The sequence below is a fragment of the Aricia agestis genome, chromosome 7, assembly GCF_905147365.1.
Source record: "Aricia agestis chromosome 7, ilAriAges1.1, whole genome shotgun sequence".
Classification (NCBI taxonomy): domain Eukaryota; kingdom Metazoa; phylum Arthropoda; class Insecta; order Lepidoptera; family Lycaenidae; genus Aricia; species Aricia agestis.
The window spans coordinates 7,169,661-7,291,556 of record NC_056412.1 but is presented as its reverse complement, the minus strand read 5'-3'; the positions used below and the strand labels follow the sequence as shown (position 1 = coordinate 7,291,556).

At 36.9% G+C, this 121,896-nt stretch overlaps 9 protein-coding genes across 12 annotated transcripts; 4 read left to right on the top strand and 5 right to left on the bottom strand.

The window, feature by feature from the left end:
* Window positions 1-1,302: 1,302 nt before the first annotated feature.
* LOC121728926 lies at window positions 1,303-15,808 on the bottom strand. The gene is made up of 14 exons (XM_042117259.1): window positions 15,661-15,808; window positions 15,324-15,408; window positions 15,218-15,250; window positions 15,078-15,143; window positions 14,560-14,951; window positions 13,170-13,307; window positions 9,356-9,479; window positions 9,172-9,258; window positions 8,795-8,852; window positions 5,462-5,569; window positions 4,375-4,527; window positions 3,083-3,225; window positions 2,413-2,553; window positions 1,303-1,506 (listed from the first exon to the last, which is right to left on the bottom strand). The coding sequence occupies exons 2-13, from the start codon at window positions 15,399-15,401 to the stop codon at window positions 2,428-2,430; spliced, it is 1,506 nt and encodes a 501-aa protein (XP_041973193.1). The 5' UTR covers window positions 15,402-15,408; window positions 15,661-15,808; the 3' UTR covers window positions 1,303-1,506; window positions 2,413-2,427.
* A 1,889-nt stretch (window positions 15,809-17,697) lies between these two features.
* On the bottom strand, window positions 17,698-19,374 carry LOC121729052. The gene is made up of 2 exons (XM_042117440.1): window positions 19,249-19,374; window positions 17,698-18,927 (listed from the first exon to the last, which is right to left on the bottom strand). The coding sequence occupies exons 1-2, from the start codon at window positions 19,372-19,374 to the stop codon at window positions 17,698-17,700; spliced, it is 1,356 nt and encodes a 451-aa protein (XP_041973374.1).
* A 4,283-nt stretch (window positions 19,375-23,657) lies between these two features.
* On the bottom strand, window positions 23,658-60,213 carry LOC121729050. Its single transcript, XM_042117438.1, has 7 exons — window positions 60,175-60,213; window positions 59,507-59,696; window positions 55,513-55,626; window positions 55,061-55,213; window positions 46,170-46,374; window positions 28,144-28,150; window positions 23,658-23,668 (listed from the first exon to the last, which is right to left on the bottom strand). The coding sequence occupies exons 1-5, from the start codon at window positions 60,211-60,213 to the stop codon at window positions 46,178-46,180; spliced, it is 693 nt and encodes a 230-aa protein (XP_041973372.1). The 3' UTR covers window positions 23,658-23,668; window positions 28,144-28,150; window positions 46,170-46,177.
* On the top strand, window positions 24,986-26,117 carry LOC121729051. Its single transcript, XM_042117439.1, has one exon. It carries the CDS (start codon window positions 25,065-25,067, stop codon window positions 26,115-26,117), a length of 1,053 nt encoding a protein of 350 aa, XP_041973373.1. The 5' UTR covers window positions 24,986-25,064.
* On the top strand, window positions 31,549-34,235 carry LOC121728561 (nuclear pore complex protein Nup50). The gene is made up of 2 exons (XM_042116731.1): window positions 31,549-31,942; window positions 32,581-34,235. The coding sequence occupies exons 1-2, from the start codon at window positions 31,772-31,774 to the stop codon at window positions 34,027-34,029; spliced, it is 1,620 nt and encodes a 539-aa protein (XP_041972665.1). The 5' UTR covers window positions 31,549-31,771; the 3' UTR covers window positions 34,030-34,235.
* On the bottom strand, window positions 36,187-38,340 carry LOC121728560 (protein lin-9 homolog). Its single transcript, XM_042116730.1, has 2 exons — window positions 38,270-38,340; window positions 36,187-37,919 (listed from the first exon to the last, which is right to left on the bottom strand). Exons 1-2 carry the CDS (start codon window positions 38,286-38,288, stop codon window positions 36,214-36,216), a joined length of 1,725 nt encoding a protein of 574 aa, XP_041972664.1. The 5' UTR covers window positions 38,289-38,340; the 3' UTR covers window positions 36,187-36,213.
* LOC121728562 lies at window positions 41,566-43,304 on the top strand. Its single transcript, XM_042116732.1, has 3 exons — window positions 41,566-41,728; window positions 42,138-42,314; window positions 43,008-43,304. Exons 1-3 carry the CDS (start codon window positions 41,668-41,670, stop codon window positions 43,223-43,225), a joined length of 456 nt encoding a protein of 151 aa, XP_041972666.1. The 5' UTR covers window positions 41,566-41,667; the 3' UTR covers window positions 43,226-43,304.
* Window positions 60,214-69,524: 9,311 nt separating the features above from the next.
* LOC121729049 (3-oxoacyl-[acyl-carrier-protein] reductase FabG-like) lies at window positions 69,525-70,286 on the top strand. Its single transcript, XM_042117437.1, has one exon. The coding sequence runs from the start codon at window positions 69,531-69,533 to the stop codon at window positions 70,284-70,286; it is 756 nt and encodes a 251-aa protein (XP_041973371.1). The 5' UTR covers window positions 69,525-69,530.
* A 12,705-nt stretch (window positions 70,287-82,991) lies between these two features.
* On the bottom strand, window positions 82,992-84,521 carry LOC121728749. Of its 4 annotated transcripts, none has more exons than XM_042116994.1 (5): window positions 84,075-84,521; window positions 83,651-83,836; window positions 83,519-83,571; window positions 83,260-83,408; window positions 82,992-83,181 (listed from the first exon to the last, which is right to left on the bottom strand). In XM_042116994.1, the coding sequence occupies exons 1-5, from the start codon at window positions 84,279-84,281 to the stop codon at window positions 83,015-83,017; spliced, it is 762 nt and encodes a 253-aa protein (XP_041972928.1). In that variant the 5' UTR covers window positions 84,282-84,521; the 3' UTR covers window positions 82,992-83,014. The 4 variants fall into 4 exon arrangements, with proteins under 4 accessions (XP_041972928.1, XP_041972929.1, XP_041972930.1 ...); XM_042116995.1 differs by having other exon boundaries at window positions 83,519-83,568; XM_042116996.1 differs by having other exon boundaries at window positions 83,675-83,836.
* Between the last annotated feature and the right edge of the window lie 37,375 nt (window positions 84,522-121,896).

Genomic DNA, 121,896 nt, shown 5'->3' with positions numbered 1-121,896 from the left:
TTGCAAATAATGTTATATAACACTTATTACGAAGAATACAAAATGTATCTTACGGACGGAGAGCATCGTATTTTTACCCGACTTTCAACACGAGGAGGTTCTATTATTTCGTCTGTATGTAATTTTTTTTGTACTGTAGTTATTAAAAAAACTGTAACTATAATTTAAAGGAAGACAGTAATTTTTGTTGACACAATAATATTTTGACGGCGTATCTAAGGTATCATGTTCATTAAATTCACAAGTACAGTCTGTCAAAAAAGTCATGTAATTAAAAAGTGGCAACATCGTAGTGTCATCCCTTTTTTCTTAGATTGATTTGAAAGGGATGACACTACGATGTTGCCACTTTTTAATTTCGTGACTTTTTTGACAGACTGTACAGATTGTTTGCAATACTATTAAGGCACCGAGGCAGTGAGTGTTTAAATGGCCTTTACTTCAAATTTTTAACCAAGCGGTGCGACGTCTTTTTAATATGCACCCTGCAAATAACCCAAGCACAAATCAAACTTTATTCAACGAAGATCAATATGTGAAATGTGGCTATATTCAACTTTGGCTTTGTTATAAATTGTTAGTGCTTGAGTCAATGCGCCGCTTGTTGCGAAATTAGAAGCAAAGACCTAGGTCGTGTTCGTCTAATTTTTTATCGCGCAAATCTTTTATTGCGCATGTCAAAATCTTGTCATGTCATGGTAACAATCACTGACCTCCATTATACAAGTACGCTGGACTTATGATACCCACCTGCTTTTTGTGCCTATTTGAAGCTGAATCAGCGCCCCCAATGCGGGGGAAGAGAACTAAATCTGACGTAAAAATGACGTACTTACACATATTTTTGCACACAGATGTAAATCAATTTCGGTTTCGTTTGACAGATCGAGATTGTTGCTCTATTCCGCTAGGTATATTAACTTTATGGTTCCACTTGCCAGTTTTCCACGACATGACCTGATTCTGACATGCGCAATGAAAGATTAGCGGGATAAAATAATAAGACGAACACGACTATCTTTGTCGTCGATGTCGGTGATATGTTTAGCTAAATCATTACGAATCTATCTGATAGTATAAAAATAAGAGTATACAGGTTAACGCAAAAATATTAGGAACAGATTTACTGTTAAGATTAAAAAATAATAATATAATTGTCGTTATAATTTCACAATGTTCAACCATAAACATTAAAATTATTTACATAATGTCATCTTTCTAGCTAAACCTAAATACATACTTATTTGATATAACTTTACAAAGTAGATTTCGTAACTTATTATTAAGTATAATATTTGGTAGGTAACCAAAATTATGGGGACTAAAGATATAATATTGTAGTAAATTTTGATCTCTAATGCTGTGTAAACAATCTGATAGATGATAATATGAAATATGAAAAACAATACCGATTTATAATAACTAAGTATGCACAAACAATATTTAATATCTATAGGCCTTACAAATTAAGAATCATCTTTTTCTGAACACCAAGTATAGTGGCATCTGTAAGAGAAAGAAAAGATATGATTATTTGGGAAAAAGATAACAGAAAAAAATTTATCTTATTTTATAAGGCACTCCTTGGGCAGCTGGAGAAAAAAGAATATTATAACGCTATATTATAAATGGCTTTAGTGCATAGCAGTTGCATAACAAAAAATAAAAAGACATTATTCAGTTTCTTTTTTTTGTGTTAACATTAAAATTTAAAATGTCTTACTTTACCTGTCGCACTATCAAATTATAACAAAAAACCCTACTTCGATTAATAATTATATCCTCATCATGGGACTCAGACGTGGTCATGATGAGGATATATTTATTGTAAAGTATCCTCTTTCCAACAAAAAAAGAATCATCAAAATCAGTTCACAAACGGCGAAGTTCGCATCCGCATTGCAAACAGACAAAAAATATTATCTTGATAGGAATGGAAGGAATAGGAAAGGAAGAGAGCCCTGGGCAGTAAGAACTAAGAACCATAAAGTTAATATACCTAGCAGAATAGACTATAGAGCAACAATCTCGAGCTGTCAAACGAAACCGAAATTGATTTACGTCTGTGTGTAAAAGTTTGTTTACGTATACACTTACACGAGCATCTTTCTAATAGATTAAATTGTCAATGTTCCGATAAGTGCCAACTGGATGTCAAACAGATGAAAAAATTGGTTCTGCTTTCATGTATCACACGTCTCTTTTTACCACGCAGTGATACTGATAGTGACATCTCGCTTGCTCGAAAATACGAATTTTTAAATCGCAAAATGCAAGCAGACTTGCATTTTGCGATTAAAAAAAATCATATTATGATTCATAATATGATTCTCCAAAGAGACCATTTTAGCTCCGCACGCCTTTATTTCTCTATTCCGCAAGGTATATTAACTTTATGGTAAGAACGCTTACCATAATAGTCCTGTGCTATTCGTCGTTTCTGCTGAGCTCGCTGCCCGACTCGCTGACGGACGTCGAGCGGATACTGATCGACGTGTCCTTGAACTGGCTGATGAAGTCCAGGAGCTTCTGCAGGTTCCGCTGAGTCTTGATCTGGGGGGTGAGCCAAGACTTTTTAGTTATTGCTTCGTTATAGAATCGCCGATCAAAATGTTAGGAATTGACACAAGACGAGTCGAACGTTAACGTCGCGTCATATTAACGAACCCTTATGTCAATTCCATACATTTTGATCGGCGATTCTATGAGGAAGCGATAATACGTGGGAGAGCCATGCTTCGGCACGAATGGGCCGGCTCGACCGGAGAAATACCACGTTCTCACAGAAAACCGGCGTGAAACAGCGCTTACGCTGTGTTTCGCCGAGTGAGTGAGTTTACCGGAGGCCCAATCCGCTACTCTATTCCCTTCCCTACCCTTCCCTACCCTCCCCTATTCCCTTCCCTTCCCTACCCTCCCCTATTACCCTATTCCCTCTTAAAAGGCCGGCAACGCACCTGCAGCTCTTCTGATGCTGCGAGTGTCCATGGGCGATGGAAGTTGCTTTCCATCAGGTGACCCGTTTGCTCGTTTGCCCCCTTATTTCATTTTAAAAAAAACGAGGAAGTCTTGGCTAAATGACCTGGTCTGCCAGCAGCTGGCGTTTCTCGTCGCTGTGCTCGTCTAGATTCTCCTTCAGAGTCGCAGCTCGCGCCTCCAACTTGCGCAGCTCGACACACAGCGCCATGTTCTTTTCGTGAAGCCTCTTGCGCTCGGCCAGCTTCTCTGTAAAGTAGGGTTGTTAATGTTATTAAGGTAACGGGTGAGCCATTTTTTTGGCTAACACATGTATATTTAGTCATTTCCTCGAGATTTCCTTCTCTCGACTCAATCTAAATCTAAATATATTATATATAACTCAAAGGACTGAGTGAGACTGAGAAGAAGAATCGACTGACTAACAGACTGACATAGTGATCTATTAACGCACAGCCCAAACCACTGGACGTATCGGGCTGAAATTTAGCACGCAGAGGCAGGTATGAGGTAGGCATCCGCTAAGAAAGGATTTTGATCAAATCTACCCCCAAGGGGATAAAATAGGGGATGAAAGTTTGTATGAAACTTACTGGTACATACTACCAGAGAAGACAGAAATAAGGAGTACCTCGACTTGAAACAAACGGGCGTATCTACGCGAGTTGGGTTTCACAATGCTGAGTTAAAGAGACTGGCTCTTTGGCCACCCGGCGCGTTGCGTCGCCGCAGCACTGCCGTTGCGTTGTTTTACATACAAATAACCAAGGTGTTTACATGGCGCGCTGCGTTATCGCAACGCACACATGACGGACAGCAGCCCCCTGAGACGAAGCGTGAGGGGGTGTTGACGTTAAGGCTGCGTTTCCACTGAAGCGGAGCGGAGCTTAGCGGTGCCGAATTGACCAATCACCATGTGCTCGAAATCTTCGCTCCGCTTCGCTGTCATTCCGCTGGAATAGCACGATTGGTCAATTCGGGCACTGCTAAGCTCCGCTCCGCTTCAGTGGAAACGCAGCTTAAAACTGCTTCGTAATAACGCTGCGATGACGCAACGCCCGTGTGGCCGGCTATGTGCCAAACGGCAGCGCTGCGTCGACGCAACGCGCCGTGTGGACTGTACGATATGACATACTACGTCAAACGTATCGAGATCGCATCTGAGTCACTCTTTTTTTAACAGAGGGAAATGCTTTACGCATCCCCGGCGGATTCGGGACGTCGACCAGGGTATGTGGGACTCTCCGAGGACCTACCCACTAAAACCCCATGGTGCTTCACTCCCCAGTTAGGCAAAGTTTCGGGCACGATGAACCCACCGCAACATCTGAGTCACCCTACTCGTTAGTTCTGTTTACTCTGATACTACCATCGATGTTATTATTATAGTATACGTACCGGCGTACAGCCTGTGGTCGGCGGGGGAGGCGGGCGCGGGGGCGGGGTCAGGCAGCGGGGCGCGGCACGACACACACCGCCCGCCCGCCGCGCCGCACCCCGTGTGCTGACGGACAGAACACGCCCCACACGACACCAGCAGTGAGGGCACGTCTGAAAACATTATATAATAAGATTATTTCATTCCATTTATTAACTAATCCACAACAATAGAACCAAATTACAGTCAAGATTCATGCATAAAAAAACACAAGTCTTATTTTAATAACGTGCTAGAATAGAATAGAATAAAGAAGTTAAATAATAAATAAATAAAAAATGTTTTATTTCTGAGTAGATTTTAAGAAAATACTTTTAGAATGTTAATATTAGCTACGGTGCCTACCACCGGTTCGGGAACTATCCCGGCTAGAAGAACCGGCGTAAGAAACTCGCACAGGGCCCACTTTTTTTACCAAAAAAAAGTGAGGTAAAAAAATTAATCTTAAAATAAAATTTACAATGCTGTAACTTAGTTGATTCCTACGGGCTACGCAGATGGGGGACCTACGTAGTTTGGTCGAGTTACTTCAAACCCAGCCGACAGATCACAATTAGGGCCGCGCCACACCGAAATGGCAGCAGCGCGGCGAGCACTTTCAGTGTCATATGATTTTAAACTTTACCTTCATTATCGTAATACATAGCCGCTGCCATTCCGGTGTGGCGCGGTCTTTAACATTAAATTGACATGATCTGACCAAATGACGTTCGTCCATCAACTAGCTAGGTAGGAATCAATTTTGTCAATGGTACAATTTATCTGTAACTAGGCAGAGCCTGTATTTTAGTGGCCCTAATTTAAAAATATTAATTTCAGAGTTAAGGTACAAGTTGGAAGCTGGCTACATGAAGTTGCAGCAGACAACGAGTCGTCGCGACACTTTCATGGTATTTTTCTATCACTTTTTTCAAATGCTTATAATTATCAAAATCAACATCATGAACAATGTGTCTTTTTTAAGAAATCGTATAAACGTATCGGGGCGGACAAGGTCCGCGCGCGGGTGACAATATGCATGAAGGGAAAAGTGTCCTTATTACTGACCGTTTCTCCCGCAGCCGTGGCAGACTTTCTTGGTCTCGGCGTACACGGGCTCGACGGACAGGCCCGGCGGCAGCGCCGATACCCACGACGGCTTGCCGGACCAGCTCGCTGTAGTACAAGAGAAATAACAATTCGTAATTACATACTCTATACTAATACAATGTATCTCTGGATCTACTGGGCGGATAAAATCCGGGTTATCTGCAAATGTCGGTTTTAAACATTTGGATTACAGTTATAGACCAGGGTAGAAGCCTTTAAAAATAATGAAATGTGAAAAAAAATTATAATAGAATGAAACCCATTAGAAAAGGAGGGAAATATGATAAAAATTAAAGGAAAAATAATTTACGGGCGATCTGAGGTTGGGAAGGGGATGGGGGTGAGTTTTTAAGGGTAAAAAACGGATTTTCTCGATTTCCGGCAAAACTAAAAGTCCTATCGAAAAAAGTCAAATGGAAAAGTTGTAGATAATAAAAAGATCTAAAACTTTTGTATTTACACTTTTTTCACATAACCTCAAAATTTATGTGAAAAATTCAAAAAACCAAGTTTTTGGTTTTTTATTGTTATCTTTTACAAAAATTATTTTTTTATAACGAAATTTTGTGAAAACTTACCTTTTTATGTCCCAAATACACTGTAATTTATTTAATTAAAAATATTTATTTTTTCACCTTATTTTGAATTAATATCGAAAAAACACCCTAATTTTCAATCGAAAATTCACCCGTCAAAATATCAGCTTTTTTCAAAAAGTTGGTGTGGTTTCTGTTCGTTGAAATCTCTACTTTCCGATGGTGAAAAAAAAAATATATGTTATTATGGTAAATCTTCTCAGAAAACGCAAAAATTAAAAAAAAACTTGAATTTGAAAAACTTTTTTTAATTATTATAAATAATTTTGAGCTATTTATTAAAATTTAGACTTTAATTACTCGAAAAACGTTAGATTACATGTGACGTTGATAACAAAAAAATTGCAAATAAAAATATACTACTATAATTAACAAACAAATAAGTTAATTAAATTAATATTTAATAAGACATCTACAATATTTGGAGAAAGTTGTCTAATTTTCTTTAAATTATATGCGTAGATGCTTATTTATAACTATTTTGAGATAAATTATATATATACCTGAGTGACCTACGAAAAATTGTAGCCCATCAAAAGGTATTTCGTGGAGAAGTGGGGAAGGGGCTAGGCGGGTCTGGGTCTTACTACATACATACCTACTATTATATACTATATATTTCGTAGCAGCTGTTACATTAAATGATATTTTAGTACAAGATAAAAAAATAATTATCTCCTTAATTTTGCACAAACAAATTTAGTTAATCCCATGAAAAAAAATATATTTCAAAATCTATAAAAAATATATTTAAAATCTATAAAAATATATAAAATATATATCGTAAATATATTTCTAATAAAACAAACTTTTGGCCGATTTTCATATATATTTTATACTTTTTTATAGATTTATAATATATTATTTATACATTTTGACATTGATTTCTTTAATTTTTTTTTCATGGGAGTTTATTCACGATTAAATAGTGAAGACATTATTAATTCGATTTTGTCTTTTCAGATTATCAGTATGGATGAATCTGTTTGTATCATTTGCAATAAGGCAGATGATAAGCAAGTGTATGCAATAAAAAAAGCAGCTTTGAATCGTTTAGTGGTATCCAGCAAAAAAAGAATCGACAATAAATACAAAAAATTTGAGACTTTGACATCAGCTTTTATTCATCGAAGTTGTCAAAGTCAATATAATGACGAGACCGCAATAGCTACATTTTGTAGTTCAAGACAAAAAAAAGCAAAGGAAGGAAAAGAAGTAATTAAAGATGCTCTTGGATTTAATTTTGAATCTCATTGCTTTATCTGCGGTGGATTTTTCGGTAATAAATCAAAAGAAAAAATTTCATGTGTTCAAAGCAGCGATACTAGAAATAATGTATTACAGTATATTAAAAAACAGAACACATTAAATGATTTTGATAAATGTAATTAGAATTAAATAAATCAACTTTTTTATTGAAACAAATTGCAGCAATCACATTCTTTAGATGAAATTATTTATAATAATAAAAAAAAATTTTTCGAATTCAAGTTTTTTTTGAATTTTTGCATTTTCTGAGAAGATTTACCATAGTAACATATATATTTTTTTTTACCATCGGAAAGTAGAGATTCCAACGAACAGAAACCACACCAACTTTTTGAAAAAAGCTGATATTTTGACGGGTGAATTTTCGATTGAAAATTAGGGTGTTTTTTCGATATTAATTCAAAATAAGGTGAAAAAATAAATATTTTTAATTAAATAAATTACAGTGTATTTGGGACATAAAAAGGTAAGTTTTCACAAAATTTCGTTATAAAAAAATAATTTTTGTAAAAGATAACAATAAAAAACCAAAAACTTGGTTTTTTGAATTTTTCACATAAATTTTGAGGTTATGTGAAAAAAGTGTAAATACAAAAGTTTTAGATCTTTTTATTATCTACAACTTTTCCATTTGACTTTTTTCGATAGGACTTTTAGTTTTGCCGGAAATCGAGAAAAACCGTTTTTTACCCTTAAAAACTCACCCCCATCCCCTTCCCAACCTCAGATCGCCCGTAAATTATTTTTCCTTTAATTTTTATCATATTTCCCTCCTTTTCTAATGGGTTTCATCCTATTATGATTTTTTTTGGTTTTAAAAATTATCGACCCTGGACTATTATACTTCCGCGCAGTTCAAACCTAGTAAATTATCTATACTAATATTATAAAGTGGAAGAGTTTGTTTGTTTGAACGCGCTAATCTCAAGAACTACTGGTCCGATATGAAAAATTCTTTCAGTGTTAGATAGCCCATTTATAGAGGTAAGCTATAGGCTATATTTTATCACGCTAAGACTAATAGGAGCGAGGAAATAGAGGAAAATGTGGAAAAAAAGGGGGAAATTATTTGAAAGGGCTTATCTCACGAACTACTGGAGCAATTTTTCTGTTATTTGGCACAGATAAGAAGTAGACTACGTGAAGGATCATAGGCTATTTTTTGTGGACTAATTTGTCTGTGAAATATCTAATTTACGCGGGCGAAGCCGCGCGGAACGTGTAGTATTTTATAATATAAATACTTACAGTAAAACCATGTTGCTGATTCAAAAATCGTCGTTTTGGTATGTACCATCATAGACTAAGGAAAATGTACCGTATAACATTACGCATCTTGGGTATACGCTATGTAAAAACCAAGTAATCAGTTGTCGCTTATAATCAAGTTATAACCTTCAGCCAAGGCCGAATGTTTTAAGCCTACCTTTATTTTCCGTAGAAGAGCCAGACGGCGATCCTTCGCGTGATGATTTGTTTTGAATCTGAAAAACAAGATCAAAATTAAAAATAGTCACAAATTGTCTTTTTCGTTAACTACAAAGTAAGCCGCATAATGACTTCTGAAAAATACAAAATATCCACAACCGAACAACCGAAAAACTCGGTGGAACAAGAACACCATAGCATATGTCGAAAGTAAAACTTTAGTATCATACCACCCGCAACTGGATCTAAATTTTGTTATTTAGAGGTGGTCAATGATGCCCTTTTACGAGATAGATTCCCTTAAAATTTACTACTAGAGAAGTTTCCCGTTGCTCGTTTGCCCCCTTATTTTATATACAAAAACAATATCAATACCTGTTGCTTACGGAGTTTAGCTGATCTTGTCTGCGGTGGATCATTGTGAGACTGTAGATATGAAAACTGATTATATTTCTTGCGTTTCTGAAATATAATTAAATAACTTATCATAATTGTAATACTAAACAGTGCATGATAAGTTTTTTCTACTTTTTTATCAGTAGATATGCAAAATACTTACTGGAAGGGTATCAAAGTTTTCATAAAGGAAGTCTTTTCTATTGCTAGCCGTAGACCGTTTCCGACGTTCACTCCTCTTCTTCTCTATATATTCCCTCTGTAATGTTGTCACTAGGCCAATAAGTCTGAAAAAGCAAATTTTGTAGTAAAAAAATACCCCAGTGACAGTCACATGAATAGCCATTTCTAAGGAACCTTAGTAGGAAATGAAACCCTACAGTAGCTCTACCATGAGTTTAATGCTGTAGTATTTTTCGATACTCGATAGCGACTTCGTAAATTTTTAGTATGGCAAATTTTACAGTGCCTCTAGCGTTTTTTTTTTAAATTAAATAAGGGGGCAAACGAGCAAACGGGTCACCTGATGGTAAGCAACTACCGTCGCCCATGGACACTCGCAACATCAGAAGAGCTGCAGGTGCGTTGCCGGCCTTTTAAGAGGGAATACGCTCTTTTCTTGAAGGTTTGCAGGTCGTATCGGTCCGGAAATACTGCTGGTGACAGTTCATTTTAGAGTTTTACAGTGCGCGGCAGAAAGTTACGCGAAAAACGCACTGTGGAAGACTGCCACTCATCAAGGTGATGAGGATGGTATGTTTTTCGCGTGGGACGATAGCGAAAAGTTGCAGGTGGTATGATTCCGAACAATTCCTCAGAGCACTCCCCGTGATACAACCGATAGAGGATGCAGAGTGAAGCTACATCTCGGCGTAATTTCAGGGGTCCAAGCTGTTTGAAACACAATGGCAGTAGACAATTCGAGCAGCCCTTCGTTGGATACGATCCAGAGGGAGCAGTTGGTATTTTGGCGCCCCTGCCCAGAGATGAAAACAATATTCCATATGAGGCCGAACCTGCGCCTTGTAGAGTTGTAGGCGTTAGTCCGGACCAACGCCTACAACTCTCAGGTCAGTCCGGACTGAAGTACTGTCTCGCTCTGTTAAGAACGCCAAGCTTCTTCGAGGCTAATTTGGCCTTACCCTCAAGATGATATCGGAACTGGACTTCGCTCGATATGTTGACGCCAACTATCTCAATGCTAGGGGAGAAGGTTAAAGATGTGCCCTCGAAACGAGGATAAACGACCATTGGTGACTTTTTAGTGGTGAACGCGCAGACTTGTGTCTTGGTGGGGTTGAATTGGACTAAGTTACGTCTACCCCATTCAGAGACCTTCTCCAATGAATTCTCCACCTTAGACACAAGTTCGTTTCGACTCTCAGTGACATTTTGCCGAGAAATATTAGGGGAGCCGGTATATACAGCATCACCTGTACTATCATCCGCATAGCAATGAATGCCGTTGGTTTGTAACATGTCATTGATATGCAGTATGAATAGAGTAGGCGATAGCACACAGCCCTGAGGGACACCAGCATTAACAGACTGAGTTTCCGAGCATTCGCCGGCAACCACGACCTTTATGCTTCTGTCTGCTAAGAAACTAGTGACCCACTTACATAATTTCTCGGGCAGCCCGTATGATGGAAGCTTTGATAGCAGCGCTTTATGCCGAACCCGATCAAAGGCCTTCGCAATGTCCAAACCAACAGCCAATGCCTCTCCCTTCGACTCAATTGCCTGAGCCCAACGATGAGTCAGGTATGCCAAGAGATCACCAGCCGAGCGACCCTTACGGAACCCGTGTCGTTTGTCGCTTAGCAATCCCTGGCCGTCCAAGTATCGAAGAAGCTGGCTATTGATAATGGATTCCATTATCTTCGAGAAGAGAGAGGTTATAGCGATTGGTCTGTAGTTAGAAGGATTTGCGCGATCACCTTTTTTGGGGATCGGGTGCACCAAGGCTGTCTTCCAGGAAGCCGAGACGATGCCAGTGGAATAGGAGAGCCGAAAAAGACGCGTCAAGATCGGAGCCAACTCTGGAGCACACTTTTTCAACACAATAAGCGTGATTCCGTCAGGCCCACTCGACTTTTGGATATCAAGGGAACAGAGGGCTTTTCGCACTGAGCGCTGATGAAACCGTATATCCGACATGATGCTCGTGCATCGCGGTATGGTCGGCGGTTTCTGCCCCCCCGTCATCCAGGGTCGAGTTTGACGTGTAGGGATGGTAGGGTTGGCTTGCAGAAATTTCCTTCAATAGCTTTGGCCAGAGACCAGAATGCACGGGTTCCCGAGGGGAGGCGCTCAAGTCTCTTGCCAATTCTATTGACGTGATGGTGCTTTGCCCGAGTAATCTCTTTCTTGAGGGACCTAGAGGCAAGGTTGTACTCCTTTTTATATGTGCTGGTATTTAAATCCCGAGCAGACACTGCGTTGACCCAGGATTGGTAAGCCTCCTGCTTCCGGCGAGAAGCTTTTTTGGGGGATGAACCAAACCAGGGACGAAATCTGCCGCCAGTTGGCACTACAGTGGTCGGAATGAAAAGTTCCATCCCCTGCATCACCACATCGGCAACAGAGTTGGCAGTGTTGTCGGGATCATCCGGCGAGAAGCACACGTGCCCCCAAGGATAGGATGCAAAAAACGACCGCATCCCATCCCAATCTGCTGACTTGTAGTGCCACACACGACGGTATTTGACAGCGCGCCGTCTCAACACCGTCGTAAGTGGCACAGAACTCCTAACAAGGCAATGATCCGATGAACCGAGTGGTGCGGTTACAGATATTTGGTAGCCGTCAGGATTTGAAGTCAGCAGGAGGTCCAACAAGGAAGGATTCTGACCATCCACATATGGGATTCGCGTAGGTGTAGTAACCAGTTGTGTCAAGTCGTTCGCAAGGGCAAAGTTGCAGACAGATCTCCCCGCATGATCAGTTTTACTGGAATAGAGCCAGTCGGCGTGATAGGCATTAAAGTCGCCAAGTATTATGATCTCTGCGGATGGAATCTGCTGCTGCACAAAATCTGAAGCAGTTTGCAGATGCTCCAAGAGTCGGTCCGTCTCGGGGTCACCACTATGGGACCTATATAGGCACGCGAGGGTTGTCGTCGCAATCTATGCGGAGCCATAAGTTTGATAGGTCCATAACCTCAAGATTGCTGAGGCGGCGAGAGCTGATATCATCTCTGATATACACGCACACTCCAGCTTTGGGTAGAAAGGAGTGCTCGAGATAATACCCTGGGTGGGAAAGGTATGATGTGTCACTCGGAGATGATATCTGCGTCTCGGTTAAAAAGAGCAAAGCCGGCTTTGCCGTCTCAAGGTGGTAATGGATGGTAATGAATTAAGGTTGGAGTGTAATCATCTGATATTACAAAAATCCCTGTTTAATATAGAGGGGGGTGCCTTTGTGTTTGCTCTTGCCCCGAGCAGATTGGAGCGCAGTTTTGCCCTCCCCAGAATACGAGGGGCAGCCTGGACGTCCACGTTCAGTTCCAGGGGTTCCTGAGCATGGACGTCCAGAGAGGGATTCTCCAACGCAGTTGGTACCCTCCTGGGGTAACAAATTGTTTTTCAACTGCGGCATTTCTAGGGAGGGGTAGGGGATTGGGCCTCCGGTAAACTCACTCACTCGGCGAAACACAGCGTGAGGCCGTGGTATTTCTCCGGTCGAGCCGGCCCATTCGTGCCGAAGCATGGCTCTCCCACGGACAAAACGGACACGGCGGTTACTTGCGGAACTAAAATCGCCATACTAAATATTTACGTAGTCGGTATCGAGTATCGATAAATACTATAGCTTTAAACTCATGGTAGAGCTACTGGTCCTATTTTAATCCTTTCCATACGAAAGTAAGGCTTTGTAAGATGTAATATTTAAAATACTGTTTTCGAAAAAAAAAGTTTCGTTATATGTAATATCCTATACTATGTATAGTATAATAAATATGGTATGTTTACCTCATAAAAACTTCCTTTGTGATTTGTTCACCCGACTTGGGCAATGGTGGAGGGGACGGAGTAGGTGACAGGTCTGTGCCACGTGACGATTCAGAATCCGATCTGTGCTCTGACCAATCTTCTTGTATCTTATCCTCACTAAACATGTACAATTAATTTGTTGATAGTGCAATTCACACATATGTATAATTCTCAGTTAAGAATTCAGTGAGTCTTATGGATAAATATCAGAATCTACAACAACATGTACCAAGTACAATTTTTTCCCAAAAATGCAAACTCCACAAAAATCATTAATTAAGTAATCCATTTTGAAACATGTTATGTGTTGATTCACTGTATTCTCATCAAAAGACTACTTCGCAATGTAACAGAAAGACAAACCTTTTTTACCTTGTAAAAATGTTATATACATAGAAGATTAATATTTATAATAAAATTAAAAAACAATTTATATTAAAATCTATACAATAGTAATATATTATGATTAGGGCCCGCAAAAATATGTATTAAAAAATCCAAAATATGTACATAAAATATGGACTAAGTAATCGAAAATATGGAAAAAATATGGAGTATAAAATAAAAAATATATAGAAAAAATATGGAGTAGTTATTAAATTACAATAATTATTAAACATTGTTAGGTAGATAAGAAAAGAGTCACTCATGACATTTAAACAAACATTTAACAACTGGAAATATGCTATGCTAGTAATCATAGCATATTTATATGGCATAGCTATGCCGGAAAGCATAGGTATTTAGTTTGGAAAAGTCTTTATTATAGAAAATAATAGGTATTGACTAAATGATCTCTGCCTGGTCTCTGGTATTACTTAAATCCTTTATTTTATCCGAAGAATGAAACATAGGTACTTCAATTTTTGTTTAGCCATGTCAACAACAGGATCTTCAGCATCTGAAACTTTATTTTCTATTTCTTCAATAATCTTATTTGGAAACAAAATACGACGATAAAACGCGAGAGGAACGAAATACGAAGCCGCATGGTGGCGGGAACGTACTTTTTTTTTTTTTGTGAAAATATGGATGATTGTGACATTTTTTTGCAAAATATGGACTTATCTTTGTAAAACCCTAAAATATGGAAAAATATGGAAAATAAAACTTGGTTTTTCACAGTCTTGACATGATAATTCATGTAAAAAACACATTCTATACCGAAAATCGCGTAAAATAAAAATATGTATTTACATATAAATCCGAGCCCTAATTATGATGCATATTATGTTTGTCAATTCAGATTTTACCTGTTACTTTAACAAAAAGTATCTATATTAAATCTGAAAGGACCCATAACTATGCAGGCACCAAAATCATAAAAGAAACTAACTGAGTGTCGGTATTAAATATAAAGGTCACCTACATAAATGATTCCTTCACTTTGTTAAGAGCATTAGCAAAATGGCTTCTGCTATCTTGGACAATATTTGCCTGGTGGGAATATTTCCTGACATATTTGTCCTTCTCATCCGTCTCACTGTTGTTAGAATTTTCTTTTTCATTGCTCTTGTTTTCAATATCTGAATCTGATCTATTATCCTCGTGAACATTCTCGGCTTTGACTTGAATTTCGTTCAGAACGGATGGCTTCAGCAAGGAAACAGTACGCCCCCTGCCTCGATGTTGCATCTGATGATCTCTCAACTGCTGTGCAACATAGCGATTGTCATTGTCAACGCTCACCTGCTTGTTGCGAGCCCTTAACCTCTGTTGATACAACTCTAATTCTCTTCTTAGTCTATCCACAACCCTTTTCTAAAAACATTATCATAAAAAATGTCAGAGACCATGGTAGAAAATTATTAAAATATTTTCTTATCTCAATATTCTGTTTTAAATATTATATAAAAGGTGTAGGACATGGTAAAGATAATTACTTACTTGGGCTTGACCAATCGCAATAATATCTTTTTCAGCTTCATTTACTTTACACTTAATGTGTATATTCTGAAAAGTAAATGCCAGAATTTAGCAATTTAAATACAAAATAACAGTATGTTATTGCTATTTTAAAATCTTACATTTTCGTCCTCTTGCAAACGCGCAACCCAAATCTAAAACAAAGTAATTTTTGAAGTCATTTGCTTGAGTAATGTATTATAATATCTAAGATAAAAAATAAATTACCTGATGAATTCGAATAGCATTTCTTAACTCTGATTGCGTTTTCCGAATATCTTCCTTTATTTCATTCGAAACTTCCATTGCGTATCTATTACAGAAAACAGTTTAAAATATTTACATAGAATACTCATGCCACAATTACTGAAATAACATACAAAAGAGTAGGTAGGAACCTACATATTTAATACATATCAACATTAAGATGTACTAAATAAAACAAGAAAATGGATACTCAGCTGACAGCAATTTATATATTTTTGAAGACATTACTAAATTTATTCGCAAGTCTCAACTCGCAACTATTTAAAACCACAGTTTAGAACAATTAAAACAAACTCACATTTACTTCCGATGTTAATTTATGTACGGTTTCTAGATCAAAACACTTAAAACTTGGGAGATTATTATTTTGGAGAAAGAAACTACTACAAAGTTACAAGTTAATAAAACTAAATTTCAGCTAAAGTTAAAAGCTACCGTATTGAAAACATCAGAATTTCAGAAAACATCAATGATTGAAAAGCATTCATGATGTGAAATCTGACATTTGTATTTTTTTTCTTATAATGGCACTTCGGCTATAGACGCGTTTTTCCTGAAATAAAAACGCATATTAAATACTTACCTTATTTGAAGCTTACATGCTTTGAGAGAGGCCTCCTCTGTTTTCCGGTTATTCTTCCATCTCTTTCTAACGCTATATCTTCTATCCCTTTCCAATTCTACTCCCAACACCAGCAGGGCGCGAGATTGCAGGCTCGGCGCCATCCGCCATTGAGGTCGAAAGCACCAGGCAGAAATTACTGTGTAAGCTTCAAATAAGGTAAGTATTTAATATGCGTTTTTATTTCAGGAAAAACGCGTCTATTAAATCCTTGGTTTATTTGAAGCTTACATGCTTTGAGACGTGTTTGTTATCGCCTGGTGTTGGGGAACGCCAATGTGAATTTTGGAACCATATGTGATAGGTTACCAATGGGGAAAAATAAAATTATAATTTATAATATTATGCTAACATAGGCTGAGAATGAGCCTAGGAACCTTTAATTAAGGTGGAATTGGAATCACTGTTAAATAAGAATAATAAATGAAAATATAAAGGTATCAAAAAGTAATAACTATATTAATGATGAAATATAAAATAAATTCAACACTAAAGTAGTTTGAATACCTCAGGTACAACAATAGTTAAAGAACAACATATTATACAAATAATGCTAAATGCAATTTAATAGTAGTAGTGTCCATAATATACTTACAGACATTACAAAATTAGGGGTTAAATCAAAGATAGTTAGGATAGGTACAACAATAATAAAAATATTAATCAATGCAGTGTCGAAAACTGATCCTAATACTATTGCAATAATAGGACTAGGTAAGTATTATCATTAAATAGATAACAATATTAATTGATTTTAATTTACAGAATTGAAATTGTTAGTGACATTAGTATCATTGCTAGCAGATGCTAACATTATCTCTCTCTTGTAAAAGCGTGCAAATGTGTTGCTAGAACGCCAATTACCCCTAGCCAGAATTTCATCTAAGGGCAAGTTGTTAGCCCAGTTTTTGGATGCAACAGCTGACCGTATGCTGCCAGGGGGAGCACTAATGCCCGCATCAGCTAGCACAGACTTAATCCAGCCCGCAATAACAGTTCTGCTGGCTGCTTTAACTTGGCCCCTAATCGTAAGAAATAGATTTGAGCAATTACTTAATGCTCGTTTCTCATGATGCAAATTTACCAACGTCTTTACCCAAAAAACTGGATTTAAATTATGGTTATTAGCGTTTGATAATAGCCTCCAGCCAGATTGTCTGTAATTAGCACTGTCGGTCTTTGAACCAAATAGAGGCCATAATATTAAGCTGTCACTATCCTCAACCAAATGGTCTGAATCTACAGCCAATAAGGTCAAATCGTGCACACGTCTACCCGAACATAAAAGAAGCAAGGTTGCAGTATGTCTCGAAACAGAGAAAGCACTTCTTTTGTCTATACTAACATTGGAAAGAAAGGATGCCAATTTGTCAATATCCCAAACAAAGCGATTGCGAAGAATAGGCTTAGATAAGGCAATCGATTTTAGTATGTGTTTGACCAGGACGTGCGAACTAAGTTTACTATTGTCTTCAATGCTGCATAAGGTCGATACCACAGATTTGTGCACTAAGATTGTGCTGTATGACAATTTGTTAACAATGTGCAGGTCTGCGAGATATCTTGCTAATACTGGTCCGCTAGGGTGTTGAGGATCAATATTATGACTGCTTGCCCAGTCAATCCACCTCCTCCAAGCTACCTCATAGGTTTTAAGAGTCGAAGACCTCCAAGAAGACCTGAGTAAATGTACCTGGTTCTCAGACCAATCATTTAAGCTCGTAGACCACCCCCACATATCCAGACCTCTAGAGTCATTTCCTGACATCTGGTTGGTGGCAGACCCGTCGCAGTATCTATCAGGTTCTGAGCAAGATTTTTGATTGTGTATGGAGCCGCTACCGCACGGCTCTTCAAATCTGCTCTCCAAAATACACGATTCCATCGTGGGGCTACGATCAGATATAATCCCCGCGCTGAGTTGAGATGGGATAGCACCTTCGGCATCAGATATGGGGGTGGAAATAGCCACGCAAGGTGATAATTCCACCGCCGGGAAAATGCATCGTGGAATACTGCCTGATTGTCGTTCAGGTCCAGAGATACGTAATTGGAGACCACGTGGGCTCGACTCGATGCTAGTAGGTCTATTATCGGTGTCCCGAATTTGGTGAAAATTTTCTCTGTGCATGTCTGTACCAGATGCCACTCGGATGGCATCTTGTGTCGCGATAGGTGATCGGCCGTGCTGTTGAACATGCCGGGAAGGTACTGAGCTGTCAGATTTATTTGAAAGCGATCCAGAAGTTCGAACACTCTGTAAGTCGTCGTCATCAGTGGAAATGATTTCATCCCCCCCTCGTTTCGCAGATAAGCTACAACTGTTTTGTTGTCGCACTGGAAGAGTGTTGTTGTTTGAGCTAATGAGTGACCGTGGCTCTCGAGGACCTTTAAAATCGCTAGCATTTCTTTTATGTTGCAGTGAAGATGTTGTTCTGCAACACTCCAGCTTCCTGACAACGACTGGTTGTCTACTTGCGCACCCCACGCTACGTCGGAAGCATCTGTTGTCACGAAGTGGGTTGGTGGTGGGAGATGAATTGGAGTCGTGCGATGACATTCCTGAAACCACCATCTTAGTTCTGATGACACTTCGCTTGGAATGTGCACCATTCGTCTGGCTGGTGCGCGTAGTAACGGTTTGAGGAACCTGAGTAACGCTCGAAGGTGTAACTTGCCTCTGGGTACGACGAACGTCGCAAAGTTTAATATTCCTATTAGGCTTTGTAGGTCTTCCAAACATGTTTCGCCCAGGGATAATACACATGAAATTTTCTGTTTGATGGTTCGAATTTTGTCTACAGGAAGACATTTTGTATTGTTCCAAGGATTCCACGTGATGCCCAGGAAATCTAGAGCTTTCAGGGGTTGAGTCATAGATTTTTCCTGATTTATCTGCCAGCCTAGGTACTGGAGACGGTTGATTAACACTTGGCAGTGGCTCTGAAGAATGAGTTTGTCTTGGTGTGCAATGAGAAAATCGTCGCAATAAACGATTACTCTCAGGTTTTGGTCCCGAAGAGTCTCCGCGATCCAATTCGTCAGAGATGTGAAAACTCTGGGCGCAGTGCTGAGGCCGAAAGGAAGACAAGTAATTTCCAAAAGCTGTCCTCGATAGATTAGACGTAAAAATCTTCTGTGACCCGTGGCAATTGGAAGGTGAAAGTACGCCTGCGAGATGTCTACTTTGCACAGCCAATCGTTTGGCTGTAGAAATCCCGGCACACGAAACATGTTTATAAGCTTGAACGGCTTTGTAATTACGTAGTCGTTGAGAGCTTTTAGGTTGAATATCGGACGATCGGATCCGTCGCTCTTGGGCACAAGAAACATCGTGGACAGGAAGCTCGGCGATGGCTTTGCCACTTCTAGTACACCCTGGTTCTTCATTGTGCTTATTATAGCAGTCATTGATTCGGACTCTCTGGTCACAAAAGTGTTGCCTAACAACTGGGGTGTCATTAGCGGTGGTTTTTGATGGAAAGGTATACGGTAACCTTTTATTATACGAAGCAGGGACTGAGGGGCACCTAGTTTCGCCCAACGATGACGATACTGCCGCAACCTCCCTGCTTTGAAGATTCGAGAGTCAGAATTTTCGTTTTTTTGACGAGGAGTTATAATCAGGCTGGCCTCCAGCTCGTTTACGGTTGGTTTTACCTTGACTGGGCTTGTTCTGATTGTTTCCAGTCGAACGAAAGGGATTTTTATAGCCTCCCATGCGGCGGTCGGCATTATGAAAATTTTTTCCTTTAGAAGAACAACCGTGAGTATAGCCTTGCGAAGACTGGTGGTAATATGCGCCCTGCGAGGGCTGGTATTGTTGATGTGAAGATCCACTACAACAGGTTTTATTGGTACCCTGCGAGGGCCCTGTAAAATAAGCCGGCCCCTGCAAGGGGAGGCGCAAAGCCTTACTAGGTCCTGCTTGCGAAGCAGAACCCGAACTAGGCCTGGTGAGAGGCCGAAATGCCTTTTTTATACCCCCAAACTTCTCAAGTGCCGATGTAAAGTTTTCAGCGCCAAACAGATGACGATCCGATGGCGGAATCTTACGGAGGGCAACTTTTACTAGAGGGTCACGGACATAATTAGTGATGCCATCTCGTCGCATCTGAATCACTTCAGCTCTATGTCCACACACCAGTTGCAGCAGGTCTGACGAGACCTTATGGAATTCACCTTGAGAAAAGAGCTGTGTCACCTTTTCCTGAAGTCCCAACGGGCTAACATTTTGTTCCTCGCGGGCCCATGCAAGTAGGTCCGTTAAGGATGCAGCAAGTGCTTCTCTTTGTTTGAGAGCACAAAAGGTAATGGCTGCGTATGCTTTGTCCGCATACGTTAGGTGTTTCAACTGGTCATATTCCTTAACTTCGTCATTACAGTCAAGGTCTATGAAACCAGGGGTGTGATTGTATAATTTTTGCACTTCAGCATACCTAACCTCACTCCATTCGCTCCTATTAAAATACTGTATTTCATTTAAATTATTTATGTAACTATCAGGCGCTTTCGGAACGGCGGGTTCCTTTAATTTTATTTCAAGGTCAAATTTAAATTGTTGCTGTTCATTATCTGGTAACAAACTAACTCCGTCAACATCTTTATAAATAATTCCGCTTACACTATCGTCTAAAACATCGCTATCATAAGCCTCGCCACGCGGTGGTGCAGGCGGCTGCGGCAATATTTCACACAAATTGTTAGACAAGCCGCCATGATATGAAATTTGATTACGTAACTCAATTATTTCATTTGTCAAGTTAGTGATTCTTTTATCCTCGAAATCTCGTTTACTCTTTTTACTTTTACGACGATGACGATTACTACGTCGCTTGGATCGTTTTTTCCTACGATCGGACCCCGACGACGCGGACGAGCTTGAGGAGCTTGAACTATTGCTAGAACTGCTACTAGTACTAATCCGACGCCTGTGATCGGCTTTATTCGAACTAGGAATCATTCTTGATTCAGAAATATCGTTCGCTATATTGTCCGCCGTGTTGTCCATTGTCTGAAAAAATTTTTCTTTTCTGGACCAAAAATTGAAGGTAGTTGTGAAAAACGAAAAAAATATTAAATCACTAATAATGCTTAGAAATTATGATTGAATATTCACAACCGTTAAAATTAAACTTATCTACAGTATGAAAACTAAATTTCAAAACTAGAAAGCGTTAGAATAATTTAGAAATAATGTGTGCTTAGATTCGAACGGTAGCACCGTTAAAATAATTTAAAATCAACATGGAAATAATTGTGTGAACTTACGTGAATGGATTTCACAAGTTGCAGCACAAACGAACAAATGAACTTGAATCTATTTTTAGAAACAAATTTCACTAAGCACTTATTAAATACGTTCTTGTCGCTTCGGAAAACAGAACGCCAATGGCGGATGGCGCCGAGCCTGCAATCTCGCGCCCTGCTGGTGTTGGGAGTAGAATTGGAAAGGGATAGAAGATATAGCGTTAGAAAGAGATGGAAGAATAACCGGAAAACAGAGGAGGCCTCTCTCAAAGCATGTAAGCTTCAAATAAACCAAGGATTTAATAACCATATTTTATTTTTTTATTTTTTTGCGCAGGGGAAACCCATCATGGGTGCCCCGGGTTGGGGATGTGCCTCAGTTAGCTGAAGCACCCCGGGGGTATGTGAGACTCTTACTAACTAAAACCACCTGTGATTTGCCTTCAGCCGTATAAAGGAGGGATGTCCCGGATCTAACAAACACAGGACTTCCTCCACGACCGGCCGGTCTACCTCAGAAAGGACCGGACTTCCACCAAAGTTAGGGAACGCTTCGGCAAACTGAAGCGTTCCCCTCGGCGCCGGGACTGGCTAAGCCGGGGAGGTTCCCAACCTCTCCCGGAGCCCCGTTACTTCGGCTATAACCATGGCCATGAGTGTCGAGTATTTAAATATTATGGCGGGAAAACAATATTCTTTAATACATTTTTTCCTATATAATCGTCAGGTCAGTTAAAGTCTAGTGAAAGTCTAAGTATAAAGTCAATACAGTCAAGAAGTCAAGTCGGTCGATTCAGTAAAGTAATAGACGCTTTACTGAAACTTTCGATGGAGTTTTGGAGGGAACTCAAAAGAGCACGTTTCTGGTTATTACATCACTTTCTCACACTTGTGCACGATAACGAATATCTAAAGCGCTTATTTCACTTAAGCGCTTATTCCACTTATCCTAGCTAGGAACTCCTAGCTAGGATAGCTAAAGCGCTTATTCCACTTGTCCTATTTAGAAGTCCTAGCTAGGATCCTACATAGGAGACTAATTAGAAGCTTCTTATTCCACTGGTCCTAATTTAGTGACTAAATCAGTTGTCATTTTGGTCAGACGTCTTCTGGCTCGCCGCGTTCTTAAGGGGTTTTCGACCAAGTTAGGGGCAAACAGGGGGAAAAAATATCTAGGGGATTTTTAGGGGAAATTAAAATACACGTCAAATACAGTTTCTTACCAAATATCACGTTCCTAATATTTTTTTACCATCTTTAAATTACTTAAGCGCCACAACAACTAATCGAGGTCGAGATTCGAGATGTTGAAACGATGAATACAGTTCGACAAGGCTTTAAATGAATATGTCAATGATGTCAATGGGCGCTGCTGGTAAAGTAGAACTGTCAAAAATGACGTTTTTGTATGATAGAAGCGTTAATTCCATAGATTAAGGATATAAGGTTAATTCGTTTTCACGTCACGTTCATATAAAGCCTTGTCGAGCTGCAATAAAGTTTAGTAATATATTTTTATTGAATATTAAAAGAAAAAGTAATCTAGAGGATTTCTAGGGGGAAATCAAATTAGTTCAGCGGGGCTAAAATGGTCGCTTTGAAGAATCATGATATGAATCATAATATGATTCTTTTTCTAAAATCGCAAAATGCAACTCTGCTTGCAATTCATTTCTTCTTCTTCTTTTTTTTAATGGCGGCCTCAGTGAGTTGCCAATGTCAGAGTGATTTTGGGTAGACTTTGCTCTAAGGACCGTGCAGAAACTATAGAGGGCGTCGTAATTCGACAGCAGCAACACGATGCGAGTAAAAGAAGTAACTTGTGAGTGACTTTGGCTTCGCATTCTCTTTGACCCCGGCTAGTTTATAAGTGTTTTTTTTATTTTTTAGACTATAAAATGATTTGATACTTACACTCCTAAGTGGCCACATGCGGCCGCGAGAACAACAACAGATTTCCAAGAATCCGCGATCGAAGGATTAAATAACACCCAAAGACTGCGCTATTAATCTTTTTCCTACTTGAAAAATCATCCTTTTGAGAACCAACACTTTGACAAGATGGTTCAAGTTCAATACTATCCTCAGTAGTAAATTCCTGGCAGGACTTCTCCAAATTATCCTTACTTTCGATGCAAATTTATGCCAATTAAATGAGCTGTGCATAAGTATGTATATCAATCTAGATGGAAGCCTGTTTGGATGTTTACTGAAAGAATCAACGGTTATAGGTTAGGTTCATATTGTGTTCATCAAAAATCGATTTAGGTATGTTTATAATCTACAAAATTCAGTGTTTTTACGATTCTACACATAAAATTCATGGAACTTTTTAAATGCTTACGTATGTTTTTACCGGCTTTTATCTATTTCTTTCGTTTTTCAATATGCCAAGGGATGTGAATACTTTTGGCAGAAAAATAGTAAAATTTTACTCCATTCGATTTGCCTTTATTTTTCTTGTATGTATTAGAACATCCGGGAATATTTACATAACATAAAATTGATTTAATTAAAATGCAATTCATTTCTGTATTTTTGTACTGATTTGACATTTTGTCAGTTTCACAGTTTTGACTATTCATTTGCTGAATTGATTGAGAGGAATTGCTAAATGTGACCATTTTAGCCCCGTAGGGGTACGGCGCCGAGACCATCTGGCAACACTGCTGTTTGCTGCTGTTGACAGAGTTGCCAACTTAGTGGAATTTCCACTAGATCTGCGGGGCTAAAATGGTCACATTTAGCAATTCAGCAAATGAATTGTCAAAACTGTCAAACTGACAAATGTCAAATCAGTACAAAAATACAGAAATGAATTGCAAACAGACTTGCATTTTGCGATTTTAGAAAAATGAATCACATTATGATTCATAATTATCATGATTCTTCAAAGCGACCATTTTAGCCCCGCTGGTGGTTTAGACGTACCTTTCGGCGGGAAAATTTTGGTTTTAGTGGCTAGTGGATTTCTTAGTGGATTAGATTATTTATGTTAGTGGTAGCTTCGACGTTAAACCACTAGTTTTTTTTACTATGTTTCTAACCCTTGAAGACGCACACTGGAAACTTAATTATATTATTACTATCTTTATTCGTTTTGCCTCATTCTAACGCTGATATAGAGCGATTATTTAGCATGATGAATGTTGTCAAGACTTAACAGAGAAACCGGATGAAGGGTCGCCTTTCTTTCGTGCAAGATTAGCACGCGAAGTCAAATGTTGTAATAACAACATAATACCAAATGCCGTATTACAAAAATTAGAACTAAAGAAATTTTTTCAAATTATAGTCAGATCAGTGATGCCAGATTGGGGGAATCCCCCCAAATTTGGGGGTTTTTTTAGGTGATGGGGGGAAAATTGGGGGGAACAATTTTTTGGGGGGATTGTTGGAGGAAAAAGTCTGGGAACAGACGGCGAAATCTAAGTACTATGGTCCCGTTTTCACCCTTTGGTTACGACTTACGGAACCATAAAAATGATCAAGGAGCTCGCGAAGATGCTGATTCTGTAAAGATTGGACGCTATTGCAGAAATAGTGTACATTCATCGTATCCACTTGTGAAATTCCCATTTATAATGAACAAAAATTTTCTTTTATAATTTGTAAGGGGGATTTTTCTTGAAATCACGAATTTTGGGGGGATTTCGGGGAACACTTGGGGAGAAACCAAGTTGGCCGTCTGGCAACACTGAGTCAGATAGGTTATTGTTTGAGACTTGCTCTTTTTGGCGGGAAGAGGAAGGCGCCTTTTTTGAATAACAATTTGCAAAAAATTATATTTATAGTTTTTATACATTAAAAGTAAGTTAAAAGTAGATAATATGCAGGACGAGAGCGACGGAGATGATCCTAACTATAAATCTTCGTCATCGAAGAAAAGGAAAATAATTGAAAACTCAGGCGATAAGTACAAACCCTTTCTTAAACCTTCATATTCAAGAAAATATCCTGACAATAATTACAACGGAGATTTTATTGTATTTGTCGAACATTGTAATAAGGATACAAAAATAGGAAACATGAACCCCCTTAGCCTTTCGAAAATTTTCAAAAACGCAAAAGGAGTTTATGAAAGAGCTAGAATAAGCGCCCGCAAAATAAAAATAACTTTCAAACAAGCGGCATTAGCTAATGATTTCCTCAATGCATCATTTATTCAAGAAAACAATCTAAGAGCATATATCCCAGCAGCCTCTGTGGAAAGGGTTGGGGTAGTTAGGTACATTCCTAAGGAAATTAGTAATAGGGATTTGTTTGAAAAAATAAGTAGCGATATTGACATAATTGGTATACGTAGATTTATGAAAAAAGAAAATAATACATTTGTTCCGTTAAATACTATTACTGTTACTTTTTCTGGCACTGTATTACCACAATGCATTTTCTTAGATGGATGGAGATATAAGGTTCATAATTATATACCTCCAGTTTTACAATGTTTTAAATGCTTACTTTTCAATCACTCTGCAAAATATTGTTTTAATGAACAAGCATGTTCTAAATGTGCAGAGAATCATTCTTATAAAGAATGCACATCAGAAGTTTTAAAATGTAAAAACTGTGGAGGTAATCACCTAGCTATTTCTAAGGAGTGCCCAATTAAGGCTTCTAAAATTAAGAAAAACATATCTTTGAGAGTTAATAATTCTACTTATGCAGACATAACAAATAATTTAACATCTTTCCCACCTCTTACAAAAGCTAATCCTCAAAATGTTAAAATTGTTCCAGAAAAGATATCAGCCCAGGACATTATTAATAATCAAAAAATTTTAGAAGCCATAATAAGCACTATTGTAAGTATAGGAAATTCTAATGAGATTAAGACTACAACACATATTAAAGAAACATTCATTAAAAACTTTAATAAGTAATGGATAGTATTAAATATTGTACAGCATAACATCCAGAGTTTAAATAATAAAAAACCTTTACTTCAATCACTCTTAATAGATAAAGAAATAGATATAGCTTTATTAAATGAAACATGGCTTAAAACTTCAAGTCCTCGGGTTCATTTCCCTGGGTATAATTTCATTTATAAAAATGCTACAAATGAACACGGAGGAGTGGCAATAATTATTAGGAATTCTATAAAGTATGTGCAGCATCCGACTCCAAATTATCAAGATATACAGACTATTGCCATAACCATAGAAACAGGTATAGGTTCCATTACAATCCTTTGCATTTACAGTCCACCTAGAAACAAAATTAATAAAACAAAATTAAAAAGAATAATTAATAATCTTCCTAAACCTATTATCATATCGGGTGATTGTAACGCCCATCACATAGCTTTTGGTTGTACAATAAATAATACAAGAGGACGAGACTTGTATGAAGTTATAGATGAATATAATTTATGTATTTTAAATACAGGTTGTGCTACTACAGTAGGCAGACCAAACAATAACACTTCTGCAATTGATGTTACACTAGTGAGTCCAGAGTTGGCTCCCTATTGTGAATGGCATGTCGGTGACGATCCGTTGGGAAGTTATCACTTTTCAACTTTTACAAAACTTAATACTTCTCCTATGCAATATGACATAAATAAAAATGTAAATAAGTATTTATTCAAAAAAGCTAACTGGGATAAGTTCTTTAATATGTCAAAAGATCTATTTCAAGATTTTGAATATAATTCACAAAATCCTTTAGAAAGTTATAATCATTTCTGTGATCTACTAAACACTTTAAGAGATGAATGTGTTCCAAAAATTATAATAACTAATTCATCTAAAAAATTAAAAAAAAAGGTACCTGCTCCGTGGTGGAATGATATTTGTGATAGGGCTGTAAAGGATTGTAGAGAAGCTTTGGAAAAATATAGAAGTAATTTAAGTATGGAAAATTATATAAATTATAAGAGATTAGATGCACTCAAAAAAAGGATTATAAAAGAGGAAAAGAGAAAAAGTTGGCAAAATTTATGCTCTACATTTAATAGATACACCCCAGTCACGAATATTTGGAATTTTATCAAAAAATATAAGCGTGTAGGTTCTAGCATACATAGTAAATGTGATAGTTTTGTACCAGAATTTTTAGACAAATTTACAAATGATGAAGAATGTGAAAGTTCATTAGAAGATATATTTAAAAGTAATAATGATAGTGAATATTTCAACTTCTTTATGAAAGATTTTAGCTGGGATGAATTTTATAGTTCCTTAATGTCAAGAAGAGATTCTACTCCTGGACTGGATAATTTTCCATATTTAATGATTAAAAACTTACACAAAAATGCACAAGCAGTTCTTCTTAATATCTACAATCACCTATGGTCCAAACAAGTTATTCCCGACGAGTGGAAAACTCAGTGTGTTTTGCCCATTCTGAAAAAAGATAAGCCAATCCATGATCATAATTCTTACCGTCCAATATCACTCACTTCATGCATTGGAAAAGTTTTTGAAAATATGATAAAAGTTAGGTTAGACTATTTTACAGAAACTAATTCAATATTACCAGATTTTCAGTTAGGTTTCCGTAAAGGAAAAAGTACAGTTGATGGCTTTGTTTCATTTATAAATGATATTAAGAATTCTATAATGGCTCATTCAAATGCAATTTGTGTATTTTTAGATGTGCAAGGTGCATATGATAATGTTAATTTGTCTGTACTTATTAAGGTTTTAAGTGAATTGGGGATTCCTGGTAGGTTTTTAAATTGGATATATAGATTCTTAAATCACCGTCTTGTCTATGTGAAATTTAATGATATACTACATGGTCCAAAATTTGCACATAAAGGCTTAATGCAAGGAGCGATATTGTCTCCAATCCTGTATAATTTATATACATCACAAATTTGTAAATATGTAAAAGTATTAGGTGTTAATGTTCTACAATATGCTGATGATATAGTTATCTATTGTATTAATCGTCTACTACGCTCGGCCAATTGTAATATTAATTTAGCTCTTAAGCAACTGTTAAATTATTATAATAACAAACTAAAACTAAATATTAATTCTTCAAAAAGCTCAGTTATGACTTTTGGTAAAAGTCAATGTAATGTTCAAGTTAAATGTAATAATGAAATCACAATGAAATCATCTCACTAGTAAATGAACATAAATTTCTAGGTATAGTTTTAGATAACAAACTTAAATTTAATGTACATATAGATTATATATGTAATAAAGCTTACAAGCGACTCAATATATTGAGATGTTTAGCAGGAGTTTTTTGGGGTGCTGATCCAAAAATTCTCTCAATGTTGTATAAAAGTTTAGTTAGGAGCCACTTTGACTATACAACTCGGGCGAGTTAACTTGACACCTGGCTTAAATTTTACCCCTCCCTCGCTTCCCCGCGCAGCACCCCGCTCTCGTCGTACGCGTCCAGTAGCGTTAGCATATTATATCTGTTACCGTTACACGTGTGTTATTGAGTTTGCGTTTCGGAGTTATTTGTTAGTGGTTAATGGTTATTGTTTTTGGATTTTTGTTGAGTTTTGTTATGTTATTTGTTAGTTGTTACGTTTGAACGTTAAATTTGTTAAGTTTTTGTTATTCGTATTAACGTTTGAACATTGCCGTGCGTCTGTGGTATGAATTAGCTACTCACGGAATATATTAATATGAAGCTAGATACAAATTATCGGACGCATCCATAAACCTCGTATTCCTGCTGGGGAACCCTTGGGCGAGTCCAACTCGTACTTGGTTAATACTGTGGTTAGTGTAGCCCTATAAAAATAACTAGTTCCGGTAACGTATTTTTTTTTTTGAAATAACTGAAAATAAAAAAACTTTTTTTGCACTCAGTACTTAAGAGAAACGTCAATTGAACCAGGTGTCATGTTAATTCGCCCGAGTTGTAGTTGCTTAGCATATATTAATGCTAGCGCTAGTCTTCTAAAAAAGTTAGATATCATTCAAAATCAAGCACTGCGCATTATAACTGGTGCGATGAAATCCACCCCTATAAACTCAATGGAAGTTGAAACTTATATTCCTCCTTTATTCTTGAGACGACTCATGTTAGTTAAGAAATACTTTGTTAAGATGATTGCAATTAAGTCCTCACTTCCTGTAAGAAAACTTAAAGTATCTGAGGAAATAACTAGTTTATTAGATTCTTCTGTAATAACATCACAAATTATTTCTACAAGGATTTTGCCACAGATGCCGACTTTGTTACAGTTGGTTTTAAATATGACAAATGACATTTATTCTAGTGATCTATGGCCAATTTATGACAACTTTGAAGGTTCTCTAGAGAAAAAATATTTGGTAACAACTGGAGACATCTATGGTAAGACCGACTTTCTCAGTTTTATAGAAAAGAAAACAGACTTTTACAAAATCTATACAGATGGGTCGAAAACTATAGATGAGGTTAAATCGGCTTATTATGATGAATTTCTGGATGTTACCAAATGTTTTATAATCAGTAATATGTGTTCTATCTACACAGCCGAATGTTATGCTGTTTATATGGCATTACAATATATAAAAACTTTGTCATATGTAAATAATTTTCTTGTAATATCAGATAGTAAAAGTGTGTTAGTAGCTCTAGATAATAGTAATTTAAGTTTCAAAAGTAATTATTTAATTTTTAAGATCAAAAACATTCTACATGAATTAGTCAGTAATAACATTAATATTGAATTTCTATGGGTTCCCTCCCACAGAGGAATTGCTGGAAATGAGAGGGCGGATACAGCCTCTAGAGGACCACCAGATGAGAATCATAAGGACATCATAAAAGTGCCATTTACAGACCTCTTTTTGACTGTCAAAGATGAAATGTTTGAGCTATGGAAAAGAATCTGGAATATAGTAAAGGTTAAATGGTACAGTGACATAAAGAAAGATTTTTCAGTCCCATGGTATTACACTGTACAGTTTGAATCAAGAAAATTCACATCAGTAATAACAAGGATGAGATTTGGACATTGCTTGGTCCCCTCCCACCTCCATAAATTAAGAATTTTAGATGATGCAAAATGCCCCAAATGCTTAGAAATGATGCTGACCTCAAACATATAATCTTTGATTGCAAAGCACTAGGTCTGGACAGAATTTTACTCTGCTCTGAAATAGATAAAATTTGTAAAGATGAAGATATAAGTGTACCCCGCCGCCCAGAAGATTTACTGTCTAATTACAATTTCTTCAAATGTTTATACCGTTATATATGCTCAACGATGGAAAAAGTTTAAAAATAATTGTAAATACAACTCGGGCGAGTTAACTTGACACCTGGCTTAAATTTTACCCCTCCCTCGCTTCCCCGCGCAGCACCCCGCTCTCGTCGTACGCGTCCAGTAGCGTTAGCATATTATATCTGTTACCGTTACACGTGTGTTATTGAGTTTGCGTTTCGGAGTTATTTGTTAGTAGTTAATGGTTATTGTTTTTGGATTTTTGTTGAGTTTTGTTGTGTTATTTGTTAGTTGTTACATTTGAACGTTAAATTTGTTAAGTTTTTGTTATTCGTATTAACGTTTGAACATTGCCGTGCGTCTGTGGTATGAATTAGCTACTCACGGAATATATTAATATGAAGCTAGATACAAATTATCGGACGCATCTATAAACCTCGTATTCCTGCTGGGGAACCCTTGGGCGAGTCCAACTCGTACTTGGTTAATACTGTGGTTAGTGTAGCCCTATAAAAATAACTTGTTCCGGTAACGTAATTTTTTTTTTGAAATAACTTAAAATAAAAAAACTTTTTTTGCACTCAGTACTTAAGAGAAACGTCAATTGAACCAGGTGTCATGTTAATTCGCCCGAGTTGTAGGTAGGTACCGTAGTGTTTTGTTTTTTTTTTTTTTGTAAATAGTGCTTAGTGTGAACATTGGTGAGAGCCTGTGGTGAGAACCAACATAGAAGAAAGACATTCCTTTTTTTTAATTTTAATCTGTTGTATTTTGTATTATTATTGTATTTTTTTTGGAGCAAAGGACTCGTTTCCAGCTCCCAATAAATTAAAAAAAAAAAAAAAAAAAGGTTATTGTTAAATATATACTAGTAATCTGTGGTATTGTTGTCTTCACGTTATTTAGTGGAATTCTGGTGGTTTGAGAGGCCATTTAAGCGGGGAATTGACTATCGGGCCGCCCGCTACGGGCCGCCCGTCACGGGCAGGTCTGTCGCATGTCTGCTCGTCAATTCCTAGGTACCTAGGAATTGACGAGCAGACATGCGACAGATATGTAAAAAAAAAGTTGGCAACACTGGCTGCACAGAGTACTTTATTATACATATACTGACTGGCTGTTGACATTAGCAGACATTTAAAAATTAAAATAAAATCTACAAATATATACTAGTAATCTGTGAAATAAAAATTGCGGTGTCAGCGGTGTGCACGCTTGGAAACTTTTATTACCAAATATTTCTAAAATTTATAAAATACCTACCTAACCTGCAATTTGTTTCCTCAAAAAAATAACAAGTTTTGCTTATTTTACAAAGGCATATGTTTAAATAATGTATAAAATCATTTTTTAACACTATTCGTTCCCCTTACATTGTAACTTGTGAAGAACTCAAATTTTAATATGTCTATAAAGCGGCAAGCCACCACTGAGCTAAACCATGATAATTGGGATCAGGAGGACCCCAAGGAGGAAGATGAGGACGCGGGAGGTTTTAAAATAGCAGCTAAAGATGTTTTGGAAAAACGCGTCATAAGAACTGCTAAAAGACGGTCTCAAATTCCTGGAGAGGAGGTTAGTGAGTCAAATAGCTACTTATCGTAAAATATTTCATATTTTTACTTTGAAATGTTTATTCCCTCAATTACTATTTTCACTTACCTATGAATGCATGCAATCATAGGTAAGAATGTGGCTGAAGACACAGTGTCTCATTCAGAGTATAAATTTAATATACTTAGCGGAATAGGGAAATAATTCCAGGCTGTCAAACGAAACCAAAATTGAATTTATTCAATTTTGGTTTTGTTTGACAGCCTAGGATTGTTTCCCTATACATCTGTGTGTACAAATCTGTTTTTGTGTACGTGAAAATGATGTTCCCACATACATTTTTCTTAGAGCTCCAATAATTGTCAACATGCCGATAAGTGCAGACTGACTGTCAAAACATTAAACAGATGAAAAAAAGGGTTCTGCTGTCATTTATCACACTTCTCTTTTTACCACATAGTGTTACTGATAGTGACATCTTGCTCAGCTCTTTGTTTCTCTTATACCCAGTGGAATGTATATTAACTTTATGATCCAGAGACAGTGTGTCCACTCAAAGACATCTCACTCTAATCTGGATACGCACTTGTGACTTTTAATAATTAAAAATAATAAACACATTATGTTGATTTAATAACAAACATTATTATGCATTACAGAGTAAAAAGAGTGTCTTCAGCGGATTTTCTGGCTTCAATAAAACTCAACCATCATCATTTGACTTTTTATCAAATTTGACAAATGGTAAAAATGACAACTCTTCAACACCAAAATCGGAAAAACCAATGATTTTTGGCACAAATAACACTAACACAAGTGTATCTAATACTGGATTGTTTGGCACCCCTGGAGAGAAGACCACCAAAGATTCAACAGCTTTATTTGGTGGTAATGCAAACAAAATAGGGTCCGGTTCACCCCTGTTCGGTAACTCTCAAGATTCCAAACACATCAATCCTTTTAGTAACCAGCCCACATCTTCAGCCTTTGCAAGTTTTTTGCCAAAAACATCAGAAACTTCTACAACTCAAAGTTCAACAAATGTATTTGGTGCAAATACAACATCTAAAAATTCTAATTCACCAATGTCAAACCCCTCTACTACATTTGGCAGCTCAACTAGTAATTTGACACCAGTAAAAACAAATTCTACACCAACTCCTCCCAAATCTAAACAAGAAAACGATGAAATTGAAGATCCTAAGGCAAAGTATTACAGCAAGTTAAAGGGTCTAAATGTCAGTGTGTCAGATTGGATTAAACAGCATGTTGATAAGACACCTCTGTGTATTCTATCACCAATATTTAAAGATTACGAAAGTTATTTAAAAGAGATTCAAGAAGAATATGAAAATAGTAAATCAGAGTCAAAAGATAAAGTGGAAAGTATAATATCATCAACAAACACTGCAACATCAACAAATAATACATCTTCTCCCTTTGCTAATAGTAGCAAGTCACTGTTTACATCAAGTGCTTCCAGTACATTTCCTACAAGTGGCAAGCCTAACTTTTCTTTCGGAACAAATACAAATTCTAGTACATCTAATGTACCAACAGGCAATTCTGGTATTTTTGGTATAAAATCTCCTTCAGGAGTTGTTTCTACTTCAACGACAGTACCCAGTAACGGTAATGCTCCATTCTCATTTGGAATTGGAAAACCTTTTAGTTTCAATTCTAACATAAAATCTCCTGAAGAACCTTCAGCTAAAACGGAAAACGAAGAAGATGAAGATGAGCCACCTAAAGTAGAATATACACCAGTAGCAGAAGAAAACAGTGTTTATGATAAGAAATGTAAAATCTTTGTAAAGAAAGATGAGAATTTTGTTGATAAAGGAGTTGGCACATTATATATTAAAAAAATAGAAGAGTCTGGCAAACATCAATTGCTTGTTAGAGCCAATACTAATTTGGGAAATGTCCTTCTTAATCTGATTTTAAGTTCATCATTGCCAACAAAACGCATGGGTAAAAATAATGTGATGATGGTGTGTATTCCTACTCCTGATTTTAAACCACCACCAGTACCTATTCTGATAAGAGTTAAAACTACTGAGGAAGCAGATGATTTATTGAGTACATTAGAAAAGTATAAGTCGTAAACCTACATAAATAATACTTTTTATGTAAATTTATTATTATTTCCATGTATTGTGGAATAAAAAATATTTAATTATAGGTACCATTATTTTGTATTGCCTATTGTGCGTCATTCTTAATAAAATTTAATTACTTTTTTGTAAAATACATTCCCAGTTTCATTAATATAATCAGTAACTTATTCAATAAAGACAGATTTGTTTGATTCATAATAAGTGCCAATTTATTTTAGATAGTTTCCCAAAATTGGTGGAAATAAAAGATGTGTTGTTTTTCAACACCAGTTTCAATTTAGTAAGTACTTTTGTTAAATTATGTATGAGGGATTATTCGTGTGAAACTTATATTATTTTACAGCAGACCAGACCATACAGTAAACAACTAGATAGGTACCCAACTTAGATGGCGTCCACAAATTACGTGAGGTGTTTCAGGGGGGAAGGGTCGAGTCAAATCTCTCGTATTTTTTTTCTCATCGTTACAAAAAAATATACTATTTTGGTCTATTTTATCCAGATTGTATGTAGGTATACTCTGGTATGCTTAAGATTTAATCGTAAGCGTAATCCTTTGTACTATCGTAATACGCTTAGCATCATTCACTTAGGTTGAGTTGCACCAGAGGCGTGGTTAAAGTTATGGTTATAGTTAAATATGGCGTCCTTAAACTTTAACCGGAGAAAGTCTTAAAAGCGCCATCTAGTGCTCAAAAGACGAGACTTTACAGAAAGTGATTATTTAACTTGAAAAAATTGTTTTCGAGAAACTTAATTATTTTAATCCTTCATCCTATAAAGAAACAAATAATATTTATATAACTGCAATACGTAAACTACAGTACTTTTACCGAATTTAAGAAAACAATACAGCTTTAGTTTCCAATTTTAAAAAGTTTCATATACTGAGCACTAGATGGCGCTTCTAGAAGCTGCATCAGTTAGTGTTGGTTTACATTTTAAGGGTGAGTGTATTTAACTTTAACCAGAGATTTTGACGTTTTTCACTAGTTATAGTTAAAGTTAGTTGGTGCAACCCAACCTTAGTCTTAAGGGTGGGTTGCACCAGAGGCGTGGTTATAGTTAAAGTTAACTTAACTTTAACCTTAACCTGACCACAGAATTTGACAGATGTATACTGGTCCGACAAGGCTTAAAATGAACGTGGGCGGGGGCGCTGCGGACTGCGGTAAAGGAGAACTGTCAAAAATGGCGTTTTTGTATGATGACAGCGTTAGTTCCTTTTTTTGCCACATTCATTTAAAGCCTTGTCGAGCTCTATCGTTATGGTTAAGGGAGATCGCAGACGGCACACTTTTTGTGTGATCGAGTCTGCGATCTCCCTAAATATGGCGTCAATTTTTGACTTTAACTAAAGATTTGACATTTTGCATTGTAGTTAAAGTAAGTTGGTGCAACCCACCATAATTCTTTCGAAAGAAAATAATTTCATTGATACTTGGACGTTATACAAATCATTTTTTACATGATTTATATAACGTCATCATTACAATTATACAGTCAGTAGAACGGTCAAACCATCCAATTTACAAGAAACCTAAATTTGAAAAATCTCACGTGAGATTGGGGGGTGGGGGAGGCGGTTGAATAAAATCTCACCAGTCGGGAAGGGAGGGTCAGAAAATTAAAAAAAACACCTCACGTAATTTGTGGACGCGCCCCTAATTCATCAAGCCCCATACGGTCACCAGTGACCGAGACACAATAGAAATTTTATTGTCTCGGTTTTTCCACGATCAACGTGGTAAAACTACATAGTACTTAAACAATAATTGAAATAAAAAATCTGTAACTAGGTATAATACAAATATTTAATAGTTTAAAATATATTTTATTACACATCTTAGGGATTAAAAGTAAGATTTTACAAATCCATGGCATCATCCCAGCTTAGACTTCTAAAGAATTTTTAAAAAATTATTCGTTAGCCCTCAGTGCGGCGCGGGCGCCGCTCTCGCAGCGCTGCCCGCACATTTCGAAACTGAAGCCTAATTATCATCTTAAAAATATTCAATATTATGCAAATCCATTAAGTTTCCTTGTACAATGTATTATGAACTATGTATATAATATATTTTGTTAAATATTATACAAAATCAAATAACAGTTTTTAATTATAACAAACAATATAAATGTATCAGTTTATAATTTTATACTTAGTATAATATTTTATGTACTTGCTACATAATTACTCATATTAGTATGGCCTAGACCACTTTGAATTCTCTGCATATGGATTTCAATGCTGTTCTGAAAGATTTTTCTATATTGTGGTTCCAGTTTTAATTTTATTTTATCCATAGTACCCTGTAAAATACTCAACTCATATGCATTTTTATTTGTATCTGATAAACTTTTTACTTGCAACATTAATGCCGTTAGATCAGTGATAAGTTCAATTACTCTTGGATTTTGCAAAGATCCATTATTATTTTTTTCTACAATCAATGTTGCTTCATCGTAACATTTTTCTCTAAGCTGAGATGGCGCAAGTCTAGCAGCTAAACTCGGCCCAGGAGCAATCTGTTGACAAAATGCTTGGATTTCATTGATATATTCCTGCATATCTAAATTAATTCTTTCAAGATCTGTCACCACAGCTGCATATTTCCTTTTAAAGTCATCAGGCATTTTCTGATCAAATGACTTTCTTTTTTCTGCCTCACAATTATATTCCTTTAATCTATTAAGTTTATTCTTTTTAGACTGCAATACCTTTGTCAATTTTATAATTAATTCTAGAAAATTCTGTGGATATGGGCCATATCCATTGAAACTCGAAGATATTTCAATATCTCTTGATATTATTGAACACCCTATCATAGGATCACCATTTTTATCCTTGCTGGGTGATGATGGTTGGTAAAGATTGAATATTTCCTGCATAACTTGACGAGGTCTGAATTTGTGGGTTATACTTGATAAATCTATTGTGTCTGGAGGATCATTAGACAATACTTCATAATCAGGCACAGAATGAGTGCCTAGTTTAGGTCTTTCAAAAGTAATTCTGTAAGTGTTATTAGATGTATCAACGGCATCAATACATCCAGTGAATAGTCCATCTTGAGGTTTACGAAGCCTTGCGGTTACTTTAGTCCCCACAACTAATTGCATTGGAATTTCATTTGGTAAGTCTTTTACACAAATATCAGCAGTTTTTCTTTGTTGAATATAGCGAATAAGTTTTCTCTTCCTTTCCAGTTCTTTACGTTCTTCAGCAAAAAATGCTTGTGAACATCTCCGGGGCTTACCCATCATTCTTCTGATTTTAGTCCACTGTATTTGAGTAAGCTTTTTGTTCTTCAAGTGGGGAAAGGACTCCTTAAGACAAATCATAAAATCATTTTCGCCATCAAAGAGGGCCTTATCTATATTACTATAGAAGTATTCAAAACATACCCATTTATGAGCTTTTGGTAATTTAAGTAAGTTTCGTAATCTCATGCCAATTCGTTGACCACTTTTTCTATCTGGAGACTGACTGCTCGGTTTCTCATCATATTTATCATCAGTAGACTGACCTGTCATAGGAGACCTTAGCTTCTTGGTACTAGACTTTTTATTGGGAGTCTTTGCCAAAATTTTAGGTGTCCTCTTTGGTGACTGTCGGGGTGGTGAAGTGTTCACAAAGTCATCCACAAATATAAATTTGTTTTTTGTTCTGATACGAGCAGGCATACCTCTTGCATTTAATTTCTGTACAGGTTCACTAGGCGTAGGTTTTGGCGGCAATTTAGTGCCTACCCTATGGAGTCCGAGTGCGGCTGGTCCAAACGCTGGTGGAGCGTCATCATCATCCATCTCGTCCTCCAATGGCTCATCTTTGATAGAAATTGGTAGTCTTGGTTCATATTTTCCATCAGGATGTACACCTAGTAAATCATATAAACAAGATTAGAACTGAACTCAAATGACTTAAACATTTAAACGTTTACTACTGGTTTGCAAAAAAAATAACAAAGTTACAAGGTTTTGCTAATTGCTGCGAACGAGTTTTAAATCAAAACAAATTTAAATTTTTAAGTGACAATTCCGCAACAAATTTCAAATTTTTTGAATTTTGAACCAGCATCAAACCATTTCAACATTCGAAACATGACGGCAACTACAGTAGTAAAAAAGACCGTGATTCAAATGTTTAGGGATAGAAGTTTATAAAAAGGCATAAAAACATAATTTTAATAACTTAAATTTTGGTTATATTTATTAAAATAAAACTTACTTTCCCATTTATCCGCCATGTTGATATATTATGATTTTTATTCATTTGAAGACGAAAGCGCCAAGCCTGCAAAAAATGTTGCCACGTCTAAAATCTTTGAGTCTTTTTGAATGAACGCTTTTTTACCATGTTTTTACCGCAGCATAATATTATTAAGGCGCCAACCCACCGTGGCGCACGCTGGGCACGGCAATGACATAAGAAACACAGGACATGAAATAACCACGAAAGGAACGCGCCTGCCTTCAAAATTTGAGGGCTAGTAATAGCGGATTTTACTAGAGACGATGCAAAAATATCGATATCGATACTTTTCCAAATAATAGTAAAGGCAAACACCTAATTTGGTCTTTTAATTCAAATTTCGTGGACTAAAAAGTAAAACGGTGGATTTTACAAGAGACGTCACTGAATGAAATAATTGGCCAAGTGCGAGTTGGACTCGCACACGAAGGGTTCCGTTCCGGTATAGAGTGAAAGTTTTTTTGTATGGGAGCCCCCATTAAATATATACTTTATTTTAAGCCCCCATTAAATATTTACTTTATTTTAAGTTTATTATTAATTATTAAAGTAAAAATATAATTAAGGATTTTGTGAAAATTTCAAGTTCCTAATTGTTACCATTATTGATTACGAGCAAAATAGGCCAAAAATATCACGTTTCTTATATGGGAATTGGGAGCCCCCCTTAAATATTTATTTTATTTTATTTTTAGTATTTGTTGTTATAGCGGCACCAGATATACACAATCTGTGAAAATTTCAGAAGTCTAGCTATAGCGGTTCTTGAGATACAGCCTGGTGACATACAGACGGACAGACAACGAAGTGTTAGTAATAGGGTCCCGATTTTTACCAAATGGGTACGTAACCCTAAAACCACATTAACGATACTTTTCTAAATAATAGTAAAGGTGACTATAATAAACATAAATTAAAAAAAACTGGCGACCTCTGCTCACTTACAATTTTTATAAAAGTAAAGAAGATTAATTTTGTATAAGGTGGTTTATTCAACTGGATGCTACTACAGTGTTACTTGAGTCCAAAAATATAGGTTTAGTAGTTAGCTGCAGTAAACTGATATTTCTTTAAATTTTATTTATTTAAATAAAATTTTGTTAAAAGGAACTATGCCTTTTATTTATGCTCTTTTCTTAAAGGTTTGCATATCGTACTGGTCCAGTAATACTACTGGTGACAGTTCGTTCTAGAGTTTTACAGTGCGCGGCAGAAAGTTACGCGAAAAACGCACGGTCGAAGTCTATCACTCATGAAGGTGATGTGGATGGTATATTGCAAACAATTCCTCAGACTTCAGTACTCTGAATCTCAGTGATACAACTGATAGAGGATGCAGAGTGAAGCGACTGGACTGAAACTCCGGACTAAAATACTGCCTAGATCTGTTAAGAACACCAAACTTTTTAGAGGCTAACTTGGCCTTACCCATAGAGCCTATAATATTATGAGCACAAACCAGGTACTGTTTGTCGCTTACCTAGTAAAAATCAAAAATTAAAATCAAAATATTTATTTATAAATTCTGACGAATTCTCAAAAATTTTAACACTTCCGGCAAACATTACGTATGATAAATGGAAATCTTAAAATGAATTATTTCACGTAACTTGTCGGTAAGGTATTGATTTTTTGGTATCAATTGATGCAGGATGTTATATTCTACTATATATTTCGAATTTAGGTCAGAATCTTTGAATTTATAAATGTTATATACATCCTTAAAACACCACTCTTCAAAATGTATTGAGCAGACATAATATTATATCCTTTTTTCTTCTTGCTAATATTTTCTGCACCTATAATATTTATCCACTCTTTTCTAACAATTTCTGTCAGACTTTAGAACATGACACTCACACTGACACTAATTTTTAACTTTGCGCATGCGCAATGTGTATTGAAAAACGAAACGAACACGACTAACTTCATAATTGAGTGTCATGTTCAATAAAATCCTAACAATTTCTGTCAGAACTGAGGATGTTATTGAACACATATATTATGTCTATGATTGAACATGACACTCAATTATGAAGTAGACAGTCAGCTGCCAAACTGCGAAAAAATGAAACGAACACGGCTATTAATAAGTACCTAGTATTGCCATATCATAAAATATATTATCACTCGACAGTCGACACCATTGATAATACACAAAGAAAATGTGCGACACTTGACAGATCTTCGATATTCGACATTTGAGTCCCCCTTGATTTAGGGGGTTTTCGACCAAGATAGGGGCAAAATAGGGTATTTCTGGGGGGAAATCAAATAAGTTCAGGGGGAAGTCGCCGAGACCATCTGGCTGCTGGCAACACTGCGTTTGACGTTTGTACTTTGTGACTTGTGAGATTGAAATTTGAATGGTTCACTCTATAATACTTTATCTATGGGTTCACTAGTCACTTCAAACCAGGGCTGCCAGATTGGGGGTTTTTTTCGCAATTCTGGGGAAAATTTTGACTCTAGGCGAAAATTTGGGGAAACAGTATCTTTGGGGAAATGTTTGGGGAAAATAAATACACTATGGAGATTTTTTGGGGTTAAAAACATAACAAAAAGCAAATGAAACCAACGTCCTTTTCATTCGATTAACATCCTGGCAAATTTGTTGTTTGTTTGTTTTGGTTTGTTTGGTGGAGTGCGTAAAAGGCCTGACAGACGTACGAACTTAAATTACGCGGGTTTTAAGTTCGCGAACTTACTCGGCTCGCGTCGGTGATTCTCGTGTGTCACCGACGCGAGCCGAGTAAGTTCTAATTACCATGCCCAGGCTCGCGGCTCGCGGCTCTTTGCTGACACACAGGCGATTAAGGCTGGTATAAATAGTCAGTACTCAAGATGCATCTCAGTCTCAAGACACGGTTCAGGCTCTGTGATTGGTTGGCTGTCAAAATTTGGACCAATCACAGAGCCTGAACCGTGTCTTGAGACCCAGACGCATCTTGAGTACTGACTATTTATACCAGCCTAACTCCTAAGATCGTCGAGCCATAGTCTGCGTACTCACACGCACGTCTGTCACCCCCTTAAAAAATGTCTCTTTGGTCGAGCGAGCGACAATGTGTTGTGTATCTGTTTAACTGTCGAGTGATTGAAACTACTAAATCGAATAAAAGTAGTTTCAATTTTATATTCGATTTTTTTTCTGTAACAAAGCGATTGGGGATTTGTTTTTGAAAACGTATCATTTTGGGGAAATATAAAAATCAGTTTGGGGGAAATCGTAAAATTGCATCTGGCAACCCTGCTTCAAACGTCAAAAGTTGAAATTTGGAAAAGTTGTAAAAAGTAATAAATATCGCATTGTAATTAACTTTTGAGGCATTTTATTAATATTTTGTGGATAATAAGTTCGTTAGTAGGTCAAAATGAAATCCGGAAGAATTTTAATACTTCTCCTTACTTTCGTCGTTATTAAAAATGTGAACAGTAAGTAAATTAAAAATAACTTAATTTTACTGTAGTGAACAAGTTTTCAAGGTAAAGTGAGAGTTTCGAGTGATGATTTAATAACAAATTAATGTGAATAATTGTTATATAATTGTTGAGATTTGATTATGCTATGATCACTATTGTGTGCAAAAATATACATTTGCCATTTAGTTAACTTAATTAAATATTCTCAAGATGTACCTACATTAAGATAGATTTCTATACTTTATTTATAATATATTTCATTCTTTATTTATAATATATTTTTACGGGGGGAGGAGAGGGAGGGGTAAACCCCCCGGGTTTAGCCCTCATTCTTCTCCCATATTATAACAATTTTGGGGTATTCTCTTATAAACCTTTACAAAAAAAATTGTTTTAAGTACTTAAAATTATTTATTTCCAGGCCTCCAAAAGCGCTGTATTGGTTGTCGATCTAGGGGTGAATTAGGTTCGTGCGGAGATCCTTTTCCTTTCAATGTGACAGATCCAGAGGCTGAAGTTGGTATACATGTGGTTGCATGTCCATCAGGCTGGTGCGGAAAAATGATTGAAGGCACCACAGGGGCATTCCGAACTGACGGTATTTGCAAACCTTTTCAAAACTTTTAGAATCTTAATTTAATAGCCACTAAAGCAAATCATTATATTATACTAGATGACTCCCGCAACTCCGTTGTCCAAAACTTGTTATCGCTTGGGAACCACACATTTTTTGGGGACAAAAAGTATCCTATGTCCTTTCTAGGGACTCAAAGTATCTCCATGAAAAATTTCAGCCAAATCGGTTCAGCGGTTTGGGTGTGAAAAGGTTACAGACAGACAGACACACTTTCGCTTTATAATATAAGTATGAATAAAAATAATTTTGATAAGATAAATTACATCAGACTGTCTATTTTAAGCATTACTCCAATTCTTAACTATTCCATTCTAAACTTTTGAAGACCCTCATTGTTGGTAACATTCTAAATTATTAAAACTAGACTAGATAACTAGATTATTAATAACTATAGAGAAATTAGTCCAAAAAAATAGCCTATGATCCTTGTGGTCTACTTCTTATCTGTGCCAAATAACATAAAAATTGCTCCAGTAGTTCGTGAGATAAGCTCTTTCAAATAATTTCCCCCGTTTTTTCCACATTTTCCTCTATTTCTTCGCTCCTATTAGTCTTAGCGGGATAAAATATATCCTATAGCCTTCCTCGATAAATAGGCTATCTAACACTAAAATATTTTTTCAAATCGGACTATGAACTAACTTTTATTTACAGATTATGGTGCTGCTACTCAGAGAATGTGTCTCCAAAGGTCTCCAAGTGATGATGAAGAGCGATGCGCATATACAGTTTGGAATCACAAAAAAGTATACATGTGTTTCTGTAATGGAGATCTCTGTAATAGTGCGACCAAGGTGCCCTTCTTTTCTCCTGTAATTTTGTTTACAGCATTGGTGGTTGCATATAATTTTTACTTTGCAGGCATTTTATGATATGGTATGCTTTTGTTTTGTAATCAAGGATTCCCATCTTACTTACCTAATGAATTTGAAAGAAAGTTATTTCTAGTATAATGTTCAGACATTATGGAGGCATTTAAATTTTTTAAATAATTTCTTCTAAATTTTGCAAAATTGTATCATTCAACAACAAATTTAGTATATTCTTTATGTAGCCAATTTCATAGTCTTTCAATTAATGCTTAAAACAATCGAATTTAAATCTTTTAGGTAAAAGTGTGAGGTCAAGTGCAATTGGGTGACTTGATTTGGTTTCGGTTGGTTTCAAGAGGTTAAGAAACTGAATTCTTGAATTCTTATATGTAATAAGTGACTATCTCCACTTAATTTGTATTTGCAATTGTGAGAGAGCTGTAGAGACAGACAAAAAGACGTCTTCACTTTTACGAAAGACTATCCTTTAGTCAGTAGTTATCCTTTACTTCCACTATAAGTAATATTGAAAAAATAAGTCTAGACTCTATTGTAGGTATTATTGATATAAATCCGTCCATTATTTTAGTTTATAAATTAAAATTATATTTTATAAAAATATTTTTAATAATGTATTATACATATTGTACAGTATTTATAAATATTAAGTTTCAAGTTTCTTAAAGGTAAAAGTAGCATTGTGTTCCATTTCGTAAAATAAAATAAATTATTATCAATATTTATAATTCACTGGTAGCTAGAAAAATACTCAAGTGAAATAATTATTTTTTATTGAAACATTTGTCAACACTCAACAATAATTAATAATAGGGAAGATGCAATATTTTTATTTTTGTGTTTATTTTATAGAACTCCATGTAGAATAGACCACAAGTATATTTTAATAATAATAATAATTTATTCAATATTTATTTCAAATCATAATACATTTAAAGCTTATAAATAAGACAATATTTAAGATAATCACAATACAAATTTAGTTGTTATCGTTGGGAGCTGTACTAGTTAAAACTGTGACACAGTTCCCATACAAAAAAATTAAAACACTGGAATTTACTGCAAAAAATGCGGTTTAAAATTGTCAATTTAAATTTTGGCGCCAAAACGGATCTACAGACTGTATGATGTCACTACTGTTTGACAATTATTGACAATGGGCCCACCTGAGTACCTCTCAAAAAGTTGTCACTTGTCATGCCCCGCGTTCCATATTTTAGCGTATGGAGTGTAGATGGAGGAGAACTATCTCTGTATGTAAAAAGTGTCTGCTGAAATGCGTTAAATTAGGGTGGCGCTACAGTAGCAACAGGGTAAATTTTAAATCATCTAGCAGCTTTTATTTCAGCTATTTTAGGTTATATTTTAATATACTTCAATTTATATTTTGTCACCAACGGCTACACTCATTCCATACCCTTTGCTGCCTTTGACTTTTCAACTGTTATTTACTGCGTACAGCTGGACACTTTTTCAAATATCCCCCATATAAGATAGTTCTCCTCCATCTACCCTCCATAATTTAGCGTTAAAAACGATCAAAACGCTCAAAATAGGAGACATTGTGATCGTTTTTAACGCTAAATGGAACGCGGGGATAGCAGATATGACGTCAGTCGTCACTGAACGCTGGTTGTGTTTTGAAAATTGAAATCAGTTTCGTTTCAAGTTAGGTACTTTTAATTCGTAATTTTTGTAAAGAAAAAAACAATATTTGATATTAAATATTATACCTTGCAGTCATGGCCCTTATTTTATATTTTTTTAACATTTTAATAGCAAAATATTCATAAATATTATATTTGCATGTTCCCTATTAAAATTGAATGATCTGCATTAATAAAAAGATGCACTTACTTACTTAATTATTTTATACAAAAAATAAGACTCCCTCAGTTTGGTTTTATCAAGAGTTTGTTTACATTCTATTTGCTACAAAGCATATTAAGTACTTACTTAATAACAATATATTTTATTGGCTAAACTAACCTTTGTGCAAAATGTCAATTCAAATGCTCAAGATTTAGTTGTAAGCTTTTTACTCATTATTATTAAGTAAGTATTAAAGCGTATTGTAAGTATATAAAAAATATTGTACTTATATCCATGTAATTTGGATTTTTTTATATTTTTATTCTTTTGTTGTACGCAATTATACATATTTTATACTCAATTTATAAATATTTACACATTTTATAAGAGAGATGAGGTATTTTTACACTAATAAATATTATGACACAAATTCGATTTTTTTTATTATAAAACTTACCTAACTAGAATAAACTTTAGCCAATATAAGTATTTTTAGTAACCAGCTGTATTATTTAGTACTTAATTGTTAAAACACAGAAACAAAACATACTTAATGAGGTTGTTGGTGTGAGCTGACCATCATATTTTACTTGATTCTGTACCCAAAGGGTAAAAACGGGTTTCCAGGGTGTATCTCAAGAACCGCTATAGCTAGACTTATTTTTACAGATTGTATAAACTTATCTGTTGCTGTTATAACAAAAAACAAAATAAATTAAATATTTAGAGCTCCCATACAACAAACATGATTTTTTTGATAGTTTTTGCTATATATAATAATGGCAACAGGTAGACGACGTGTCTTGAAATGTTCACAAAATACTCAGTTAAGTATATATTTTATACTGAGGTACTTTAATTGATAGCAAAATTAAAATAAAGTTAATAATTAAGGATACAAAAAAACAAAATTTTTGGGCTATTTTTGCTCAATGGTACGAAACCCTTCGTGCGCGACTCGCAAGTCCAACTCGCACTTGGCTGATTTTTTTGCCTATTCATATGTCTGTGAATAGCCCGTAAATATTTCTTATATCAAAGAATAATATTTTAAACATTCCATGTACTTATAATGAAATAAAATTTATTCTAGCTTGGCTAGTTATAACAATATTATGTCGGTGGTCAATGTTATGACCTGCATTATAGAGGTACACCGTACAGCACAGGCCAAAGTGAGTCTTAAGTCCTATAGTACGGCCACGTGTGACGTATGCTGCCGATGCGATGTGGCTTGAGGTTGTTATCGATTCTTAGCTCCTGGTTCTTCAGAAGTGACTCTATATGCGGAATATCGTGAAAGTACAGCATACCGTGCCTTCGAGATTTCGAAACTGCAGCTATCGCCTCTGTCCCCTCTATCAGGTATGGATCGTTATCTAGAAATAAAAATATTAAAAATGTAATTAATGTGCATTATTAAAGTGGAACTAACGGTAAAATTGATCTCTTAGTTTTTATAGACAGTGAGTTGCAATCATGGAGCTAATATAGAGCTCCGTGGTTGCAGTACTTTAGCGTCAATCGTTGGAAATTCTGTAACCTAGCGCCATCTATTGGAAATTATATGGTGACTTTTAATTTAAATAGATAGCGTTTTATATTATATTTATGTAGATTAGCTTAAAAATACTTGCATGATAATAAGTTTAAAAATATAAATAAACTAGCTGTCCCGGTGAACTTCGTGTCACTTTAAAACCTTCCCTGGACTTTTATGAATATTTTAAGACTAAAATTAGCCCAATCCGTTCAGCCGTTTTTCGCCAACACAATTGAAAATCCATTTTTATATAGGTAATAGATAACAATAGTCCATCCAAATTTATTTATCTATTAGTTGTCGTCTAATTGAACTACCTAAGTATGAACGGACTGCGGTTAGGTAAATATAGCACTGGCTTCATAAAAAGAGCCACGGAGGTGTCAACCGAACACATAAAAGATTATAATATAAAAATGGTTTAGAGGACCGGTTGGTCTCTAAGAGTTCACTAGAGGTCGGAGGAGTAAAGAGTAAAACTCGATTTACTGTGGTGAACTGAAGTGATTTATTTACAAAAATGCGCTGCTTATATACAAAAAAATGAGTTAGTTATTATTATTACAAAATGTACAAAGGTTAAAAGATTGATTGTGATTGGCTATTACAATTAGAAAGAGATGTACAGAAAGGGATAAAACATTTACAAAAATTAGAAAGGGAAAAAAATTGAATAAGAAATATTTACAAAGCAATTATGATTGCCGCGCGAGAAACTGGCCGCGCCGCGGCTCGCGGCGCTGGCATCGCCCGAGTATAAATATGGGCTCTCGCGGGCCGCGAATTCAGTCCGCGCGCGCATTCCATACAGACGACGTCTCGCTGCCGGTCGCCGCCGTGCCGGTAATAATTGTAGTGCCGCCATTTTGTGAAGATGGAAGCTCTGCAAACGCCATGAAGACCGTAGCCACGCTGCGAAGATCCCTCGCTCGACGTAACCTCGATGTGAAGACGCGTAGTGTTGTTGCGAAGAATTCTTATTAGAAAAATGCCTTTTTCAAGGCCGGTTCATGTCCGGTATTATTACACGGACAGCTGTTTCTCTCGTCATTGCGAACGTACGTTCTTTGCAGAGCGATTTTCTTGTGTTTCAACTTCTTTAACGAACGTATACAAAGACGGCGTGCGTTCTTTTCAGAGCGCGTTGTTCTCTTTGTTTCATCGGCGAACGAACGTAGGTACTGCTACAGTGCTCCCCCTCAAGCGAAGCGTACCGGCAGTCTGACGACACGGCCTGTTCTTGTTGTCTTCTGTGCTGGACTTGCTGGTAACTTCTGCTTGATCGGTGTTGCACTTGGTAATGGTTGTGAGGTAACAGGTAAAGGTAATGAGGTAACGGGTAAGGGTAATGAGGTATTTTGAGGTAAATTATTGGTATGTGAAGGTAAGGTAACAGGTAAATTGGTATTAGGTAAGTTGAGAATTACCGGTGACTGTTGTACATTGCTCGTTGACTCGCCGAGGTAATCTTCACTCAGTATGTAGGCGGGCTTCAAACGATCGATGGATACTGTTGCTGTGCGATCGGGTAGTTGTATTACGAAGTATTTTTCTTCTCGTCGGAGAACTTTGTACGGCCCGTCGTACGGTGTTTGAAGTGGTTTCCTTACGGCGTCATTACGTAAAAATACGTATTCGCACGTAAGTAGATCACGATGTATGAAGATGTTGCGTTGGTTACCGTGGCGCTGTACATTGTTTTTCGGCTTGAGAGAGTTGATGTTTTTTCGTAGTTGCTCGATGTAGGTATGATCTAGGCTCGACGATGATGATGATGATGATGTTGTTTCGAAGAAGTCGGCCGGTAAACGTAAGTTACGACCGTAGGTTAATTCGGCGGCGCTGACTCCGGTGTCCTCTCGTATGGCGGCGCGTAGTCCGAGTAAAACTGTAGGTAGCTCGTCGATCCACGATGTATTACTGTTGATGAGTCTTGTTTTCAGTGAATTCTTGAGACTTCGATGCCAGCGTTCGATCATGCCGTTAGATTGCGGGTGGTACGGTGTTGTACGGGTTTTTTCGATACCCATACATCGTGTTAAGTTGACGAACAGCTGACTCTCGAACTGGCGTCCTTGATCGGTTGTTATTGTAGTCGGACACCCGAATCTCGCTATCCATTGCTCGTAGAATACTCTTGCGACGGTTTCGGCGGTGATGTCGGTGAGTGGTACAGCTTCAGGCCATTTTGTCGAGCGATCGATCATAGTGAGTAGGTATCTATGACCACTCGCTGTTGTAGGCAGCGGACCGATGATGTCGGTGTGTGTATGTTGAAAGCGGTCGACTTGTGGGAATGTCGACACGGCGCTCGATGTATGTCGTTGTATTTTGCTTCGCTGACATTGTATGCAGGTTTTCGTCCACTCGCTAATGTCGGAGTTCATTGACGGCCAGAAGAATTTTTGCGCGATGAGTTTCCTTGTTGCTTTTGTTCCAGGATGACTTATGTTATGAATGGAGTCGAACACGGCGCGTCGAAAGTCTTGCGGAATGTACGGCCGGACGTATTTTGTTGAAGTTTCGCATACAATCTTGATATCGGAGTTAGGTAGCGTAGTTGTTTTGAAACTTAAGTTTTCTTGGCTGTAGAGTGTAGGTAGCGTGCTGTCTCGCTCTTGCGCGCGAGATAACTCTTCATAATTTACAGCTGACGGCGTGTTGATTGTTTCGATGCGGCTGAATGTATCGGCGACTATGTTGTCTTTTCCGCTGATATGGCGAATGTCGTGCGTGAATTCGGAGATAAAAAGTAGTTGTCGAGTTCTTCTCGGAGTTTCCGATGTCGATGTTTTCTTCTGTAGGGCGAATGTCAATGGCTTGTGGTCGGTGAATATTATGAGTTCTCGGCCTTCGAATATTTTTCTGAAATATTTTACTGACATGTAGATAGCTTGAAGTTCGCGATCGTAGGTGCTGTACTTCGTTTGCGCTGTAGTAAATTTCTTCGAGAAGTAGCCGAGTGGTTGCCATTTGTTATTGTTGAATTGTTGTATTACAGCTCCCGCTGCGGTGTCCGAGGCGTCGGAGAAAATAGCGATCGGTGCTTTGTGATTCGGGTGGGCGAGCAAAACAGCGTTTTTGATGCTATTTTTGCATGCCGTGAATGCTTCTTTTGATGTCTCGTTCCACTCGATCGGTGTCTTGTCTCGCTTTTTCGCATTATGTAGGTATGCGTGTAGCGGGGCTTGAATTGTAGCGGCGTTCGGAATGCTGTCTCGGTAGAAGTTTAGCATACCGAGGAAACGTCGTAATTCTTCTATGTTCTTCGGTAGCGGAAAATCTTCGATGGCTTGTAGTTTATCTTGTGGCGGCTTGATTCCGTCGCTGTTTACGGTGAAGCCGAGGAATTTAACTTCTTGCTTGCCGAGTACACATTTAGCTGGGTTTATCGTGATTCCGTTTTCTTCTAGGCGTTGAAGAACACACCGCAGATGTTGGCGATGTTCTTCTTCGCTGCTGGATGCGATCAACAAGTCGTCGATGAACGAGAAGACGAAGTCGTAGCCTTGCAGTATTTCGTGTATAAAACGTTGAAATGTCTGGCCTGCGTTCCTAAGGCCGGGACACATTCTCGGGAATTCGAATAAACCGAATGGTGTGATGATTGCTGTCTTCTCTATATCCTCTTCATGGACTGGTAATTGCTGGTAGGCTCGGTTTAAGTCGATCGTCGAGAAAATAGTTTTTCCGGCGAGTTGAAAGGTGAAGTCTCGTAGTCGGGGAATAGGGTAGCGGTCGGGCTTCGTTACTGCGTTTAGTCGTCGGTAGTCGCCGCATACCCTTATGTCGCCGTTTTTCTTCGGTACGACGTGAAGTGGAGAAGACCAGGCGCTCTTGCTGGGACGACAGAGACCTTGTTGCATCATATTTTCGAATTCTTTCTTGACTTGATTGTAGCGATGTGGCTGTAGCGGTCGGGCGCGACAATGTAGCGGTGGCCCAGACGTCTCGATGAAGTGTTCGACGCTGTGTTTCGGTGTAATATTCATCGCTGTCAATCTCGTGATGCCGGGGAAGTCTTCTAGTATGTCGTGGTACGCCTGCGTGCTGTCGACACTACGGACAGTAGGTACGTCCGTGTAGCGTCCGGGAGCGTTAATATGTAGACTGGTTCTCCCGTCGATGAGTCTTCTATTTTTCAAGTCGACTATGAGTTCGTGGTGTTGCAGGAAGTCGGCACCGAGGATTGGCTTCGAGACTGCGGCGACGATGAACTTCCATTTGTATGGTCGGCGAAGTCCGATGTTAAGTTCTAATGTTTTCTCGCCGTATGTCGGTATGACGGTGTTGTTGGCGGCGTAGAGTTGAAAAGGTAGCGGCTGGAGATGGAGGCCTTTCTTTTTCGGTATGACGGATATATTGGCACCCGTGTCTACCAAAAAAGTGAGATTCGTAGTCTTGTCCGTGACGAATAGGCGGTATTGTTTGTTGTGAACGCCGGATTCCGCCGCTGCCAACGTTCTGCTTAGTTTTCCGACTTGTTGTTGAATGTACACGGTTGTGTACATTTTCTCGCTTCCTTGCCGAATCTGTTGTGGTAATAACAGAATGGCGATGGTGATGCAGACCGTGGACGCGATGTTGATCGTTGCCGGAATCTTGATGTCGATCTGTATCTTGAGCGTTGATAGTGTCTTCTTCTATAGTTATTGTTGTTGTGCTGATGTTTTTTTAGTTCAGCGACCTCTAGAGACAGTTTTCTTACTTCTTCTATGAGAAGGCACTCGACGTTCGATGATTTTGATGCGGGGCTATTTACACGATGAGTTGATGAGATGCTATTTACAGTATTTACATGTGACTGCTCCATTATTTTGTCGGCCAGCGCAGCTTGCTCGTCGAGTGGGGTCCTCGACTGGAACGTTTCACTGACGGCTAGGACGGAGCGAATATTTGTCGGGAGGAGGTTGGCCCACATGAGTTACTGTAGCAGTACCTACGTTCGTTCGCCGATGAAACAAAGAGAACAACGCGCTCTGAAAAGAACGCACGCCGTCTTTGTATACGTTCGTTAAAGAAGTTGAAACACAGAAGAAAATCGCTCTGCAAAGAACGTACGTTCGCAATGACGAGAGAAACAGCTGTCCGTGTAATAATACCGGACATGAACCGGCCTTGAAAAAGGCATTTTTCTAATAAGAATTCTTCGCAACAACACTACGCGTCTTCACATCGAGGTTACGTCGAGCGAGGGATCTTCGCAGCGTGGCTACGGTCTTCATGGCGTTTGCAGAGCTTCCATCTTCACAAAATGGCGGCACTACAATTATTACCGGCACGGCGGCGACCGGCAGCGAGACGTCGTCTGTATGGAATGCGCGCGCGGACTGAATTCGCGGCCCGCGAGAGCCCATATTTATACTCGGGCGATGCCAGCGCCGCGAGCCGCGGCGCGGCCAGTTTCTCGCGCGGCAATCATAATTGCTTTGTAAATATTTCTTATTCAATTTTTTTCCCTTTCTAATTTTTGTAAATGTTTTATCCCTTTCTGTACATCTCTTTCTAATTGTAATAGCCAATCACAATCAATCTTTTAACCTTTGTACATTTTGTAATAATAATAACTAACTCATTTTTTTGTATATAAGCAGCGCATTTTTGTAAATAAATCACTTCAGTTCACCACAGTAAATCGAGTTTTACTCTTTACTCCTCCGACCTCTAGTGAACTCTTAGAGACCAACCGGTCCTCTAAACTAGTTTAGAGGACTCTTAGAGACCAACCGGTCCTCTAAACTAGTTTAGAGGACCGGTTGGTCTCTAAGAGTTCACTAGAGGTCGGAGGAGTAAAGAGTAAAACTCGATTTACTGTGGTGAACTGAAGTGATTTATTTACAAAAATGCGCTGCTTATATACAAAAAAATGAGTTAGTTATTATTATTACAAAATGTACAAAGGTTAAAAGATTGATTGTGATTGGCTATTACAATTAGAAAGAGATGTACAGAAAGGGATAAAACATTTACAAAAATTAGAAAGGGAAAAAAATTGAATAAGAAATATTTACAAAGCAATTATGATTGCCGCGCGAGAAACTGGCCGCGCCGCGGCTCGCGGCGCTGGCATCGCCCGAGTATAAATATGGGCTCTCGCGGGCCGCGAATTCAGTCCGCGCGCGCATTCCATACAGACGACGTCTCGCTGCCGGTCGCCGCCGTGCCGGTAATAATTGTAGTGCCGCCATTTTGTGAAGATGGAAGCTCTGCAAACGCCATGAAGACCGTAGCCACGCTGCGAAGATCCCTCGCTCGACGTAACCTCGATGTGAAGACGCGTAGTGTTGTTGCGAAGAATTCTTATTAGAAAAATGCCTTTTTCAAGGCCGGTTCATGTCCGGTATTATTACACGGACAGCTGTTTCTCTCGTCATTGCGAACGTACGTTCTTTGCAGAGCGATTTTCTTCTGTGTTTCAACTTCTTTAACGAACGTATACAAAGACGGCGTGCGTTCTTTTCAGAGCGCGTTGTTCTCTTTGTTTCATCGGCGAACGAACGTAGGTACTGCTACAATGGCTATAAAAGACAGGAACGATAAAGTCCTAAGCCACATGGCGGGTAGATTCGACACAGAACGATATCTTTTTAACAACCTAGAAACTCCACCCAGCTTGAGTGACCCCTCTCCACCAAGCCAATGTCACAACATCTAAAGGCAAAGGGTGGCAGCATAAAATCTAAGGAAATCGGAAAATGTCGGATCTACTGGCCGCCACACCGACTGGGACCTCACCGTTCAAAACATTAATATTATTATTATGCAATTTATAAAACAATAAATATATATAATTATTTATTATATATAACATATTATACTCTATTCTATTAAATATATATATACACATAATATATTAAAAAAAAAAGTGTCCATGGCGTGATGGACCACAATTAATTAAAATTCATAATATTATTTCAATTATCCTTGGTGCGAAAAATGTAAATAATAAAATAACAAAAAAAGGATATGGACAAACAGTCCATAGACGGCCCCAATTTTATAATAAAAAAAAATAAATATATAGCACTGGTCAATTTAGAAGCCCCCGCAGAGGCCGCAGACTACAGACTACAGAGTATAACAGACATGGGCGTACCCAGGTTCTGGGCCAGGGGGGGCAAATTACGCAGATTCCTTGGGGGGGGGGGGGGGGGGGGGGCGCAAATCAGATTTTTTTTTTATAAGCTAGGTGTTTATAAAGTTACACCCTATATTATTACGTTAGGGTAACTAGAATGAGTGTTCATAAATAAAATCCTTTGCTAACTGGATTACGTTTATTACGCAAGCGACCACTCGGGTTGCTGCACCAAGAACACTCATTCTAGTTACCCTAACCTAATAATATAGGGTGTAACATTGGTGACCCCGTGACAAGTGACTTTTATGAACTATTTTCGGGACAAATTAATAAGTGAACATTTTTGGTGATGAATCCGAAACCGGGACAGTCGTCTCAGCTCGCCGCCCAGCAGGGGCCAGCGCAGGCCACGCCCGAGTTTAGTCACGTGTCGGCAATTAATTAACTAACGGTAATATTGGATAACCTAATTACTGTGGCTGACAAAATGATGGAGACTTCGTAGCAGCCACAGATCCCCAAATTATCCACACCTCATCCTGTCAGACGAGATGATAAAATTCTGGCCGAAATCGCAAAACTGAGCGCCAGGATAGCTGACATGGAGAGATCTCGCAGCAGTTCCCGGAGGAGAGACTCCAGTCGTTTCCGGCAACGTTCCCGGTCTCGCAATCCCAGCCAGAGCTCAGAGTGAAGATTGGCTGTGTTTCTACCACTTCCGTTTCAAGGAGCGTGGCAACAAGTGCGTGAAACCCTGTTCCTGGAAGAAGGGAAACTCTTCGGGAAACTAGAATAGGGTCGCCTCGACCATAAGCCGCGTTGGGCGTCCGCGCCGGTCGAACCCGCGTCTGGCTTGAACGGGGCAGCCATATGCTACAACGACCGGTCAGCAAGCAGAGCACGGGGTCCCTCTCCTGGTCATTGCACGCGTAGCTACGGCCCACACCAGACAATCGAAGAACACCACAGGTCTTCGGGGGGAGTGATGTGGCGGTACCCACAATTCGCCTAACATTCCTGCATCGCGCTATCGAAGTTTCGGAGAACGGCAAGATATATACAACGTCTGAAATGACGTCAGTGGGCTTCGGCCTGACCGAGCATGCTATCTCGCTCGGTCGGAAGATCATCCTTTTCGGGCGCCACTAACAACGTTAAAATAAAAAATTAATAATTTTTAGTTGTAAAAATATTGTATTGCAAACAAATGGCAAAAATTCGTTTTATTATTTTTAATTTTTATAGATGAAACTACTAGATAATATACTTAGTAGGGACGTCAACATGATCCAAATTGGGGTTTCAGTATTTTATTATCGGCCGATATAAATTATTACTGTGCGCATCTAACCGCACCCTTATACATCTTCATAAGCTTTCGATCAAACTATCGGCCGACTAAAAGTCTGCAGTCTGCGGGGGCTCTAAGATGTTGAAAAACCTGTATCTCCATTTAAATTATTGTCCGATCTTCTAAAGTTAGGTCCAAGGTGCGGAGGAATCGGTGGCAGGAACAGTCCGTTCGGCCACAGGGATTCTGGGTCAGGCGAATCAACTTTATATGGAGATGGGGGCAGCACCGGTATGTTGTACTCTGAAAAGAAAAATTAAGAAGTTGGGCATTTTCAATAAAAAGTATAAAAAGATTTGGACAGCGTCGTAGAGAGACTTTAGCAGTACCCGTATTAAAAATATTTGGGAATAGGGCCCTCAGCGAAAGTGATGATTTTTTACACGTGTAGACTGGCATAAAGTGCTCTTCATCTATATAAATTTAACATCAAAGGAATAAAAAAATAGCCACAGCCGAACATATCTTACATACTTCCAAATAGGAGGCGGTTTAACCGCCTCCTATTTGGAAGTCAGTTAAAAAAAGAAAAAAATTCAAACCCATATAATTGTTGTACTGCCAAGGTATGGTGTTTTGGCGAGGGAACTCTTCGACTTGGAAGGGTATCGCTGGCTTTTGTCTCGCGTACCCGATGCTGTGACCTCGCTGCGGTCCTGAAACACAAATAATATCCTTTGATGTCTCATGTTTCCATTAATATACAATAGTAATGAGTGATGCTGGCATCTGTAATCATCAACAAAACTTGGTTGACTACTGGACCAAAACGGAACCCTAACAAGCTGATTTTTGTATACTTATTGATAGGTTAATAATTATATAATTTAAGAGTAACAGGACCATCGAGTCAAAGTATGAATTTCTATCTCCGTGTATGGCGGCTCTCGACTAATGCCGGCTCTTGATATAGGCGAACGCGTTGGCCAACGCGTCTGCAGACGCGTTGGCCCAATGTGTAGAACGGGCGTTCGCGCGTTGGCCGTAGGTATTTAGACGTTGGCCGACGCATCTGCGAGCTTGCCGCGCGGGTCGGAAATGTCGGCAAAAGATCAAAGGACATTTGTCGCAAGCTTCGCGCTCCATCCACACATAGGCCGCGCGATCAGTTTGCCCGGAGTTATAATTATGATAATTATTATAATATGTAATAATTTTTGTATGTAATAATTTAATAAATAATAAGTAGGTAATAAAATAATTACTTATATTATTTTAATATTATAAAATATTATGTAAAAGTAAGTTTATTTCTTTGTTTGTTACGTTTTCTCGCCTTTTATTTATTTCCAGAATACTCTTTAAAAACTTTTTCTTGTCCACATTTACAAAGTAATTATAAGCTGTGAATAAATAAACAGCTGCAGCTGTTAGCGACTAAACATCCATTTTGAATCCGTCCGCACATTGGCGCGATCCAAAGCATACTGAACGACCTTCCTATGTGTGGATTACTCACAAACGCCGTTGCAAGCGCACTGCCAACGCGTCTGCAGACGCGTTGGCCCAATGTGTAGAACGGGCGTTCGCGCGTTGGCCGTAGGTATTTAGACGTTGGCCAACGCGCGAACGCCCGTTCTACACATTGGGCCAACGCGTCTGCAGACGCGTTGGCCAACGCGTTCGCCTATTGTCGAGAGCCGCCATATGTCGAGAGCCGCCATTAGCCACGGAGCTCATACGAAGAGGAGCTGGCCTAAGCAACTGTGCACTGTGATTTTCAACTAGGTCCTGACGTCATCATTGTGGGCGGGGCTTAAGTTAGTACATTTTCAGCGTTTGTCAGGTGCACACGTAACGAGACTCCCAATAAATTGGTGTTTTCTACGTTTTTAACAACGAAAGGATGAAGTATTGTGTTTTACAATGTCAAAGTTACTCAGACAGACGTTCTGATAATATAAATAATATCACATTGCATCTGTAAATAATTTTAAATGTAATTTAAATATAAAAGTTCTAGAACATTTCAGATTTCGGCATTAATTATACTACTTGACACTAGATGGCCAAACCTTTGAAAGATAATACAGACGTAAATGCGTATAATTTTGCATAAGTTTATTGGAATAATCATACTTGAATACTGGTAACTGTTATACACTTAGTCTTAAACACATTTAATAGCTAAAACCGTAGTTATATAGCTTTTATTATTATACTACTTATAAACCGCCATCTGTCGTCATCTATGATAACTATTTGAAACGTAACAAATATCCAGGGCTGTATTCAGAATTATTATTTTATTAACCGATTCAGTGCGGATGACACGGTAGCCGTGTCATACATGTTTATAACGTGTGGTGTCAACCTTTTTTAAAGGTGCATTAATTGCGGATTACACGGCAGCCGCGTCTTATGGGTTTTTAACGTGTGGCATATGACACGTGAGCCGTGTCATTTAAAAAAACGATTGTATCTCCCTCAAATTACACTTTAGAAGGTTCTACTCTGAACAAAATCATCTTAATTTTCCACTTAGAACAAGCCTATAGGCTTCGCCTCATAATATTCTGTGAATTAAAAAAACGTAGGGACCGTCAACCTTTTTTAAAGGTGCATTAATTGCGGATAATACGGCAGCCGCGTCTTATGGGTTTTTAACGTGTGGCATATGACACGTGAGCCGTGTCATTTAGAAAGCGATTGTATCTCCCTTAAATTACACTTTAGAAGATTTTACTCCGAACAAAACCGTCTTAATTTAAACGTAATGCGTTGATATCAAAGTATTACTAATCCACTAACGATTTTTGTTTTCATCTAAGTTGTTTCTTTCGAAAATATTTTTAACTAGCTGTTACCGCAAACTTCCTTATCCATAGGAATAAAACGTTTCCCTGCGGTTAAAAGTGGTATTGTACCTATGAGTTTTATTACTGGAACTCTCCTCCTTTTTGGAAGTCGGTAAAACTTAACAACGAACTTGTTTAAATTTATCTACGAACGTATAATAATTTACATCGGAAACCCCGATTATAATATTTAGTATACTCATTTTTCTAACTTTGAAACCTACATAAGGTTTGCAACATCTGAATAAAAAAATCGCTTACCTGCCATTTTCAGGTTAACACTTAGTAAAACTACTCGAAGTCAACTCAAAACAACGTAGCCTTCCGTTAAAATCAATGGTTTGGGCTCAAATAAACAATAAACCTTTTTGAACGTGGCGGGTGACACGGTAGCCGTGTCATCTACTTCTATGGCGTATGACACGGATAACTTGTCACGAGAAAATTGTTTTTTTTTATTCCTTTATTCAAAGCATTACAATAAACTTACAGAAAAACATGACATAGTTTCCCATACAAAAACCTAAAAGGTTTATCGGTTTGGGAGAGACGTGTGCCGCCACGACTGAAAGTCTTCAAAAATGTGCGCCGCATTGAATCGGTTAAGTATCGCAATGACAGTTTTATTTGCTAATGTTGACGCGCGCTGACATTTGGCCAGCCGTAGGTTATTCATTAAAATTTTTTTCATGAAATTTTTTAAAAAGAGTACTTACCTATTACCTAGTACCCACCCCATTCCCTTCCCTACCCTATTACCTCTTAAAAGGCCGGCAACGCACCTGCAGCTCTTTTGATGTTGCGAGTGTCCATGGGCTACGAAAGTTGCTTTCCACCAGGTGACCCGTTTACTCGTTTGTCTCTTTATTTTACATTAAAAATTCGGTCAAAATTCTAACCCTAATTTTAATGATTGACCTTATTATAATTAATATACATTTTTTAAAGTTCTGAGTACGTCCCATAATATTTAAGAATTTTGACATCTAGTGTAAGATAGCTGAACTACGTAGAAACATCAACATCGACCTAAGCTAGTAGTTTTGCTTTTACACGATAGGTGAAATATGGAAAAGTGGGCGGAGCTTGACACTTCCTCACCCCGCAAATTGTCACGCATTGTTTCTTAAGGAAATTTGATTATCACACCTCCTCTCTGTATTAGCTCCGTGCTGTTAGCTACCACTTTCGAGATTTTTCGAAAATAAAAATGTTGTTCGTCTTATCAAAATGAAGCTACTCACAAAAAATTAGCTTGTTATAATTATATTAATAGTTGATAGTAATAAAAAAAAATGTTTTAGGGCTCCTGTACTATACTTAATAAAACGTTTAGACATTGGAGCGTCGCAGGAAAGCAATTAAAATCGATGTGGCGCCTTTTGGTACCCTAGCACAGAATATATATTAGTTGTACCAAACCCTAGTCCCTAGGTAACGCGTTCCTAGTCATGTGCCTAGCTAATTTTCCTCATAAGGGCGCGTGTAACATGTCAGTAGCGCCACCAAAAATACACTCTACGTAGTTGTCGTTGTTTCCTTTAGGTATAATAATACTTTACTGCCAACAGCTGATCAACAAAGTGCTACCTATCAAAGAAATTGAATTTTAAGCAGAATAATTGGAGGGGCTACACGAATAGGTAACCCCACAAAATAGCGCTGGGCCGTCATCTACCTTTCAAACAACTGAACTCTGAACGTTCCTTGATATTTTAACGCTATAAACAAAGCTTACTTCTCGTTCCTCTAAAACTGGGCCTGTGGTTCCTTCTGTCGTCGGACACGGGGTTTCCCACTCCGTGAGTGAAGCTGCTCGCTGGCGTGTTCACACTGACGTGCGACGCGAACTTGGTGCGAGTAAGCTCGTGTGATGACGCCTTCATGACGATCAGGCTGATAAGGAAAACCAGGTTATGCGAGGACTTCTGCAACAAAAACAAATTTGAAATGAAACGTTTTTAGACCAGATGCAACTATAACGTTGATGTCGTGTTTGTAATAAACGTAGGTCTACCCTTTAGGTACCAGGGCCGGATTTATATTTTTTATGAGTAGGTATAGGCCACTTTAATTTTGCCGCCCCTACGTACGAAGTACGAACTCTGCTGCCATCCTAGGACGCTGCCGCCTGCCGTCCATAGGCCAATGGCCTATACTGCCTATACATCCAGAGCTGGTACATAGTAAAAGGAGGGGTAGGTACGATATATTATTTTGCTTTAACCCAGCCTACCTATATCTTTCCCGTGATTTATAGTATAATATCTGTGACGTAGGCAAATGACAGTTGATATATTTATAGTTTTGACGCTACGAGGCGACGATATCAAAACTTGAATGCCTGATTGTACGAATATAATGGTAATTCTTTTGTGATACCATCGCCGGTTGCGTTCTACTTACCATAATAATTCCGCCAACATCTAAATAATACATAGCCATGTTTGGTAAGATCTTGTACCGAATTCGGCACTTCACGGTAACAAGTGCACTGATCTTCAACACCATAAATGGCCAAAAACAACAAAGTTGGGACTTGCTTCTTTAGTCTTTATACCTAGGCAGGTAGGAGACTGCCGACTGGGAAAGATATTAAGTAGGTACTTATACTGTGCTCGCCGAAACATGGCGGTAGCGGTCATTGACTCCCTGTCAAAAACTTGTCATTTTCTATACAAACCGCGATTGACAATGCAGTGTCAGATGTTCCCAATCCATTGTCAAGCACGGTTTATATAGAAAATGACAAGTTTTTGACAGGGAGTCAATGACCGCTACCGCCATGTTTCGCCGGGTACAGTATAGTTTAATTAAACTTATAAATTGGCGACCATTAGTTATGTGCGGTACATTGTTTCTAGTCGTTATATTAAATTACTTAATAAAAATATTTGTTATACTTATTATAGTCCCTTCTTATTACCATTACCAATATTATTTGTGAATTGCAATGTAAGTAATGCAATAACAACAAACTTGAAGTCAATTGGAAACATTTTAAAGAGAAAGTGTTCTACATACAGTTACAGTATTATGATTTCACTTAAGTCAAAGGATATTGTTCCTTTCTACCTAAGAATTTTTGTGTTCAATGAACAAAGTATTTTTTTAATAACACAACTAATCGCTGTTTGGCGCAAAGACTTCTAATAATTAGAAGTCTTTGGTTTGGCGTCAGGCTCAGGACTTAGGACACTGCATTGGGTTGAAGGCGCAGCCACAGAATATATATTAGTAGTACCAAGCGCAGCACGTCTTGTTCACTGTACTATAATACCATTAGACACTTATTACTTTTTCTCGTAGTTTAGAAAAAGTTTATTAAGTACTTTTTATAAATAACAAATTCAAATAATAGATGTACCTGCATCAGCTTTTATTGTTGGTGGTAGTACCTCAGACAACTTTTCTCTTGAGCGTAAGTTGAATAAATTATCGCAGCTCAACGTTAGATCAAGTCGAGAGACGTCCGCCTGTGGCATGTAGACGAAGCTTAATATGCTCTATGCAGCCTAGACCCTAGTTACATGGTGGAAAACTCTTCCCTCGTGTTGAGCCTTAAAAAAGTTTATACAGGCCCGCCCCCTATAACAGTTAACTACGCCATGACTACGCCACTCGATTTTGGAGCCGTTCGGAGCCGAATATGCGGTTTAGTTGCAGTAACTTACGTCCACTAAACAGTCTTTTAAAAGAAACTTCTGGGAGTACGAGAACACAGCACTATCTCTATTAGTAGGTATGTCTCATTCCGAAACTGCTCAACAGGCAATATTCCTGGATGTGATTATAAGAGATGTGTTATCCATACTAATATTATAAATGCGAAAGTATCTCTGTCTGTCTGTCTCGCTTTTACGCCAAAACTACTGAACCGATTGCAATGAAATTTTGTACACAGTTATTAATCGACCCGTCACGAACCAGATGAACCGCGATTTTTCAGCACGAAGCAGGCTGATGATGATGAACTACAGCTAAGAACACTCTCAATTAAGTCAGCTTTCAAATAAAAAAAAACTAGATCAAAATCGGTCCACCCATTTGGATGCTACGATGCCACAGACAGACAGACAGACAGACAGACAGACAGACAGACCGACAGACAGACACGTCAAACTTATAACACCCCTCTTTTTTGTCGGGGGTTAAAAACAACGTTTGCTGGGTCAGCTAGTATTATGTAAAATAAGCGAAGAAATAAGAATGAAAATTAGGACCTCAATAGTGTCGGAGTGATAGGACTAAGTTTTAGGTTGTCTCAATCACCTGCTCTAAAATTGCTGGTATAATTGAAAATGACAATAACGTTTTGCTTGATTTTAATAATTGAAATAATAAGATTTAATAGTAGATACATCAATAATTATTGTCAACAACGTTTAGGCGAATTAAAATTATTACTTTTAATCACCATTGACGAAATGTCAAATGATTAATAATACATCTCCTGGTATTAAGTAAGTTGGTTTTTTCCACCCACATCATGGCCAAACGTAAGTAAGTATAGGTAGGTACTATTTTAAAAACAGAAGGTTTATGGAGAGGAAAACTTAAATAACTTTGAAAACTCTGTTATTACAGGTTATTGGAAAACATAACACTTGATATTATAATTTTATTTAGATGTTAGAAGTAGAGGTGTAAATTAATCTTATATATCTCATATATTTATCTTTAAATATCTTTAAACGAGCAATTCTTGTACTTATAAGTATTGGAAACTCGGAATCGGCTCAAACGATTTTCATAAAATTTAGTATATAGGGATCCTGGCGATAAATCGATCTAGCTAGGAACCATTTTTAGAAAATGTCATTTTATTCGTGTTTTATTGAATACCAAGCAAAGCTCGGTCAAATAGCTAGTACTTAATTATAGCTCTTTACGTAATCATATTCTCTAGTCTCTGGTGGCGTGGTAAGTGGGAAGACAGGCTGAGTGCTGAGTGCTGACGTACTAAAGAGAATAATAGCCCAAATTAGCGGCTAATGGAAGTAAAATGTGAGGCGGATCAAGGTGAAACATGTTATTAAGAGCACGGGGTCTTTGTTATTCGTCACAAGGTACCTTCTCCCTGTAAGTAGTAGCTCTGTAGAGTTTACTGTATAGCATAATAGATCTGAAAAGATATGTGTAATAAACAGTATACTTCACTATTGTCAATTATACGATACATAAGCACAGGGGCTCCTAAACTTTTAAGATCTGAAACTGCTTTTAGTCTTCATCAGATTTGAAATGGCTGCATCACGCATGCTATACCTACTTACCTAAATTTTATTTTACCTACTAGGTATGCGAAGGGCACTGTGTCACTATTTCACTAACACCTAAAAGCGCGTGACACAAAAGTAAGTCATTTGCTTATGATTCCGTATCTACGCACGACTTTTCTAGCTCATTGTCACACTTCCGCGCTCCTCGTGACATTGTGTCACAATAGTTACAGCAATCTTCTTCCACAGAATATTTAGATCATCACCATCTTCTAACATTTCAACTGCGACCTTCGATGCTCATCAATTTTGGCGCGCCACCTTCCCCAGTTTAAGTAGGTACCGTACCTATAGAAATTTTCCCCTTGATGATGTTTTTTTTTTTTCAACTGAAAAATTTATGGCCATGGTATTCACCGAATAAGTCGATATTGCTATCAAAGCAAAGCTCTTTAAAACAACTGCCTAGTAATAATAATAATTAATATTATGCATATGCAAAACTCAAGTAGCTAGGGATGTATGCAATATGCATAGGCTCTATAGAGCTAGACGAGTGAGGTTAAGTGTCTGAAGTGTCTATGGAGTCTAACGTCTTGAGCCTAGACTTTAGATTGTATTAATTATTAACATTAATTAACGGCCAATAGATGCTGTGTCATCATCTTCTCAATTAAAAGGTTTCGCAACTTCAAATCACTCTGGAGAAGCGTTTAGGGCTTAGGCAATGAGATCGGCCGAATCAAGAACTGATTAAGCAACTACTTAGCAAAAGGCAGCCAAAAATACTATCAATAAGAATGTCCGTAGATCTGTAGTAGTCGTGACTGGTAACATTGACTCCTAATTACCGATCAGCTTATCACAGACGTTTTTCTATTGCGACAGCCTGCTCTACATCACGACGTCTATCTTTGCAAGTCGGTTACTATACCTACAGTTTACACTTACAGACAATAGATATTAGATATTTATTTTTAACTGACCTTAAAATCAGTTTTTTTTATTCCGCTTGTTGTCATAGTAAATACCCGAATTTATATGTCAGGGATCTTTAAATCGTTGGCATATTAAGGGTAGCAATTAATGTATCTCTGTAAGGTCTGTATGTTCCGCAAATTAAGTAAGTATATAGGCCATGACAATAATATTACACTAAGGTTAAGTTGTTTATGATTGTTTGTTATTATTGGTAATCATCCATCTCACTATGCAATTTTGCAGACAGTCTCAATGTGAACATACATTAATACCTTGATGATTCTTTTTTCTGATTTCGTTGAACCCTTGAATTAGTGCAATATTCAGCTAGCGTGGGGCCCGTATGTAGTGCCTACAAAACATGCTATAATAATATGGTTAACATGATCGTCAAACCTGGGACTTGGGAGAGACTAATTTGGTCAGACAAGCGTCGAAACTTAATTTAATAAAATCATCTATACCAGTAGCTCTACATGAGTTTAAAGGTATAGTATTTAATATTTTATCTATACTCGATACCGACTACGTAATTATTTAGTTTGGCGATTTTAGACCGCAAGTAACCGCTAGAGGCGCTGTAAAATTTACGTAGTCGATATCGAGTATCGATAAATACTATAGCTTTAAACTCATGGTAGAGCTATTCGCAAATCGCAACGGTCGATCATTATTATCGATAGAAACGAAGATAGAAACGCATCATTGTGCGTTTCTATAGGAGCTGCCATGTTTTAAAGAACCAATTAAATCGCTTCATTTATCTGACCTCGCTAAGTGCTGCGATATTATTTATCTTAGACATTAATCATCATCCAAGAGCATCGGCACAGCAGAGAGGTCTTAAAAACTCATTCCTTGCAACGCAGCTCTGCGGGGCTAAGATGATCGCTTTAAAGAATCATGATATGAATCATAATATGATTCATTTTTCTAAAATCGCAAAATGCAACTCTGCTTGAAATCCATTTCTGTATTTATGTACTGATTTGACATTTGTCAGTTTGACAGCTTGACAATTCATTTGCTGAATTGATCGAGAGGAATTGCTAAATGTGACCATTTTAGCCCCGCTGGTGAAAAAGCCTAGTGTTGAGTTTTACTCCTCCTTCTTTAGAATCAAAGTAAATTATTTATTAAAAGTGAAATTAATCTAACCAAAACTAAACATGCAGATTTTGCGTGTCGTTTGATTAACATGCGGGAGGCTTTGCCCCCGGCCGGTACTTGGCTAGGTAGGTAAGGCCTTTTTTGCCCATCTTGCGGGGGATGGGGTTCCTAGCTTTAAGTATACGGGTTTAGTCTGCTGCATCCGAAGAGCTCTAAAGCGGTCACCGAATTTTACGAAAGGAGCAGACCTTTTATAGCTCACGAGTGCTCACGAATGTGGTCGTGGGCTGTGGGCTGTGGCGGCTATGGTCACGAAATCAAATCACTGCGCTTATCAAGGACAGACAGACGTACAGATTCAATTTGTATGTTGCGACACACCACGATTGTCTGCTGTGAGAAGTGACACCGATCCTAGGACGATCTCACAACTGAAATCAATTCGCAGTTTGCAATGAAACACCAGCGAATGCAATTGTCAAAAATTACGAACACTGCAGTAGTAAGTACGTTATCGCGGCTGAATTCGACCGCTTGGGAGTTGATACGCTGTTACGTTTTTACCGACTTCCAAAAAGGAGGAGGTTATGCGTTCGGCTGTATGTATTTTTTTTTTGTATGTTCAACGATAACTCAGCCGCTTGTAATCCGATTTTCAAAACTCTTTTTTTGTTGTATAGGGTTTAACTCGAATTTGGTACCATAATCACCACAAAAGTGGTGATCTGATGATGAGATCCTGGAGCAATCGAGGGGACTCCTTGAAATTTGTATCGAAACATATAGTGATTTTGATTTTTTCTGAAGCATGTGAGGTAAATGCTACCAAAAAGTAAGATCGCACCAGGTTATACCCTGGATCCGAAGGAACCCAACAGAACTTTTGAATCCTTATAGATACAGATTCGGGGATTTCGGCGTTGTTTAAACAACTGAAAGCATAAGCCAACACATCAATTTAATTGATCATCATCATCACAATCATAATTATGCCATGGGTCATCACATTATGACTCAATTATTGATGCTTTTCGTGATTTTTTGCATCGAAGAAGATGTTTTTGATGATTATTTCGCTGTTTGTGGACCGATTTTCAAAATTCTTGTGTTGTTGTATAGGATATAATCTTGACTTTGTATAATAATTACGAAAGTGGTGAGCTGATGATGGGATCTATGAGCAATCGAGGGAAATCCTTGAAATTTATCAAAAGACTCATAGTGGTTAAAATGTTGTTTCTAGTAACTTAAACATATGTTACGAATAAGAGAAAGTTCATACGAAGGTGTCTCTTAGTCCAAAGGCACTGAACAGAACTCCTGAGTTTTTAAATTGCAGCATCGCTTAGATAACTGCAAGCATTTACCACAATTTCGCTTACAGTAACATAATGTATTCTAGTTAACATTCGTAGTGGTTATTTACGCATAAAGCCTTATCTTGTAGATAACTAAAAAGAGTGAAATTATTATTTTTAACAAAAAATTAAAATCGACTTCCAAGGTAAAAATAATAATAATATGAACTAAAAAGTATTAAATAACTCTTACTCTATAATAGTGCCTTTTTCAGAATTCGTCTAAATCTCAACTATTTCTGTACATACAACTGCAGTCTTCATTACTTTGAAGTCGGTATCAGTCCCAAAAGCTTCAGATATTCTGACATTGCCTGAACTCACGATAAAATTAGCTGGTACCGACTTCAAAGTAATGAAGACTGTTGTATGTACAGAAATAGTTAAGATTTAAACGAATTCTGAAAAAGGCACTATTATAGAGTACTAGCTTTTGCCCGCGGCTTCGCTCGCGTGAAATTCGAAAATCGTGTACAATACGAATATTCTTGCAAATCTCCTTTAAAAACATGATGTTTTTCCAAGACCAAAAGTAGCCTATGTTACTCTCTATCCTTTCAACTAAGTCGATGCCAAAAATTAAGTCAATTGGTTGCTTCGTTAGGCTGCGAAGAAAGGACAAACAGACAAACAAACAAATACACTATCGCACTTTTAATATTAGTATGGATAGCTGTTTCCCGCGACTTCGTAGGCGTTACCATAGTATAATAACGGAAATGGATAATTCTCTCCTTTTTATGGTCCCTTACTCAAATGGTAAAAAACGGAACCCGAGTACAAAGATATAATATCAGCCTGTCCGTCTGTCCATAACCAGGCAAAGCCTCCCTCATATTAATCAAATGACACTCGAAATCTGCATGTTTCACTATTAATTAATAACTTAGTTTGTTTGTAAGGAATAAGAATTAAAACTCAACACTAATGACGCAACATGTTTTGGCTTGGCAACATTACCAAGGGGGGGGGGGGGGGGTATGGGAGGGGCGCAGCTTCTTTAATGTACAGAATTGTCATTTCTACAGTTTTATTATATGTATGTATAGATGAGTTATTTAATACTTTTTAGTTCATATTATTATCTGTTGTTTTTAACTTGGAAGTCGGTTTTAATTTTTTGATAAAAATAATGTTTTTTAATGAAATAAGGGGGCAAACGAGAATGTGGTCTCCGGTCGAGCCGGCCCATTCGTGCCGAAGCATGGCTCTCCCACGTCTAAAGTAGGTTATATTCAGTATGTCAGAATTCAAGATATCAAATATTATACTTATTATTATCAAAGATAACTTAGGCACTGGCTGGTTGCCTAGAGCCGTTAACAGACCGACAGACAACTGACAAACTCGTATTTAGAGTATGGATCATTCAATAATTATAACCGCTTATGCGGCTCTAAAGTAACAGCTTAGCAGTACTCGAGTACCAAAATAAAACTGCAACATTTGTCAGTTTGAAATATTGTTAGTTTAACCTTAGTTTAAGATTCGCAGGCTCGAACCTTAGATCTTAATTTATGTGAACATCAAGGGCAACCAAAACGTGATATTGCTATAATTGTACAACATAAACGTTTCAACAATGATTGACGCACAATAAGTTTAATTGAGAGCATTAAATAATTGAGACTATTAAAAAGTTTTCAATTACTTATATATGTCGTAGGATGATTTGATAAATCCGTGTTTTCGCGAAATCCCTAGAATTTTCGCGGAAATTCGATTTATCAAATCATCCTACGATGTCGTAGGATGATTTGATAAATCGAATTTTCGCGAAAATTCTAGGGATTTCGCGAAAACACGGATTTATCAAATCATCCTACGACATGTAGATGATGCTAGGTGACAGCTGATGTACTTTATTATGTTCATTGTTAAATAGTTAAAAACTTCCGAAGCTATTTTAGCGTTCATCCGCTCAAGTTTGAAGGTAGGTGCAAACTTTGGGCGTTTTGGGCATTTTGCTAAGTTTTTGCTCGATCGAGCAATAACGTCGAGCAAAACACGCGGCTCGGGACTTCGTCCACACATTCAGATTTCAGCATTGCTCGATAGTTTTATTCTAAATCGATATAATATTTAATTCCACCAAGCCGGCTCGATGCGAGCCTTCGAGCTGTGAGTTTTGCGGTCCACGCAATAATTATTACTCGATTTGGAGTAAAACTATAGAGCAAAACCGCATGTGAGTACTTAGCATTTGACATGGCCGTAAACATTACGACTTACGGCCCATTCCAGGATTCCAGAAACCTACCTACTGGACACCGGTTGAACCTTGAAACTACAATTCATGTTCAAAGCAGTAAGGTCGTGAGCCGTCAATTATATCACTGAAACCATCAAACATTAATTCCCATTAGAAAGTAATGCCTTTTAAAAATTTGCCTAAAATTCAAATATTTCTATCTACTCGTCTCTACTCGATCTAGTTACAAAGCAAGCCCACATGAACGTGTGTTCTATGAACTTCTATGTCAAGGAATTCTGCAATTTTCGCAGCAGCGGCTGGTATGCTGGTAATAAAATTTAATTAATTGAATGCGGAAAAATTGTACTTTAATACCTACCTACCTACTGGCAAGTAGTAAAAACTGGAAGACGATGATAATAATATAATATGTTTAATTCGTTACTTTGCATTTTTTTTTCAATCACACAGCTTTGATTCATACGGAACGATAAATTTCACGATAACCATTCAACCAGTTCAAGATGATGACTATTACAGATGTTTTTTGTGCTATGACGTTGTGAATTATGATTGTATATAATATGGTACTATAGTAGAGAACAGTAGAACATATTCATACTTCTACTAAGGCCAACTATTATCTATTCTGTGCTATGGCCAACAAAAGATAGGGCGAGACGCCATGGCATGCACTTATTGCACGGCCGGCCATCTGTGCCTGCGTGAGATTAAGCGCCTGAAGCACCCACTGAAACTAATTGAGACGCGTTCGTATGAAGATGTTCTACTGTTATTATACTACAATATACATAATATATTATTGTTATTATATTAAAAGCGACAACACATATAATTTATGTACATTATTAGTTAGCCCGTTGAAGTTAGCTGACCATGAGCTTCGCGAACAAAGTCGTTTTGGTGATCGGCGCCAGCTCCGGCATAGGCGCCGCCACCGCCGTAGCGTTCGCCAAGGAGGGCGCTCGCGTGGTCGTGGTAGGAAGAAACGAGGGAAAACTTAAGAATGTCTCGGCACAGTGCGAGAAAAATGGAAAAAAACCGCTCGTGATTAAAGCCGATATCAGCAGGGACGACGAAGCTAAGCTGGTCGTCTCGAAAACCATCGAGACATACGGCACCCTGGACGTTCTAGTCAACAACGCGGGTATCGTCCGAATGGACTCCATCGCCAGCGAAACCGCGGTGAAGACGTTCGACGAAGTCATGAGGACGAACCTCAGAAGTATCGTGCTTCTGACGAGCCTGTCGGCGGCGCACTTGAACAAGAGCAGGGGGAATATTATCAATATTTCGAGCGTGGCGGCGCATTTGGTTCTGTGTCCTGGGAATTTCGCGTATGCGGTTTCGAAGGCGGGCCTCACTCACTTCACGAGGCAGGCGGCCGTGGAGCTGGCGGCTGCGGGGGTGAGGGTCAATACCGTCAGCCCTGGACCGGTGGCGACAGACATCATGACCAACGCGGGCTTGGACTCGATAATTCTGGACAATATCGCAGCAAAAACGTCTCTGAAACGTACGTCCGCGCCGGAGGAAGTTGCGGACTTAATTCTGTTCCTGGCGAGCGAGAAGGCTAAAGGCATTACGGGATCTGATTTTGTGACTGACAATGGTGCCATGCTGTCATTTTGAATAAAATATTCAATATCTGTGAATATAATTTATGATTATTTACGTACTTAATTAGTTTTCTGAAATTGAAACGAATAATTTAAAAATATGGGACTAGAATAACTGCGAAATTCTTCGAGAAAAATAGTTATGAATAGCAATTTATCTTACCTAACCACGGAGAAGGATAATTATAATTAGCCTACCAATATACTTACAAAAAATCAGCTGGTTAGAGTTCCTTTTTAGGGTAGATACCATAGTCAACCAAGTTGTGTTGATTACAGAACCCTAAAACGGAACCCTAACCAGCTGGTTTTTTGTATATTGGTAGGTTAATAGCTTAGATAAATGATTGGTCGTAGCGCACGCGCGAGACCAATCATTCATCTAAGGTTAATAGTTACATCATTTCAGAGTAACATTCCATTATGAACAATCCATATTGTAGGACCATCAAATCAAAGTATGAAATCCTTTCTATCTCTGTTAGCTACCACTTTTAAGATTTTTCGCAAATAAAAATGTAGTTTGTCTTATCAAAATAAAACTACTTAGAAAAAATTTGCTTGATAGTAATAAAAAAAATGTTCTAGGGCTCCCTGACTAGTGACTATAATATCATGTAAGTACCTACAATATAATTGGGCATTGTCCAAAAAAAAATCACATATACTTTTTATATTTTTTTTCGTTAAAATAGGGTATTTTAAGAATATAAATTAAATAGTTTTGAAATTCATTGGCTAGTTTTTTCTCAATAATTTTTTAAAGTTTCGCTCTGACGTCATCATCGGCGGCTAATAATTGACCTCTGCAGTGTTTTAAATTTCCTTTCAATGTTATTTATAATGGCTGGTTCGTCAAATGCAAGTTCTCATTATGTGAAAGCTGATACGAGAAGCTTACCAAAAGTTCGAAACGTAATGTTGGTCGAATTTATTGCTAATTTAACGCCATTGAAGGTCAAACAAAGGTTAAACGTATTTGTTCAAAAATATATGTAACTAATGGGTATTTTTTCGTTTATATACAGAAAAACGATAACTGACCTTATTCCTCGAAATGTTTTTGTAATGAGCAAAATTTAAAAAAAATGGACAATCCCCAATATCTTACTTGGTGGTTGTTAGGCATAATTACTAATAAGGGTTAGCACACATATTATTATGTGTGCTAACCCACAATTTTTTTTGTTAAATTTTGAATGCAGTCTTGTTCTAAAATATCTAAATCATTTAAAAAACATACCTATTACATAACTGCATTTATAACTCAATTCGTAGATATTCTTTTTGTGGGTTAGTACTTACTACTTAGTACGGTACTTACACTTAATGCTTAACCACGTCCACTTGTGGTGTGGTTTACAGTTATTACTTATTAGGTTTAGAGCAAAATAGAGTTTAGTAATTAATAAAACATTATATTTAATTACATACATTTAATATCGATCGCCATTTTATAAACAGTTAAACCTAACTGTTATGTGGTAGCATCAGTTCTGACTTCTGAGTCCACTATTGTTTTTTAATTGCATACAATATTATTATAAATGAAACCCAAGAGCCAGCGACAACAATTTCGTCATTTTATAAAAGCTGAAAGTCTTTCAGTTTATGACCCTTAGTATAGAGGTATGAACGACCAGCAGGTCTACCTGATCTTCGAGAAAGAGTAAAGCTCAATTTCATAGCTTATATTCTTCACCGTAAGTGGAGGAATCTCGTCTTCCAGTGCCGGACATTTTTGACAGTAATTGTCGTCGAGGTGAAAAATAGTATTATGCACCATGGGCAGTAAATAAGAAAGCCTCAGATCACATGTGTAATTGTTGGCCGAGGCGAAGCCGAGCCGACATTTCTTATTTTCCTGCGTAATGTACTATAAGTATTAAGTACCACAGACAAAGGGTAAATCTCTGCAATATGGACATTGCCTTTCAAATGCCCGACAAAGACTTTGTAGGGTTATTTAGGCTAAATAAGAGCCTCACTCGGGATCTTTAAATAGAAGAGTTGGAGCCTTTGGCTGCCATACACGCTACGCCGTTTACCTACCGGTATCTCTCCTCTCCTCTCGGCCTCTCCGGTAGACCGTAGTCGCTACGGTCTACCGGAGAGGTCACCTGTGCAGGTATGCCTGCACAAGTAAGTTTTCTAACCTACTATATATTGGTACCTAGCCTAATAAATAATAATAAATGTTGTGACTTCATAAGTCGGTAAGTACCATCGAGGAAGTTGATTCCTATGCAATTGACAGACCAACGTTATTTGGTCGAATATGTCAATTCAATGTTAATAATTGTGATCTGTCAGCTGGGTTTGACGTAACGCAACCAAACTACTTAGGTCCCCGATTTGCATAGGAATCAACTTCTCTGATAGTACATATTATCATTACCTATTTTAAAGAAAACCTTTTTTCAGGCGTTAAGCGCACTGATCTTCTATGCATCTGGATCGTACCAGAGATTCATAGGAGCCAGTGCGAACCATAGCATGCACCAAGTTAGTGTATCTAACTGTGTGAGGGCTGTTACAGTAGCTCTCAACAATGAGCACTTTCCCCAAACCCGTCAAGAAAGGAATTAAGTATATTAAATATTATGGGGATTGGGCAAGTACATACTGCAATATACATAATATTATTTTTATGTTTCAGGTTTTACCAGAAATTCAGCATGCCCGGTGTCCTTGGGTGCATAGATTTTACACATATTGCTAATTGCTATTGATTATTGTTCGGCCTGCTGAATTTGAAGAGAGGTTTTTCAGCAGAAAACATTACCACTCTTTGAATGCTCAAATTGGAAGTCGCGCAATATCGAGGTACCCTGTCATGAGCTATTTTTCTTTGTAGGTATTATTAATAAAATGTAGTTTTCCTTATTAGTTGTTCCTTGCATAAGTAGGTAAATATTATGTACCCTAAAATAAATTTACAATTACATTTTAATTCTATGTTTTGAAGTTTATGCTTTAAGGCGCTCCCCCTACGGAGATGCCGTAATTTACGGTTTTTAGAGCCTTATTAACTCATAGTCTGAAAGTTACAAAATTATTTTAAAAATACAGCAATAATCTTCAGTATAATATGAAAGTTCCTTTCATAGTTATTGATTTCCTATTTTTGTTTTTCATACTCATGATATACGCTTCCAAAGTAACTGGTAATACCAATTTATTTAAATTCAAGCATACATTCAGTATCACCCTAGTATTTACAAATTACGGTTATTTGAAACACACGCTAATAGATCGACAATTTCATTAACATACTGGACGTTTGATTTTTGTTTAGGTCAAATTTGAACTAAGATAAGTAAAAAAGTAGGATTTTGGCGCGATCTCGGCAACGCGGCAAATGTATGGTCAAGGTCGTATGCTCAGGGGATGGCCTTAATCTTACGTGTTTAAATAGTTAGTAATTCTTAATTAGTAATTACGTAGTAATTAAGGACGTTCGGCTGGGCGTGCATAGATTTTCTGTTTAATTAAAATATCTTTAATATCTAATACGTATACAATTTTACATCTTATTAGGTTTGAAACCGTCTAAAATTAGTAGGATTTTCATATTGTAAAATTATAGATTCCTATAGCTCTACAAAAGCTGGACTCCTCTTAATTTTGGCCGGACTCGCCGTCAAAAATCCGGACTGTGTCCGGCTTTATCCGGACGCCTGGCGACCCTACTTACACCACAGCTCAGGTAGGGCTGCCATCACTGATTGCCTTCGCCGGTCAGGCACGACAAAATTGCCGGACATATTTTGACCGAAATGGGTTTATTTCCCCGGATTTACGATAATGTCTTGCCAATTTTTGCTTTTCCAACAAGAATTTGTAAAAATCTGACTAACTTAAGTCCGTGCAAGAAACCGCGTGTGTTATGTCATTATGTGTAGGTAATAGGTATACTTAGCGAGTTTTTATCATTCGTTTATTGCTGCATGACTTAAAAGTTAAACTTCTCTCCACAAAAGTGTCCGAATTTTACCCGAACACTTTTCAAAAACCCGACCGGACGCACCCCGGACGCGTATTTACAAAGGCTATATACCACTAGAGTGAAAGCGCGAACTGAACTGGCTTAGCTTTTGTTACACAAAAACTTGACAAAACCCTAATCTATTACAGTACAGAAAATGATCGAAATCGCCTAGGCGTTGTTAGCTAAATTCTTTCTAACATTACAGCTACAAGTGCTATTCAATTTGATACCGATATGGTAAATAACGTCATCGTTAGCTTTAAAAATATGTAGGTGGATAGTGAGATAGACATGGAAATTGTTATTATTTTATTGTTAAATTACACGTTTCTATATGTACAAATAATAATAAAACTATAATATTTTTTCTAGAGTAGTTAAGTACATTTAATGTAAAATACAAAACGCAGTCTACAGTCTGTAACAAAAATAAGTGACGATCGAAGGAAAATTTAAAAAAATTTTTGGTCTTTCAGCGCTGCTACTTTCACAGTGAACTCTCTACAAGGAACACGTACACACCCCAAAGTATTATCAATTATTTTTGTTACATCCTGTATAATCATTTTGGTAAAGGTTTGGAAACCTACCCCAAGATTGATGGGGAGCGGAGGTGAGGGGCGAGTGGGGAGGAGGGGACACCCCCGTACCAATTCCACACTGAGAAACCCCTCAGTTTCGGAGCTACTAACCTTTGAAATTTTCGGAATTCTGAGGCGTGTTTTGTGACGGTCGCCGGCTGCTGCCGCAGCACAGTCACAGTTCTAACCTAACCTAGTTTTGGACTTTCTGGATTGTGTTTGTTTTAGTTTTGGCGGGGGACTGCGCCTCCCGAGCCCCCCTTTTATTTGATGACGGTCGCCGGCTGCTGCCGCAGCACGCTCGCTGCGCTCGCTCGGCTCCCTCTGTGTTGCGGTCTAAGTTCTAACCTAACCTAACCAACTTGAGTAAATATGTATAATACAGTACTAGGTTTTGTCCATGCATTTTCTTTGAAAATATCAAGGCAAAAAGCTAATCCACTTGAGTAAATTTTTTTACTGAGATAGAGTAGGTATTGTCGAGTAATATGCATAAACAAAAGCTCATCTATTAGATTCTGGCTCGTGACTCAAATGGTATAGCCTTTGTATATACGCACCCCGGACGCCCTTCAAACTAGGACTAGGACAGCTATCCCCGCGGCCCGCCGGGACTTTATATGTGGCCCACTTTGAAAGAATTTCACGCCGTAGTACTTAGATCTCAATGTTCACGCTCAAAATAAAAGGGAATGAAAACCTCTAGTTTAAAATAAGGTCTTATTAAGGCTGACAGCATACAAAAACGAAATTTGGGGTAACAGAAACATATACAGGGTGCAATTAAACCTTCCTGCCAAATGTTGATATATTGATCCATGTTAAAAATAAAAATACATGTATTTTTTCTTTTATAGTCACTCAGTACTAAAATGTTGAGAAATACCTTCCGAAAGTTATCCTAAAAAAACACTACAATTAATGGACACGATGCGTCGGCCGCGCATGCGGCGTGATTGTGCCCCCGCGCGCGCGCCTCATCCCGCGTCACCCCCTCTAATTCCCCCGCGCCGCGAGTGACCGTTCTGCAACGATTTTAAATGGGATAAAATATGTCATTGAAAAAAAACAACACCCATTTTTTTTTGGTTAAATCGACTCTCCTAATGACACCTAAGGACTGGAAAAAATTTGGCAGGAAGGTTTATTTGCACCCTGTATAGGTAAGGTCATAGGTGCTCAACTTTTTCTGGTATTAAATGAATGTATTAAGAACTAGCTTTCCGCATGTGACTTCGTCCGCGTTTTGGTTATATCGCGTTTGGCACAATTTTTCAAAACATGAACCCCCTTTAGTGTCCCGGTAGGATCGGTTAAAATGAAGCCTATGGCCAGTACTTAAAAACTGTAGTGACGGACCGAACTTTCGGTTTCGGTTTCGGCCAGTTTCGGCCAAAAATCTAGTTTCGGCCTTAGTTTCGGTTTCGGCCAAAATATAGCCGAAACCGAAACCGAAACTCATGCCTCGTTCGGTAAACTTCGCAGTTGACTCGAGCTTGATTGCCAGCGAGGCCCTGGCTCAGTTCGCCACCATCTACTTAATCATGTTTTGAGATTATGTATTCCAGATTAATCCCAAATCAAAAATTAGCACATCGTTTTATTTTCATTAAATTGTCTTAACTTATTTTTATCGAAATTATATTATTGAATTTTATTTCTACGATAAAAGCAGACTTATTAATTGGCAAATGACGCGCTATTAATGTTTCCCAAACAAACGATTTAGTAAATGCTATGATAAATTGACTATATTGTGTGTGAACTTTATTTACTTAAGAATTTTGTTTGACTGTGAGATTATAAGAATATATCTTAGGATATATCTTGTGAGATTTATCTAGTTAATCATCTCGCCTCACTCTTTTTTTTTTGGACACGCAAGCTCTTAGGACTTAGACCGTTCCTACCCTGCTAGAGTCTTATTTAGCCCACTTCCCCGTAAGCTTCACTCTTGCGGCCCTCAGTACCTATATTTTTCAGGTTTAGTGGCAAAATATCTTCTGGAGAAAAAAAACGTGACGTCAACTGCAAGTTTGCTTAGTCATTTCGTTTTGAACCGCGGTCGTGTCCATGTCTCCCATAAAAATAATATACTGCAATTATTGATTTTGTTTTTAGTAGTACGTCGTTCAGTAAGTCTCATGTCTAAGGAAGGATTTCACCAATCGCACAACTTCGTTTTATAAAACTTAGTTCTCATTAAACGCGTTCCTACGGGGATCAATAAAAAAGCTCAATGATCGTAATTTCATATTTCTGTCATTTTTTAAATCATAATATTATGCTACATACATCTCAAAACAAATAGAAAATTGTATTTGACCATGCATAAATTATGTTTACAAACTTAGTAATTTGTATGACACTGACACATGAGTCATGCTCATGAGTCATGACTGATGCTGAAATTTTTTTTTCTTCTTCTTTTTTAATTTATTTCATGTAATGCCCTTAAATAATTCTTAATAATTTAATGAAATGGAATCATAGACTTATTTATAATGAAATATGTATAATGTAATGAGATAATATATAAATTTATTACTTTTTATAATTAATGTCATAAAATTTTAAATTATTTTGCACGCCACTTATAGGCAGAATGTTAGATCCATTTAAATAATATTGTAAGACCTTTTTGTACCACATTTATGCAATAAATCATTATTATTATTATTATTATTAAGAAACGATATATAAACTACCCAAATGCGTCATTTTTTTCGTCTACGATTTTCGATTCGCCATGACACTACACTGGCAGGACTTTAACGGCTTTAATGAAGTTTAACCGTGCAACATTGGACGTTCTGAAGATAAAACTTGGATTTGTTGTGAACTTTATGTTAGTGAAATGCAATTTGGTGCTATAAACACGTTTATACGTGTAGAACCAATTTAGTGTACACTAAGCGCGTTCTATTTCTTAGGTGAATCGCACCTAAATAAAATGACTTCAAATAATTTCTGCTCTTGTTTCTTAGGGTAATCCTTCGTTATAATACATTAAGGGGAATTTCACACACAACATCACACTTAAACGTTTTATTAAACTAAGTTCTCATTGAACAATGAACGCGTTTATATGGCGACGTGAATCTTGTCAAAAGTGGTTTTGTTAAAAAAGATTTTACATTTTTCATTTAATCGCGATTAATGAATCTAAGTTAACGTTATACGTTTGATTGATGATTTTTATTCGTTTTTATCATCTTTGAGCCTTGTCACGTTGTTTTAGTAACAAACTAGCTGTTGCCCGCGAGTTCGTCCGCGTGGACTTCAGTTTATAGCGCGCGGTGTCAACAAAATTTGTGTCAAATTTAAAAACTTTTTAAAACCCTGGTAAGTGGTACTTAAATGTAAGATGATACCACCTCTTATAGAAAGACTTTTGAGCAAGCGTCAGCGCGATGTAGAAGACGCACGGCGCCATCTATTATGAATTTTTTGAACAAATTTACGACCCTTACAACCCTTTTTTCCAGTAAAAAAGTAGCCTATGTCCTTTCTCAGGCTTTAGACTATCTGTATACAAAATTTCATTACAATCGGTTCGGTAGTTTTGTGCAGTGACGTAACCTTAAACCTATCAATCATAAATAGTTTATGGGTAAAGTCGTGTAATTGGGGGGCTAAATAAGCTTTAAAATTTGGCATAAAATATAAAGTTTAATATAAAAAAATGAAATACTTATTATGTGCACACTGCACAGCGGGGCTAAAATGGTCGCTTTGAAGAATCATGATATGAATCATAATATGATTAATGTTTCTAAAATCGCAAAATGCAATTCTGCTTGCAATTCATTTCTGGATTTTTGTACTGATTTGACATTTGTCAGTTTGACAGTTTTGACAATTCATTTGCTGAATTGATTGAGAGGAATTGCTAAATGTTACCATTTTAGCCCCGCTGCTGTATTGATTTAAGTGGTACCAGGGTTTTTTTATAAAAGCTTTTGACACCAATTTTGTTGACATCGCGCTTTATAAACTGAAGTCGACGCGGACGAAGTCGCGGGCAACAGCTAGTAACTAATAAGTATGATTAGTTCTATGTTACAATGAAGTAAAAATTAAAACGCCATCTGTTGAATCGTATTAGAACTAAAATGTTCATTGCATCGATATATTTCTGGATTTGAAAACCACTGTCTAGTGAAATATAGTCTCAAGTCTGGCTATATTTTAGTCGGACGAGAGTTAAACCCAGTGTGAAAATATGTATGAAAAATTATTCATATATTTGACAAGGACGAAGTCGTGGGCAATAGCTAGTGAGAAATATATATTATATATACCCTTTCTATACCTGTTTGTTAAGGATAGCTCCATAGAGTGACGTTAATTACTATTGATTTTGTGAACATAAGGCGCAAAAATAAATATACTAAAATAATTGTATCTCAGCTCCCATATTACTTAGGGGGGTATTACATTATCATTTATATTGGATCATTTCTATGATCATAATATATAGGATCCAATTTAAATAATCATTTGATCATATCTGCATATTACATTATCATATTTCATTGATCCTATTTTACGTAATATTTGGTTTCAATAGCCAATGGAGAGCGCTAACGCTGACAGGTATTGACGTCAGGGTTACTAGATCTCAGAGAATTCGATTTGTCAAATGACATCGTCATTTTTAATATGGCTTTTTTTTGTTATTTCAGCAAGATTATCCAAGTATATAATTAGAAAAATAATTACATTACATTATTTGATCATACATTTTTGACATTTACTGAGAGATTGGATCCAATACGGTCATAGAAATAGGTGTTGCCAGTTACTTAATATAAAAAAGAGTTTTCAATTTCTTGTTCGTTAATATGTTTCAAATAATGTCAAATCCAATATATATTGGATCCTATAAATGATCATAGAAATGATTATATATAAATGATAATGTAATACCCCCCTAAGAAATCCAAGAAAAAATGGATTTGCATTTTTTTGCAAAAGAAAAATAAATAGTTAAAAAACTCATCAAAGTGCGGCGCGTAGTAGTAGTAGTATGTTGGTTAATGGCGCATTTTCACTGGTCCATAGGGCCCGCATGCGGGGTGCGGGAGATCATGCCACGACCAATAGACATGCGCCATTCGTTGTCATAGACTCCCCGTATGCTGTATTATGTATACCGTACGAGTTAACGACTAATGAAAATGCGCCCTAAGTCATTCTTCTAAAATGTACGAATAACTAAAAATAAAAATAAATGATGAAATGAATTGTACTTGTATCTACAGTGTGTAACAAAAATAAATGATAATACTTTAGGGTGTGTACGTGGTCCTTTATGTGTATTGAGAGTTCACTGTGAAAGTGGCAGCGCTGAAAGACGATTTTTTTTCACTTTTGTATGGGCAAGGGCCCGAGCGTCACGAGTTTCCCCATACAAAAGTGACAAAAAAATTTGGTCTTTCAGCGCTGCTACTTTCACAGTGAACTCTCTACAAGGAACACGTACACACCCTAAAGTATTATCACTTATTTTTGTTACACCCTGTATATCTACAGGTTGTAAAAAAACTAAGTGATAATACTTTAGTTAGAGTATATAGGTATTATGTGTCCATTGTATAGAGTTCACTGTGAAAGTAGCAGCGCTGAAAGACCAAATTTTTTTGTCACTTTTGTATGGGGAAACTCGTGACGCTCGTGCCCTTGCCCATACAAAAGTGAAAAAAAATCGTCTTTCAGCGCTGCCACTTTCACAGTGAACTCTCAATACACATAAAGGACCACGTACACACCCTAAAGTATTATCATTTATTTTTGTTACACACTGTAGATACAAGTACAATTCATTTCATCATTTATTTTTATTTTTAGTTATTCGTACATTTTAGAAGAATGACTTAGGGCGCATTTTCATTAGTCGTTAACTCGTACGGTATACATAATACAGCATACGGGGAGTCTATGACAACGAATGGCGCATGTCTATTGGTCGTGGCATGATCTCCCGCACCCCGCATGCGGGCCCTATGGACCAGTGAAAATGCGCCATTAACCAACATACTACTACTACTACGCGCCGCACTTTGATGAGTTTTTTAACTATTTATTTTTCTTTTGCAAAAAAATGCAAATCCATTTTTTCTTGGATTTCTTAGGGGGGTATTACATTATCATTTATATATAATCATTTCTATGATCATTTATAGGATCCAATATATATTGGATTTGACATTATTTGAAACATATTAACGAACAAGAAATTGAAAACTCTTTTTTATATTAAGTAACTGGCAACACCTATTTCTATGACCGTATTGGATCCAATCTCTCAGTAAATGTCAAAAATGTATGATCAAATAATGTAATGTAATTATTTTTCTAATTATATACTTGGATAATCTTGCTGAAATAACAAAAAAAAAGCCATATTAAAAATGACGATGTCATTTGACAAATCGAATTCTCTGAGATCTAGTAACCCTGACGTCAATACCTGTCAGCGTTAGCGCTCTCCATTGGCTATTGAAACCAAATATTACGTAAAATAGGATCAATGAAATATGATAATGTAATATGCAGATATGATCAAATGATTATTTAAATTGGATCCTATATATGATCATAGAAATGATCCAATATAAATGATAATGTAATACCCCCCTAAGTAATATCGGAGCTGAGATACAATTATTTTAGTATATTTATTTTTGCGCCTTATGTTCACAAAATCAATAGTAATTAACGTCACTCTATGGAGCTATCCTTAACAAACAGGTATAGAAAGGGTATATATAATATATATTTCTCACTAGCTATTGCCCACGACTTCGTCCTTGTCAAATATATGAATAATTTTTCATACATATTTTCACACTGGGTTTAACTCTCGTCCGACTAAAATATAGCCAGACTTGAGACTATATTTCACTAGACAGTGGTTTTCAAATCCAGAAATATATCGATGCAATGAACATTTTAGTTCTAATACGATTCAACAGATGGCGTTTTAATTTTTACTTCATTGTAACATAGAACTAATCATACTTATTAGTTACTAGCTGTTGCCCGCGACTTCGTCCGCGTCGACTTTAGGGTGTGTACGTGGTCCTTTATGTGTATTGAGAGTTCACTGTGAAAGTGGCAGCGCTGAAAGACGATTTTTTTTCACTTTTGTATGGGCAAGGGCCCGAGCGTCACGAGTTTCCCCATACAAAAGTGACAAAAAAATTTGGTCTTTCAGCGCTGCTACTTTCACAGTGAACTCTCTACAAGGAACACGTACACACCCTAAAGTATTATCACTTATTTTTGTTACACCCTGTATATCTACAGGTTGTAAAAAAACTAAGTGATAATACTTTAGTTAGAGTATATAGGTATTATGTGTCCATTGTATAGAGTTCACTGTGAAAGAAGCAGCGCTGAAAGACATTTTTTTTGTGATTTGCATGGGCAAGCGCCCTGGCGTAAAGAGTTTCCCCATACAAAAGTGAAAAAAGAAATATGTTTTCTTTCAGCGCTACTACTTTTACACTAAACTCTATATACACGGGGCTCATACACAGTACACACACTAAAGTATGTCACTTAGTTTTGTTATATCCTGTATACTAATATAATGAAGCTGAAGTGTTTGTGTGTTTGAAAGTGCTAATCTCAGGAATTGCTTGTTCGATTTGAAAAATTATTTTTGTGTTGGATAGCCCATATATTATCGAAGAAGGCTTTATGCTAATAAATAATGCCGTTTTTTTTATTTTCCTGAGTATTCATGTTATGATTGAATTTACTTTTAGTTGTAAATACGAACTTAAAATGTCTAATATCTCGGCTCCGATATAGTTTAGCTATATGTCTCCCATAATAAAGTTTACTCCCCTTGATATGTTCTTTCATAATATGCCGGTTTGGTGAGTGGCCGCGAAACTTGAAAATAACGCCAATATTACCCAAACCCCTTTAAAATTCATAGCCAATCAAAACTTTTTTTTTGTTTGAAAAGGTCTTTAAGTACTGCAAAAGAGCAATTTAAATTAAAGAATAATATCTAAAATAAATGATCACTTTTATTCGTTAAGTATTACATTACAATTAAACATTATTTATACACACAAAGTAATATATTATATACAAAACAAACATTTTTGAAACATAACAGACACAATATTATTAAAACATAATATGCACTTAGGACATGTCCCTCGCTAAAAATCTTTCTAGAACATCAGCTAGGCGTCCAATATTCTGCCCAATTAGATTTAGAGCTTCAGCATTACGCAGCTCTGCTGCAGAACGCTGCAATTCTACTTTTTGCAAGATCCGGCGAGCCTCAACCAAAGGAGTTGATGGACGTTCTGAAATAATATTTTAATAAAATTTAAAAACCGTAATTCATGATACTTCTTGGTTAAAAATATTGATATTATACTTACTGCGGTATCGCTGTTGTCTTGTTCTTCTCGGCAATGACGGCTCCGGTTCTTTTCTGTCTTTGCTAAAAACATCATCAGCCTCCCTTTCCCCCTGCTCGACTGAGGCAGGAGAATTAGGCTCAGGCTTCACAATCTCCACTTCAGGAAATCTAAAATAAGAATTCATTAATAAATCTATGAACAAAATTTTTTCAGTAAGTATGTATTATAGATACCTATACATATATAAGTATTAATATATGTATAATATGTTACTCACATGATAACCTCTTCGGTACCATGAAATGGTATCGGAGTTGGTGAATAAGGCTGCTAATGAAAAAAATAATATTAATAATAATTGCTTTTCTTAACTAAACTAGTTCCAATCATGAAATATTTGAATTATTACCTCGGAAAAGGCTTTGACGCTCACATCTGGCTCTGTTTTGGCAAATCCCTGTTCCATGATGGCCAGGAAGCGAGTGTCTATATGGGTAAGGGAACCCCCTCGGGGAGGTCCTCCTCCAGTCCCACTCACATCAGCATTTATGCCAGAAACTATTTTCTTTAACTTGCTTTTATAGTTGCTGACATACTAAAAAAATACTTATATTAATCACAAATGCATTTGTCCAATTTATACAAGGTATAACAAAACTAAGTGACAATGCTTTAGAGTTTGTATTATATTCCTTGTAGAGAGTTCACTGTGAATTGTGATGGTAGCAGCGCTGAATGCACAGATTAGTATTTAAATAGTAGAGCTGAATGAATCACTTAGTGTTACACCCTGTTTAACAATTTGAAGATGATTGGTTACGGTATTTACTTACAATGGACCAATCTTTGGGAGTTTTATAAGTTCCCGAAACTTCAGCATTAAGTGCGTCGGCTACTTCTTGCCACAATTGTGTGGCTTGGGCACGTCCTTTTGCGCTATTGTTATAGCTTCTTGACTTGGCTAAGCTAGGGTTTCTGTCGAGAAAATTTAGTATTATATTCCACTGGGCCTCTGAAACCCTAGCCGAACGTTTTTTCATTTTATAAACTACAAAGTGTGTCAAAACGGTCTGTGACAAAACTTTGAAGTTTTTAGTTTGTTGTTTGATGGTTGTTTGTATACAAACTAGGTTACTAGGGTTGGCCGTTGGGCGTTATTTCACGTCACTAGTTAAGTAGTTACAATAACTAGAGATAGCTCTAGTTATATTATACAGGCCACATCATGTAACCGAATAACTAGTTTCGACTTTCGAGTCGTGTAGTTTAGTCACAGCTTAGAGTAGTGATTTTTGTATTGTTGAGTCACGAGTCATGAGTCACATGAGTTCGAGTCACAGATTAATATAATAATATGTAGCAAGCTACATAATATATAATATATTAATCTGTAACTGGTTCGAGTGGTATGCCGTATGAAGTACTAGCACATAGTGATGGTCAACTCGAGTCACTAACTCAAGTTAACTCGAGTTTTTTTACTTATAATAAATACTTAAATAATATAAAAATTAAAGAATTGAAACAGATAAAAATATCATTTGCCGGTTCCAATTTTTTAACTATTTATTTCGCATAAAGGGGGAATAAACTGTTAAAAAAAAAAAAAACATTCACTTGTCCATCCAGTAAACTCGAGTTCAAACCGAGTTACATGAATTTTAATTTTTAATTCGGCATATATCGAGTTTAGTTTTTTCCGAGTTGGCACATCACTATTCACTACTAGCACCATAGACTTATATACTGTACTAATCATAGATAAAGTATTATAGTATAGATGTAGTCATAGCCCGTCATCGCGTAGCCATTTTGTGCTTATTTTCATACAAGTAGTGTGCGTTTATTTTCTTGAATATTTCTATTTGTCGATTATTTCGAAGCACATTATGATTCAGGAAAGAAAGTCAATTAGTTCATGAGATCGATTAACTATATTATAGTTCAAGTGATGAGAATCCGTAAACACACGTACAAAGCTATGCAACTTTTATAGCCAAATTCTTAATTGATGTGACATTTTTAGCACTAATGCCTTATATAGCACGAATAAGGGATTAATAAACTTATAAATTATCTTTTTAGCTTACAAAAATACTGATTGAAAAGCCCAAAAAACGTTTTTCAAAACTTACGTATTTAATGTTAAATCCACTTGTTTGAGGCATTCTTTGGCTATTCTTATGGTTTATTATTTAGCGGAACCACAAAACTCAACAATATCTAGCATTAAATGTTCACTAAAAACCTTTATTAACACTTTTATTACATGAAATATGCAGACCGACTCCTCTGTTATGTCCTAGTAAGTAGGACATAACATTACACGCTTTTGACGCTTATACACCGATATAAGGCTCTCTCCAGTATAATATAGTACCTCAATGGTACTAATAAACGCACGGAGCAATAAAGTAGATTAACTATAGTTCAAGTGATGAGAATCCGTAAACTCACGTAAAAAGCTATGCAATTTTTATAGCCAAATTAAAAAATTATGTGACATTTTTAGCATTGATGCCTTATATAGCACGAATAAGGGATTAATAAACTTATAAATTATCATTTTAGCTTACAAAAATACCGATTGAAAAGCCCAAAAAATGTTGTTCAAAACTTACGTATTTCATGTTAAATCCACGTGTTTGAGGCATTCTTTGGCCATTCTTATGGTTTATTATTTAGCGGAACCACAAAACTCAACAATATCTAGCATTAAATGTTCACTAAAAACCTTTATTAACACTTTTATTACCTACATGAAATATGCAGACCGACTCCTTTGTTATGCCCTAGTAAGTAGGACATAACATTACACGCTTTTGACACTTATACACCGATATAAGGCTCTTTCCAGTCTATAGTATCTCAATGGCACGGAGTGTAAGTCGGCCGTCGTAAGAAAAATGGGCACAACTAACATTTTTTGAAAAATTAAGTTATAAAAACCGACGTGAAACAGCGCTTGCGCTGTGTTTCGCCGAGTAAGTGAGTTTACCGGAGGCCCAATCCCCTAACCCCTACCCTATTCCCTTCCCTACCCTCAACTATTCCCTTCCCTTCCCTTCCCTACCCTCCCCTATTACCCTATACCCTCTTAAAAGGCCGGCAACGCACTTGCAGCTCTTCTGATGCTGCGAGTGTCCATGGGCGACGGAAGTTGCTTTCCATCAGGTGACCCGTTTGCTCGTTTGCCCCCTTATTTCATAAAAAAAAAAATATACATAATATTATTTAGAATCAGAAAAAAAGGCACATCTGCTCAATTTTTTGTAGAATTTTATCTTTAAGGAATTCGGAGATAACTGTATCTCCGAATTCCTTAAAGATAAAATTCTACAAAAAAAGGCTGAAAAGGCACAAATAGACACCGGAAATATCACTTAATGTAAGGGCCAAAACACGACTTCAGGAAAGCGAAAAAACAACTTTTTTCACAAATTCGTCTGTAACTTTTTTCATTTAGTCCGATCTTAAAGGTGTTTCTTAGAATTTTGTCTGATATAACTATAAAAGAAATATTTTCGTTAGTATCAATGTATTATCTAATTCTGTTTTCACTAAAGGGTAAAACAAAAAACATCATAATGTTGCTTTTTCTTCTTCTTGGTCTTTTCGGATACCTACGTCTTGAGCAAGGTCAATTTCTTTTCCAATTTCTCTTCCTTAAGTGACCATTGACGACCTTAGACTTTTATTGCATCTTGCGTACATGAATAAATTCTTTGAGGCTTCGTTATACTTCTACAGTTCTACAGTCTGGACGGTAAAATATAATTCTGAGTATTATATTATTCAGCTTTTACTGACTCTTGAGAATTTATGAAGGTCGTAATTTGAGCATATTATAATCATCTAAAATATATTATGCTTTTCACAGGAACAAAATAGTGTTTCATACCTGCACAAATTTAGTACCCCAGCGAAGGATTTTTGAAATCAAAATGACCTTAATCGATAGGTCTACGTAAGGTCTGTATAGGTCCACCATGATAATTTTCGTTAGGTCCCCTATAGTTTTTTAATATTTTTTTAAATTTTGCAAAAAAACCTGGCATCTTAGCATCTCATCTAAACCGAAACTGATTAATTTTTAAATTTTTGCATTCTTTATCGTTAGATCTGTATAGGTCCACAATAATTTTTGTTTGGTTTTTTGTAGTTTTTTAATAAATATTTTTTTAAATTTTGCAAAAAAAATAATACTTAATTGCATCTTAGCATCTCATAAAAACCGAAACTGATTAATTTTTATATTTTTGCATTCTTTATCGTTAGGTCTGTATAGGTCCACACTTGTGGACCCAATGATGAAAAACTCAAAGCAGATAAATTATGTTACTACCGCGCGCGTTGTGAAGATTCAAATACGGCCCAATTGGGCCGCCTGTTATTTAGTCTGCATCGAGCGCAGTCACAAACGTGCCGCGTCTTGTCCCTAAATAAATTGAAAATGACGTCGTGCGTGTTTCGAGAATGTACCAATTATGACTCGAAAGTAAACAAAACACATGGAATCTCTTACCACATGTCTTAATTGCAATAAATACCTCGATTATTTATATTTTATTTACATTTTCAAATTCAAATTTTTCGAACAATCTGAAAAAAAAACGAATTTTCGTCATAGCTCAGGCGAAGAAAGAGACAGCGATACGATTCGACGTTTAAAAATAGAACTGTCTCTTTTATGTAAATGGTTTTTCGTATCTTTTGTTTCATTTATTTTTAACAAATTGTCAAATTTAAATTTGACAAATTTGTCAATGTTTGCAATTTTGAATTTGAAAATTGTTCGGAAGAGATTTAAGCCGGAAAATAGTATGGACGTAACATATCTGTACTTATAAGTAGAATATCATTGGGTCGCCTATAGTTTTAAATTTGCAAAATTTAAAAAATTAAATAATTTTTTAAATTTTGCAAAAATAATTGCATCTTAGCATCTCATCTATACCGAAACTGATTAATTTTTATATTTTTTCATTCTTTATCGTTAGATCAGTATTGCTCAATAGGTTTTGCTTTTATATTGTTCACTAGCTGTTGCCCGCGACTTCGTCCGCGTGGACTTCAGTTTATAGCGCGCGGTGTCAACAAAATTGGTGTCAAAAGCTTTTTAAAACCCTGGTACCCCTTAAATCAAAATACCCAAAACAGCCGTGTAGTGTGCGCAATTTTTTTTTAAAATTAAACTTTTTTACACAACTTTAGCTTTACCCTTAAACTATTTAATGAAATGAAATGAAATGAAAAATATTTATTTCTAAGTAGGTTAACAAAGTTAACACTTACTCGTATAGAACGTCGTGTCTACATGAGGCCTACCATTTAGTATTTATTATTGGTATGCTGTTGTTTCTGATATCTATGTTGGTAGGTTTTTTTTTTTATGAAATAAGGGGGCAAACGAGCAAACGGGTCACCTGATGGAAAGCAACATCCGTCACCCATGGACACTCGCAGCATCAGAAGAGCTGCAAGTGCGTTGCCGGCCTTTTAAGAGGGAATAGGGTAATAGGAGAGGGAAGGGAAGGGAATAGGGGAGGACAGGGAAGGGAATAGGGTAGGGGATTGGGCCTCCGGTAAACTCACTCACTCGGCGAAACACAGCGCAAGCGCTGTTTCACGCCGGTTTTCTGTGAGGACGTGGTATTTCTCCGGTCGAGCCGGCCCATTCGTGCCGAAGCATGGCTCTCCCACGTACAAAAGGGTAAGAGATATCATGCCTTACCCTTTTGTACGTTAACCTTTTTGTTAAGTTCATTAACCTCTTGATTTAATTTAGCTTTTTTTTAATAACCACATTAGTGGGTAGTTTCAAATCTATCGTTAGCTGGTGTCACTACCGAATCATTAATAAATTTACATTCGTTATTCATTATTAATAGCTACCTTAACCTAGGAAAGAACTCAAACACAAGAACTTAACTAGAAAATTAATATTTAAAAATTTAAATGTAGTATTTAAATTTATAATCGTTATTATAGTAACGATACGAACGATAAAATCGTTATTAATATGAAATGTTAATCTTTTCTTAAGAAAAAATGTATAAAAATATAACTTACGTGAATTACCAAAACACTTGAAAAACGGTAAAAACACAACACTGAAATTATTTAACTTTTTACTTAAATTATATAACTAGGAGTTATAAGGAGGTATAATACGTAATGATTTCTGAGCACGAGTGTGCGGTGCGGAAAACAAAACGCCAATGATCATAGTCGAGCGGGAATTCTCCCTCTACCTGCTCGATGATGGCGCCAAGGTTGACAGAGCTACAAACATTCAGGAAAGAAAAGGAGGTAAAATCTGCGGAAACGGAAGTGCCTATCTCAATTATTATGCTTCAAATAACGGTCAAGTGTTTAATATGTCTCACTAGTGACTGGATGTCCCGGTGAACTTCGGGTCACTTATAAACCTTCCCTGGACTTCCAGGAATATTTAAAGACTAAAATTAGCCACATCGGTTCAACCGTTTAAACGAGTTATTGCATTTTTATATAGTCCATCAAGAAAGTGAAGAAATTAAAAAAAAAGTGGAAACATCGTAATGTCATCCCTTTTTTCTTAGATTGATTTGAAAGGGATGACACTACGATGTTGCCACTTTTTAATTTCTTCACTTTCTTGACAGAGACAGACTATGGCACATACAAAGATTATAATACTTTACATAGATTAGATTGTTTCTTGTAATGTCGTAAATTAAACACACACATAACTACATCATAATTATTTCAAATTTTCTTAACTACATATTATATATAAATCATAATAATATTTACGTGTTTTTTACACTGTACTTAATATAAAGTATCAAAATCTTTTATAGTGACTGGATACAGTGTGGCCATAAGAGGCCACACCGGAAACAAGTGGCGACTCTATTAATGTCGTGACTTTTTTGACGGGCTATACCGCGTTGGAATTTACGCGCCGTCCCGCGACATGTCGTACATGTCCGTTTTTTATTTTTTATTTTATTTAACACTAGCTGTTGCCCGCGACTTCGTCCGCGTGGACATCAGTTTATAGCGCGCGATGTCAACAAAATTGGTGTCAAAAGCTTTTATAAAAAAAACCCTGGTACCCCTTAAATCAATACAGCTGTGCAGTGTGCACACAATAAGTACTTCATTTTTTTATATTAAACTTTGTATTTTATGCCAAATTTTAAAGCTTATTCAGCCCCCCAATTACACAACTTTACCCATAAACTATTTATCATTGATAGGTTTAGCCCCAATTTCACCAACGTCTGTTAGTGTTAACAGCTTGTTAAAATGTCCTGTTTTCTCTTTCATTCATATGAAAAACGAAACAGCTAACGTGATACTAATTCGAGCATTAACTTTAACAGTCGTTGGTGAAATTTGGTTACGTCACTGCCTGCACAGATAAAGTACTGAGTTATTTAATACCGTAGAATAGATATAACAATCGAAAAAAATCGAGACTTAAATGTAAGATGATACCACCTCTTATAGAAAGACTTTTGAGCAAGCGTCAGCGCGATGTAGAAGACGCACGGCGCCATCTATTATGAATTTTTTGAACAAATTTACGACCCTTACAACCCTTTTTTCCAGTAAAAAAGTAGCCTATGTCCTTTCTCAGGCTTTAGACTATCTGTATACAAAATTTCATTACAATCGGTTCGGTAGTTTTGGCGTTTGGCGTGAAAGCGAGACTGACAGACAGACAGATATACTTTCGCATTTATAATATTAGTATAGATTATGTGCACACTGCACAACTGTTTTTGGGTATTTTGATTAATTAAGGGCCGCGCTACACCGGAATGGCAGCGGCGAGGCGAGCGAATTAATTTTCATCGATATTTTCATGAAAATAAGATATTTTCCCACATCAAAATGTAGCCTTGTAATGTCCTTTCTCAGACTCTAGTTATTCTAGTAATACACATCCAAGACCCAGGAACATTGAAAACTTTTTGTTCCGCCTGCGGGACTCGAACCCAGGACCCCCGGGATGAGCGCTGGCCACGGCCACGGCCCACGCGCAATGCGAATTTTCATTGATATTTTCATGGAAATAAGATATTTTCCCACATCAAAATGTAGCCTATTGCAATCGGTTCAGTAGTTTTGGCGTGAAAGTGAGACAGACAGACAGACAGACAGAGATACTTTCGCATTTATAATATTAGTATAGATTTATTGCACACAAGACACTATTTACATAAAAATTGACATTGAAAGACGACACAAAGGAACTGCTTATTTCAAAAGAAATTTCTTACAGCAGCCCTACGGAGAAAGATGTGATACAAGACAACAGATAGAGCTGATATATGGTCGAACTTTTTTAAGCCAAAAATAAAACGTATGCAAAGATTTTGCAAACGTTCTAATTTTGTTAAAAGCTCATCAGTCAAGTCTAAGTAGCAGGAGTCGGCATAGTCAAGGATGGGAAAAATTAGAGTTTGGACAAGGAAAATTTTGGTTTGGATAGGTAAAAAGTTTTGGAGATTCCTCAGCATGTGCAGCGAGTAGTGTACTTTTCTGCTGACTTCATTAACTTGAGGCTTCCAACAGAGGTTGCTGTCCAAAATTAAACCTAAAGTTTTGACCGTCTCTGCATAATCGATAGTGATACCGTCGTAAATGATATTAGGTATATTACGTAATTGTTGGGTCATATATCAGCTTCCTATTATAATGGCCTGTGATTTTTTAGGATTGACAAGCAGGCCATAAGATCTAGCCAGTCTGCAATGCGCTGTAAATCCGAATTAATTGAGGCAACTGCAAAATCAATGTCATCTATATTACAGTGGCGGTAAATTTGGAGATCGTCTGCATAGAGATGAAAACAAGAAAATATCAGAGAGACTATCATATTAATAAAAATAGAAAAAAAGGAGTGGAGAGAGTACGCCACCTTGGGTTACACCCACTTCGATATCACACCAGTCTGAGGTGTCCTCATCAGAGCGGACACGTTGCGAGCGCCCCCGAAAATGTGTGTCAAACCAGTCTACCACTGAGGGAGATATGTTAAGGGAGCAAAGGATGGAGAGGATAATATCAAAGTCTACAGAGTTGAAGGCACTGCTAAAATCAAGCAAGACCAGGATCGAAACACATTTGTTCTCCATGGCTAGCCGGAGATCGTCAGTGACTTTTAGCAGTGCTGTGACAGTGCTGTGACTAGATCGGAAGCCGGATTGAAAGGGAGAGAGCAAACTATTGGAGGAAAGATATTGGGAAAGCTGTTTATGGACAATGTGTTCCAGGACTTTGGAGAGGTAAGGTAGTATGGAAATGGGCCTAAATTCAGACACGGAAGAGGGGTTAGGGGTTTTGGGAAGCTGGATGATATTCGCACGTTTCCATGCAGAAGGGAAAGAACTCGTTGTCAAGGAATAGTTAAAAATGTGAGTGAGAATCGGCAAGAGTTCAGGAAGGGTTTTTTTTTTAATGATATAAGGGGGAAAACGAGCAAACGGGTCACCTGATGGAAAGCAACTTCCGTCGCCCGTGGACACTCGCAGCATCAGAGAGCTGCAGGTGCGTTACCGGCCTTTTAATAGGGAATAGGGTAATAGGGGAGGGTAGGGAAGGGAAGGGAATAGGGGAGGGTATGGAAGGGAATGGGGTAGGGGTTTGGGCCTCCGGTAAACTCACTCACTCGGCGAAACACAGCGCAAGCGCTGTTTCACGCCGGTTTTCTGTGAGGACGTGGTATTTCTCCGGTCGAGCCGGCCCATTCGTGCCGAAGCATGGCTCTCCCACGTACAAAAGGGTAAGGGATATCATGCGAGGGCTCAGGTTGTCATCGCCTGCTGCATTAGAAGTTATGGCCATCATATGTCTATAAACTTCATCATTGTTATTAATAAAAGTGGAAAAAGTGCATGAAAAGTGTATATTATTACTGTGAAACATGAATTTCCACCAAGAAGTTACGGTACATTCAATATCATATTCATCATCAGAGACAGGCCTAAATGAAAATGGGGAACAGGAAGGGAGGGGAAGAGAGCGGAGATGGGATATGGTATGGGTTTTTGTATCCGTTTCTACCTCTAAGGTAGAGAATTATTTATAGACTTGTTATTATTTACGTTCAGTTATTATGAGATTTTTGCTTGTTTTCAGTGGGACTAGTGCCACACATTCAATCAAATTTTAACCAATATGAATATTAAATATTTTATTTTACTAACCGACTTCCAAAAAGGAGGAGGTTATCCGTTATATGTTCGGCTGTGGATATTTTTTATTTTTATTTGTGTATACGTTCAACGATTACTCCGCCGTTTGTGAACCGATTTTCGAAATTATTGTTTTGTTGTATGAGGTTTCCTTCCAATTTGGTCCCATTTTCAGGTGACCTGATGATGGGAATCATGAGTAATCGAGGTAACTCCTCGAAATTTATATGGAAACATATGGTGATTTTGGTTTTATGAGAAGCATCCTAAGCATATGCTACCAAAACGCAAGATTTTACACCGAGGTATACTATGGTTCCGAAAATACTAAGAGAACTCCGGATTCCCTATAGATACAAGTTTGGGGGCTTAGGCGCTGTTTTAAGAACTGAAACCATATGCTTCTATGCAAATTACATTCATCATCATCATCATTACCACGACAGGGTCACCAATGTCACAAAAATTGAACATAACAAATTCAACCTTAACTCTATAGCGTAAGGCACACATTTGACATTACTTCTGATGCCGGCTCTTGATATAGGCGAACGCGTTGGCCAACGCGTCTGCAGACGCGTTGGCAGTGCGCTTGCAACGGCGTTTGTGAGTAATCCACACATAGGAAGGTCGTTCAGTATGCTTTGGATCGCGCCAATGTGCGGACGGATTCAAAATGGATGTTTAGTCGCTAACAGCTGCAGCTGTTTATTTATTCACAGCTTATAATTACTTTGTAAATGTGGACAAGAAAAAGTTTTTAAAGAGTATTCTGGAAATAAATAAATAAAAGGCGAGAAAACGTAACAAACAAAGAAATAAACTCACTTTTACATAATATTTTATAATATCAAAATAATATAAGTAATTATTTTATTACCTACTTATTATTTATTAAATTATTACATACAAAAATTATTACATATTATAATAATTATAACTCCGGGCAAACTGATCGCGCGGCCTATGTGTGGATGGAGCGCGAAGCTTGCGACAAATGTCCTTTGATCTTTTGCCGACATTTCCGACCCGCGCGGCAAGCTCGCAGATGCGTCGGCCAACGTCTAAATACCTACGGCCAACGCGCGAACGCCCGTTCTACACATTGGGCCAACGCGTCTGCAGACGCGTTGGCCAACGCGTTCGCCTATATCAAGAGCCGGCATGGAAGTAAGTTGCTTCGATAATACAAGTAACATCGCCTGTCTCACTTCCATACAAACGGCGCGAAATCGCCGAGATATTTACCTACTATTCTGGAAAACAACCTAATTTCAACCTTTTAATGCAAAAGGTTGAAATTAGGTTAATTTAACGCAATGGCGTTTAGCGTTCATAGTACAATAACTGTCTGCCGTCTCGCTTCAATCTGCCAGCTTACTTTTGTTTCTTTTACCACGTGTTCACTTCGATTTTTTTTAAATGTAAGTATTGTTTAAAATTATCTGCAGCTGGGCAATTCCATATGTGACTGACTCTACATTTGATACGACTTGAGTTTTATTTTGTCATATATTATGGCTAGTACTATCATGTTGTTAGTATCAATTTTAAGATGGCTTTGTAGCAGATAAAACAAGTTGACTTATGTAGAAAAAATGGTATACACTGTTGTTTTCAAATAGCATTTATTTACTCAAACATAAACGTGACCGACACTACATGCAAAAGGAAGTCGTTTCCGAGAGTGTTTGTAAACACCAATAATCTTCCTCTCTGTGTGCTAAATAACTCTACTTAGTATTTTTATCAAAAGTGCATGAAACAAACTATTATAAAATGGTTACCTATAACCTGTATTTTAAAAAAAATATATTTATTAGCAAAAGAAATTGTGACCGACACTACAGCCCAAAACGTGACCGACACTACACTCATTTTGTGCAGGTAAAAGTCGGTAGTTTTACATTAAACTTTAAAATTTATGTATCTCAGCACGTACAGTACGAACTCTAAAAGTATATAAAAGCTAATCACTAATTAGTTAATTCATTAAAATGCTTTTTTTGAACTTAAACGTCACAAAAACTAATAATTAGTCAAAAAATAACTCAACACGAAATCTTTTCAAAAACTATTAACATAATAACCCAAGAGGTAGCGATAGGCAGACTTTCGTCATTTTTTTAAGCTAAAAAATTTCCATTATATGAGCCCTACAGAGGTAAGAACGACCAGACACTGTGGAGTTTCGGTCGCTATTACTTTAGAAGGTTTCCTGTTCTGCTGGTCTATCTTACGTTCACTAAAGTTTAAAAATCAATAATTTTATCTTATTTTCTTGCGATATCTGTAATAATCTCATATCCTACTGCCAGATTTTTGTGACAATTGCTTCCCATTTCCAGACATCGCATAATTTTGGATTTTATTTGACTTTGAGGTGGTCTGGCAGGTTCTTAAAATAATAATTTAGCTTTCTGCTTCTCTCTCTGCTTTCTATAGTTGTTTTCGCCATCTATCAGCAAAAATAACAAACAAAACGCTACTTTTAGGCGTGATCGACTCTATAATGTGACTGACACTACAAAAATATTTTTTAGAGTTTAGGTGTTATAAAAAAGATGACAAATTTTTAATGCCGGTATCATTTGAGTAATGCCTTTAAGTAGGAAAGTTTCTATGTGACCGACACTATAACTCGACACTGTGATCTTACAAGCCTATTATCTTCTATAATATAAAAATGAGTCGCTGAATGTGTTGCTAAGCGCAAAACTCGAGAACGGTTGGACCGATTTCGCTAATTTTTTTTTAAATATTCCTTGAAGTACGAGGATGGTTCTTACGGAAAGAAAAATTCAAAAAAATTTTTTTTTTTCAATTTCCTGAAAAAGTCTAAAAACAACACTTTTCTATACTCCCATACAAAAGATTTGTGATAATACTTAAAAGTCAAATATATAAAAATGGATTTTCAATTATGTTAGTAACGCTAAAACTCGAAAACGGCTGAACGGGTTGGGCTAATTTTAGTCTTAAAATATTCGTAGAATCCAGGGAAGGTTTTAAAGTGACACGAAGTTCACCGGGACAGCTAGTATCTTTATAAAAATGAATTTTCTCGAATCTCAAAAGCTATATCAGTATTTAATTGTTTGAACAATCAGTGTGTAACAAAATATGACAAGAATTTAAAATACATAACGTTAAACTAAGTCAGAACTTCATCACACAAAACCACACTCAGCCGAGCTCACGACATCATCTCATAAATGGCAGCTTTGCTAGAAAAGTAATGCTTAGAAATTGTTGCTTCTATAAAATCTTAATAGTTCCATAATGTTGTGACTATAATTAAGTATTTTTAATACTAAAATCAGGTATTTATTTTTTTAGTTCATGGTAGACTTTTTCATGGAACTGCCCAGCTGATATTATATCTTGTATGTGTGACTGTTAATAAATTGTAATAAAATAAGATACTCGTACTTACGTAGAATAATATGCAGGTGTGTTATTCTACGTAAGTATAGTACGCGATGGTTTACTAGGTAAGTAACTAATTATTATTTTTAATAAAAAATTAAAACCGACTTCCAAGGTAAAAACAATAATAACATCCTTATAATATGAACTAAAAAGTATTAAATAATTTTTCCTATCTAATAGTGCCTTTTTCCGAATTCGGCTAAACCTCAACTATTTCTGTACTCAATCTTCATCATTTTGAAGTCCTAAACCTTAGCCAAATTTTTCTAAGTATTTTCGCCATACTAACAAGGGTCACATTTCGGCCTGTCATTCGACAGGGGTTGATTTTTGAGAAAAGTTTATCTGAGCTTTTTTGCTTCCCTTGGCGCCCCCTATAGATTGGTATAATAAAAAGGGGTGGTCATAGGGGGTTGTATTTTTGTCGTCAATTTTTTTTTAAGTATTTTCGCCATACTAACGAGGTTCGTATATCGGCCTGTATCTGGCCGGGGGTTGATTTTTGAGAAAAGTTTATCTGAGCTTTTTTGCTCCCCTTGGTGCCCCCTATCGATTGGTATATTCAAAAAGGGTGGTTATAAGAGGTTAAAATTTTGACGAAAAATTTTTGTAAGTCTTTTTTTTTCCATAGTGCCCCGTTTCCTTCAGTCCAACCCAAATGTGTGCCTTACGCTCTGGAGTAAAGGTTGAATTTGTTACTTATGTTCAATTTTGTGGTACTTGAACTTGGTTTTTTTGTATTAAAATCGCTTTGAAATGTACCAAATAAATAAGGACATAACGTGATGACTGATGATATTTTACAGTGTTGTGTGTATATTGTATCCATATACTTACAACCATGTGAGTTGTGACATTGGTGACCCTGACATGGTAGTGATGATGATGATGATGAATGTAATTTGCATAGTAGCATATGCTTTCCGTTCTTAAAACAACGCCGAAACTCCCAAACTTGTATCTATAAAGAATCAGGAGTTCTCTCAGCACTTTCCGAACCACGGTATACTTACCAGGTATACCTCGGTGCAAAATCTTACTTGTTTGAAGCATATACTTAGAATACTTCTCACGAAACCGAAGTCACCACGTGTTTCTCTATAAATTTAGGAGTTCCCTCGATTACGTCTTATGGATCAGATCACCACTTTTGTGAATATAATACCAAATTGGGATGATACCCTATATACCGAAAGAAAAATTTTGAAAATCAATTTTGAAAATAGATTAACTTTACTCTGTAACCTACATAATACATAATATCCTGATAGCTAAAATCCTACATTATTTTTGCCAAATTTTCAACTAATTTTCTTGAACTATAATAATTGATGACTACTCCAGTCAAGGACTATGGGCAAAAATGTATGGGCTCCGTCCTCACCTACCAACAAACATAGAACTGATACCAATTTGTTCCTAAAATGCGAGTTCAAAATATGCGACATTTTTTATCTTCCTAGGATACTTAGATGAGAAGCATTTTTTTTATGAAATAAGGGGCCAAACGAGCAAACGGGTCACCTGATGGAAAGCAACTTCCGTCGCCCATGGACACTCACAGCATCAGAAGAGCTGCAGGTGCGTTGCCGGCCTTTTAAGAGGGAATAGGGGAGGGCAGGGATGGAAAGGGAAGGGAATAGGGGAGAGTAGGGAAGGGAATAGGGTAGGGGATTGGGCCTCCGGTAAAAATTGGTCAAATGCAAAATAAGGGTCCAAGAAAAAATTAAAATTGCTGCCATTTTAAAACCGTGACAGAGGGAGAGGGAAAAAAAGATAATACCGTATTTGATAACATTAAAGGATCTGACACTGGTAATAGGCAAACTGTCCATACATTGTAAACGAAGCGTAGGTACTTATGCATATTTTGAGAAATACAACCTTAACATCGAGTCGTTATATTTCAAAAAAGGTGACTGGTATGAAAAAAGTATTAATACATTCTTGTAGACAATTTTAAGGCCTACAATAATTTTCATCTGAGGTATTTTTATGAATATAACTTACCGTTTCGCTGAAAATCGTGAAAAACTATTTTTTTTATCTTTGACCTTGAATAAAAAATTTAGCACACATTAGGAATCATGCGGAATTTCAAATTTTATTCGTAATCACTAATCTCATTCTAAACAATATTACCGATTTTCAGCTTGGTGCGAATTTATGCAACCTCAAATGTCCCCACTTGACCGGAGTATGGTCTTGGTATGGTATGTAATTCCTAGGATTTGTGCTAAAACATCTAAGAATAAAATCGAAAAATAATTATCAATATCGATACAGCACGAATACCAACTAGGCTAGTGAAGGGGACCTCCTCTATCATCGTTAACTCGAGCTCCGTCTTGCTAATTTTGCGAGAAATCCGGTAATTGCTTTACCGTGATCCACGTTTCTTATACAGATGATAAATTGTAACGTATACGTATACACATGCATGTATACACGTCTTGCGTGCAAAAAAATCGACCCGCCCCGCGCATTTCTGTTGAAGTTGCTATAAGTATCTTAAATAAGTCTAGATTTCTTAAAGTTTTGCATATTGTGATCCTATCAGATCTGAGCAAAGCATAATATGGTAAGCATATAAAACAACAATATTGTTTTTAGCCGCGCGCAGAATCTATTATAACTTAGAAGGTGCCACTTATATTAATTTAGAATCAAAACAAACATCAGTTCACACACAAATGATTAATCAAGATAGTAAATTATGTCAATAGTGCCAAGTGTTTACTATTGTGGGTGTGGGGAAGACGATTCAGACTTGTTGCGCGATGGTGACTTTCACCAGGAAAAGTTTAGGGTCATGCTTTTGATCCGGTAATAATAATTTATATACCATTAGTAAACAGTTAGCCATAAACAAACTATTAAGTGATGACGAAGACTGCAAGTCAGCAAAAGCCACGAAGGCAAAAAGGCTTAGGTAGGTCATAGGTGACTGTTAGGGCGCGTTCAGACGTGCGTGTTTTCTGCACGTGTCGCATGTCTTCCCAAACGCGATAGCGGTCAGTTTGCTAATTTCTGATTATATACAAGCTTATTTACAAGCTTTTATTCATTTCTACAAACACCGCGTATGCGCAGAAAACGCGCATGTCTGAACGCACCCTTAGTTATACATTTTTGTAATAGGTTGGGGAAAAAGTCTTTTCGCATTATAGTATATTATGTGTGAACTTGTCATAAAATCTCTTGGGCTATACCAATTGTATCTGGCTGATTTTGGTACGGTATCATTAAAAAGTTTTAATTTTACAGAAGACAATTCCAAATTCAAATTAGGTAAATGTGAGATTTTCATTTGTTTTTCTTATTGTTAAAATGAGTGATTCTAATGAAGAAATTCGATACTAACGTTTTAAAATTTTATTATGTAGTAGTAAAAATGCAACACGAGCCGCGAAAAAAATTTGTGATGTTTATGAACCTAATGCAGTATCTGTGAGAATAGCGCAAATTTGGTTTTTAAAGCGTTTTCAATCCGGAAATTTTGATATCAAAGATGCACGTTGCTCTGGTCGCCCTGTTACGGACAAATCTGATGCCACGGACGTAAAAAAAGTATCTGATGCCATTTTTGAAAAAGTGGAGCAAGATCGTCATATTAGTAGTTACGATATGGTTACGATGTAGCTGAAGAACTGGGGATTGACCACAAAATGGTTTTGGCGCATTTGAAAAAAGCTGGGTACACAAAAAAGCTCGATATTTGGGTGCCTCATGAGCTAATAAAACTGAAAGAAACCGAACCATTTTCGAAGAAGCTGATAACTGGTGATGAAAAGTGGATCACGTACGACAATATCGTGGTCAAAGGCCGGTCAGGCGTCACAGACTGTGGCGAAACCCGGGTAAACTCGCAACAAGGTGATGCTGTGTGTGTGGTGGGATTGGAAGGGCATTATTCATTATGAGCTGTTACCGCCAGGCAGGACCATCGATTCTGAACTGTACTGCAAACAACTGATGAGATTAAAGCAAGAAGTTGAAAGAAAGCCGCCGGAATTAAGCAAAAATTCAGCAAAAATTACGGGAGTTTAAGTTTCCACCTTTCTCGGTCGCTGCAGAATTTCTTAGGCAGTGTCAGGTTGACATCACAGTAGGACTGCCAAAACCACTTGTCGTAGTTTTTTTTTTTTATCAGAAGCCCCAAAATTTTTATATCAATGGGATCATGCAGATTTACCAACAAGATGGCAAAAAGTTATCGAACAAAATGGCACCTATATACTTTAGTCAATTGTTAGTAAACTTTATAAAAAAACCTTTTGAATTTTATATAAAATGCGAAGAAACTTTTTCCCCAGCCTAATATAATAATACTAAGGGTGCGTTCAGAAGTGTAAGGTTGTTTAGTTGTAATTAGAATACGCCTGCAACTCTATTACGCCGAAATTAGTTGATTGGGAACCGTGCATTTTCCGTAACTATTCTATGTCCTTTCTCGTCTCTCTTAGTATCTGCATACCACACACCAAATTGGTCCAGCGGTTTGAGCGTGAAGAGGTACCAGATAGACAGACACATTTCCGCATATTATTTGATAATAATATTGGTATGGATTTACTTTACACTTTCTACACATCCAAATGGCTCTTATTGTCCATAGACAAAGCAAGGGGTTCAAAATATACAGCGTGTTAGTGTAAACACCGTTATCCTTGAAACCATCAAATGAGTCCGTCAAAATGAACAACTTTTTCTATGAGAACAATGCTGGGAACTAAAAAAATAAAATCGGCCAAGTGCGAGTCGGACTCGCGCATGAAGGGTTACGTACCGGTATAACCCACTTATATATTTACTCAATTAAAATTTTATTATTAATTAAAGTACAAATATAATTGAGGATTTTGTGAAAAGTTCAAGTGCCTAGCTGTTACCATCATTGATTACGAGCAAAAAACCTAAAAAAATCACATTTGTTGTATGGGAGACCCCTTAAATATAAATTTTATTTTGTTTTTAGTATTTCAATTTGAAATATTTCCGCAGAATCACCGGTGAACCCACTTTTTTCAGCTTAAAAAATCACAAATCGTACTAAGAAATCGATTAGCAGTTTTTTAGCCGTATAACTTTGATACAAAGTTACCGATTCGTCTGTTTTCTCAAAAATTGTAGCACTTCCGGTAAAAATTACCTTTGATTAATGGTTAAATTTAAAAATGAATTAGTATTCACATAACTTTTCGAGAAAGTAAGTATTAATTTTTTGGTCTCAATCGATGCAGGAGATTTTATTCTACTATACTTACTTATATTTTGAATTTTGGTCAGAATCTTTGAATTATTTAATAAAATATGTTATAAGGATATTAGGCACTTCATAGCTAAGTCGAAGTGTATGACATAGCAGCATTGCACATAGTAATTACGTACCGTACCTATAATTTTCGGGGAGTACTTGGGCGATTGGGCCCAAAGAAATAGGGTCCACTGGGCCCAATGACCAGATATGAATTTTCAACATTTTTTCATCCTGTAGCCTTGCATTATAAAGTTGATGATCTCATGACCTTTAAGATTTTAACCTATAGGAAAAGCTAAAGAATGCGCGTTAAATAAGCAGTGAGTCATCAAGGAAAAATATGGTTGGTAATTGGTACATTGTAAAGAGTTCTAAGACCTTAAGAAGGTCATGTGTTGAAGATTTAGGTTATCTTTTCACGAATCACATATTGTAGGGGGTTGATTAAGTATATAATATTAGAATGTTGGTAGAAGCCTAGAAGCCGTAAGAAGTTAAGTATATCTATCTATAAAAATATGACAAGCAAGCGTCCAGCGCATTTAGCATGGCTATATAAGGAATTCTTTCTAGTTTCTACTACTGGCACGGGCGTAACGATAGGCAAGGCTGGCAAAATGCCACGGGCTCCCGAGTCCCGACCCAAGAAGTCGCAAGCTCAGATTTAATAATTATTGGTTTTACTACAAAATATTTAAACACACGTTGAACAGTTGATTAGAGAAAAATTCAGTACAAAATGGTCTCAAAACAACTGTTCAACAGATGTGGTAAGACCGTATAAGTTTTATTATTAACGTGACAATTTTCGCTGATAAGGTCACATCGAAAGAATTTGCCACGAGCCCCAGTAGCCCTAGCATGGTAACCAGTGGAAATGCGAAAGTATAGACAAACTGTGGAGATATGGTGGATATAAACTTAAGGTGTCGTTCCAAACTTTTTTCGTTCCGAAAAATTCAATTCAAATGCACTGACATAGTATGTACTACGTACTAGACTCGACAACGCAACGCAATGCTTGGTCACATTCAACGTAATCTATATAGCAGCAGTGCACTTAGTCGCCCGCGAGCTCTTCTGCGCGCCAGACGTACCACAATCAAAAACGAAACCAAAAAAAGTCGCAAAAATGCCTAGTTGTGGGTTAAGATACTGCAAAACTGATTCCAGTAACACTTCCAAATGCAACGGAATAACATTTCATCGGTATAAGCATTCTTATTTAATTATTTTCAATTAAAATACGAAAATTCAATTACTAGGCGAAGAGGCGCGCCATTTTGCATTGTCATAGAGTAGTAGATTCAGAGTGTAATGTAGGCAGAATACAGATCTATGATAAGACGACGATGAATGAAGTACTTACTCACGTAGACGAGTATGTATTTTGGTAGTATGTATTTAAAATATTACGTACATTATACATGCGTACATTATAATAATTTTATTATGGTAGATATTTGAAAATATTTAAGTAATTTAAATAAGGTAATTAGCTATAGTGGACTATGGATCCATATTAATTATAAATTTTATAAAAAAGTGAATTTTTATTTTTATTTTATCCACTTACTCAAATAGATTCTGCATTCATTCGAGCGTAGGCACAAAACTGTGTCACTTCTGCGGTACTGATCTATAGCAATCACCGCCCCGCCTCCCACCCCGCTCATGCCTCAAGTGCGACATGTTTTTTGTTCGCAATAGCTGCTCTAGTACGTAGTAAGTACTTACTACCTCAGTGTTCAAATGCCACTTTATGACATAATATAGTCCTAAAAATTCAAATAACATATACTATAGTCTGTCATAAAGTGGCATTTTAATTGAATTTTTGTCGGTCGCGATTAGCCGCGGTAAAGATCGGAACGGCCGCGGCACCTTAAGTTTATGTCCACAGTTTGTCTATACTTTCGCATTTCTACTTTTCGCCGTGCTAGCACTGCAGATGGTAAAGATGCGGCACTGCTTTCTACGAATTAAAAAAAATCTGTTAGGACTTAGGAACCAATCGTTTAATTAAGTCTTAAATTTAAGACTTAATTATACCTATAATTAAAGTACTATTTAAATCTAAAGTACTATTTATAGTACTTTAGATTGGGAATCAATGATTGAGATTGATTAGTTACTTTTTTTTAATGATGATTGCAGGATAGGTTAAGGGAATGGCCTAATGCCTATGGACATAAAATGACGATGACTTGTAACTTGTAAGTTCAGTTCGGCTCGTACTGTGCATGTTAAGGAGCGAAAGTGCACCGTGTTATAAAAAATCGGCCAAGTGCCAGTTGGACTCGCCCATGAAGGGTTCCGCAGCAGCAATAAGGTTTTTATAAAATTGAAAGGTTTTTGATTTATTTTTATATTTCAGTTGATTTAATGAAAGTTAAATTAAGGTTCACCATTTATGACGTACTTATAAAAAACTACTAGCTAGATCTCGTTCAAACCAATTTTCGTTGGTAATTTTTATAGTAATGTATTCTATATATAGTCTAAAAATATATGAATATAAACTTATATTCATATATTTTTAGACTTATCATGCCCCTACTTTAGATTAAATTATATATTAGAAACCTCCAAGACCTATCCATAGATAATATTAGGTTAGATGAAAAAAAATTTGTTTCAGTTGTACCTTCGAGGAAATTGATTCCTAGGCAGTTAATGGATCCACGTCAGTTGGTCGGTTTATGTCAATTCAATGTTAGCTGTGATTAGAGATGGGCGATGGGTAAATACCCAATCTACCCACCTGGGTATTTTCCTTGGTTTAGATTGGGTATTTACCGGGTAGATTGGGTAAATACCCAAAAATGGTGGGTATTTATAATTCAGCGTACGTTTTCACATATTTTTTTTTAGTAAATCCTTAGTAAAACCTCCATTAAATAATGCAAATTTGGTCACTAGCCCGTAACTGTTCGAATAAGCCCCTTTAAGTCTTAAACTAATGTATGTTTGCAATACAAAACCATGTTTTTCATGAATTCCGGCCGCATGTCAAAGAGTAACGCTGTGTTTTTGAACTTTTTTCCTAAATTTTGGTTTTGTATGTGTGATAATAATATTCTTTAAAGTATACTGCCTTTTAATGGTGATAAAGTTTGGAAATTGAGTAAATTGTCTTAGTGGACGCCTTCATCGTTAAGGGAAACACGCGTGCGAAATTTCAAATCATTCATCCCTCCTTTAGGCTAAACTTTGAAAAATTCTAAAATACATAGGTTCTCGTAATTCAATATTTGTTAGTGATTGTAGGCACTTAATACGAAATATTGTTGTGTAATTGTGTCTAAGAAATTATAAGGTTCCACTAACTAACCTTGAGCCTATACTATTACAACCTCAATGTATAAAACCTCTTTGAGGTAAGAATTTTGTGAAATACAATTATAGTGGATGCCTATTTTATTAGAGGAACACGTGTGCAAAATCTTGTCTCTTATATAACCAGTACACAATGTCACGATGACCCACTGCAGGCCACGCCATTGCCCGCCACGCCTGAAAATCGTCCGCCATCATACACCATTACTCCGTTTACACAATGGCGATGGCTAGTAGTGGGCCAGTATGGTCAATTGTGAAGAGGCACCTTTACAGTCTTGACACCTATATATTATGTACATGCAAATTAATGTATTATGTAAATGAGTACTGTTTTTGTATAAACGCAACTAATGATCAAATATAAAAAGTTCTGGGCCTGTGCGTTACTTAAAAGAAAAAATTTCCCTTTTAACCGTGGGAGAGCGATTCTTCGGTACGAATGGGTCGACTCCGAAAATACTGGCTTGAAACAGCGCTTGCACTGTGTTTCCTTCAAAACGCAAAAGATAATGCCGATCTTATGACATGTCCTCATGTCGTCCAACTCGACCCTTTATGATGAGGACGGAAACCGCCAACCGGTATGGTTGGTTATGGTAACGAAGTATGAGCGTCATGTCGGATATTCGGTTTTATCAGCGCTCAGTGCAAGTAGCTCCAGTGAGTGCTCCAGAGTTGGCTCCGGTCTTTACGCGTCTTTTTTGGCTCAACTATCCTACTCACATAGTTTCGGCTTCTTGAAAGACAGCTTTTTGAGAACCCGATACTTAAAAAATGTGACCGTTCCAATTCTTCCAACAGCTGATCAATCGCTATAACCTTCTCGAAGATGATGGAGTCCATCATCAATAGCCAGCCCCTTCGACACTTGGACGCTCAGGGATTACTAAGGCTCGGCTCGGCTCTCTTGGCGTACCTAACTCATCGTTGGCTCAGGCGATTGAAACTATGGGTATTAGCTGTCAGTTTGGATATATACAATTTCACTATTATCCAAGATTCCATACATCCAAGAAATAATGCAAGAGGGTCACAAGTTTCTTAGCAGTCGTAGTTGATGGTGAATGCTCTGATAATCTATCTGTTGAAGCTGGTATCTCTCAGGGCTGTGTGCTATCGCCTACCATATTCATACAGCATATCAATGACATGTTACAGACCAACGGCATTCATTTCTATGCAGATGATAGTACAGATAATGTGACTTCTCGCATATTTCTCGGGGTGGAATGGGGTAGACGTAACTCAGTCTAATTTAACCGCACCAAAACACAAGTCAGCGCGTTCACCACAAAAAAGTCACCAATGGTATATCCTCGTTTAAGGGAACCACTTTAACAATCTTCCCCAGCATGAAAATTGGCGTAAACATTTTACCAAAAATACTAAAAGAGCTACCAGAAAGTAGAATCAAATATCTCACACAAATCCACGTGTATTTAAAAGAAAATTGTCCCCCCGCAATGTAAAGTAGAGATTATAATATTAATCCCCAAACCCGAAAAAGATCCATAGGATGAAAAATCTCACCGGCTTATAAGTCTTCTGCCAGTGCCCTCCAAGGTCTTAGAAATACTCTTCCTGAAACGCATGATGCCAGAAATCAGAGCGAGTAAACTGTTACCCGATCACCAATTTGGTTTTCGCCAAGCGCATGGGACCGTGGAGCAGGTACACAGACTGGTAGAAGGAATTCAAAAAGCTTTTGAAAGCAAATCTTACTATTTTTCTGGACATATCACAGGCCTTTGATCGATTATGGCATCTTGAACTGTTGTATAAAGTTCGTAAAAAGCCACCCTTAAACTTCTACCTCTTTATAAACGCATACCTCAGCAATAGATATTTCTATGTTGAGTACGGAGATAGTGTCACATGTCTCCATGAAATCGAAGCAGTAGTGCCGCAAGGCAGTATATTGGGCCCTTATCTCTACCTTCTAAACACATTAGACCTTCCAAGTACTGATGAAGCTCTGACATATACATACGCAGATGACACAGCAATCCTCGAAGTAGACCAAACAGCCCATGGAGCATCGGCAAAATTGCAAAGAACCTTAAACGAAATATCATAGTGGTTAAAAGATTGGAGGATAAAAGCCAACGAGAATAAATCTGTCCATGTAACTTTCACATTAAGACACGAAACATGTCCAGAAGTAGAACTTAATCGGATAAAAATACCACAGTCAAACGATGTTAGATACCTAGGAATTTATCTCGACAGGCGATTAACATGGAGGACACACATATGGAACAAAAGAAAGGCTTTAGACAAGCAGCTACGAAAGCTTTACTGGCTGATAAAATAAACTTATTTTGTATAAAAGCATACTCAAACCCATCTGGACCTATGGGATGCAGTTGTGGAGCACAACCTCTACATCAAACACAGAAATTCTACAACGATTCCAATCTAAAACCCTGCGTTCAATAACTGGAGCCCCATATTATGTTACGAATAAAAACTCCCTTCAAAACTATTGTAAAAGGATAAAATGACATCCCAATATATTGGCAAAAAAATTGATAAAAACTCTACCAAACCAAACATCAAAAGATTAAAAAGACGAGCCCCACAAAATCTTCTGTAAATAAAGATAAATAGTAAACATATAGACGCATCAATGGATGCGTGCCATACAAAGAAGAAATTCAAAACGACTAGTTCAATGTCTAGAATTCAGATCGCTAGCAGAATGAGAAGTTAAAAAAATCAGAAGCAAATCAAAGCAAATCAGATTTTATATAAGATAGGACGTGATAAATGTATAAATAATAAAAAATTATACCTACATATTTTTTTATATAATTTCTTTAACCAGGTACTTATACATTGTCTATTTTAAAAGTAATATTCAAGGGTCTTCTAATATTTTTCCTAATATTTTTTTAAATATTTTAAAGGTTTTTCAAATATTTTAAATTATTAATAAAATAATAGAATGTAAATAAAAAAAAATCGGCCAAGTGCGAGTCGGACTCGCGCACGAAGGGTTCCGTACCATTATAGAGAAAAATTAGGACAAAATTTGTGTTTTTTGTATGGCAGCCCCTCTTAATTTTTTTATTTTATATTAATATTATTATTAAATATTAAAGTTAACATCCATCTAAAGACTGTGTAAAAATTCAAATACCTACATTTTGCTATTATTGATAAGATAGCAGAAAAGGCCAAAAAAAACACGTTCGTTGTATGGGAGCCCCCCTTAAATATTAATTTTATTTTGCTTTTAGTATTTGTTTTTATAGTGGCAACGGATATACACAATCTGTGAAAATTTCAACTCTCTAGCTATTACCGTTCTTGAGGTGGTTGTGACTTAAGTATTGAATTTTATCTACCCGCCCTTTTGGGTAGATACGGGTATTTACCGGGTACGTGAGGGTAAATACCGGGTAGATGGGTAAATACCCAGGTACGTGCCCATCTCTAGCTGTGATCGGTCTGATGGATTTGACTTAACGCGACCATACTACTTAGGTCCGCCATCTGCCTAGGAATCTACTTCTCTGATAGTACCTATGGAGACCCCTTAATTTTTTAATAATTTTGCATTTTTGTATCAAAATCTTAATGCGGTTCACATACTACAGTCTACATCTACTTACCAAGTTTCAATAGCTCTTATAATTTCGGAGGAAAGTGGCTGTGACATACGGACGGACAGACACACCGTTTTTTCCATTTGGGCTTTGGCTACGGAACTCTAAAAAATGAAACTAACTTCCAAAGTATTTAGACAAAAAATTCTGAAAAGAACAAAAATTATTAAATAATTTCTCCACTTTAACTATTTCTATATTCAATCTTCATTATTTTAAAGTCGGTACCAGTCGCAACTAACCTAACCTAACCTATCACAAAATATTTTAAGTTGTTTCTAGGTGGTATCTAAGGCCAAAACTGCCACTGTATGGGAGTGAGGTAACCTGAAGCTTAGAGATACCAACTGCTATTTTATAACTTCTTTGGTGTTCTAGTGATTACAGCAGATAAACTTTCTCCCTTTTTAGGGTTCCGTAGCCAAATGGCAAAAAACGGAACCCTTATAGATTCGCCATGTCTGTCTGACTTCTGTCTATCTGTTAGGGTTGCTGAGGATTCCTCTTCCGCTTCCTCATAATGAGGAAGTTCCGCAATATTTTGGGTTCCTCAACCGCTACCGCATCCTCATAAATAAAAATTAAAAAATCCTCTTCCGCTATCGCTTCCTCAAAATTTAAGAGGAATTTATGAGGAATTTCACTGCGCATGCGCGTCGCGAATTCAATCATGGCAACGCACACGCCAGAGCCAGAGAATTGTATCATTCACTCATCTTTTTTTGTGTGCGTTGTGTATGTTTAGTTTGGGAAAATTAAGGAATTCAGACAGAATAATTCGTGTAGTTTTGAAAGTTGGTACAGTTGTTCCTAAAGGTGTCCAGATGAATATACTAAAAGTCTCCGAGGGTGGGACTACGTTACGCCGATTTACTGCATCTGTCTCTAGGTACAGTTAATCGAGGTAACGTATTCCGGTGATTCCTCCTTCAAAGTTGATCCTATCTAAATTTATTATTTTTAATATCTTCAGGAAGAATGAGTCTATACCACTACGTTTTTATTTTATCGTAAACATCTTTCAAATTTATTTTATGGTCGGTCGATTGGCGGGGTACGGGGCATTATTTTTTATTTATTAGTAAATTTAGAAAAAATCTAACGTAGCTTTAACAGATCATAGTACTTATTGTATAAAAATCATTTGTCTAAACGCATTGTCCAGGGAGTAAATTGGGGAATACGTTTGTATGGAAAAACAGTGCGAGCGTACCCTTTTAATACTCTGTATTTCCTAAAGTAATGATCGTTTGATCGTACAGTTTGGACGTAATTTATAGTAATGTAGATAATTAAGGTAGAAGTCACTAAAGAGATATTTTAAATAATTTTCGAGTCACAAGCAAAAACCTTGAAAAAGAAACCTTTCCCCCCCTTCCCCACCGCCGGCTCTTGTCCCACCCTCGGGGACTTTTAGTATATTCATCTGGACACCTTTAGGAACAACTGTACCAACTTTCAAAACTAGACGAATTATTCGGTCTGATCGTCGATTTTGAAACTAATTTTCTTAGACTAGTTACAGAACTCCTTAATTGTGGGACGGATTTTGATGATTCTTTAGTGTGTGTGTTTTGAGAATGATTTAGATTCATAGTTTGGTCCACTGAAAATGCCCTTTTAATTAATTTTTGTGTAATGTACTTATGTACCTAGTTATGTACTAGGGTTGCTGAGGATTCCTCTTCCGCTTCCTCATAATGAGGAAGTTCCGCAATATTTTGGGTTCCTCAACCGCTACCGCATCCTCATAAATAAAAATTAAAAAATCCTCTTCCGCTATCGCTTCCTCAAAATTTAAGAGGAATTTATGAGGAATTTCACTGCGCATGCGCGTCGCGAATTCAATCATGGCAACGCACACGCCAGAGCCAGAGAATTGTATCATTCACTCATCTTTTTTTGTGTGCGTTGTGTATGTTTAGTTTGGGAAAATTAAGGAATTCAGACAGAATAATTCGTGTAGTTTTGAAAGTTGGTACAGTTGTTCCTAAAGGTGTCCAGATGAATATACTAAAAGTCTCCGAGGGTGGGACTACGTTACGCCGATTTACTGCATCTGTCTCTAGGTACAGTTAATCGAGGTAACGTATTCCGGTGATTCCTCCTTCAAAGTTGATCCTATCTAAATTTATTATTTTTAATATCTTCAGGAAGAATGAGTCTATACCACTACGTTTTTATTTTATCGTAAACATCTTTCAAATTTATTTTATGGTCGGTCGATTGGCGGGGTACGGGGCATTATTTTTTATTTATTAGTAAATTTAGAAAAAATCTAACGTAGCTTTAACAGATCATAGTACTTATTGTATAAAAATCATTTGTCTAAACGCATTGTCCAGGGAGTAAATTGGGGAATACGTTTGTATGGAAAAACAGTGCGAGCGTACCCTTTTAATACTCTGTATTTCCTAAAGTAATGATCGTTTGATCGTACAGTTTGGACGTAATTTATAGTAATGTAGATAATTAAGGTAGAAGTCACTAAAGAGATATTTTAAATAATTTTCGAGTCACAAGCAAAAACCTTGAAAAAGAAACCTTTCCCCCCCTTCCCCACCGCCGGCTCTTGTCCCACCCTCGGGGACTTTTAGTATATTCATCTGGACACCTTTAGGAACAACTGTACCAACTTTCAAAACTAGACGAATTATTCGGTCTGATCGTCGATTTTGAAACTAATTTTCTTAGACTAGTTACAGAACTCCTTAATTGTGGGACGGATTTTGATGATTCTTTAGTGTGTGTGTTTTGAGAATGATTTAGATTCATAGTTTGGTCCACTGAAAATGCCCTTTTAATTAATTTTTGTGTAATGTACTTATGTACCTAGTTATGTACAGACAGGACAAAGACTTTTGGGTTGGGTCCGCTAGTATTTATAATTTCCTATCATCCTCTTCCTCATCCGCTTCCTCTTCCGCTTCCTCATCCGCATCCTCTTCCTCAAAAAATATCCTCTTCCTCATCCGCATCCTCTAAATTTGCGCGTGAAAATTCCTCTTCCTCCTCCTCTTCCTCATAATCACTTCCTCAACAACCCTATTATGTACAGACAGGACAAAGACTTTTGGGTTGGGTCCGCTAGTATTTATAATTTCCTATCATCCTCTTCCTCATCCGCTTCCTCTTCCGCTTCCTCATCCGCATCCTCTTCCTCAAAAAATATCCTCTTCCTCATCCGCATCCTCTAAATTTGCGCGTGAAAATTCCTCTTCCTCCTCCTCTTCCTCATAATCACTTCCTCAACAACCCTACTATCTGTCCGTCCGTATGTCACAGCCACTTTTCTCCGAAACTATAATAGCTATACTATTGAAACTTGGTAAATAGATGTAGTCTGTGAACCGCATTAAGATTTTGATACAAAAATGGAAAAAATATAAAAAATTTAAGGGTCCCCATAGGTACAATTATAACAAAAAAAATTTTTTTCAACTAACCTATGCGTGTGGGGCACTGTTGGGTACCGGGTATCTATGGATGATGGTCTTCAAAAATCATATTGAAATTTCTAATATTATTAACCTGAATAGTTTGCGAGAGAGACTCTTCCAAAGTGGTAAAATGTGTGTCTCCCCCCTCTAACTTCTAAAGTATGATAATTGTATGACATGATAATTCAAAAAAAAATATATGATGTAAATTACTATAAAAACCACCAACGAAAATTGGTTTGAACTAGATCCAGCAAGTAGTTTTTTTTATACGTCATAAATGGTAAACCTTAATTTAACTTTCATTAAATCAACGGAAACAAAAATTAATCAAAAACCTTATTGCTGCTGTGGAACCCTTCATGGGCGAGTCTAACTCGCACTTGGCCGGTTTTATGATTCTATAGCCAAATGATTCGTCCCTTATAGATTCGTCATGTAACATGTTTGTCTGTCTGCCTGTCCATCCGTAATTGAGATTCCTTAATCCTTAATATTTTTTTCTAAACTGAATAGTTTGTGTGAGTGACGCTTCCAAAGTACTATTTAGTAACAAAAAGTCCGACTCGCATATGGCCTATTTTTTACCCCTAGGAAGAGTAAAAATTTCGCCGTGTTTGGGAAAAAAAATTGGACCTACCTTTAACAGATTTTCGTTAAATCTCGTGAAAAAATATGTATTGCTTATCATGACGAGAGTCACGACGACATCACCGGTGTTACGAATGTAGCTCACTGTAATGGTGTTCTAATGATGGGGGTATGAAGTCACCACTTTCCTGTCCTATACAGTATACTAATGACACGCTAATATTGTGATATTGTTGCCGATCACCGATGTAGGCACAAATAGGAGAGTTTTCACATTGAGATCGTGCGATACGATGTTGGATGATATAATATAATATTATATCGGACCAACTTTGGAACCAAGTTTGGAACTTTGATAAACTGCCCGCTTTAGCATGCCATTTGAAGATTTGTTTCCGATCTAGGTAGAGAAGAAATAACTATCGTTTATTGGATAAAAGTGCTCGCTTCAAGGGTTCATCGTCAACGTAATTTAAATTTTAAGTCCGTTTTGTGAAACGGTTATTAGCCATTGTTTAGCGTGGGAGAATTGATAATTCTACTCTCGATGAGACAACGGTAGTCGGCAAGTCTACATCGCCAAAGTGCTAGAGAATATTATGTGCGTCATTTATTTTTAATCTTTACAAATCGTAGCTCGCTAAACAATAGGTCGTGAAAGATGCTCGTAAAACATAGGCACCTACAATAAAAATAATAATTTCGGTTGTTATAAATCTCAAAACGAGTCGGTTGAGATAAATGGTAAAAATTCTGCTGGTGCTAAAATTGAGATGGGAGTCCCACAGGGGTCTATTTTAGGACCCTTCCTATTTCTTATAGCTACCTATATAAATGACCTGCCATTCTTAATTAAAGAAAAACATGGGATAGTATTATTTGCTGATCTCTTACATTTAATATCAAAAGGTTTAATGCGTGTTATGACGAAGTAAATAATGCTCTCTCTAAGATTGTACATTGGTTTAGCGTTAATAATCTTTTACTCAATACTCAAAATGTATTAAATTCACATTGCCCAATGCAAACGGAAACCAATGTGCTTTTAAATGGTGATGTTATGGAGCTAGTGGATACAGCTACATATTATTTTTAGGTATTACACTAGACTCCAAGCTTCAGTGGGGCCCTCATATAGCTGGGTTGGCCGACAGACTCAGTTCAGCAGCATATGCAGTAAGTAAGATTAGACAATTCTCTGATGAAACAACAGCACGTCTAGTGAATTTTAGTTACTGTCATAGTATATTACAATTTTTGTGCTGCAGAAGTGAGCTGTTCGGGCAATCTACAAGTTGGCCCGCAATACTCAACTTAGAGAAAAATTAAAGGAAACTGGAATCTTAACTGTTGCTTCTCAATATGTCCTATCAAATGTATTGTATGTCAAAAAGCATAATTATATCATAATATTAATACGTGAACGAAATCCTTTGTAACTCTTTTTACGAAAAATGGGGAAACGTAGGTGCATGAAATTTTGCACAGTTATAGTTTATATGGTGAAGAAGTGCATCGAACTAATATTATTTTGAAATTATGCTTTTATCATACATTTTTTTAACAAATAAAACATTACACATACTACAACACACACACATGAGAAATGACAGATTTTTGAGTGAAAAGCCTATACATACGAATTATACTCTTTTATTTACGGTTGAAGTCTGTTGACAACAAGTTGACAAATTGAAAATGGATTAAGTATAGTTTTTTTTATTGAATCTAAGATACTATTAGACAATGCTTACACGGCCAGTCTGAGATCAGCTAAGTCTCAGAGACAAGAGTTGAAAAAAAAAGATAAAGTCAATATTTTTTACAAAATATAGGTAGTAGTCCTAATGTCGTTGAAACTAAGGTCGAATTTCAACCATTGGGCGATCTCTAGTTATACCAATTCAAGAAAGAATGTGACACTTATGCCATGGGATAAATACCGTACTCGTAATATACATAAGCTTGAAATTCCGGTGACTAGACTTATTAAAGTCAAAAATTCTTTTAAAGGTCAATGTATACGCCTTTTTAATAAGAAAAGTGGAAACGTTCAAAATCAATTAATAAATTTAAAAAAGTTGTTAAAAACGTTTGTGTACCAAATCATAAGTATTATAAAGTTACGATTTCATTAATGATAGGTACACCATGGGAATAAGGTCACCCCCTGCAGAGCTGTTTCTGTATAATTTGTATCATACACTTGTTGTACTTATTTTATTTAGTCATAATGACATTTATATTACATATATTTTATTTTTAAATTGTAATTTTCGATCTTTTAAGTAGAAGATGGATGAGTTTCTTACGCCGCGCCGCGCCGGTGTTCTTCTCGCCGGGTTAGTTCCCGAACCGGTGGTAGGCACCAATATAGTCCCGACGTTCAGAGAACATTTGAAAAAAAAATATTCTGAATAAAAAAAATTGAGTTTGAGTTTGAATATCAAAACGCCATACTAAAAGGGCTGGTAAGTTTTTACGTTCTGTTCTAGATAGCGAGTACAATATTATGATAGAGCTTTTAATAGACTGGCCATGACCATCAAGCGGTGCATATTATGTCACTACAATAATATTGACAAATCATCAATTTCAATTAAGTTTGAAGTAGGCATACGTAAATATTGGTTGAGGAATTTATGTCAGCATTGATTTTAGTCTAAGAAAATTAGTTTCAAAATCGTCGATCAGACCATAATTCGTGTAGGAGATCTATAATATCTATTTAGTGACTTCTACATTAATTATTATCTACATTAAATTTCCTATAAATTACGTCTAAACATTTTTACTGTACGATCATTCGGGTCGTGTCCCTCCATCGGGGACTTTTAGTATAATCATCTGGACACCTTTAGGATTTTAACTGTAGCAACTGTCAAAACAACATGAATTATTTGGTCTGAATTCCTTAATTTTCCCAGACTGTTTTATACACTGCATTTTGTCAAATAATATTTTTGTATTAAGTTACGTCAAATCCTTTATGTATATTTTCCTTGATTATGACAGGTTGTATATTATTTTTTAGTCTGCTTTTCCTCAAATCGTGAATTATTATTAGACAAGACTAGCTTTTGCCCGCGGCTTCGCTCGCGGGGAATTCGAAAATCGTGTACAATACGAATATTCTCGCAAATCTCCTTTAGAAACATGATGTTTTTCCAAGACCAAAAGTAGCGTTACTCTCTATCCTTTCAACAAAGTGGATGCCAAAATCAAGTCAATTGGTTACTTCGTTAGGCTGCGAAGGAAGGACAAACAAACAAATACACTTTCGCATTTATAATATTAGTATGGATAGCTGTTTCCCGCGACTTCGTAGGCGTTACCATAGTATAATAACGGAAATGGATAATTCTCTCCTTTTTATGGTCCCTTACTCAAATGGTAAAAAACGGAACCCGAGTACAAAGATATAATATCAGCCTGTCCGTCTGTCCATATCAAGGCAAAGCCTCCCTCATATTAATCAAAAGACACTCGAAATCTGTATGTTTCACATGTTTCACTATTAATTAATAACTTAGTTTGTAGTAGTAGTATAAGTAGGGTCTGGGGGCAAAGTCCCCCGCATATTAATCCAATGACACTTGAAAACAACCGTATCTTTAGTTTAGGGTAGAATAATTTCACTTTTAATAAATTAACTTAGTTTGATCCTAAAGAAAGAGAACTAAAACTCAACACTAACGACGCAACACCATTTTGCTTAGCAACATTACCAGGAGGGGGGATTAGCATAGGGTAAGAAGGGTCCGGGGGCAAAGTCCCCTGCATATTAATCCAATGACACATAGAATATGTATAGATGACGTCCGCAGACCGCAACTCTGTTGCACCAAAATTTATTTATCGCGCGGAACCGTACATTTTTCTGGGACAAAAAGTACCCTATGTCCTCTTCCGGACTCACAGATGATCTCCATACTTAAATAATTTCTAGAGATGTGCCGATCATAACTTTTTCCGACTAGCCGACTAGCCGATTAGTCGGCTTCTTTGTGGCCGACTAAACGGCCGACTAGTTATAGGCCAAGCCGATCATTGTTTCGGAAGTTTCTGTAACACTTTTTTTACTGCTGATTCGCGGGTATGTCACACACGCCGCCTGCGAAGGTGTCGGATCGTGTTATGTTTACTTCGCGTACGTTACTTTTTAGGGTTCCGTACCCAAAGGGTAAAAACGGGACCCTATTACTAAGACTTCGATGTCTGTCTGGCCGTCTGTCTGTCCGTCTGTCTGTCCGTCTGTCTGTTCGTCTGTCTATCCGTATCCGAGCAAAAAAGGCCAAAAAATCACGTTTGTTGTATGGGAGCCCCCCTTAAATATTAATATTATTTTGTTTTTAGTTATAGCGGCAACAGATATAAGTACACAATCTGTGAAAATTTGTTGTTATAGCGGCAACAGATATACACAATCTGTGAAAATTTCAGAAGTCTAGCTATAGCTAGAGGTATAGTATAGGTTCTTGAAATACAGCCTGGCGACAGACAGACAGACAGACAGACAGACGGACAGACGGACAGACAACGAAGTCTTAGTAATAGGGTTCCGTTTTTAGCCTTTGGGTACGGAACCCTAATAAGCCGGATAGTCGGCGCTTTTTGCAGACTATTCCTCGACTAGTCGTCGAATACAAAAGTGGGCAGTGGCCGGATAGTCGGCTTTACCGACTAGTCGGCACATCTCTAATAATTTAATAAAAAAATCGGTTCAGTGGCTTAAGCGTGAAGGGGCAACAGAGAGACAGAACTTCAGCATTTGTCGTAAATTGTAAGTACTTAAGAGGATTCCACACCGCCATTTTTTCCATACAAACGTTGTCCCCTGTTTCCTCCCTGGATAATGCTAGTAGAGTTATAATTTTTTTCCTGAATATCTACGGCCACTAATACAATGTCCCTATGTTTTCTTTTTTTTCATAATTTAATTATTAAATAAGATATGAACGTTCAAAAATCCAAAAAAATGGCCAGATTTTCCACTGTGTTCAAACGTCCAGAAAACAGATTTGGATAGATTATACAAAAAAAAGCAAAACATAGGAACACAGCTCAAGCCTTTTTTTAATCTTTAATGAAAAAAGTACTTAAATCGGTTAAGTTTTGGAGAAGGAATCAGGGGACAACGAATCGTTGATTTTCTGGATTTTCTGCAGTTGTCTCTATCGCGTTCTGCGGTATAGGCTTGAGGTAAGGGAGACAGCTATAGATATTACACGTACTTTTTTTTCATTTCTCTAGCCGCTGTGGTATCCTCTTAATTAAAAATATTAATAATATGTTTCCGAAGTCCCACACGTAATTCTTAAAATGTTATTTTTTTAAATAATGGCTGTTTGTATATAAATATGCAAACATTTTAAATAACTCCATATTGAAAAATTACGAAGAGTGTCATTTTTTTAATAATATCGGGTATTCTTCTTCACATATTTGCTGTGACCTGTGTTTAAGAAACTATGCAAGGACACTATTAAACACTTAAAATGATTTGGGCGCATGATTGAATTATCAATTAGTATTAACAAGGTCGTTTTTAATTACTTATGAAATAAAGAAGCAGTCACGAATCACAATTGTACATACAAATCCCGGAATGCATTGCACAAATAATTTATAATCACAGACATAATATATCTTGATCTATTTCTGTGTTTATAATACTTACTTAATTATGATAGGTCGATCTTTAGTACCGTGGCTCCGTCAGAGGAGATAATGCTTGAACTATTCTTTGGAAGTTATTAAACCAGTATAATATACCGCAAGTCTATTAACTATATTATTTAATAATAATAATTTGCTTATATTCAAATTACATACTGAAGCAGATGCTTATAAACAAAGAAAAAAGTTTTCATTTTCTCTGAGTACCTACGCGGCCCTGTTACGACAAAACAATGCAACCCGGGATACATCGTTTTGTAACAATATAGTCTAAATTAATCTACTTCATGTAAGCTTTGTACTGACTGAGCCAACAAAATTCAGGACAAGTTTTCGACCAAAATATTCCATATTTGATATTACATTTCGCTGTCCCCTAAGACGTGCTTTGAGCTAAAAAGTTTTAAACTCATTTTTTGCAAGTTGACGTGTTACAGACTACAGTTTACTTACAGAGTTTTGTCCTAACAGGGTCGTACCGCGTACGGGCTACGGCTCGTCTTTCGGCCCAATTTGTACATCATTTGATACTCGTATCATAATAGATGTAATACAAGATTTGGAACAAACCTCAGGCTGACCTTGTGGTTGAACTTACGTTTGTACAACATATTTGAATCATACTTAATATAAACCTTTCCTTTTTGATGAATGAGCTCGTACGAATGGAGGTTAATAAAGCTTTATGAATTATGTGTAATGAAATAGCTAATAGTTTTACGTTATATGAGGTCATTTGTAGTTAGATAATTCTAATCAAATTATTAGTGATTGACATGGGTGCAGTCCGCACTTTTTGAATGGGTTATTTAATATTTAACCAGAGTCTAACAGCTGCCGCAATCAGACATAAATTAGCGATGATTAAACTTCAATAGGGTCAATGTAAAGTTAAACTTTAAAGCTAAGAACGAATTTAATGACTACATTAGCAATTGTCGCACGTACAACTTACTTACATTAGAGGAGAGACGTACGCTAATGAACATGGGACTGCTTTTTGACATTCTGAGAGGTCGTATCGATTGTCCAGATCTACTTGCTCAAATTATGTTTAATACCCCGGCTTACCGCACGAGAAACACCCCAATGCTAGCTGTACCGTCACATCGCACATCTTATGGACAAAATGCTGTACTAACAAAATTAACAAAAGAATATAATAAAAAAAAATCTGATGTTGACATTTTTATCGGTGACAAAAAGTCTTTTATAAATAAAATAAAAAGTGTGCTAGTGTATTTGGAAAGTGCTGAACTGAAAATGTTATTTTAATGTTGCATTGCACCAATTTCCTACCACAAAGCAACATTCCAAGAAATTGTAATAAAGTTTCAGATATTTTTCCTTTAAATATAATAAATTAGATTGTTTTGTTAGTAATGAACTTAAAAACACAAATATTGTATATTCTTTTTTAATGTAATCTTAAAAGTTAATAGCTTGTATGACGTATATGGTCTATTTGATGGTATTTTGTACGTTGGTAAGGTTAATCATTATCAATCATGTATAACTTTTATTGACCTATTAGTTATGTATGTATACATTGTTATTTATATATTTTAAACTATAAGGTTGTTGTTATCTCAATTAAAAAAAATATACTAGCGCATAGTCGAAGCGCATCGAAGTGAATTCCCAAAAACTGAACATGTCAAATTCAACCAGCGCGGCGTAACGCTCACATTACTTCTGACTTCATCCGAGAGTTTCGAGACCAATCGACTCTGCGCTAGTATAATGACCCTCAATCAATGAAGAATTTGATAATGTGAGATATTTATTTAATTACAAAATATAGTTAATTAATTATATACGCCTCTATGTGCGGTAGAATAATCAAATTCCATCATTATTACGATTTAGACAATTTGGCCAATGATGAAGAGATTGCACGACGCACGTGACCATTCACCATTTATTTATCTCTGTCTGTATAAGTAAGCTTTTAAAGTGATAGTCAAGTCAACTCAAGTCTTATAAAATTCAAAGTGTACCTGACCTAAATAGCAGATGAGGTACTTACTTAATATTCAAAAATCACTACTTCGATTTGATTTTACTACTTATTGCGATAAGATGTGAACTGTAAATAATGTAATAAAATGAATTCTTAGAAAATTCTGTGCGCCAGTACATGTATTGGCTAACTTTTTATCTTAAAGTAACATTAGATGAAATCCAAGTTTTTGCTTCAATAAATATTACTATCTCAGACACAAATAGTGTTGAGTAAGTGCGGCGGCCGGCGAGAGATGAGCATAATGATTTCATCAAGAAATTTCATAAAAGGTAACATCAACGTCTCTACTAGTACTACACTTTACCACCGCTACACAATATAATAATAATTATTATATTGTGTAGCGGTTGTAAAGTGTAGTAAATAAAGAAGAAGCATAATTATTATGCTTCTGAGTTCTCACCGTCAGAACTCAGAAGAAGAGAAGTCTACAGAGTGTAACAAAAATAAGTGATAATACTTTAGGTTGTGATATGTGTATGTGTTCCTTGTAGAGAGTTCACTGTGAAAGTAGCGGCGCTGAAAGACCAAAATTTTTTTTCACTTTTGTATGGGAAATCTCGTGACGCTCGGGCCCTTGCCCATACAAAAGTGAAAAAAAATTTTCGTCTTTCGGCGCTGCTACTTTCACAGTGAACTCTCTACAAGGAACACGTACACACCCTAAAATATTATCACTTATTTTTGTTACACACTATAGGATAATATAATAATATCGTGTATTACTGCAATGTTTTCACGCCAGACGGCAGCACCAGCAAACATACATAATATTATAATAAAATCGTAGGAAAATCAATTCTGTACATTGAATATTTTTGAAAAATAGGTAATACATGGGACGTGATTTACAATCGATATGGAAGTATAGTTTTTAGAATTTTTGTCTGTTTGTCTGTATGTATGTCCGGGATAAACTTAGAAAGTACTAATTGGATTTACTTAAAAATTTGCATGAATATTACTTAGAGGTCGGGTCAACACATATCTTCACTCCTTGCCTTGCTATGAGCTTTTCTCTATCTTATATTATACACAATCTGTGACAACAAAAGTCTAGCTATAGCGCTTCTTGAGATAC

Excerpts from the sequence above, each read along its gene's own strand:
- LOC121728749 (XM_042116994.1), bottom strand. The coding sequence starts at position 84,281 with ATGAAAAAACGTTCGGCTAGGGTTTCAGAGGCCCAGTGGAATATAATA. Across the intron at positions 83,409-83,518 it reads GGTACCGAAGAGGTTATCAT|ATTTCCTGAAGTGGAGATTG; the intron begins GTGAGTAACATA and ends TTCTTATTTTAG. Across the intron at positions 83,182-83,259 it reads AAGACAACAGCGATACCGCA|AACGTCCATCAACTCCTTTG; the intron begins GTAAGTATAATA and ends ATATTATTTCAG.
- LOC121728562 (XM_042116732.1), top strand. The coding sequence starts at position 41,668 with ATGAAATCCGGAAGAATTTTAATACTTCTCCTTACTTTCGTCGTTATT. Across the intron at positions 41,729-42,137 it reads CGTTATTAAAAATGTGAACA|GCCTCCAAAAGCGCTGTATT; the intron begins GTAAGTAAATTA and ends ATTTATTTCCAG. Across the intron at positions 42,315-43,007 it reads AGGGGCATTCCGAACTGACG|ATTATGGTGCTGCTACTCAG; the intron begins GTATTTGCAAAC and ends TTTTATTTACAG.
- LOC121729051 (XM_042117439.1), top strand. The coding sequence starts at position 25,065 with ATGCAGGACGAGAGCGACGGAGATGATCCTAACTATAAATCTTCGTCA.
- LOC121729049 (XM_042117437.1), top strand. The coding sequence starts at position 69,531 with ATGAGCTTCGCGAACAAAGTCGTTTTGGTGATCGGCGCCAGCTCCGGC.
- LOC121729052 (XM_042117440.1), bottom strand. The coding sequence starts at position 19,374 with ATGAAGAACCAGGGTGTACTAGAAGTGGCAAAGCCATCGCCGAGCTTC. Across the intron at positions 18,928-19,248 it reads TAAAAGCTCTCAACGACTAC|AGCCACTGCCAAGTGTTAAT; the intron begins GTAATTACAAAG and ends CTCATTCTTCAG.
- LOC121728926 (XM_042117259.1), bottom strand. The coding sequence starts at position 15,401 with ATGGAAGTTTCGAATGAAATAAAGGAAGATATTCGGAAAACGCAATCA. Across the intron at positions 15,144-15,217 it reads GTTTGCAAGAGGACGAAAAT|AATATACACATTAAGTGTAA; the intron begins GTAAGATTTTAA and ends TTTACTTTTCAG. Across the intron at positions 8,853-9,171 it reads CTAAACTCCGTAAGCAACAG|ATTCAAAACAAATCATCACG; the intron begins GTATTGATATTG and ends CTTGTTTTTCAG.
- LOC121729050 (XM_042117438.1), bottom strand. The coding sequence starts at position 60,213 with ATGGCTATGTATTATTTAGATGTTGGCGGAATTATTATG. Across the intron at positions 59,697-60,174 it reads ATGTTGGCGGAATTATTATG|AAGTCCTCGCATAACCTGGT; the intron begins GTAAGTAGAACG and ends TTTTTGTTGCAG. Across the intron at positions 55,214-55,512 it reads GCAGTACAACAATTATATGG|AGTACAACATACCGGTGCTG; the intron begins GTTTGAATTTTT and ends TTTTCTTTTCAG.
- LOC121728561 (XM_042116731.1), top strand. The coding sequence starts at position 31,772 with ATGTCTATAAAGCGGCAAGCCACCACTGAGCTAAACCATGATAATTGG. Across the intron at positions 31,943-32,580 it reads CTCAAATTCCTGGAGAGGAG|AGTAAAAAGAGTGTCTTCAG; the intron begins GTTAGTGAGTCA and ends TATGCATTACAG.